Source organism: Sciurus carolinensis, chromosome 3, assembly GCF_902686445.1.
Source record: "Sciurus carolinensis chromosome 3, mSciCar1.2, whole genome shotgun sequence".
In the NCBI taxonomy this organism is placed as follows: domain Eukaryota; kingdom Metazoa; phylum Chordata; class Mammalia; order Rodentia; family Sciuridae; genus Sciurus; species Sciurus carolinensis.
In genome coordinates, this window is record NC_062215.1 from 79,358,958 (window position 1) to 79,478,992 (window position 120,035).

The 120,035-nt window shown below is 45.5% G+C and overlaps 2 protein-coding genes and 2 long non-coding RNA genes across 10 annotated transcripts; 1 reads left to right on the plus strand and 3 right to left on the minus strand.

The window, feature by feature from the left end:
• The first annotated feature begins 385 nt into the window (after window positions 1-385).
• On the plus strand, window positions 386-67,735 carry Sctr (secretin receptor). 7 transcript variants are annotated; one of them, XM_047545882.1, is made up of 16 exons: window positions 18,987-19,107; window positions 22,539-22,758; window positions 23,581-23,733; window positions 32,722-32,799; window positions 33,067-33,174; window positions 38,517-38,620; window positions 45,271-45,368; window positions 46,455-46,587; window positions 47,208-47,361; window positions 56,190-56,250; window positions 57,807-57,876; window positions 59,321-59,412; window positions 61,050-61,176; window positions 65,902-65,943; window positions 66,797-66,884; window positions 66,986-67,735. In XM_047545882.1, exons 5-16 carry the CDS (start codon window positions 33,090-33,092, stop codon window positions 67,231-67,233), a joined length of 1,302 nt encoding a protein of 433 aa, XP_047401838.1. In that variant the 5' UTR covers window positions 18,987-19,107; window positions 22,539-22,758; window positions 23,581-23,733; window positions 32,722-32,799; window positions 33,067-33,089; the 3' UTR covers window positions 67,234-67,735. The 7 variants fall into 7 exon arrangements, with proteins under 7 accessions (XP_047401834.1, XP_047401835.1, XP_047401840.1 ...); XM_047545881.1 differs by lacking the exon at window positions 32,722-32,799; XM_047545878.1 differs by lacking the exons at window positions 22,539-22,758; window positions 23,581-23,733; window positions 32,722-32,799 and adding an exon at window positions 386-649.
• Window positions 24,656-26,860, minus strand: LOC124980384 (uncharacterized). The gene is made up of 4 exons (XR_007107794.1): window positions 26,642-26,860; window positions 26,406-26,510; window positions 25,392-25,468; window positions 24,656-24,898 (listed from the first exon to the last, which is right to left on the minus strand). It is a non-coding gene; the product is annotated as an uncharacterized LOC124980384 (long non-coding RNA).
• Window positions 67,736-68,940: 1,205 nt separating the features above from the next.
• Tmem37 (transmembrane protein 37) lies at window positions 68,941-75,903 on the minus strand. Its single transcript, XM_047545885.1, has 2 exons — window positions 75,768-75,903; window positions 68,941-70,615 (listed from the first exon to the last, which is right to left on the minus strand). The coding sequence occupies exons 1-2, from the start codon at window positions 75,786-75,788 to the stop codon at window positions 70,043-70,045; spliced, it is 594 nt and encodes a 197-aa protein (XP_047401841.1). The 5' UTR covers window positions 75,789-75,903; the 3' UTR covers window positions 68,941-70,042.
• A 35,202-nt stretch (window positions 75,904-111,105) lies between these two features.
• LOC124981201 (uncharacterized) lies at window positions 111,106-117,940 on the minus strand. The gene is made up of 2 exons (XR_007107937.1): window positions 117,116-117,940; window positions 111,106-111,390 (listed from the first exon to the last, which is right to left on the minus strand). It is a non-coding gene; the product is annotated as an uncharacterized LOC124981201 (long non-coding RNA).
• Window positions 117,941-120,035: the final 2,095 nt, after the last annotated feature.

Sequence of the window (120,035 nt, forward strand, 5' to 3'; positions counted from 1 at the left end):
TGAAGAAAAACAAAGTGAAAATGTGAACAGGTAGTTGTTCCGCGGGAATACGAGTGATAGGCAAGTACTGAGGCACTACTTTGAACCAACGCTGGGTATTACTCTATACGTTGTTAGGAATAAGAGCACTGAGGTGGCCTGAGTTGCCCATGAGCACCCAGCAAGCTTGTGGCTTGGGTTTGTAGGCTTAGGAGAAATTGCTTATTCTGGACTCCAGCGGGAGGGCTGCAGCAATCAAGGCTGGGCCGAGTTTGCGGTCGGCGGCTCCAGGCCCGGCGCCCTCCCTCCGCCTCCTCCCCTGCCAGCCTTTGCGCCGCCCCCCGGCCAATGAGGGGCTGGGTGGAGGTGAGCGCGGAGTCCTTATCTATGGGCTGGGCGGCTCAGCGCCCGCTGCCACCTCGTCCAAGGATCCGCAGTCCTAGGATCCGTCGCGGATCGGGTGGCCCAGCTATGGCCTCCCGGGGAGAGGGGTCCGCTCAAGGCCCCCGACCCTGCACGAGGTGCTGAGTTCCCCAGCTGGCGGAGCTCACAGGCCCACGGCCGTCGGGGTGCCAGCGGCAACTCGTCAGTCACCACCACCATGCGCCCCAGCCTGTGGCCGCCGCCTCTGCTACTGCTGATGCTGGTGCTCGCCTGCGTCGCGCACACCGTGAGTCCCGCGCTGATCTTGGGCAGGGATCCCCCGAGGGGCCGGCGGTCTCGCCCCTCTCTGGTTCAACCCGGGATGGGAGTGCAGGGAAATCAGCAGATCTTCGGCGGAAGAGGGGGAACCCACCCTCACCCCAACAATAATCTCTACCAGAGGCCCCTTTCCCCAATGACTAAAACAGTCTGTGCGTCCGGAAAAGGCGGCTCTAGATAAATCCCCTTGCCATGCACTTCACCCCTTCCTTCCTCCTGGACGGAAATTCTGACGCCGCCCCTGGCAATACGTCGTGTGCTGGACGCTTTGCCTCCAGTATTTCAATGAAATCTTCTAATCGCCTTTCCAGATTATCATCACCCTCCCTTACTTTACAGATAAGAAATCCGAGGCTCAGAGAGAAAAAAAAGAAATACGCCCCATGTCATAGAATTGGAACCCACGTTTGTCTGCCCCAAAGCCTTGACATTTTCACAGGTCGCAGCTGCAGATGGGACCGTCTTAGAAAGCTGTGGCCAGAGCTTCCGGGTCTTTGATGGGGGGTTGCTGCTCCCCATCCCCTGTTTCTGTGGGATTTGGCTTCCTAATGTCTGCGTGTCTCCTGGCTCCTGGGAGCAGCTAGTTGGTCCCCACAAACCGGGTCCAGAGAGGAGGCTGGAACAAAAAAGAGAAGGCGCCAGGGTGTGTGGTTTGTTTTCCTTTTCCCATAGAAACTCGTGGGAATCCTGGTCTTCTACTGGGATTTGTGAGTGAAATGCTGCCCCCGGAACTATCAGGATGGGAGGGATCAGGAAGGGGCCAAGGCAGATTCTACAACCATCCCTTCCCACTGGCATTCTAAATTGGCCCCCAAGGCCTGTGTTCCAAGAAATGTGTCAAGGAAAAGCGACTGAGGACCCAATTTTGAGTCTCCAATGTCTGTCCTGGGTCAAGTCCTTCCTAGCTTTGGACAGCTTTGTATTCCTGTAGTCTGCTCCTTTTTCATTATAAGGAACACCTCTGCTCCAGGCATTGATGAGCATGCTGACACTCGGGAGGTACCCATCTTTTTTGACTTCTCTGTCGCATTCCAGCAACTGCAATTCAAAAGCATAATTTGGGACTCTCTCTCTCAGCTCCCAGATAACCTTGGATACTCTTCTAGTCAATGGTGTTGGAAGGTGCTAGAGCAACAGCACCCACTCTTTTATGTGAATTCCCAATTTGGGGAAATTCTATCTGGGGGCACTGGGAACAATTTAAAGTCAAATACTGCTTGGAGGTGTGTTATTCAGTGGTAAGGGTTGGGAGAGGCAATAACTCCTTTCTTGGGAATCTAGGTTGTCCTAGCTGGTACCTGGGCTACAGAACTAAGTTTCAGCTTGAATTTTAACCCCAATGAGCAAATTTGCTTGATTCAAGTCTTCAGTGTACCTTGGAAAGATGCTTCCTTATACTCTGATTTGATTCCCTCATTTTAGAGGTGAGCAAACTGAGATTCAGAGAGAAGGGACCTGCCCAAGTCAGCAAGTTGGTAATAGAACCCAGGTCTTTTGATTCCCAACCTGCTGGGACTCTATCCATGGCACCCCTTGTATTTGCATGTTATTTTTATAGACCCATGATCCATGCACTGTGTTGTGTTATTCTTTTTTTTGTTGTTGTTGTTTTTTTTTTTTTTTTTTTTTTTTTTTTTTTTTTTTTTTTTTTGTTCTGGGGATTGAACCCAGGGCCTTGTGCATGCAAGGCAAGCACTCTATCAACTGAGCTACATCCCCAGCCCTGTGTTGTGTTATTCTTAAGAGGCAGTTTTCTGTACATAAGTTGCGATCCTCCAGTTCTCCTATGGATTTGTCCAGACCTGAGGTTGTATTTCACACTTCTTGGCAGAACACGTTAATAAATAGAGTGGGATTGACCCTACTTTGACTGGAGTATTTCCCAGCTGTTGAAATCTTGTTTTCCTTCTGTTTGACTTTGGGTGGTCAGACATTTGGTTTTGAAATTCAAGGATATTAAAAACAACTTTTATTCATTTGAGGCTCCCCCTTGAGGAAGAGCAGAGGCATCTTTTTAATGGGTAGTTGCTGAGTCTAAATTGCTACCCCTCCCCTCAACACACACACACATATCCCCACCTCTCCATCAAGGGAGATATCAGAAGGGTCCCCTGATAGTGAAAACCAAAATATACTAATGGCCAAAGGGGGCAGTTTTCTGAGGCACCCCATGAGAAGCAGTGAGACTACTTCCCTCTACTGTGCCCACCCTGGTAAACCTTGTGAGAACTTTCACCTTGAACATTCCTGTAATTACTAACACATCTTTCCCTCTCCCACGCACACACTGGAGCTTGAGCACTGAGACTTCCTCTAGTTCATCTTTGAACCCAACAGCCTGTCCCACTGTAAGAGAGAACTCAAAGGGTGTGTGTTGAATGAATGAATGGGTGATGAATGAATGAATGATGATGGCATCTGTAAGAGGATGTCTTAAACTGTGGCTACTTCATATAGCAACAAGTAGTGAAAGATCTCGAAAGTGATCATTGCTTGCCAAATTGTACATAAGTGTGTCAAGCAATAGAAAGAGTCACTTAGGGTAAGGCTTTCTAATCCGTGGCACCAAGTGAACTGCCAACTTGATAACCTTAATGAGTTCAGTGGAGTGGGTGGGGCTGCTTTTGCCTTCAAGCCGTTTTCTTAACTTGGACACTGTGTTACTCTGCTTTCCATGGCTGTGACAAAATACCTAAGATAAGCAACTTACAGGAGGAAAGATTTGTTTTGGCTCACAGTTTCAGAGGTTTCAATCCATGGTTGCCTGGCCCTGTTGCTTTGTGCTTGTGTTTGGCACAGTACACACGTGGCTAGAGCACATGGCACAGAAAACCATTCACTTCACCATGGCCAAGAAGCAAAGGGAAAGGCAGGAAGGGGCCACGGTCCCACTAGCCCCTTGAAGGACATGCCCCCAATAACCTGACTTCTTCCAGTGAGGCCCCACATCATGAAGGGTCCATCATCTCCAGAGTGCCACAGGCTGGAGAGCAAGCCTTCGACAGATAGGCCTTTGCGAGACATTTAACACCATAACACACTCTGGATATTTTGGGTCAGATATCTCTATGGTGCGGCTGTCCTGTGCATTGTTCCACGTCTAGTAGCATCCCTGGCATCTAGCCACTAGAAGCCAGGAGCATCTCTCTAAAGTTATGACAACAGAAAATGTCTGCAGACATTGCCAACCATTCCCTGGGGGTAGGGAAGACAAATTGCCCTGTATGAGATCCACTTCCTTAAAGGCTGTCACGTTCCAGGGGAGATACATTAACAGGACTCTCAATAGAAGCTCATTGCATACTGCATTCAGGGAAATGGGATTTGTCAAAGGACAGAAATAGGTGTACCTGATAAAAACCTATTTCTAAGACAGACCAAAAGATTTCTGCAGGCAATGGGCTCCTTGATATTTTCTGACCTCCCTTCCCTTCATTCCCCCTCCTATCATCATTCCACCCCAGTTGAGGCTCAGAAAACAAAAACTTCAAGTATAGGAACTGACACATAGAAGCCTCTGGCACATGGTGGCCCCTGTCCCTGTCCATGGTACATCCAGGTCTAGAGGCTGACCAGACCTGTGGCAGGCTTACGAGAGTTCCCTAGGGAGTATGCTCTTGATGACTCTTCAGAGGGTTGCTGGAGATTTTCTTTGGGTACCTGAAAATCACTTCCTAATTTCTCAAGAATTATTTGTGAATTTCACGATAAAAATTTTAATACCCCTAACACAAATGAATAGTGGTGATGATGATGGGGGCTGTCATGGTGATGAAGGCTTTTTATTGAGTTGCTATTTCACACCAGACACTGCTAAGTCCCTCCAAGACTATCTCATTTAATTCTCACATCAACAATTGTTACACCCATTATGCAGATAAGGACATCGAGACTTGGAGGCAGGTGAAGGTACTTGTTCAAGGTCACCTGGCTGGACGGGGTGGCATGAGAGCTCCACCACACCTCTGATGACCTCAACCAGCCCATCAGCTGCTCCCACAGAGGCTCACTCTGGGTTTCAAGTGCCCAAGGGGCCATCCTAAAATTCTCTCCCATGCCTCCAAGTGATGTGAATTTTCATTTCATCTCAACTCCTCATGAAACCTAAAACAAATACCGGATTATACACTTATTAAGGGGACCAGAGATAAGCTTGGAGCTTCACAAAATCAAATGAACAGGAGAAGGCATCACCTTTTGGGGTCCCCAGAAAGCTCTCCTCTATATCCTGCTCCATTGTCCTTACCCATCCTTACCCCAAATTTCCTGCCATGCCCAGGGAAGGCTTAGCCTCTCTCCTGGCACCCTTCTTGAAAGCCCAGATTTACTCTCCAGAATTAGAACTCCACCACTTTGTAGGCCCCTCCATGGCCTCTGCTTCCCTGCCCAAAGAAGGCCAGGATTCTCACTGCTGATCTCCACTCAGGGCCTGGCACAACTTGCAACCCAAAGTAAAACCCACAACTCTCCAATCCTATGTACTCACTTCATTACACAGAGAGCTGCTGTGCATGGTGTGGACTTGAGAAAATCGGACCACCATGGGCCCACCCAGCCACCACAGTCCACGGTTGATGGAATCTAAGGGAAATTTGGGGAAGAGCAACCCTGCTTAATCCTGTCCTGCAGCCCAGCCCTTTGTGCTGCCAGGATTCAGGAGATCTCCTGAGTCCTCTCTAGAGTCCCCCATGTCCCACCTCACTTCCCTCACCCCTGACTCTCAGAGGTGCTCCCTGATAGCCATCTGTCTTCAAATTCCTGACCTCCCCACCTGCCCTCTCATTCCAGCAGATGGATTTGTGTCTCATTTCCTGAGAGGTGAGGCTACCTGGATGAACTTTCTGTGACCAACATCTTGCCCTGATAGATGTGTCTAAATCGTGCTCTCCGTTCCCTTCCTTCCCATTCTTCTGAGTCAGCTGGGCTGTTATAACAAAACGCCACAAGCTGACCAGCTCAAAAGACAGAGACCTGCTTTCTTGCAGTTCTGGAGGTTGGAGTCTGAGGTCCGGGTCCTACAGGGTTTGGTCTCTGGTGAGGGTCCTCCTCCTGACTTGCAGGCTGTTTTGTGCTCCCATGGCCCTTCCTGGGAGGGTGCTGGGAGGGGTGGGGAGAGCCCTTTCTGGCATCTCTTCTCTTCCCCCCTTTCCATTCCTGGCAACCACCATTCTACTCTCTGCTTCCATGTGCTCAACTTTTTAGATTCCACCTATAGTATTTTTTTTTTCTGGGACTGGCTTGTTTTATTTAGCAGAATGTTTTTTGGGTTTAGCTGTAGTGTCACTAGTGGCCGGATTTCCTTCTTTTTAAAAACTGAATAATATTCCATGATATTCATATCACATTTTCTTTATCCATTTGTCTGCTGATGGCCACTTAGGGTGATTCTATCTTGTCTACTGTAAATGTAGCTGCTGTGAACATGGGGGTGCAGATATCTATATGAGGTGCTGATCTTATTTCCTTTGAATATATACCCAACAGTGGAAATGCCAGGTCGAATTATAATTCTGTTTAAAAATTTTTTAGGGTCCTATATATCATTTTGATAGTGGCTGCACCAATTTACATTCCCACCAATGGTGTGTGCAGATTCTCTTTTCTCCACCTCATTCCTAGCACTTGTTATCTTTTGATCTTTTTTGATAGTAAGCATCCTAAAAGGTGTGAGGTATATTTCATTGTGGTTTTGATGTATCTTTCCCTGGTGATGAATGATGTTGAGGACTTTTTCATATACCCAAAAGCCACTAGAGACTTTTCAGTACTTTAAGGGCAGAAACCACATCCCATTTACCTTTGTGTCCTCAGTGATGGACAGACTAATGGACATACAGTAGGTCTCAAATGAATGTTTGCTGACACTTTGTGTTTTAAACTGGTTATATGCTAGTGAGTACCCTTCTCTTATTTTTCATAGTGTAAACCATATTATTATTTCTCCCTGCCAAACGATTTTTTTCTAGTCTCAAGTTGGCAGGAAAGTAATTATGTATGAAGTGTGAAAAGCAAAGTGATATTGAGTCCTCTCACTTTCTTCAAACTTGAATAGACTTTTATTATATCTCCTCCCACGTTTTATCTTTTCAGATTTAAGAGTCCAAAATTAAACTCTACAATAGTTAACAGAACTCTCTTGACATTTTTTCTCTCATATTGAGGTCTGCATGTTATTCCCTCTCTCTGTAGACTGGATTATTCAGTTGCTTTCTAGAGGAAAGAATATGCCGGCCCTATAACTTCCGAATTTACATGCTTCAGGAATGGAAAAAAAAATTGTCCCTCCTCCATGTAGCAATACCAAGTTTCCAAGGGAAGAAGGCAGATTGTTCCGAACTGCTTCATTTATTGTTTTCCTCCATTGATCCAATCAGTGAGATGGGGCCACCCAACATAATCCAACCAACATAGAGATGAAGGGTTCTTCCCAGTGAGGAGCTGTTTGCTCACAGGCTCAGTAGGAATCTCAAAATATGTTTACCATCTGGAAAAATGCCCAAAGAAAGGTATTGTGGTTTGAATATGAGGAGTCCCCCAAAATCTCCTGTGTTAATGCAGGGATGTTCAGAAATGAAATGATCAGATTATGAGAGCTATACCTAATCAATGAATGAATCCATTTAGTGGATTAATAATTTGAATGAACTAACTGGGTGGTACCTGTCGGTAGGTGGGTATGACTGGAAGAAGTAGATTACTAGGGTTGTTCCCTTGGGGATTGTACCTTGTCCCCCTGGCTCCTGTCCCTCTCTCTGCTTTTTGGCTGCCATGAGATAGATGGCTTTCCTCCACCATGCTCTTCCTCCATGATATTCTGCTTTCCCTTGGCGCAGAGCAATGGAGTTGGGCAAGCATACCCTGAATCTCTGAAACCATGAGCCAAAATAAACTTTCTCTTCTCTAAGTTGTTTTTGTCAGGTGTTTTGGTCGCAGTGACCACAAGCTGATGAATACAAAAGAAATGGTGGAAGTTAGTAACAGGGTTATCAAGCAGCAAATGTGAATTTGGACTCTAGTGGGCTCAACCTGGACTAGGAGTTGAGTGAGACAAAGGGTGATATTATCCACAGAGACACAACTGGCTATGTAAATACTCAATAAAGTTGCAACTTAAGTACCATTTCTTAAAAAAAATCACCATAGGTTATACCCTAACAAATTCAAAACTGAATCTAAAATGTAGGATTTAAAAAAAAAAAAAAAGGAATAATTCAATGGCAAGGTGTGGATATCAGTTCCACAGTTCTGCAACACCCTTGGAAGGATTTAGTTCAGAAAACCAAAAACCTCCTTGAACAAAGTCCCAGAGAAGAGAGCTGACAATATTATACGAGTTCCAGAGCCTAGACGTACAACTATGAGATATAACGATGAGGTGAAGGTCTATGCATTTTGTGATCAAGAGAAGGAAAACTTAAAATTCCAGGAAAAGACAAAAGTAAGTACAAAAACATTTTTGGTTCATATATCTAAAAAGTCAAATATTGATATGACTTTATCAATGTAAGAAGGTAAGGATGACTTAGACTTAAATTCTTTAAAAAAATTTTTTTTAGTTGTAAATGGACACAATACCTTTATTCTATTTATTTATTTATTTATTTTTCTTTTTATGTGGTGCTGAGGATTGAACCCAGTGCCTCACATGTGTTAGGCAAGCGCTGTACCACTGAGCCACAACCCATCCCTAGACTTAAATTCTTTAAGAAAGAATATATACCATATGTCTTTGTTCAGCTAATAAAATAATAAAGAAAAACACCATTTAGTGATTTTTTTCTTTGACAATCTCTTATTAAATTTGTGGGGACTTTTCAAAAACCTAGTAGGGTATCCAGTTGACAATGTGGCAGATTGACCGCCTATGTTTACTCTGCTCCCATAAACTCCCTTAAAATGACAGTGAAGGAATAAAAAAGGCATAAACCCACAAGTCAAAGAGAACAAGAGAAAACAGCAAAGCAGGGATTTCTAGAACTCTTTGCAAAATGGAAAGTAAATGAAAAGGGGAAGCAGTATGAGGAAGAGCAGCACCCTAAATTCTGACGTTCAGTGGAAGAGAAGCTGTGGAGTGGACCTGCAGCACCCTGGAAAGACCCCAGGGAGGGAAGATGCCACAGATCTTGAGAGTGGCCCCTTGCAGCCTGACTGAGTTACCGTGAAGGCCACCCGTCAACAAACTATTCAAGGCCTACAGTGATTCCAGGAACTGTTAGTACCTGAAACTTAAATAGGACATCAAGGAAGGGTTCCAACATGGAAGCAAACAAAGAAAGGAACACAGAGGAAACAGACCATGCAGAGAGGAGAAAACTTAAAATGCACTGATACAATTAATAGCAAGAAATAACAGTTGTTATGAGTTGAATTTGTCCCTTCAAAGTTCATGTGTTGGCAACTTAATCTCCAAATTCATAAATTGATGTTATCTGGAGATGAGGCCTTTGGGAGGCAGTTAGAGTTAGATGAAGTCATGAATGAGGGGCCTCCATCATGGGATCAGTGGCTCTATAAGAAGAGTAAGAGGGGACCCAGGCTTGCATGCTTCCTCTCTTGCATGCAGTGGCTCGCCTTTCTGGCCTGTCATGATGCGGTATGAAGGCCCTTGCCAGATGCCAGTGCCATGCTCTTGGACTTCCAACCTCCAAAATTGTGAGTCAAATGAATCTCCTCTTTATAAATATGGCAGTCTGTGGTAATCTTTTACAGCAACAGAAAGCAGACTAAGACAACATTTTTTTTTTAAACAAAGGTGTTGGAGCCATAAAATAAGAAAAGGATATGGGAAGAGAATAATGGGATGAGAGTGGTTTCTTGGAAATGAAATGCATAAAAATAAAACATTCATTTAAAAACTCCATAGATAATGTCAGGGAAATCTCCCATTAAGATCACAAAGAGGGGCTGGCGATATAGCTCAGTTGGTAGAGTGCTTGCTCCTCAGGCATGAGGTCCTGGGTTCAATCCCCAGTACCACAAAAAAAAAAAAAAAAAAAAATCACAAAGAGGAGATTATAAAATAGCATGGTGAAAAGATTAAAGGATTGATCCAGATAGTTTAATATTTAACTAACATGAATTCCAGAGAAGCAGAAGGTGAAGGAGTGAAATAATAAAACAAATAATGCAATTTATTAAAATCTCCAGAAACAAAGAACACAAGTTTTCATAAATATTCAACCAATCAATAAACATAAAATTATTTCTCTAGTACATTTTATAATAACAAGAAACAAAGATAAGTCCTAAATAATTCTAAAGGGAAAACAAAAGGTTATATACAAAAGATTTGGAATTGCATTTGGTTCTTACCCAACTGCACAGGAAGAGTTGAATACTATACTAAATACAGTATTCCCTCCCTTTAGAATTAGGGGGAAGGAGATGGGGATATAGCTCAGTGGCAGAATGCTAATCTAGCAGTGCAAAGGCCCGGGTTCCATTCTCAGCCCTGAAGAAAAAATTGGGGAGAAAAATTATTTCAAACTAGAATTCTCTACCCAAATTACTTGTATGATAATCAATCAAACTTTTCACTTCAGCAAAGATTAAAAACTTTTCTCACATAACTGGGACTGTAGCTCAGTAGTGGAATGCTTGCCTAGCGGGCATGAGACCCTGAATAAATAATGAATTCCCTATATGTGCTTACTTAGGAAGCTGTTAGAGAATTCCATGCTTCTGCAAAACAAGAGCAAACCAAGGTAAATGGCATGCAATCTAAGAAAACAGGACTCCAAGCAGGAGAGGCAGGAAGGGGACACCTCAAACCACAGCCAAGCAGCGGGCTGCTGGTGGAGCAGGAGGGTGGAGGACCCTGGGAGAGAGGTGTCCAGAGGAAAAAGAAATCGTACTGTTGACAGACCATTTGGGAAAATTAGCTATGGGTATGTAGAAAACTAATCAGATGAAAAATCACACAATTGTTGACTCAGGAAAAACAAAATGTACAAGAGACACATAATCATTTTATGTGACTTGACCCAGAAGCAAACAGTATTACATAGTGAAAAAAAAAAGTCATTATAAATACAGGACATTTGTTTTGCTAAAAATTAAATGAAGAGAAGTATATGTAATCTGGGAGAAGATTATGTATGTGGAATATTTTAAAACATCTAAATCTTTATCTTCCCTAATTGGAAGTTTTGGGTGTCTCAATAAACCAAGAAAAATAACAATATGAGAGCATAATTTTAATGTATGGAGATAAAAATGGAAAAGAACAACTAAAGGGAGGTGAAAATGGTTGCCTCTGAAGAACAGGTAAAGATTAGGGCACAGAAATGCTATTTTTTTTTTCATTTTAAACTCTGGTACTAGTACAAGTAAAAGGGAAAAAAAATGTAGTTACACAAATACAATATTTGTTTGTTTTCCTTAACTGTTAAACTTTAAGGAGATCTTTTTAAAAAATTAATAGCTCTTGTTCCAAGGAAAATTTTTATTATATAAAGCTCAGCCATTCTTTCATTTTCATTTGTCTTTTTCTCTTGTGCATTTTAAGTAAAATTGTACTTAATATTTTTAATAAGTATATTAAAATGCATGTATACATATGCATGTGTTTACCACATACCAGTCCCTCCTCCCCTATCTGTAGGTTAAGTTAGATGATATGAGAACTCATTTCGCTTTCTGCCACCAAGGCATCTTCCAGGTGTCTGCTGCACTCCCAAAAACCCCGAGGGCCACCGCCTTCTCTCCTTGTCAACACTTGGAAGCCACGAGCTCAGTCCTTTCAGCAGAATGCTGTTCATGTCACATAGACACTGGGGGGCACCACACATTTCTTTAGTTTGCATACTACCACACAAAATAATCTTGATTTATTGCATTTTAGTTGAAGGATCACAGATAAAAGAACTGTGGGATGATCCACTTCACTCACACCCAAATGGCCTTTACAAAACAACAACAGCAGCAGAAAAATAGCAAGTGTCTTTAAGTGTTTGGAAAGTTGGAACCTTCATACACGACAGGTGGAATTAAAAATGGTGCAGCTGCTGTGGAAGAGTTCAGTGGTTTCTAAGAAAAATTAAATATAGTATTACCATATGATCCAGCTATTCCATTTCTGGGATTATGGATGGACCTCAATTTAGGATGGTTTGACGCCCTTTAAATGGGTGTGAAAGTGATAAAGGGGTTTCACACCCTGTACGAGGATGCGAAAGTGATAAGCATGCATCAGAAGCTGTACTTTGCTTTTTGAATTTGGATCTTTTCCCAGGCTGGTGAAATGTGGGTAGGATCCTTTCTGGTGATGCTGGGCAGTGGAGCAAGCTACAGCTCACAGCGATCACGAGGGAAACCACCAAACCTCTACAGTGTACTGTGGAGCTGAGCTAGGATACTCGGTAGATCAGAAGCATTAAATGCACTTTGACTTACTGTAATGTCAATATACAAAAGGTTTATTGGGAATGTAAACCCCTCATAAATGGAGAAGTATCTGTATGTCTCCACTCTTAAATCTTTTGAGTTTTCTCATCAGCATTATGTAGTTTTCAGAATACAAGTTCTATACGTTTGTTAGATTCACACCTAAGCAGTTACTTTGTTTTTTAACTAATTCTAAGTGTGTCTCATTTAGATCTGGAATGTTCCCTCAAAGCCCATGTGCCTTAGTCCTTAGCTTGGCGCTAGAGGAGATGGTAGAAACTTTAAGAAGTGGGGCCCGGCAGGAGGTCTTCTGGTCACTGGGGGCATACCCCAGGGGGACCCCAGATCCTTCCTCTTCCTCTCTCTTTCATTTCTAGTCATGAGGTGAATGGGTTGCTCCACCCTGCACTCTGGCCCTCAGCTGCCTCCATAGGCCCAAAGCAATGAAGGCCAGCTGCTTATGGACTGAAACCTCCAAAACTGAGTCAAAACAAACCTTCTCTCTTTAGAAGTTGATTTTTCCCATCTTTTTGTTGCAGTGATGGAAAGCTGACTAACACAAAGTGGCATTATATTTTTGATTTAATGTTCCCATGCTCATTGATAGTATTAGAAATGCAATTTATTTGTGTTTATATGGCTTCTGTCCTGAGACCTTGCTGAGCACATATATTAGTTATGGCAATATTTTTTGTGGATTTCTTGGGATGTTCTACATAGACAATCTTACTATCTGCAAATAGAGTTCCTCCTTCCTGATGCTTATGCCTTTATTTTCTTTCCCTGCCATATTATGCTGGTTAGAACTTCCATTGCTGTGCTGAATAAGAATTGTGAGAGTAGACACCCTTACCTTAATGCCATCCTTAGGGGGAAAATTCATTCTGTCCACATTAACTATAGCTTTAGTTGTAGTTTTTTGGAGGTGCTCTTTAGCAAGTTGAGGAAGTTCTTCTCTGTTCCTGTTTTTCTGAAGAGTTTTCGTCATGAATGAGTGTTGGATTTTGTTGACTTGGTTAATAATTTTTCTGCATTGATTGATATGGTCAAGTAGTTTTTTTCTTTATTTGTTCATATGGTGGATTATACTGATTCTCAATATTGAACATACAGATTATTTAGAAGTATGTTACTTAAAATTGTTTGGAGATTGTCCTCTTTTCTAATTCCATTGTGGTTTGAAAACACATTCTATATGATTTTGATTCTTTCAAATTTGTCAAGGTTTGTTTTATGACTAATAGTATGGTCTTAGTATATGTCCCATGGACACTTGAAGAAAATGTGTATTCTGCTATTATTGGATGAAATGATCCTGTAAATGTTGATTAGATTGTGTTGATTGATAGTATTTCTATATCCTTGTTGATTTTCTAGTTGTTCTATCAATTGTTGAGAGAAGGGTGTGCAGTCTCCAATTAAAATTGTAGATTTGTCTATTTCTTCTGTTCTATGAGGTTTTGCTTTGCATATTTCACATGTTAGTTGCATACACACTTAGGATTATCATGTGTTTTTGATGGTTTGTCTTTTTTTTTTAACATTATTCAAGGTCCCTCTCTGTCTCTGTTCCTTGCTTTTCTTTACACTCCACTTTATCTAACATTAATATATTCACTCTTGCTTTCTTTGATCAATGTTTGCAAAATTTATCTTATTCTATCCTTTTAATCTGCCTATATGCCATTTTATTTAAAGTGATTTTCTTGTAGCCAATATTTAGTTTAATTATATTTCAAAATCCAATATACCAATATCTCTCTTAATCGGTATATTTAGACCACTTACATTGGTGTTATTATTGATGTGTGAAGGCTTAAGTATGCCATTTTATTTTTTATTTGTAAAGTTTTTTATTTCTTTGTGTTTTTTTCTGTCTTCCTGTGGGTTGCTGGAACAATTTTTTAAAATTCTATTTTGATTCATCTATAGTGTTTTTGTAGGTAGCTCTTTAAACAGTTATTTTAGAGAATTCTCTAAGTACTACACATGAGTTCATAGTTGAGTGGAATTATCTTTTTACTGGTTCTAGTGAAGTGTAGAATCTTTCTCTAGTCATGTCCCTTCACCGTCTCCTGTTTATAACATTCTTGTCTTAAATATGATCTCTACATGTGTCTGGAACAATATCAAACATTGTTATAATCTTTGCTTAGATCATTATCATAATTTATAAAACTGAAGTGAAGGAAAGCTCTTGCCCACATTTTTGCTGACCCTGATGTACCAAGTTTCCTTCTTTTAGCTTTTCCTTTCTGTTTAGAGAATTTCCTTCAGTCACTCTTTCAAGGTAAGTCTGCTGGCAACAAATTCTTTTAGCTTTTCTTTTCTAAGAATGTCTTAATCTTCTCTCTATTCCTGGAGATTTTTTTGACTGAATATAAAATGCAGACTTGACAGTTCATTTCTTCCAGCTCCTGAAAAATATTGAGCCACTGTTTTTGGACATTTGAAAATTGGTCATTCTAATTGCTTTTTTTCCCTAGGTATGGTGTAGGTTTTTCTCTGGCTGTTTTCCATATTTGTTGTTTTTCGTTTGTTTTTTGGCTTTACTTTTCGAAAATTAATTACAGTATACCTTGGTTTGAATTTCCTTAGATTTAAGTTCTTTGGGGTTTATTCAAATTGTTGAACATATAAATGTATGTGTTTTGCCATTCTTAAATTAAAAAAAAAATGACCATTATGTATTCTTTATTATCCCCCACTCCAGTTACCTAGAGATTTGTTTATTTTTGCATTAGGTTTATTTTTCTATGTTGTTTAGTTGGGTGGTTTCCTTTGTTCTATCTTCTAGCTCACTGATTCTCTCCTCTATCCTCTCCTCCACCACCATGACCACTCTTCTGTTCCTGAACCCTTCTATTGAACTTTGTATTCTGATTATTTTTTTAATTCTAAAATATCCATTCGATTTTTCTCTAATTTTCCTGTTTTTTTTTTTTTTTTTTTTTTTTTTTTTTGGTTTGTTTCACTGATACTTTCTATCCTTCCTTCCTCTTCCCTTTTCAGTTTGTATTCTTACATTTCTTTCAAGTACGCTCACAATTGCTCATTGAAGCATTTTCGTTATGGCTACTTGAAAATCTTCATCAGGTCATTCTAACACCTCTGTCATCTCGTGGTTGGTGTTTATAATTTTTTTTCATTTGGTTGGAGATCTTCTTGTTTCTCAGTTTGACAAGTAATCTTTGGTTGGAAGTTGGACATTTTCTTATTACATTATGAGACTGTGGTTCTTATTTGAAGGTTCTCTCTTACTTGCCTCTTCCTGACAGGCGAAAGGTGGGCCGGGCGCTGCCTCCTTGCTGCCACGTAGAAATAGAAGTTCTGCTCCCTCACTTTGCCTCATTTGACACCTGGGGGTTGCTATTGGTTACTGGCGATGGGCGTGAGGTGGGTATATCGTTGCCACCTGGTCTTCACTAGCACTGCACTAGAGTGGCCTTCTCAACACTGGGTACTGGGGACAACACTGACTTCACCAAGGCCTTCTCTGACACCATCTGGGAGGGATTGAGGGGAACCTCACTGCTTCTGGGTTGGGTGTAAATTGTATCCACTGACATCATGGGCTGGGGGGAACTTCGTTACCATGTAGCAGTGATGGAAGTTCCAGCTCCCCACTTGGCCTCTTTGACATTCCCCTAACCCTAGCCAGAGTTTGCTGACCCCATGATACACACATCACTAAGGCTGGACTGGAAGTCCTGGCTCCCCTCTTGGCCTTTCCAGGGAGGTGGGGGTGGGGGGTAGTTTCTTTGGTAGTTTGCAGGAGTAGAGAAATCATCGTTTCAAAGGTTTTTGTCCTGTTAAGAGCCCCTTCCTTAGTCTTTTGCTAGAGAGAGGAGACTTTTTTTTTTTGGTCTACCTCTGGTGGTTTCCTCATTGCCAACTTCCACAGCTCCAAGATGGAAGGAAACACCATCTCATCATTCCTTAGGCCCTGAGGCTTCTGGCCCCCCATCTTTCTCTCTCCACCTTTCAGAGTCATCTTCTTTTAAAAATAGTTTTCAGGGTTTTATTTGCACTTACTGGAAGTTATAGGGATAGTACATCTGACCCATTCTCCTGAAAGCAGAACCTATTTTGTTTCCTATTAGATATGAAACTACTGTAATTTGTCTGCAAAAATCTTTTGCCATATATAGGATGGATTCCTGGAGGTAGAGTTAGTTGACCAAAGGGTATGAGCATTTCTGTGACACTTAATATATAGAATTCCTTAAATTCAAAATCAGCATAGTAGGGGCTGGGGAGATAGCTCAGTTGGTAGAGTGTTTGCCTTGCAAGCACAAAGTCCTGGGTTTGATCCCCAGAACCGCAAAAAAAAAAAAAAAAAAAAAAAAAAAAAAAAAAAAATTAGCATACTATAGTGATGCATCCATATCAATGTTTATAGCAGCTCAATTCACAATAGCTAAACTATGGAACCAACCTAGGTGCCCTTCAACAGATGAATGGGTAAAGAAAATGTGGTGTATGTACACAATGGAATACTAACCAGCCAAAAGAAGAATGAAATTACAGCATTTGCCAGTAAATGGATGGTACTGGAGACTATCATGCTAAGTGAAATAAACCAATCCCCCAAAAACCAAAGGCTGGATGTTCTCTCTGATATGTAGACTGAATGGCGGGGGTGGATAGAAGTTCATTGGATTAGACAAAGGGGAATGAAGGAAAGGGAGGGGGACTGTGACTGGGAAATGAATGAATCAGACATGATTTTCCTATATTCCTACATGAACACACGACCAGTGTAACTCCACATCATCACAACCACAAGAAGGGGAAGCTACACGCCATGTATGTATGATATGTCAAAATTCTACTGTCACATATATCTAAAGAAGAACAAATAAAAAAATTTTAAAAAGAATTCCTTAAATTCACTAAAAACTTGTACTTGTTCTGGCCATCCAACACTTTCTCACTTTTAAGAATGATGTTAGTCTTGGGATGGTTCTGAACAGTCCCCATGAGCTGAGAGGCGGTGCCTGCCACCTTGTATGGGTGTTCCTACTTAACTCTTCCCTCACCTCTGAAAAGCCAGAGAGCGCTGAAGTTGATGGGCTTCAGCTAAGACTGGGCAGGACCCCAAGAGGAACAGCACAAGGGCCCAGAGTGCGGGCTGGGTACCACTCACTGCCAGAAAGTTGTTATGTTCTTAGGTAAACTACAGCCAACCCTCCATACCTTTGGGTTTCATATCCATGGATGGAAAATACATTTTTTAAAAAGAGTCTGTACTAAACGTATACATATTCTTTTTCTGGTCATTTCTCCGAACTACAGTTTAACAGCTACCCACAAAGCACTTACATTGTATGAGGTATTGTAAATAATCCAGAGAGGATTTAAAGTACATGGGAGAGTATGTGTAGGTTCCATGTGAATACCATGCCATTTTATATAAGGGACTTGAGCTTCCTGGGGTTTGATTTCCTGAGGGGAGACTGAGGAGTGCACCTTGAACCAGTCTCATGTGTGGCTACCAAGTGGCAGCTGTGCTTGTTCCAGTGTAAGAGTCTAAATACAGTGGGTCAAGTCACTAGGGGGTGGGATGGGGCTCAGTGGTGGAGCATTTGCCTAGCACACCTGCGGCCCTGGGTTGGATCCTTAACATTATGTGGGGAAATGTCATTTGCTGTATTGTGTCAGGCAAAATGGAAACAGGACTAAAGGAGCATGATATGGTGTCAGAGCTGATGGGCCCAGTGTCTCTGTGACAGCTGGCTGTGGCTGAGCCAGGCTCTGGGCCCCAGGAGAGGTGATGTGTGTGTTTCATGGGGACCATCAAACCTGATCCCTTGGTGTCAGGGAGTGGAGGAGGAGGAAGAGTTACTCACAGCTGGGAGGCGCTTTTATGACTGCATTAGTGAAGGGTAGGAGGGTGTGGAGGCTCCCAAGTAGTTCGTTGGAATAGCATTTATGTTTGCCTTTGAATGTAGCCCCTACCTTGGCTTTTCTTCTCAGTCCAGAGCTTTTATTTGGGCCATTTTCAAGTTTAGCTTTATCTCCAGGAACTTCTTCCCCTGCTCCACCATGTTGAAACTCCATCTGTGAAACACGGGAGTAGGGATGACAAGAGAGTTTAAGATATTGTCTTTCACATCTTGGAAAGCTATTTTCTGAAATCCAGAGCCCTGGGTGTACAAACCCAGTCATAGCCTCAAACCACCATGGACTTTAGTTTTCCTTTTCTGTGTCTCTTTATAGGATTGTTTCAAGAACCAAGTAAGTTAATACAGGTAAAAAGACACTGTAATATTGAAATCCCATACCCATACTTTGGAGGGAGAAATCTCATTCATCCACGTGTTCAGTCATTCATTCACTTATTCATTCAGCATGAAGAGTCTTCTGCACCAATGGCATAATGAAGCCATGCTATGGGGATGCACTTGTGAAGAGATGGGAAGCCAGGACCATGTGCCAGTCCCTCCTTCACCCCTGTCCATCTTCTCCCTGCAGTCACTTTGGCCTGGGCTGGACATATACTCTCTTATATGGCACAGGGAGACGGTTAAGTGAGGTTCTAAAGAACTTGTCTGAAAACTAAGCTTTCAAAAACTGAGACGGTCCCACAATTGGAGTAGAATAAATTAAGTCCTTAGAGACAAATGTAAGGTGCTAAGAAAGCAAATAGCTTGTCAGACTCAGGATCCTTGGTAAACTGCAGAGCAAGATTTGCAGTGGATGAATCGCAGATCATGGGGCGTCATGGCTTCCCCACGGTGCTCTGAATTCTCTCCCAGGCATGACTACCTCCACCTCCCTGCTAATCAGGCGCTCCCTGTGGTTCTGCCTTACTTATTTTGAACCCCCCTATTCTAGACTCTTTCTTGCTCACACTGAGTCCTTGTGTGGTGGGATTGATGGTAACAGTGATGAGCACCCTTGGTTTGGACTTCTAGATTGGAGCCCTGCCCCAACTGTGTGACGTGCTTCGGCTGCTGCAGGAGGAACAGGACCAGTGCCTGCGGGAGCTCTCCGAGGAGAGGCAAGAGGATGTCAGCCCAGAGCTTCCAGCACCAGGTATGACGGCTGCTCAGCTCTGCACGCGTCATCCACAGATCGTGCCCAGACCCACCAGGCTGGGGGAGCTCGTCCTCTGGGCCAGGATGGGATGTGGGGGGCTGGGCCAGCTTTGTTCGCTTAATCAACTGGTGAGTCTGGTAAGCAGTCTACATGGAAACCAGCACCTACACTCTTCCTTTCTTGGGTATGTGGGGACAGCCACTGTTTTCCAACCATCAGCCTCTGCATGTGGATCTGGCCAAGGGAAGGGTTTGGTGGGAATCACTTTGTAAGGCTGTTTGCCTCCTGTTCATGTGGTCACCTGCACTACCAGGTTGAGGAGTGAGGAAAGATGAAAACAGTGTGGGATCAGAAACTCTTGGGTAACCCTGCATTCACTGCTGTGTGACTGTGCAAAAATTATTTAACACTTTGAGCCTCAGTTTCTTGATCTATGGACTGGAGATGATATCTACTTTGATATTATAATGATAAGTGAGATCACATTTGCAAAATACAGGGTTTTGTAAATATTCATAATTTAAATGCTAATTATTATTAATCAACATTTTAAGTTTTATGAGTTTTATATTTATATGTTAATTGTATTTCTACTCCCTTCCTAAACTTCTCTTTACTCTCTATCATTGAAGGATGCAGCATGAAGAAAAGACTCTATAAAAACCACTTATACCCATATGTTCATAGCAGCATTATTTTTAATAATGCCAAGAGGTGGAAACAACACAAATGTCTATCAGCTGATGAATATATAGATAAAATGTGATCCATCCATGTAATGGAATATTATTCAGCCTTAAAAAGGAATGAGAGGGGCTGGGTTGTAGCTCAGTGGTAGAGCAGTTGCCTAGCATGTGTGAGGCTCTGTGTTCCATCCCCAGCACTAGGGGAACTAATATGTACTCTAACATGGATGATTCATGAAAACATGGTACCAACTGAAATTAACCAATACAAAAATTCACACATCATATGATTCCATTTATTTGAAATGTCTATATTAGGTAAATCTACAGAGACGGCAATTAGATTCATAGTTGATGGGGTGAGGGGAGGGGCCATGGGGAACAATTGCTCCATGGGTGCAGGGTTTCTTTTAGGGGGTGGTGAAGATATTTTAGAACCAGACAGAGATGATGGTTGCATATTGTATTATGAATGTACTGAATGTCACTGGCACACTTTAAATTGTTAATAGTTAATGTTATATGATTTTACTTCAATTTAAAAAGAAAGAAAGAAATCAGCCAACCCCAGCTTTTAAATTAGACTGCGTGCTCTTAAGTTACTTAATGTCTCTGGGCCTTAATTTCCACATCTACTTAAAGAGATTGGTATGAAATTAAAAGCATTCATTTAGGCTGGGCGTGTTGCTCAGTGGTAGAGCCCTTGCCTAGCATGTGCGAGGTCCTGGGTTCAGTCCTCGGCAAAGCAAATAAAAACGCATTCATTTAAGAAATATTTACTTAGCACTTATTGGTATGAGATGGGAATGGGGAGAACAAAGGATCCATGATGAGGAACTAGAACCCCTTCTCATTGCTTAGGAATGCATTTGGCATCGTGTAGCGGAAGCTGGATGCACTGACTTCACCAAACAGGAATTTCTTTGTTGAAATTACAAAAACTTCAGAGATAATGCAAAGTTCAGAGATACCATCTGTTCTAGAGTCCTCTGCTGTTTGGCTTAATGTGTGACTTTTGTCCTCGTGCTCACACAAGGGCTGCTGCACCTCCAGGGAGGAAAGCCAAATTGCTGTGTTTCTGGAAGGGGAAAGCAGCGGGGATGGGGAGGGGGAGGATACATGAGAAGCCTGACTTTCCTCAGACTACCCAGGGGGCTTCCGCTTGCTGGACCGCACAGCCACCCTGGCTGCAATGATGGCTGGAGACTGAGAGGTCTAGCTATGCATGTGACTGCCTTGAGCAAAACCAGGTTCTGCTAGTGAGAAGGAAGGGAAGGACGGCAGCGGGCGGTCTCTACAACGGTCATCGTGACTCTGTGTGGTGAGGGGACCATGGCTCAATCATTCACAAACCCACGAAGGATGGCAACAAGATCAGGCTAGTGACCACTCCGCCTACATGGAGAGCCTGGGGTCCTGACCTGGTCTGGGACTCCAGGGCTTTCCAGGAGAAATGATGTTTGAGCTGAGATCTGCACAGGCCTAATCATTACCAGGGACAGGGATGCAAGGGAGCAACAGGGTCCTGGTACCCAGGAGCTCGTTGGACATGCAGAGGATTCTCGTCCTGACTGTAAGAGTGAGGGAAAGCCCTGCAGAGTCAGAGGCGAGCGGCGCGACTTGCCTCAGCATGGAGAAGGACAGGAGTGGGTCCAGACAGACTCACTCGGAGGCTGGTGGTCGGGGCAAGAGATGCTGGTCACTGGAGTATAGGGTGCCCCTGTTTGGGTTCCCAGAAGCAGGTGATCAGTAAGATGTGGGAACTGAGAGGGAGTGGGGAAGGAACTGGGCAAACACTGCTTGTCACGGTGGGCAGCTGGATTATAATCCCACTTCAGGAGCCAGGTGGACACAGCTCCAAGAGGCAGAGGTGGTGGAGTAATTAGCCAGATTCCCCGGCAGTCGGAGGCAGTGAAGCAGCATGCATTCCCTGGCACTTCAACCTCTGTGCTTGGGGAACTAGTGGACTCCAAAAGCCAGAGACAGCCCTCAGACAAGGGGGTGCAGGGGCCAGCAGTGGACAGTGAGGTTGACAGGTGCAAAAAAGGTTTAGACCGAGGACATATGGCAGGAGAGGGTCTGCTCTGTAGGAGTGGTCACCACGGAGAGGAGCAGGCGTGTGCCAGAGCTCTGTTGGTGGTAACATTGACCGGACATGGCAGTGACTTGGATCCAGGAGTGAGGTAGGGGAGGAAGAATCCAGGATGTCCTCCAGGTGTTTATTGTGAGCAGCTAGAGGAAGAAATGAAGCAAGGTCAGGTATCTGGGGAGCAGATTTGGTTTTAGAAGTGGAGTTGGGACTTCAGACAGAGATCAAGGTCGGGGCGAACTTCTGCACTGAGGGTGAATGCGGCTGAGGCTTCACAAAGAAGGATCATGGGAGAGAAGAGGAGGCATCCGAGGAAGTCGCCTCAAGCACTGGAGCATTTAGTGCCCGGAGCAGCCAGAGGTGGGCGGAAGAAGCCAGGTGGTGTGGATGCTGCAAATGGGCTTACCTCGATTCACTCATCCACCGCATGAGGGACAGGGGCGGGGAGGGCGACTCAGTCTGCCTATCCTGGCTCCAACCAGTCAGGATACTTAGACACTTTAGGGGTCACTCTGGAGAGCATCCTGATTTCCTGGGTCCTCCTGTTATCTCAGATACTGTATCCGGTGCAACAGAAAGCAAGGCCCCAACAAGGCCAGCCTGGGGTGTGGCCCTGGCCCAACTTGGGCATGTATTGTTTTTCTCTCTTACAGCTCGACACAGCACCTGCACAGATCAAGTACTGGGTGTGTGTTTGTTGAGTGACTTACTGAGTGAACGAGTGAGAGCACATACTTGACCGAGAGCAGGGAGAAAGGTGAAACAGGAGAGGCATCCCAAGGGGACACTGAAGTAGTGCCTTCAAGTAGCCTACACCCCCTGCAGAGGACGTGACTGCCCCTTGTTTGCCTGGCTTGTCACAAATTGACTGAGGTGAGCATTCCAACCCTGGTCACCCTTAAAGGGACACTCTCCAGGACCTGACCTGGGACTCCTCTATCCTCCCATGAGGAATACTGGGCCTGTTGGACTCAGTGACTCAATTGAGGGCCTCCAGGTCACCTTCTGGGTGCCCTGACATTCCTGCTGGACTCCTGCAGTGCAAGGAGTAGACTCACTCCTGTAACAGCAAGAGAAGGTTGGCTGCGCCTGGTGAGGTTCGTGCAGTGCTGAGCGCAGCTGGGCGCGGGGGGAGAGGGCAGGAAGCTCAGTCCTGCTGCTTCCTCTCTGGTGATCTTGGGTAAGAGGCTTTGCTCCTTCGCTCCTCAACCTGCCCAGTTTTCAGTGGGGATAATAGTCTATTGCCTTCATGACACTGTTGTTGGAAACAAGTGAATTAATACACAAAAGCAGGCATCTTATCATAGCAGCGAGCTCCTCAGGCTGAAGTTGGCTATGGTGGGCTGGGGTCCACTTAGGCCCTCTGCCCACCTGCACGATCAGCCCTGCCATGGATGGCACTTCCCCTGTGCACCACAATCTCCAAGTCAATTGTGCATGTCCATGCCTGGGGGAAGCGCTCAGCACGCCCATGCCTGGAGGCTGGACCGCCTCCTCTCAGCAGGACTGGTCACCTTTCTGCCTCCGGCTCATCATGTGGTACTAATTGTGCATCCAGGTTTGAGAAAACTCTGCTGAGACTTCCTCCAGGGTTCTGCCACACAATCCCTGAGAAGTGAGGGGTGGGTGGCAGGAGGCCAGGCTTCCTGTCCACAAATAGCTCCCACTGCTGTTTCTCTTATTGAATTTCTACAGTTTTCACTGAGGATAAGGGGGTCTGGTGCTTTGAAACATGGTTTAAAAACCTACGAAGTTGAGGACGTCCGTGGATCCTGTGTGCTGGAAAGGTCTTCAGGCCTCCCCTGCCAAGCGGTTCAGAAAGCGAGGCCCAGGGATCCATCTGGAAGGGTATGATGGACAGATGTGGTGGCTAAGAGTAAAATTCCCTAAAAGACCGGCAGAGAGGAGAAATGATGAAGGGGAGAGGTGCTGGGGGTCTCCTCAGAGTCAGGCAAGGCCTGTGTCCTCCGAGTCTCCTGGACGATTCTGGAGGAGCTGAGGGGGAGGTGGCGAGGCCTGTGACTGCAGCAGGTCCCCCAGGAGCTCAGTCGGAGGTCCCATGGCCCCCATGGTTCTGTCCAGGTGTCTGGGCTGGGGAGGGGGTGGTGGGACTGCACAGTGGGGGCACAGAGTTAATGGTTAAGCTGCTGGGTCCTCCCCGGGGTGGAGGTTAATATTTGAAAGCCAGACAAGTCACAGGAAATGTCACTCAGGGAGCTGTCACTGAGCCCAGTATACTTATCACAAATAAAAAATTAACTCTTGAGCTATTCTGGTGGGGTGGCCAAGGCCCTCCTGGCATTTTGTGGGAGGGTTTCAGGGTCACACTAATAACTGCACAGTTTGCTCTGCTGAGATATTTATCACTTTATTTATGGAAGCCAATACCCCCTCAGAGATAGCTGGTAGAAGGGATGTGGCTCTCCCTAGGGGAAGAATGTTCCAGAAGGAAGGTGAGGTGGCAGCAAATATATAGGTCCTCAAGTCAGACAGCCCTGGGCATGTGTCCTGCTCTGTCACTTAGGCTCCATGTGACCTCCAGCAGGACACTCACCCTCTCTGGGTCTTGGTGTGCGTGCCTTCAGGTGGGGACATGGTAGCACCCTTTTTTCTTTTCTTTCCCCCGCTGGCTGCCCACTCTCCAAAGAAGGCTCTTTTTTCTCTTTCTTTCTGTATTGAGGTGAAAGTTACATAACATGAAATTAACCACTATAAAGTAAACAATTCCTTGGCACTTGGGACATTCACATGCCATGAAACCACTACACTCTCCAGTTTCAAAACATTTTCATTGCCCCAAAATAAAACCCCGAACCCAACAGGAAGTCATTCCCCATCCTTCCCTCTCTCCAGCTGCTGGCAATTACTCATCTTCCCTCTGTCTCTGTGGAGTCGCCAACTATGGACATTTCATAAAAATAGAGCCATCCAGTATGTGACCTTCTATGTTTGTCTTCTTTCACAGAGCATGACGTTTTTGACGTTCATCCATGGTGTGAATCAGTATTTCTCACTGCAAGAGTCAGGGCAAAGATGCAGTTTTCCTCACAAACATTCCCAGCCCCCTCCCGGGTGTCCCCAGCACGATGGCAGCAAGCCCACCTTGCCCTGCCATCGCCTGCTCAGTTCACAGCTCACCTCCACTGGACCTTTCCTCGGCACAACTGACCTTGGCTCATTTTTCAGAAATAAGTTAACTTATTTGTATATTTTATAAACATTTTAGACAATTTAGAATTTTTAGTTCTTAAAACAACTGTGCGGTTTGGTGGTGGTGTGCACACCTGTAATCCCAGCTACTCAGGAGAAGGAGGCAGGAGGATTATAGATTTGAGGACTGTCTCAGAAACATAGCAAGACCCTGTCTCAAAATAAAAAATAAAAGAGCTGGGGATACAGCTCAGTGGTAGCACGCTCTTGGGTTTATCCGTAGTACTGTTAAACAAATAAATAAAATAAAATGTTTTAAAAATTTAAAAAAGGAAGACAGTTGTGGTGGCACACACCTGAAATCCCAGTGACTGGGGAGGCCAAGGCAGGAGGATCTCAAGTTCAAGGCCAGCCTCAGAATCCTAGTAAGAACCTGTCTCAAAAAAAACAAACAACAACAACAACAACAACAACAAAACATACCAAAGGGCTGAGGATGTTGCTCAGTGGTAGAACACTTTCCCTAGCATGCATGAAGCCTTGGGTATGATCCCCAGTACTGCAAAACCCAAACTAACCAACCCCTACCCCACACACAAGAAAAAGTGCAATAAGAATTATCATTCCCATTTCACAGGTGAGAAACTAAGGTCCTGAGAAGCCCAGGATAATACAGAGCTGAAATGGGACTCTCAACCTAAATCTTCTGACTTTACATCTTGAGTACTTTCTAGTTGGTAATCCAGTCTGATCACAGGCAGCATAGCTAAGCTGTGAATAGCTGATGTACTAACCTCCAACCCTTGAGAAGGGTTTTTCATTAGGGAAAAGCAAGTGGGGATGCAGGAGGCCCTGGGTCCTGGGTTCAATCCTTGGCATTGGAGGGGTGGGGGCAGATTGGTGATGCCTGTCAATCTTTACTGTGTCAAGTGGTGGCATGAAATGGAGCTCTTTAGGCTGGGTGAGGAAGAATTCTTGGGGTGAACAAGAAGGATCCTTAGGAGCTGCAATTTGCAGTTTATGGGAAAGGAAGGACTTAGCTCCTGATGCTTAGATGCTTAGGGTGGGGGATGAACAGCCTGTTCCAGGGAAGTAGCCTCTCAGCTTCAGGATCCCAAGGTCCTTCATGTCATCTGGTACAGTATCCATTCTTCTCAGTCCACTAATTCTGTGACCCTCTCTGCTTGAATACTTTCAGTGATGGGAAACTCAGTGTTCCCCAGAGGATTCATCTCACTGAATGGCTCATGCTCCTTGGTTTAAAGATAAAACTCCCCAGACTTTAGCTGCACCTCCTTCAATGTGGTTTTAAATGCTTTTGCCATGCTGGGATTTCAGTCCTCCCACCCCATTCTGATCACACAACTCACGTGGGGTTTAGCTGTCTCAGAGAAGAGCAGCATGTTTCTGGACCTAAATCAGGTCAGCTCAGTGGCAAAGCCAGGGAAATCTCCTCAGGACGCCTGCTAGATGACCTAGGGACAAGAAAGGCAGAGAGAGGCACCATGAAGCCAAGAAACAGGCTGGTGCTCATGACTCACCCTGAACTACTGTGAGGACTTGAGGAAGGACAAGGATGAATGGAGGTGAGCTGGGCAGGAAGCACCTGGGAGATGCATCGGAAGGTCCCCAGGCAGTGGGGAGGGCCCGTGCTGACAAGCAGAAGCCACGAGAGGCTTTGTGGGTGCAGGGCCAGGAGGAGCTCTGGGTTCCCTGGTGAGCTCCTATAGCAGGTGCAGTGAGCATCCAGGGCATGGAGAGAGGTGGAAGGACAGCCCCTGTTGTCCTGGAGGTCTAAGCCAGAGTGACCCCGGGGGCCTGCTTGTTCCTGGCCCCCGTCACTGCAGCCTGTCACATTGCTCTAGAAATAGTCCCAGGTTATCGTCAGGCCATCTGAGCTCATGTATTAATAAATCAAGGCTGGAGGGCGGATGCTCGGCTGTGGGTGGACACAGGGCAAACTCATACTTGGCAGAGGGCTCTCAGTGCCAGGCGCCAGGCTGGGTGGGGCCACCTAGAGGTCCCCAAGGCCCCATCCTGCCCTCTAAGATCACCCTTTCCCTTTCTTCCAGCCCTGCCCTGCCCTCCCCTGACCTGCCTGTGGGGCCACCTCTCTGTCTTCCTGGGTAGGACACAGGATGCTGGTGGATTTGTCTGCCTCAGGCCCTGCACAGGGCCTGGGGCTTCATAAATATAAAGGACCCTATGAACTCCATTGGGTGAAAATAGAACATTCTCCCTTCTCTGTGACTATGATTCTGACTCTGTGCTCCTGGAGTGAGTGAAACTTAAGCCTTGTTATTTTCTGGATCTTTTCTCTGGCTTTCCAGGGATGTCAGAGAGTCACCTAGCATCACCATGTTCAAGGGAGTCCCTTTTCCTAGGCTTTGCTCCACGTGGATGGCGTCTGACAGACCCCATCCCCAGCCATGTGACCTCTCTGTGCCTGGCTGGGGTCATCGCTCTGCAAAGCTATGGTCTCATCTAGACATATCCCCACAGTTGAGCTCCTTTGGGTCATTCAACCCACCTTGTGGGGCTGACTGGGGCACTTTCTGGAAACGTCCATGCTCCTGCTTATCACTACCCCTGCTTCTACCCAGTCTGGGGAAGTATTGCTCCTTTTCTGCTTTCTCCCAAGCATTGAGATTACACCTGAATGCCTTTCATTCCCCCAGGAATGTTTGAAAACCTCCAGAAAGATGATTTCCCTTCCCTCCTCTGAGACTCTGAACCAGTAGTCAGAGGGGGAAGGAGGGAGAAAAAGGGAGAAAATGTTTCAGGAGAATTAAAAAGAACAGAGGTCAATAGATCAGATAATATTCTACTACATACATGAATCATTCAGTTCTCACAAAAATCCTACAGAAAGTTGTGAGCCATTTTATAGACAAGAAAACTGAGGCTTATGGAGGTCAGAAGCATGACCAATCCCAAGGCAGGCTTGGATCCAGAGCCCATTCTGTCTTGCCATGACATCTGCCCAACCCAGGCCCCACGCTGTCCTCTGGGGCTGTGGACAATCAGCCAGGCCCCCTGCACGAGATGTTTGTGACCTGGCATGGCTTACCCCTCCATCTCCACTTAAGTCTCCCGGGTCTTCCATCCCACCTCCCATAGCCAGGCCATGGCCGGGACAGCAGCTAAGCTCTGTGACTTCAGCCTGAGCTTTCCAGAGGCTGTGACCCCTCCCTCAGGGTTCAGTAGCTGTAGCACCGTACACAAATCTCCTTTCTCACTGAGTCCTCCTTTCCCCTCTCAGGTGGTGAGTTTTGCTGCTCTGGATCTAAAGTTGCCCAGGATCCGAAAACAATCCCACTCCTGACTGTGTCCCTTCCCTGCCAGAGCTCCCCAGGGAAGGCCAAGTCCAGGACAGGACGTCCACACTAGGCAGGGAGTTCCCTCCCTTCCTCCCATTCCTGCCTGGCCTGGGGAAGGGGGATCTGGGAGTGGGCTCACACCCTGGGAGCCATGCAAGGGGGTCCCTGCAGCCATGTGTCATTTGTACTATGACTCCCTTAATATTTTCCCCTTTAAAAATGGACTTTAAAAAAACTTTAGATGTACCCTAAACAATAAGTAGTTATAAAGTCAGATGTGACATGCTAGCTTTATTATTTTTCTAACACATATTAAATTCTCTTTTAAAAATGTTGTAACTGGGCTGGGGCTGTAGCTCAGTGGCAGAGCGCTTGCCCAGCATGTGTGAGGCACTGGGTTCTATCCTTAGCACCACCTAAAAATAAGAAAAATAAAATAAAGGCATTCTGCCCATATACAACTATAGAAATTTTTTAAAAAAATATTGTAACTGTTAAAATAAAAACAACCATATACCACCCAAAAGCCCAGGTTACCCATAGGGATGTGTGCATTGCATGCTGGGAACCTCTGGGTCTGTCTGTGCAGAGTCTGGGACAGTGTGAGACCATGGCATGGGTGCTCAGAAGAATAGCAGTGCCATGTGGGGTTGGCAGCCAGGTCCACCGCCACCAAAGGGCAACCTGACACTGGGAGGGAATCTCCACTGGGATGGGGAGACATGAAGGTTGGGTGGGATCCTAGTTCCACAGGTACCAGCTCAGTCACTCTGCACCTGTCACTTTCCCTCGTATTCTTCTTCTCTACCAGTGACCCTACCTGACCCTAAGCTACTGTGACATTCAGCTCCAGAATGTCTGATGTGTGTCTAGCACAAGGCCTGGCATGGCCCTGCCCTGCCCCAGTCAGAGTGTCTTTGCTGACTTGAAGGACATGACAGTGAGCCAGCCTAGGGTCCCCACTTACTGGGAGGACAGTCTGTGTCCATCACGCCAGGCACTCCTCCCCTTCCTTCTGCCAGCACCAGGCTGGGATCCCTGTGGGCCCTGCCCAACGTGACCCAGCTTAGGAAGGCTCTCAGACATCCTGGCACCCTCTGCCTCTGGCTGGCCAGCTGGGCCTGGGTTATCAGTTGCATGGATTGAAGTCTTCTGCCAGCACCCTGGTGGCCAGCTGGGTGGCTCCAGCCAGCTCTGAATCCCTCTCTCCCCAAGTGACATAAAAGGCTTCTGCATTGATCCATGCTCTGGAAGTGCCCACCTGCTTCTGGTGCAAGAAAAGCCAACCCAAAGGCAAGGAGGTTGTACTGTCAAGCCCACATCCTGTGGCCACAGAGATTTCTGCACAAAGAGAGAGGACAACGAGATCCCTTTGTCTCTGGGGACTCCAGATGCTCCGAGTGCAGAGAGGAAGGGCCCTTTGGAAAGGGCCCTGCCTGGACTAAGTCACCAGCCCAAAGGCATCTGGGGAGGCCTAGAGTCACCCGGAGTCTGCTGAGTTCTGGGAGACCCTGCTCATGGCTCGAGAGCAGCATCCACAGTTGGCAGCCGGCAACCCAGGCTGGGAACTGTGGGGAAGGTCCAAAATAGACACTCAGGCCCCTCCTCTTGCTGGGCTCACTGTGAGATTCAGGGCAAAGATTCAGAGTGTCCAGGGGGCTTTTCATCTCCTGGGTTCCTTGAAGGGCAGACATCTGTTACTTGGCCCCACAGATGCTTTCCCTGGCCTGCAGGAGCCCCATCCAAACCCTGCTCTATATGTCACGGTTTCCCTCCCCCATACCCCTACAATCTTGCCCTGGGTCACAGGCTTCCCTCCCCTTGTCCCCTACCCTTCCTGCCTCTAAAATTCCCTTCCAGGATCCTGATTGCATGTCTGGGCTCTCCTGTGGGCTCTCCACATCCTTCCTCCTTCTGGGGGCTGGTGCTATTGCCAGTGCAGAGACGCAAAGCACCCGCTTTAGCTTTCCACCCCCCGTCAGTCTGTCCTCTCCATTGCTGGCCCAGCCCCTCCTGGCCTGGCATGCCCCTTGACTCCTCTCTCCAGCTCCCTGAGCCTGACTGGGGTTGGTCAGTGCCATCTGGAGACAGATCAGGTGGGTGAAGTCTGTGAGGTGGCACCAAGTAGCAGGCTAGGCAGAGACACATGTCCTGGTTGTGTGACTCTGGGAAGTCACTTCCCCTTGCTCTTCTTCATTTGTAAAATGTGGGTTGAGATGGTGCCATGAGCCCCTCTGATTAATAACCAAACCAGAACTGGCAGAGGAGTGGAAGGCCAGAACCTGGACACGGAATTAATGAAAGTGGATGTCGAGGCATGAGGGATGCTCAGGGAGCCCAGGCACGGGGATTGGTCTATTTATTTGTCCACTAGCCACCTGTATTGAGTACCTTTACTTTGCCAGCTCACGGCAGGCGTGGGGTCCAGCCGTGGGCAGACAGACAGGTTCCTGCCTGGTATGGCAGGGGAGGTCACTTGCTGCAGACTGGAAGCAACCTCCTCAGGAGGTTCATGGCTGTCTTTCTCACTCTCCTGAGAGCCAGGGGTAGGTCTGGGCCCTAGGCTCTGGGAGGAGGGCAATGCAGCGTGGGTTCTCAAGCAAGGCCTAATGGCCACGTGCTGCGGCCCTTCTGGGAAGCTCTGGAAACGCAGGGTTCTGGGTGTGGCCTGGGAATGGCTGAATTAGAATCTCTCGAGGTGAAGCCCAGAGATCAGTGCTTGGGATCAGCTCCCAGCAGCTTGTGATGGGCCCCCTCTGCAGTGGGGTGGCTCACCAAGAAAACTTCCCTTAGAAGGTATGAAGGCATCACTGAGGAGGTTTCTGGTACTTTGAGTCTCGTTGAATTCATGCCTCAAATAGACTGTTGCTCTTTCGAAAAGTTGCCCTCTCCTTAATCCCAAGATGCAGACGCACTGTATGCATCTCCCATTCCCCAGAGCTGAAACTGCAGTTCAGAAGACCCAGCCTGGCCCACCCTCCAGATGCCAGGGTGGGAAAGGAGTGGGCCTGGGGAAGACGTGGGGCAGGGGCTGCTGTTCACCACCCTCTACTGTGTGTGTGGGCTCCACACGTGGCCTGTGAACCCATTCTCCTGACAACCTCAGGAGGGAGGAGGGGATGGACCAGGACAGTGAGTGTGGCTGGGTGGGATTGGGACCCAGAACTGCACTACTCTTTCTGAATGGCCTTGGTGTAGTGGGTCTGCACTATGCACCCTGAGTGGGATGAGGGGTGACTGCTGATCCCTCATGGCTGCCCACCTAGTCTGTTTCCAGGCCCCTTTGAACCTGCTCCCAGCGATGGCCTCCCCACATGGCAAGGGTTACCAAAAGGCTGTTATAAGGAGTCACTTGCCTGGGTTCCTGCTCCAGGGCTCAACTTTAGGAGAATTAATGGGTGATTATGTAAAATGATAATTCTTAAAAGAGTATAGTCATAACTCACATATTAAATGAATATCTGCCCACCATTTTATGTAATTAGTGAGGGAATCAGTAAGATGAACTCTGGTTCATTGGAGAATTCAAAGTACCTTACATATAAGGCAGAATGGTAAAACAAATTTATAAGTGGATGTAAACTGGCTGAATACAAAGGAAAGCATGAAATAAATTGTTTTTCAACTGAATAACAGTCATAACAATAGTCATGAACAAGAATCATTTGCATTGTTATCAATTACCTAAAATGTAGAGATTTGCAAAACGTCTAGGACCCCAAAGAATCAGATAGCCCAGAAGGTTGAGCTTAAACAAGGCCTCCATCTGTACTGAGGACACCTCGTCCTCTTTTTGACTCATTTAAAAATCTCTCAGTTACCAGAAGTGGATGCGAACCTCCCTCCTAGCAACCAAATGAAGGAGGAAATCAGCTTTACGATTCAGTGTCTATAATGATAGTAAGTTTATAATAAGTTCAGCTCCTCACTGTATTGAGACCAGGTCTTCCTTCAGGAAGGGTCCTCCTAAGGGAACACAGTTAATGTAGAAAGTGACATCCTCAATAACCCTTAAGCATAATGGCGACTCTTGTGTAGCTCCAGGGTGGTGGTTCTCAAAGTTGGTCCCAGAACAGCAGCATCAGCATCAACTGGCAACTGTTAGAAATGCACATTCACAGGCCCACCCCCGACCACTGAGCAATCTGTATTTCAACAAATTCTCCAGGTAATTCTGATGCAAGATGAAGTTTGAGAGTTAAGGAACAGGAGTTCTCGCCCCTGCCATCACATTAGAAGTACCTGGGTAGCTTTACCATGATATCGTGCCTGGGCCCCACCCAGATCAACTCTATTGGAATCCTTGGGGTAGGTCCTGGTTAGGTATATTTTTGAGGCTCCTTAGGTGGTTGTACTGTGCCGCCAGGGAGAGAGGACCATTGCTGCAGTCACGTAACACAAGCTGAGGCCATCTTCTGTTGCAGAGAAATCCAGACCCACATAGGTAAGGCTTATCTGAGATACTGTAACATTTTCCTTATGTCTTCAACCCTGAGCACTTACCATGCACATGGCAGAGTCCAAGGCCCTGAAGACAAAAAGGTGCATTTATTAGACACCCATGGTTCCTGACACAGGAGCCAGTACCTAATGGGAACTCCATAAGAGTCTAATGAGAACTCCAGGCAGGCCAGGGGGACGGGGATGGTGACGGGGGGCAGCCCTTGGCCTATGCTCCATTCCCGTCTGATCCCGTGACTCTTCTCCACAGGCTGCGAGGGGCTGTGGGACAACATGAGCTGCTGGCCCTCCTCTGCACCAGGACAGACTGTGGAAGTGGCATGTCCGAGGTTCCTCCAGATGCTCACGAGCAGAAACGGTGACCACTCATCCAAGGGGCCTGACCAAAAGGTTGTAGGGTGGCCTCAGCCTAGAGGCAGGAGACCCGGAGCCTTCTGTAGGGCCAAGCAGTGGGTGAAATGAAGGGACGCTTGCTGGGAACTGGAAGACTTGTTTGAGGGTCGAGGTGGGCTCAGTTCTCAGAGTCCCAAAGAAGAGGGTGAGAGACAAGGAAGAGGGTGAGAGACAAGGAAGAGGGTGAGAGACAAGGAAGAGGGTGAGAGACAAGGAAGTGGGTGAGAGACAAGGAAGTGGGTGAGAGACAAGGAAGTGGGTGAGAGACAAGGAAGAGGGTGAGAGACAAGGAAGAGGGTGAGAGACAGTGTCCAAGGGAAGGTGATCAAGTCACTGGGCTAGCTTCTCTGCCCCAGGTCTCTCATTTAGGAATCTTCTCCCTCCTTCCATATTGTGTCCCCCTATCCAGCTGGGTCCTTGCTCCGGCCCCCAGGTCAAGGACACCACCTGGCAGTGCAGCTTCCCCAACTGCCTGGTCGTCCAGAAGGCCCACTTCCTCTGCCCATTCTGCCAGGCCCTGTTGGCAATCCATGGCTTCCCTGGGAGCCCTGCCTTCCTGGAGGTCTCTTCCTAAGGACAGCCCCAGGGTACAAGGATTATCTTAGTTGACTAACTTTGGTTTAAGGTTGACCACATGCCAGGCATTTTTATATATGTGGGTAGTCACCATAAAACCCCTGCAAGCAATGTCCCTTTTCTCTACACCCAGTAAGTCAATTAACCCAAGTAAAGAGTAATGATAATATTAACAGGGCCTAGAGAGGTTTGGCGTTTGCCTTAAATTTCACAACCACAGATGGAGAAACTAGGACTTGAACTTGATTTCTGACTTCTGGTGCTCTGTCCTTGAGGTCATGGTCAAGGTAGGTCTCTGGCCTCATGGTTTGGTGACCTTGGGAGGAGGACAGTGTCCTTGTATGACCTTTGACTCCTGACTACATCATTGAGGTTTTTTGTAATCTAGAGCCTGCTGCCCTTCTCCCTCATTCATGCAGGACAGGAAAAGCCACCTGACAAGACCCTTAACAAACCAAAGAAGAAGTAATTTAACACCAAAACCCACTAAACTTCCAAAATCAGGAAAGAAAGAATGTTCAGGGAGACTTCTTTAGCTAACTTTCATCACTAGTGACAGAACACCTGAGAAAATCAACTTGAAGGAAGGAAGGTTTGTTTTGTATCACAGTTTTGAAGATTTCAGTCCATGGTTGGTCAGCCCATTGTTTTGGGCCCATTGCAAGGTCCATCGTGACCAGGAACATGTGGTAGAGAAAATGGTTCACCTCATGGCAGCTGGGAGGCAAGGAGAGACCAGAAGAGGTATGCATACCAACACTGTCTTCAAGGGCACACCCCAGTGACCTAACTTCCGGCCATTAGGCCCGACTCCTAAAGGCTCCATCACTTCTCCACAGCACCAAGCTCAAAACTAAGTCTTTAGCCCACCGGTCGTTAGATGAGTGTAGATTCTTCTCATAATTCTCTAGCATGCATGGCACACATACTCAGAGAGGTAGACACACACAGATTTGGGAAACATGCTGCTGTAGCTCACTGTCCCTCTGTCCCACTGGAAACCCTTCAATACAGAAATGAAAGGGGACCAGGTGGCTTGAACCCCACTCTTTCATCACTGATTTAGTAACAAGAGCTGCTGGATCAGACAAATCCTCAAATCTCAGAGCCTTCATACATGTTTGTTCACATAAAGTCCCAAACAGATGTCTCTGATTAGCAGGTGACTCTCCTCCAGATGGCAATGCTGGATTCCACACCTTACGGTGGCTTCCACATGCAGCTTCAGGCTGGCCGGCCAGGAGAAAGGACCCAGAGGGTTACCTAGGGAGTTTTGAAGGCCAGGCCTGAGAGGAATACCACTCTGCCTGCATTTCCTGAGCCTGAACTCAATAATATGGCAACCCTAACCACAGGGGACGTGGAGAAATGCAGTCCAGCCCTGTGCCAGTCAGCTGCATGACCCAAGTGGCTCATCATCATTGAGCCTCAATTTCTATAACTCCAGAGTGGGGGCAACAAATAATACCTGCCTCTAAGGCTGTGAATGGAAATAAATTTTGAATATCTTTGTCTCTTCTCCACTTGCTATCCCTTCTCTTCCTCCTCCTCTCCACGATGTCCCCTTCTGGCCCCTACCCCTTCCCCGGACATACACCTGCAAATTCACCAACACTCTTTATTCTGGCATGACCACTCCATGTCTGTCTTGGAGTCTGTGAAGCGCAGGAAGCAGGAGACCAATGCAGCCATGATTGGCCTAGAAAAACATGATGGTCAGGTGCAAGATCAGGACGAGACCCTGGACTCTGACTCTCAGACAGTGCTCCATCTATGGCTGATTTGGTTTTTTTCCTGTTGGAAAGACTTGAAGTTCTCCTCCTTCCCAGTCCTCCCTTCAAAGCCTTTCCAGAGCCACTGTGCCTCCACCTTCTGTTCTGCAGATGGGCCAGGCAAACCCAGTGCCCAAAGCCACAGGATGACTAGGGACCAGTCGTATCACATCCCTCCCCAGTTAACTGCTTGAATTTCTTCCCACCTCATTAATTAGAATCTCATTGGCCCCTCTTGCGACTCCCCCAACCTCTAATGGCTCACCACCCATTGGGGAATCCCCCAGGGACTCAATTTCCTGTCTGCATGCTTTGAGGATGGAAGTTGGGGGCCCTATGCCTACCTCTGCTGCAGTTTCACCTTGCCACCACATGGTGCCGCTGTGGGCTGCAGATCCACACTGAATTCCTGACTATTGGGTGCTTGGTTCAGCCCCTGGGGTGGTGGGGAGCACCCTCTCACCTGGGGACCACCCTGCTCAGTCCTGACTCTGGTTTTTTGGGTGCTGGCTGGTTCACTAACACAGATCAGGACCTTTCCAGCTTCAGCTAGCCACCGAGACCCTTACCTCCCCAAGAGGTCTGCTTTTGCCTCTGATTGGACCCCTGTCCCTTATTTCCCTTCAGGAAGAAAGGCTCCCCCTGGTGGTGTTTCCAACCCCAATTCCAACCCCAGGGGGAGAGCCCAGTGAGGACAAGGTGATGTTCTGGATTCTTCTCTTCAAACAAATAAAAATAAATACCAGAATTAACTCATAAATTTACTCTTTCCCAGGGCATCTACCACATGGGCCTGACAGGATGGGTGTCCTTGTGACTGGAGAAACTACAGGTTGCCTTCTGCCCCAGATAGTTCTCATGCCAGGTCTAGAAGGTTCCCTCTAGGATGCATTCCAAAGGGCGCCGTCTTCCAGCGTTCCTTATTTAAAAACACTTTCCGGGTGGAGTCAGGCCTGGGCCCTCTTCTTCCTCCTGCTTAATGGGGAGCAGCCGCAGTCCCAACCTCACTAGGGGCCTGGAGACTTGGAGGCCAGCGTCGGACTGATTCGTCCCCTAACTGCATGTGCATATGCTTTCAGGGGTCCCCTGAGGAGCACACTGGCTTGTACCTGGTTAACGACCCCTTAGTTGTTAAGAATTAACAATTAGTGGAAGTACATGGGGTTATGGGGACCCCAGAGAGTCCCACTGGTATGTCTGCAGCCCTGCAGGTGGCTCCATTAGCAGGGGACTTTACCTTGTTAGCAGCTCTTGGCACTGGCCTGGGTCACATGCAGATCTCTTGGGAATCCTGCTGGGTCAGCGAGGAGAGGGGCCCCTAAAAAGCAGGCCAGGACTGGGCTGAATCCACAGTCAGCCCTAGGCAGGTGCCATCTAATAACCTTTGACTTTGAGGTCTGGGTGTGTGTTCCCATGTAACCATCCCAGATTAGACCACTATTCTTTCCCGTCGCCTCCCCTGAGTTCCAAGTCCCCATGCCTGTCCACTCCTCCCTTATTTGGAAAGACTGAAAGGAGAAGGAAGTGGCATTGCAAGGCCTGCTCTGTGCTGGCAGCAGCCTAGACCCCCTCCGTGTGCCAGGGCTTGTCCTGCTCGCTTTTACTCCTGTGTGGCACAGAGAAGTGGTGCATGTAAGGTCACACAGCAGCACTGGGTTTCAAACTCAAGTCTGGCTGCCTCAAGTCTAGACTCCAGGTTTCCCTGAATCTTCATAGGCTGGGCCTGTCGGGAGCCCAAAGGACAGAATCTCCTGGGGCTAGAAATACACCTGGGACCACAAAGAAAGGGCCAGGCAGGAAGGCGGCACAGTGATGAGGTCCACCCTGTCGGGGCACTGTGGCCATGGTTTTCTGGTCTGCAAAACAGGCAGCACTTCCCTTACTGGGGCTCTGTGAGACCAGATCAGAATCTGTACATAAAGTGCTTAGCACAGTGGCTGGTTCTGGCTCTGTGGAAGCTATTTGATCCTGAACTCTGTAAGTGGTGGCCCAGCCCCATGGGAGAGGAGTATCCCAGGCCCAGCCAGTGTTGTTAAGGAGCCCCTGGACAGGGTTCCCCCCCACAGTACCTAGTGATCACTGTCCTCACCTCATGATGTCTCACACTGGTCAGAGCTGGGGATCCAGATCCTGGTAGCCAGAGCACAGAATGCAGCTGACCACTTAGTCCAAGGCAGGCACCTCCTCCTGGGGTCTTCAAGCCATCCTTCCTAGTTGGCAGCTCCCTTCCATTATGGGAAGAGCTCCATGCAGATCTTCAACCCCATTCATGCCCCTTTCTGTCTAGCCAGTATCTGATGCACAAGGGCCCTGGGCCCAACTCAGGGCAGCCCAGAAACCATTGCTTGCGTGGTGAGAAGGGTCAGCCTGCAGCCCATACCTGGGTGCATGGGACAAACAGAATTTCAGTTGTCTCCACAGGTAGCCTTTTGTGTTGGCTAAAGGACCAATAACTCCAACCTTCTGGTGAGGGGTGGCTGCCTGGAAAGGTTTATCTTGGTGGCACTCTGGTGGCTTTCTAATGGCCTAGTGAACAAGACATGAAGTTAGATATAAAAACAGAACTTTCTTGGAGCAAGGTTTGTTAACAGCAGGAGACCAAGTAAAGGTCATTGTAGGAGTGGCCAGGTCCTTGCCACCTCCCCTTGATGTTCCAGGGTACCCACCTGTTATGTGTTGGCAGGACCTGGGCTCAGGCAACGCATCAGGCAGGAGTAAAGAAGGGGACTAGTATGTGGTGTGTGGCGAAGAGACTGGGCCCTGGAGCCAGGAGCCCCAAAGTTCCAGTCCCCTCTCCCCATTTACTAGGGTGTGATCTTTCCAAGTTATTTAACCCCCATGTGCCTCAGTTTCCCCAGACATAAAATGGTTGTAGCATTTGCATGTTACTGTAGACTTTACCATAAAAATAATAGTGCCAGTTCCCACTGCTTACCTGCTGGACACTTGGCACCCGCAGGTTCCCTGTTCCGAAACTGCACATCAGACGGCTGGTCAGAAACCTTCCCCAGGCCTGACCTGGCCTGTGGGGTTAACGTGAACGACTCTTCCAATGAGAGGCGGGTAAGCCTGTCAACCCCCACCTGCAGTGGGGCCCTGGGAGGTGAGGAGACCTGAGAGGGGCCAGGGGATGGCGTGGGCCAGGGGTCAGGACCTGGGGGCCACCCTCAGTCCCCCTCCCTATTTCCCTGCTCACCTGAGGTTCCATGAGCTCCTTCACCACCTCAGTCTATCAACCTAGAGGTAAAGGTCAGGAAGACCCTGGGTACTGTGAGCATTGCCATATACCACCATGAGACTGCGGGTGGTTTATTAATAAAACCAAAAGAGAAGCTATGTGGTGCTTAAATACTCAGAGCCAGGCTGGTGAGTCTGAATCCTGACCTTGACCTTGGTCAGGCTGGGGAGGACTTAATTACTCTATGCCCTAGTTTCCTCATCTGGGAAATCTGGCTAGTAATAGTTCAACTGTACAGGCTTGTTAAGAGAATTAAATGAGTCAGTATAAGAATGTGCTGAGATCCCTGCCTGGCCCCATAGTAAGTGCTCGATAAATGCTTGCTCTCAAGGGGATTTCTGGGCTCTGATAACCAAGGAGAGAGCCAGAGGCAGGGCAGTTTTTCTCTGAGAGGAAGCTCCTGTGAGCTGCAGGCTGAACTTCTTTGGGTACCTCCCGAGACTTCCTCAGAGGGTCACTGTCAGGGTCTAGCCCAGACTCAGCTCACTCTGAGTCTCTGTCCCTTCCCAGGACAGCCTGGACTCTCAAAGTTCACATATCCTGAGCCATCTTACCCCGCACCTGGCCTTTGCCCAGCAGGACCCCTTGCTTGGACAGCACTTCCCTTCTCTCTTTTCCTGACTGACTCTTCCACATTCTTCAAGATTCCATTTGAGTTCATCTTTGATAGCCCATTCTGGAAAGGCTACTGGAAAAGACCCCCTTCTGTGCTCTGCACTGGCCTCTGTTATCTACCATGCTATGGTAAAATAATCAGCATGTGCCATCTTTCTCCATCTGTCTCACTGAAAGTTGGACATTCATTTGCTCAAAGGCATCATTCACTCAAACATTTACTGAGCACCTACTCTGGTCTAGGCATGGGTCTAGGTATATAGGTCCTGCAGTGACAAATCAGAAAGAGTCTTATTTATTCCCAGACTATCATGGTGTCTAGAGGCTACAAGGTGTTATGTTTGAGGTTAAGCATAAGAACCTGGTCCCCAGCATCCCTCCACCCTACAAAAAAAGTTTATTGTTCTGAATGTCTACCACGTGCCAGCTGCTTGATGTATAATTACATTACATCCTCAAAATAGACCTGCAAGTTCATGGAGGAAAGGATGAAGTTGGGCAGCAGACCACACTTGCTTATGAATTTTTCCTCAGATCCCTGTCTCTAGTCAGTCCATCTTGTTCTGTGTGAAGGAGTGGGCAAGGGGTGGAGACGGAGTTTCTTCCATTCTGGGCTTGTCATCCAATTGGGGGCAAAATAGGAGGCCTTCGGATCTGGTCAGTGTAGAGTGATTTAATAGCAGGACTCCACAAGGACTGATCAGTGGGCACTTAGGATCTTGGGGGGATGGGCAGTCGGTTCTCTGCAAATGAGTATTTCCATCATTAATCTATGTGAAGACGGGGTGGCGGGGGGAGTGGTATGTGTATCAAATTTGTAAAGTCATAAAACCAAGAAGGAACATTCTTAGGATGGGTGGCTGGATGGAGGGTCAAAGAATGCTTTAGGAAACAGATACCAAATTTCTAGCTGATTTATTAAGCAAGCGAAGGTGGCGAATCAGGGAACGCAGAGAATGGGCTTCCGGATTCTTTGACAAAGATGCACCACAAAGCCGCCAACGGCCAGGTTGTTTTGATCTCTCTTCCCGCCATCCTAGTGACAGCTTCCTAAGGTTCCCGTTGCCATCAGCAACCGTGGCCAGAGATTCCTCCACTCCTTCTCGCCTGGAAGATGGAACTGCGAGGCTTCCTATGGTTCTTTCCTAAGTGGGGAAGACTTCTTTCCCGCAAACCCCAGTGAGCCTGTCTTCATATCTCATTGGCCCAAAATGAGTTAGGCCCGCCCCACTCCGAACAATCTTTGGCAGAGGGATGCATGATTGATGTAGGCGGCGTTTCCCAAACTTTTTGGGCTTAGGACCCCTTTACACCCTTAAGAATTACTGAAAACCCCACAGAGTTTTAGTTTTTGTGATTCATGTCTACCAAGCCACACAACGGGTACCGCAGGCTTAGACTAGTCAAGTGGAAAGAATACAGCTTGGAGCCCTAACCACAATGTTTATGGCAGAGTTCAAACTGTAAAATCCCAAACCAAGGGGCTGCAGTTTCACAGAGGCAAATGCAAAGTTATGGACTTAACTCAGGATTAACTAATTATCTAATTATCCAAGAATGGTGGAAAGGAGACCTAGGTTGACCTCAGCTCACGTTAAAAAAATAGTAATAATAATTAAAAAAAAAAAAAAAAAAAGCAGAGCATGGTGGCACATGCCTCTAATTCCAGTGACCCAGGAGGCTGCAGGAGGATCTCAAGTTTGAGGTCAGCCTCAACCATTTAGTGAGATCCTGTCTCCAAAATGAGAAACCAAGACAAAAAGAGCCCAGATAAGCAAATACACAAAAAATCCTCTAGCTCAGGAAGGGTTTCCAGATATGACCCTCAATGCTGGTCCACAAGCTTGCATAGACTTTCATTTTTACTTTGAGATTTGAAGTATCCTTTTCTATTAAATTGTTAAAATGTCTTTTCCTTTTGTCAACTGATGGTGAAGACCCATGTTACTTGGTGTTCTTGCAACATCCTTCCTTGGCACACATCACTATTTTATTGATGAATGCCCACAGTGGACTTGGATTGACTGAAAGACAAGGCATGTCTTGCCTGCCTCAAGCAGGGACTACCAGTACTTTTGCTAATTCAGTTTGATGGGAACACAGCCAAGCCCATTTGCACAAGTCTACTTTTGCAAGGACAGACTTGAGTGGTTGCAAAAGCGACTGTATGGCACCCAAAGCCTAAAATATTTACTCTCTGTCCCTTTATAGATAACTTTTGCTGGAGCTGATCTAGAGGGTACAGCAAGAAGGTGGCACAGACAGGCTGCACAGCAGAGAGACAGACAACTTGATCCAAGACAGGCAACGGGGCGTTTCTGAACCCCAGGTCCTCCGCATCTGTGCTTAATTGCAGATGTTAAGAGCTAAGGAGGCAAGGGTCACATTAGGACTCCAGGGAGCTGGCTTGTTTCTGGCTGAGAACTTGCAGATCAAGGCAGGCATGAGAGCTGGGCTGGAGGTCACCCTGAGGGCCATGACTGTGGCCACAGGAAGGTGCAGAATATTCTGCTCAGCACTCATGTGGGTCACTCTGTGCCTCCTTAGGTTCCCACAGCCTGGCCCAAGCATCCCCATGAGTGAGGCTGATGTGCTCAGCTGCAAAGCTCATCCTGTACATAGCAAGATTATTGATTGACAGGTTGTCCCCAGTTTTTTGACATTTCATGGGACCCAAATTCTAGGAACCAGTGACCTAAGGCAACTCACTACCCATCAGAGCTCTTGGCTTCATCCCTGAGAGGTGACTCCTGGATGCTGGGAGAGCAGAGGTCAGGAGGGAAGCTCAGCGTCACTCTAGCAGCCATCCTATCCAAGGTCACCTCGTGCTGTCAAAAAATGTATGGTTACTCTGAGTCAAAATCTACTTATTTTCTGGCAACTTCTTCCCTCTGGAACTTCCATATGAAATCTTGCCTTCTAATATTTTTCTCCCCTGAGTTGTTTTTTCCTCCCTTCGAGTATAAAATACCCAGATTTTTTTCATGCACTCTTCATATGACACAATTGCTGTCCTCCAGAAATGCTCCAGTTTATTAATGTGGCTCTTAAAATAACATCCCGGACCTGGACATGACACTCCAAGCATTCCAGTGTGACCAGCTGCTCTCAACACTCCATCAATGTAACTGAGAATAGGCCTAATTTTTTTAGCAGCTACCTCATACCTCAGACTTCCTACCATTTCATACTGCTGACTCATTTTGAAGGGTAGATGGTGGAGTATGGAAAAATTAACATACACTGAGAGTCTTCTAAATACCAGGCATCATCTGGATACTCTACCTGATACCTGTCCACCTTATTCCTTCTTCCAACAAGCCTGCAACACCTCATTTGGCAGATGAGGAATCTGAAACTCAGGGAAGCTAAGTAATTTACCCAAGGTCACACAGCTGGTGAGTAACAGTCCTGGGTTTAGAACACTTGTCTCCTGGCTCTGAAGCCTGTGTTCTTTCTCTACAGTACACTGCATGGCCCCATGGAGCTTGGGCCATTCTAACCTAAGGTCATTTTCCTATGAACAGTTGTGTCAGGTTTCCCCAATAGGATTCTTATGTTCTTAAGAAATTAATTAGGTGGGCACAGCGGTGCATGCCCATAATCCCAGCGACTCAGAAGGCTGTGATGGGAAAATTGTAAGTTCAAGGCCAGCCTCAGAAAATTAGCCAGGCCCTAAGCAACTTAGTGAGACCCTGTTTAAAGATGAAAAAATAAAAATGGCTAGGGATGTGGCTCAGTGGTAAAGTGCCCCTGGGTTCAATCCCCAGTACCAAATAAATAAGTAAATGTAAAAAATAATTACTCTTTTCTTTTGGCTATAAATAGCACTTATCTAATACAGAAAAATTAAAAGTACGGGAAAAATACAAAAGAAAATTACTCTATTCCCAAACCTATAAACCTATAATCCAGAGTTAACCACTTGTTAACATCCAACATATCTCCTTAAAATCTTATTTCTAGGCATACATGAGATTGAACCCCATGGAATAGCTAATATCCAATTATTTTAATCTACATAAAAGAGAAATTTCATATGATTCAACCTAACATTTTTTACTTTCATAGCTAGAATCACACTACATATGTAAAATTTGTATTCTGCCTTTTCCTGTAATAATACATCATCTACATGTCCTGACTTCTTTAAAAATTCTGGAAATCAGCATTTTAACAGTGGTATAATGTTAAATTTATTTCAGTTTAAAATAATTGAATTAAATATTCTGTTATTGGAGTTTTATTTTCCATCACCAATAGTTCTGAAAGAAATATCTTTTCCTATAAATAAGCTTTCATTTTTCTGACTATAGTCTGGTGTCCTGCAGCATTCTAAAAAGATTGGGTCTTGGATGCCCACAGACACCTATATCCCAGAATGCTCAAGCCCTTATACATAAAATAATATGGTATTTGTACATAACCCAAGAAAGCCTTTCCATATACTTTAAACCTGTGTGTGTGTGTGTGTGTGTGTGTGTGTGCACATGCCTCGCACATGCCAGGCAAGCACTTTTACCATTGAGCTCTAACCCCTTCCTGTATACTTTAAATCATCTCCAGATTATATGTCATTCTTAATGCAATGTAAATCCTGTGTAAGTGGTTGTTATACTGCATTGTTCAGGGAATAGTAACAAGAGAAAACATTTATACTATTCAGTATAGAAGTAATTTTTAAAAAATATTTTCAATCACGGTTGGTAGACTGGATGAACAGGGACTGTTTTTCTTAGAATTAATTCTTGGAGTAGAAGGGAGATCAAAAGAAATTTATATTTCAAAGTTTCTTTTTTAAAATTATTTCAAAGGTTCTTGATACAAATTTCAATATCACCTTTCAGAGATATTGAACCAGTTTTTACTACCATTATACCCTCACCTGGATAGAATATTATTGCTTTAAAATATTTGTTAATTTGGTCAGTAAAAAATTATCATTGTTTTAAATTCCGATTACTAAATTCTTTTAAAGACTGTTGTACGATTTATTTTTCAGAACTTAAATGCAGGTCTTCAATTTCTGTATGTCAAAACTTAATTTTTTGCCCCATATTTCAGTCTACAGAGTTTGTTTGTTACCAAAGATGAGCCAACAGTGTGAAGTGGCTGCTGAACAAGTAAATGCCTGCTTGACTGCATTAATAGGAGCACAGTGCATATATCAGGGGAGGTGGTGGTCCCATTCTACATCTTTCTTGTCAGAGAATCTATCTGGAGCATTTGAGCTATGTAGTTCTGGTGTCTTATCTAAGGAGATTGACAAACTGGAGCATATTAATTGATCTAAATGGTGAAGAATTGTGGAAGGAAGTTAAAGACAATAAAAGCTAAGAAGATAAGTGAAGGACAAATATGCAGAATTGCTTTGTTGGAAAATGACAGATCTCTCTGTTATCTTCGTAACTCTTCTATATGATAGGTCTAATGTTCAAAGCAAATTTAGCTTAAGTGACTCCAAAAGGAAGAAAAAGCACCAGTAGCTGCAATATTACAGATAGTCAATTTTAGCTTTATATAAGAAAAAAATCTAATATTTTATACTGTCATGCTCCAAATGACTTCCTCAAAAGGCAGTGAGCACTTTGTCCTTACAATTATTCAAGAGAAGACTTGAGTTCAGAGTTGGTAAGGGTCCTACACAGAGGGTGGAAGTTTGAATAGGCCTCAGAGGATACCCCCAATTTTTCCAAAGTCAACTTATTATAATTTTACCAGTTTGTGATGTGTCATCCTTGGGGTATAAACGGAATAGCAGTCAGGATGGGTTGGACTCAAGCTGCCTGAAGCAGATGCACCGAGGCATGTAAAGGCCAGCAGGTGGGCTGGTGGGGCTGATATGTGCCTCTCTCTGCAGCATGCCTACCTGCTGAAGCTGAAGGTCATGTACACCGTGGGCTACAGCTCCTCCCTGGTGATGCTCCTTATTGCTCTCGGCATCCTCTGCGCTTTCCGGTAAGAGCGTGCTGCCAGTTCTCCACCCCCCAGTCGACTTTGGGTCTTACTTGGTTAGGTTGGAAAGAAGTTCTGGGTGGGCTGGCTTATCGCCTCTCAGTTTAAAGCTTACCTGTGGCAAAACATGAAGTTCCTGTGGCCACATGCATTCCTTTATTCATTCAACATTTGCTAAGCATTACTGATAACGTGGGAAGATTTTTTACACACCGTTATTTCGAATATTCTCACAATGCTATGAAATAGGCATCATAACCTACACTTTATAGATATATCGTTTGACTCCTGGTTGCAAAAGACAGAAATCCACTTCAAAACAACTTAAGAAAAACAAGGTGACCTGACCCACATAATTGACAAGTTCAAGGGCATATGCTTTAGGCACGCCTGGATGTAAGGCAGGCGCTCAGAGGCATCAGCAAAACTAGATCTGTCTGCCTCCATTTCTCTGCTCTGCACTGGCCTCATGCACTGCCAGCCTCTCTTCAGAAATGGTAAAGATAACCACCAGCGGCGGCAGGGGCAAGTTCTACCAGCTCAGCAAAACCCGGGGTAAAACTAGCCTCTTCCCCGTTAGTTCTAACAGACTGGGAAGGGAGTTCTCATAAGCTCAGCTTGGGTCACGTGTTCAACTCTGAAGCAATCGGTGTTGTCAGGGATGGAGTGCTGATTGGTCAAATCTGACACAAGCATGAGGAGGGCGGAGTCATCCCCACCCAGAGATGGAATGGGTTCCCTTTCCGAAATCCTGCTTTTGTACCAGAAGGGGAATAAGTAACCACATTTCTGGTCCCGACAGCAGAGGAAGGAATTCTGGGAGCTAGAGAAGGTGGTAGGTGAGGGTAGAACGTACATTGCCCCTACAACCTTAGCTTTATTATTATTATTTTTTTCAACTGCTGTTTGAGACAATACACTGGACACTGGGGGGCCCAGGTTATCATTTAGGTTCTGTTAACAGAGGCAGATGAGAACTGGAAGGAGCTGATGTCCAGCTTCTCTAATGGGCTGGGGTCAGGAAGGGTCTGGCTGAGTTCCAGCCCCTCCTGGCTTTGGCCCCTACAGCCCTGCAATCTCTCCCTCCAGGAGGCTCCACTGCACCCGCAACTACATCCACATGCACCTGTTTGTGTCCTTCATCCTGCGTGCCCTGTCCAACTTCATCAAAGATGCTGTGCTTTTCTCCTCCGATGAAGTCACCTATTGTGATACCCACAGGGTAACTTGCCCCAGGGTACAGCTAGGCCTGCCTCTTAATGTTAAAAGAGTTGCTTCATCAGGGGAGCCCAACACTATGGCATCCCTGTCAGGATCTGGAAGTTTCTAGTCTAGGTATAATGAACTAGGCAGGGGCCATTTTAACCAGAATTAATGTTGCCTCCCCTAATGTGGGTTAGCACACCCTTCATTGTTATTTCCATGAAAAGTGAGCTTGGAATGAATTTTGTTACCCTTGGCTCAGAAATCCCTTCCCTCTCTAAGATAGTTTCCTCATCAGAAAAATGAAGGGGTTGGGCAGTATGTGACAGTTTTCCCACTGAAGGACAGTCTTCCTCATAGAGTCTGGCAGCCAGTTCCAGAATTTGAACCCAGTTACTGCTTCTCTACTGATGGTTCATTGACCATCCTGACAAAATCCATGGGGCCTGTGGACTTCTACTCTCTAGAAAATGCTGTGGGCTTGGTCTTCTGACAGGGGAAGGCCACAGGAGTTGGCTTTGAACCTTGAGGCTCACTCTGACTTGGTTCCTCCTTCCTGTAACACCCAGCTTTTTCCTTTGGGGCGGGTCACCAAGGTGAGCCCACCTGACCTGGACTCACATGCCTCTCTCTGTTCAGGTGGGCTGTAAACTGGTTATGATCTTCTTCCAATACTGCATCATGGCCAACTACGCCTGGTTGCTGGTGGAAGGCCTCTACCTTCACACACTCCTCGTCATCTCCTTCTTCTCAGAAAGGAAGTGCCTCCAGGGATTTGTTGCCCTCGGATGGGGTATGTTTCGCCGAGTGTTGTGTCCGTGCAGCATGTAGGAAAGGGCGCTGAGTAGGAAGGATTTCGTTTCTCATTCCAGCTCTACATTTAACTAACTTCTGTAATCTGCAAGTTGCCTGATGTTTGATCTTTCTAACCTCAATTTTTTTGTTGTGTGGGAAATAATAGCTCAAATTTAGCACGAATTTCTGGCATCCAAATCCTTTTACAATTTGGTTCCACCCAATACTTGTGACCTCATCTTCCATTTATTATGTCATCTTTCTTGCTTCCTTTCTGTATCAGGATAATTTTGACTGCTGATATCAAAAGTCTGGCTCAGGTAGGCTTTAAACATAAAAGAAATTAATTGGCTTATGCAACTAAAAAGGCTTGGGATTGCCAACAATAGACCAGGATGAATCTAGCTGCTTAAGAATGATCCTTGCTGGCTCTCAGAACATTAGCTTTATTCTTCAGCTGCAGCTCCCAATGTCTCTGCCAGCTTTTTGGCTATGGGCTTTTTATTACACAGTTCCAGTGAGAAAGAAAGATTATACCCCAGCATTCCCAACGAATGTTCTAAGATGCACTTGCTTTGGACCTCTTAAATCTCGTGCACATCCTTGAATCAATCACAGAGGCCTGAAAAAATGGAATATGCTGATTGGCATAAACTACTCAAACCACATGGCTTCCCAAAGGAAATTTACCATTTATTTTATAAGAGGGGAAATGATAGCAAGACAGCCACCTGCAGGACCCCATTACATCCCTTCTTCGTTGCCTTTCTGGTCAAGGAACTCCCATTGCTTGAGCACTTACTACAGGCCAGGCACAGGGTTAAGCACTTTATAGGGATCACTCAATCACCATAACAACCCCAGAAGCTTCTCAGAGACCTCAACTCAGAGATGGAACATAATATGCTCAACTCACACTGTAGACAAGAGCAGACTCAGGGTTCAGACCAAGACTTGTTAATATCCAGAGCCCTTTAACTTTTACCTTACCATTAGCAAACATCTATCCATTCATCCATCCATCCTTCCATTGTTCATTTGATGTGTTAGTTACCCACTGGGTGCCAAAGAACCAGGTTCCTGTGAGTGATTTCCAGGCCTACAAAGACAAGTATGTGTCCCCGCCATTAGCTTCATTTGGTTTCTTCCTGGTGCTTTTAATTAAGAAGGGTTCCTGCCAGGAATGCCCTCCAGTACCTTTTCTGCTTGTCTAAATCTTTATGAGCAAGAGCCTGGTCTCCCCATCAGACCAGCAGGAAGGCCACCTGAGGTGGCAGAGTGTACTGCTTCTAAAGCTTGGCAGCCTGATTAGCGCATGACCCTCAGCCAGCAGGGGCTTGTAGGGCTGTACAGATGTCTGCCTAGGACAGCAGTCCTAGAGGCCTAGCTACCAAGGACTAGTCTTATGCAACTAATTCTGATAAAAAGCACCCAATTTGGAGCTCCACTCATTGAACTTTGAAGTCCAGATCTGCCAGTGTTAGCTGTATGAACATGGAGAGTTTTTTAATCTATAATATCAGGATCAAAATTTAGTCAGCATTCTTTGAGCACCTCTTTGCGTTTGGGGATTATAAAAACATGGCAATAAATTTTCCCCAAGATAGAAGTTAGCAATAAAATGACCAATTCCATCACCCAAGGAAAATTTGTGTATAGTGGGAGACAAAACTGCACTGTGAAGACTAGGGACGTAGTTCAATGATAGCATGTGAGGCACTGGGTTTGATCTCCAGTATAAAAGATAAAAACATTATGATGATATCTCTATCGTGGTTTTGTTTTTATATTTTAGATGTTGACAGACCTTTATTTTATTCATTTATTTATATGCAGTGCTGATAATCGAACCCAGTTCCTCACACGTGCCAGGCAAGTGCTCTACCACTGAGCTACAACCTCAGCCCTCTCTTGAGGTTTTTAAAAGGTTTACCTGAAATAATGAGAGTACTTCTCTCTCTCTCTCTCTCTCTCTCTCTCTCTCTCTCTCTCTCTCTCTCTCTGTCTCTCTCTTTTTTTGCTACTGGGGATTGAACCCAGGAATGTTTAACCACTGAGTCACTTCCCTAGCCCCCTTTTAAAAAAATATTTTATTAGAGACAGGATCTTACTGGGTTGCTAAGTGCCTTGCTAAGCTGCTGATACTAGCTTTGAACTTGTGATCCTCCTGCCTCGGCCTCCCGAGCTGCTGGGATTTTAGGCTTACACCACCATTCCTAGCTAGAGAACACTCCTTTCTTGCTCAAGTATTATTAAGCATCTACTATATGCCAGATCCTGTGCTGGGTGCTGGGGACTGCACAGCACATAAACCAACAATGATTACTTCCCTCCTGGCTTGTCTGCCTATTAGGCCCTGAAGAAATGGTAAAGGAATTCAACCCTTTTAACTCTTCTTCCTAATATTTAATCTCATGTTTCTAAAAACCATGCCATTCTTTGTTGATTTGAAGTATTATTGGTTACCTCCTTTTGATGGAAGATAAGGATATCAAATTCTCCATCCACTACTCTCATTCTTCCATTACGAGTTCTCATAGTATCTAGTTAAATAATATTTAATATATATTATTATATCTAATATAATAATATAATAGTAAGTTTCACTTACTATTGAGCAATATTATTTCCATGTGAAAGAAGACATTCAAATGCAAAAACAGTGGCCCCCCCCTCCTCAATTTATCTTTCCCAGAGATAAGTTGATTAAATGCATACATTTAATATGCCATAAAACTGAAAAAAAATCCCTTTTAAGTAGGGAAATTTATCCTAGTCCTGTATACAAACATTTTCTGAAATTTTCTTCCAACCTTTATTCTACCAGCAATTTTTTTTCATGTAGTTGTGGTCGTTCTATATCTAGAATTTTGAGTCTTGCTTCTTTCCATGAACACATAAGCATTCTCTGAAGTATTTCAAATTGTCCACATTTTAAATCACCATTCTAAGTGTATTTAACCAAATAGCTTTGTGTTATGGGGCACAACTTAAGAACAGACTGATCACCACTGAGAAGTCCAAATTTGAGAGTCTTTCTTAAGCGGGCCAGCTGACTGTCTCACGCAATGCCACAAAAAATGGCTATTGGGAGAACAATCCCAACCATAGGGTTGTAGGGGTTCTTATACCAAAAATCACATCAACCATAAGTGTCTGTTGCTATGATTTGAAATTATAAACTAACATCATGAGATCATCAACAGAGGGGGAAGTAGGTCAAAAACAACCCTTATCTAGGTACAAACTAAAGAATGGTTACTAACATCCACACAATCACTGTTCACATGGTACGTTGTTTAGGAGCAAGAGCAATCAAAAGAGAGCAATTTTTCATTACATAAGAATTGTCATTCTGTATTGTTAAACATGTTACGCTAAGTAACTGATGATGGGCACAGAGGTGGGGTGTTCCCATGGGAGAAGCTTATTTCCTACATAACATGGAGTCTCAGAGCAAAATGGAGTCTGTTTAGTTGTTTCCCTTAGAGTCTGGCCTATAACATTCTCATGGAGCCAGATCTGTCAGCCCATCACACTTGTGTTTGGACATTTCATTTGCTTCTATCTAATTTTCACTATGTGTACACACACACACACACACACACACACACACACACACACACAAACTTATTTGTTTATTTATTATTTATAGACAGGGTCTCACTATGTTGCCCAGGCTGGTCTTCACCTCCTGGGCTCGAGTGATCCTCTTGTTTCAGCCTCCCAAGCAGTGGGGAGCCCAGCACCTCTGCACCCAGCTTCACTATTATAAATAGCACAGTGATGAATACTTTATGGGCAAAGATTTTTTCCCCTATGTAATACAAAATCCCAGAATTTGGATTACTGAGTCAAAAGAAGTGAATCTGTTTAAGGTTTTTAAATACTTATTCAAAGGTTTTACTTTTTCAAAGTGACTGAAGTATCAATCACTGTCTAGAAAAGAATGATAGTTCAGCTTTTCTAGGAGATGAACCAAGCTCCCACTTGGTACAAGAACCTGAACATGTGGTAGAGCTGATGATTCTGCATCAGAATCCCCTGAGGGTGGCACATGTCCAACCCAGCTTGCTGGGCCCCCAAAGTCTCTGAGTCAGTGGGCCTAAGATGGGGCCCAGGATTGAGCATGTCTATCGAGTTCCCAGGTATTATGGTTCAAATGTGAAATGTCCCCCCCACCCCCACAACCTCATGTGTTGAAGACTTGGTCCCCAGTGCAGCAACGTTCAGAGGTGAGGCTTTTAGGAAATGCTGAATCATCAGGGCTCATCAGTGGATTAACCCATTGATGGGTTCATAGTGAATGAACTCTTGGGAGATGGTGGAAACTGTAGGAGGAGGACCTGTGTACTTGGAGGGAGTGTGTCCTTGGGAGCATGCCCTTGGGGACTATATCTTGTCTCCAGCCCCTTCCTCTCACTCTGTCTGCTTCCCAGCTGCCTTGAGTGAATAGCCTCCTTGGCCACGCCCGCCCTGCCCTGATGTTCTGTCTCACCCCAGGCCCAAAATAGTTTAGTGAATATTGCTTACTATATGATCATGTCTATGTAAATATTGTTTCCTACTGAGCAAAGTGGTACACAACAATTTTCCTTCTGACTTATTTAGTATTTTACTTTTCCTGAAGTTAATTTTTTTATTTACTTCTTATTATTTTGTTGTATTGCTTTCATTAATTCTGACCAATTCTCTGAAAAACCCTCCAGTACTATTTTCCAAATCATCGAATATAACAGGAAATTTCGGTCTCTATTTGTTTTGTCAACCTAAATTTAAATATATCAATTAGAGAAATAGTCTCCAAAGAAGAGTGGCATTTCTTTGGGAATGGCATTGGCAATGGGCACAGCAGTGCTTCGCAGTGGGAATATGCGTGTCATGGTAAACTGTGGGAGTATTCAAAGAGGTCGAGGTCAGGGGGTGCTTTTAAAAACAAAAATGGGGAGGATTAGATCAGACATAATCCTTGGCCACGATGACTAATGGCAAGAGTGGCTCACTCCAAGATGAACAGACAGTCTCCAGCAAGTGTCCCTGCAGAATTACTTTTTGCATTAGGCTGCAGTGGCATGGTGCAAACTCGTGATTTTGGCAGAGTCTTTTGTGACACTATCAGGCAATTTATGTGTGAGAACCCTTTGTTTAGCACCTTTATTTATTTATTTTTGTTAGGGTTGACGCAGTGATTCCATTTCGATTCTAACAACTTTCATGTTTCTTTCCGTTTGTTTCCTGCTGTATTAATTTCCTAGGGCTGCCTAACAAATTGCCAAGATGGTGGCTCAACACAACATAAATTTATTCTCTCACAGTCCTGGAGATCAGAAGTCTGAAATCAAAGGATTTGCAGGGGTGGCTCTGAGGGACAATCTGCTCCATGCCTCTCTCAGGTTCTTGGTGGTGGCTGGCAGTCCTTGGCTTGCGAGCCATGTCACCCCCATTTCTATCTGTCTGTGGTCTTCTTGCTCTACGTTTTCTTTCAGCGTGTGTCTCCTGACCTTCTTCTACGTATGCCAGCTGTATAGGAGTAGGGCCCCACCCAATCCAATAGGACTTCATCCTAGTAATTACATCTGCTAAGACCCTATCTCAAATGAGGGCAACTTCCAAGGTTCTGGGTAGATCTAGATTGGGGGGCAGGGTGCTATTTAACCCAACATATCTGCCACTGTTTTTTCCTCTTGCTTGATTGGGGCTGGTGGTTTCCTAGACTTGTTCAGCTTTCTCAATCTTCATGTAGAGAATCTCTTCACCTTCCACCACAAATCCTGTTTCCTTTATTTCTTGTCTCCCTCTCTTTGATTTCCTCCCTCATTGTGTTGGAGCACATCCTCCAGTATCTGTCTGACATGCAGGATCTGGAGGAAACTTTTTTTTTTTTTTTTGCATTGCACATCTGAAAATATCTTTATTCTACTTTCACACCTAATTTGACATTTTGCTGGACACAGATTATTAGGTTAAAAAATAATTTTCCTCCTAAATTTCAAAGACCTGTGTTTTGACACCTGGTTTTATGGGAGATGCCATGCCATTCTTGAGGCTTTTATTCACCTCCCTATGTATAAGATGCAAGGGCTGGGGCATGGCTCAGAGGTAAAGTACTTGCCTAACATGCACGAGGCCCTGCTCTGCAAAATATATAAAATAAAATAAAATAAAATAGGGGATTTTCTCTGTGTTTTGCAATGTCACAGGGATGTGCTCCAGTGCAGGTCTCCTTTCATTTATTTTGCTGGCACATGGTGTCTCTTTCATCTGCAAACTCTTGTCCTCATTTCTTGAAAATGTTCCTGCATTATCTGATGGATCATTTCTTTCCTCCATTTTTTTCTTTTTTCTGAAACACCTTTTAGTCAGATGGTGAACGGCCTGGAAACAACCTCTAATTTTCTAATTTCCTACTTTGCATTCCACTTTTTTTTCTTGTTCTGCTCTCGGGAAGATTCCTAGTCTTTATCTTCTAACCCATCTTTTGAATTTTTTATTTGGTCACCCTGTGTTTGGTTTCTAAGCCCTCTGTTTTATTCTCTGATTGCTCCTGGATTGCAGCATCCTGTCTGTATCTTGTGGCCACGATCTTTCCTGTCTCTCTGATGATATTCCCAAGAGTCATTTTTGTTCAAGTTCCTTCTGCTCCTGGCATGGTCTGTTTCCTCAGTTCTTTTTCTCTGGTTGTTTTGTTTCTAGTCTTTTATGTAATCAGTGGTCAGTGACTTTGGCTGAGTCACTTTGGAACTGACCAGAGGCACTGAAGAGGGGCTGAGAGATTGGGTTGAAGTGGTCACTGTGCTGAGGGATCCCCAGCACTGTTGTCCTAAAGTCCCTTGTCTGGAGCTGTTCAGTTCCTCCAGAAAAGAATCCTTCCATGTTTTGGGTGTGGTGGAGACTAAGGGACTGGAGTAGGGGTAGAAACCCGGCTGCCAGAGGTTCCAAAGCTGAGCGGCTTGGGGGTGAGGGCTCTTACCATCCAGTGTACAGACACGCATCTCCCTTAGAAATAGATATGGGTCACATGTGGAACTTAAAAAGCCTGGGTGCAATGGTATGTGGCTGTAGCCCAGTTACTCAGGAGGTGGAAGCAGGAAGATCACATGAGCCCTAGAGTTCAAGGTCAGCCTGGGCAACCTTGAACTCCATCTCAAAAAAATATAAAATGGGGCTGGCCCTGTAGTTCAGTGGTAGAGCACTTGCCTAGCATGTGTGAGGCTCTGGGTTCATCCTCTGCACTGCAAGAAAAAAATCCATAAGAACAAATAAATAAATTTCTACTAGCCACAGTAAATAAAATAAAAAGAAACAGCGAAAATAATGTTTTATTTGACCCAATGTAACCAAAAATAGGATCGTTTTAATGTTTAGTCAATATAAAAATTGTTAATGACATATTTAGTCAGAAATTTGTACCAATAATTTTTTTGGTACTAAATCTTAAAAATCTGGTTTCTAGTTGGGCACAGTGGCACATGCCTGTAATCCCAGGCCCCGGGAGACTGAGGCAGGAGGATTTCAAGTCTGAGGTCAGCCTGGGCAATTTAATGAGACCCCCATCTCAAAATAAAATTTTTTAAAGGGCTGGGGATATAGCTCAGTGGTAGACGCTCCTGACTTCCAGCACATTCCAGTTGGGACCAGATACTTATCAGGGCTTTGATAGCCACATGGCCACATTCCACCCTCCGCTGGACAGGATCCCCAGTTCTCCTGGGCTCAGTTTCTCTAGAAAATAAACTCCTCAGGGAATATACACAGCTGTTTGGCCTCAGGCGGGTAGTCACGGGCCTCGGGTGGTCATCTGTGTCTTATCCGTACTACCAAACCACCCTGCGCTCCAGCCCGCCCTGCCTCCTGGGGCACTCAGCCCCCAGGGACTTTCCCGACAGCATCCCTGGGCAGCGTCTGTGTTTCAGCTCTCCACACTGGGGCACCCGTTGTCCTTCCTCCACTGGCTTTCCCTGTTCCTTAATGTGGGGACACCTCTTGCCCACCCCACCCTTCCTTGTCTTTATTCTTTTTTCAAATATTTTTTTTAGTTGTCAATGAACCTTTATGGACCTTTATTTTATTTATATGCGGAGCTGAGGATGGAACCCAGTGCCTCATGTGTGCTAGGCAAGTGCTCTGCCACTGAGCCACAACCCCAGCCGGTCTTTGTGCTTATTCTCATGCCATCTCTTTTCTTTCTGTGGTGCTGAGGGTGGAACCCAAGAACCTCCACAAGCACTCTGCCACTGAGATACATCCCCAGACCCTGTTTTTGTTTCTTTGCTGTCATTTGGAGGGGCTTCAGGAAAAATAGAAATAAATATATAAGTTCAGTTTGCCATCTTTAAACAGAAGTCAGGAAATGTTCCCTGTATCTGATCTTTTAAATTCATGGACATTTTTCTCTTGTCCAGTCCAAAATGTATTTTGTATCAATATGGCAGTGAAAGTTTACATTACCAATTAGATGACTGAACTTTTTACAAACCAATATTTTAATAAAAAATCAATCCTAGTTCAAAAGGGGGTACCCATCCACTGCCATCACAGGCTCCATGATTCTGCCCAGGGGTCCAGTCCCCTCTCTCCTCTGCAGAGGTCCTCTGGAGTCTGGCCCAGGCTCCTAAGAGACTCCTAACCCCAAGTAGCTTTCAGGATCCATCCAATCCTACCTCCACTCCCAGAGCATCCTAGCACCCTTGAAGCATGCGGCTACACATTGACACAGGATGGCACAGGATGGCAAAGGGGTTTCTGTGGGAACCAAATCTTGGCACCTGGGCTAGAGTAACTGGCTAACCTTTTCCTCAAACATCCCGCTTTGTTTTGAACCCTCAGGTTCTCCAGCTGTTTTTGTTGCTTCATGGGCTATCACCAGGCACTTTCTGGAAGACTTTGGGTAAGCTATTGGAAGGAGAGTTACCAAGAATTTACAGACTGAATTCCACACACACAAATTCAACCGCACTTGAATTGAAAAATAAAAAGTTGGTCTGTACTGAAGATGTACAGACTTTTATTCCTTGCCATTATTCCCTAAGCAATACCGTATAACAGTTATTTACATTGTATTAGGTATTATAAGCCATCAAGAGATGAGTTAAATCGGACAGGAGGATGTGTGTAGATTATATGCAAACACTGTATGGTTTTATTTAAGGGACTTGAGCATCTGTGGACTTAGGTACTGTGGAGCATCTTGGAACTCATCTCCTGTGGATACTGAGAGGCAACTGTATTTGACATTGTTCATTTCTTCAAACAGCACAGATACTTCTTTGGAGCTATCTAGAAAAGGCCTGTTTTCTCAAATTAGAGGCCACAGGCGAGTTCTCACCAGGTGTGTTTCCAGATGGCCATGCCCGCGTCTCTTGGCCTCCTTGCCTTTGTACCCGCAGGGTCAGCTCTGTGCTTAAATCAGGGGCCAGACTGCAGGACTCCAGGCCTGCTCAGTGGAGGATGCCTCCCCCGCCTGCATGTTTAAGAGCCCCCAGGAGGAGCCACACTTTAGAGCCCCACCCCACCATTCTCACCTCCTAGGTGTGGTGGTGACCTGGACAAACCAGAGCTCTGGTCTTGCTCTATAAAGGAGTGAGGCACAGGTGGAATAAGCCCAGGGGGCCCACCTTGGGGTAGGCGTGTGGGAAGCCAAGGGCAGCGAGGCAGCATGGTGAGCTGGGTGGATGAGGCTTGCATGTCTTTTTCAGTCCAAATTCTGCCCAAAATAATGGTTTTAGTCTACTTTTTAAAAATGGGTGAATTTACTTTTTTAAGAAAAGAAATCTGGTTTGTTACAGGGTTGCACACCTGTAGTCCCAGCAACTTGGGAGAGGGAGTCAGGATTGCTTGAACCCAGAGGTCGGGGGCCAGCCTGGGCAATAGAGTAGGGCCCAGGCTCCAAATAATTTAAAAAAGTAAAGATTTTCAGCCTCTCTAGAAAAAATGGAAAGTTCTATTAGTATTTCTCATTTCATTTGTTGCAAAGAAAAGAAAAAAACAGGTAACAAAAAAACAACTAAACTCTGCTCCAGAGACTAGGCATGTGCTCTCATTGACCAGGTACCCCTCCATGCCTGATGTCCTGGGATTCTGAGGTCACAGGCCAGTCACCCTGCCACCTCACTCGCCGATGCTCTCTGCCTGGCCTCTGTTGGCAGCTGAGTGTGCCACTGTGAGCCCCAGTGAATTCTGACAAGCTAACTTTGGGGTCTTGGGGTCCCCAGTCTCTCAGGTGCCAGCAGAGATGGAGTTAGATGGCCGCTCCCTCCCCAGCAGTGCTCCCAGGCTGGTGGCAGGGGACGGGTAGGCTCTAGCAGTGCTGGGCACACTGCTGCGGGGCTCTGGCCACAGACTGCAGTCTTTCATGTCAAAGGTTGCCTGGGGATGGTGCTGGCTGGTTAGTCCCGCTCCCCCTTCTAACCTTGCTGGTTGTCCCTGCCTGCCTCCCTCCCATAGGTGCTGGGACATCAATGCCAACACTTCTATCTGGTGGGTCATTCGAGGGCCTGTGATTCTGTCCATCCTGGTGAGTGACTGTCTTCCTCTGAACTGAGGACCAATGGGACAGATGGAAACAGTGACGGGCCCATGGGGATAGAGGACCTGGAGGCTGGGATCCCCCTAGATGCCAGTGTTCCCCAAGAAACAGTGCTGGGCTATGAGTCCAGTCCTCATTGCCTCTAACCCTGTCTTCTGGCTAGTGTTTCCCAGCCATAGGCTCCTCCTGAGAATAGCGAGGCTGAAGGGCGGGTGATTTCATTGTCCTTCTGTAAAATGGTGCTGGAGGGGGTTGGGGAGGAGGGGAGGAGGCATAACCTCCCAGCATGGACCACAGGGTGGGAAGAGAGGCTGCCAAAGAAATAAAGGGACTCTAGGACCCACACCTATAATCCCAGAGAATCTGAAGGCCAAGACAGGAGGTTCATAAATTTAAGGCCAGCCTCTGCAACTTAGCCAGACCCTGTCTCAAAAGAAAAATCAAAAAGGGTTAGGGGTGTATCTAAGTGGTAGAGTACCCTGGGTTCAATCCCAAGTACCACCCCCAACACAAACACACACAGAAGGAGAAGGAGAAAAAGAAAAAAGGAAAGAAGGAAGGAATAAATTCCATTCCTACCCTCCAGGAAGTTATGGTCAAATGGTCAGAAAATTTAACAGATGCCAGCATTTGGCCTTTTATCCAACCCAGGGCCTCATACATGCTTGGCAAGGTCTCTGCCCCTGAGATCCATTCTTTTTTTTTTTTCTTTTCCGTTTTTTTTTTTTTTTTTTTTTTTTTTTTTTGTGGTGCTGGGGATTGAACCCAGGACTTTGTGCATGTACTGAGCTCCATTCTTAGATCCCTTTTAAGATATTTTAAGTGCTCATACAAAGTAACATCATCCCTAAATACAATAATCAGGAATGGGTGGCAACCAAGGGAGGCTTCCTGGAGGTGGTGATTGAGCTGCAAACTGACCAAAGGCTGTGAAACAGCAGTTTTTAAAGTGTGGTTCCAGACCAGCAACTTCAGCTTTAGCTGGGACCTTTTTAAAAATGCAGATTCTTGGACCCACACCAGACTTACTGAACCATAGCCTTTTGGGATGTACCCTAAATTCTGAGAACTGATGCAGTCAGTCAGCTTTGGGAGCTTTTTAGAAATGCAGACGCTCAGACTCAGCCAGAGACCTGCCTTTTTCCAGATCCCAGGGGGATCCCAAGCACTGAGAGTATGAACAATCTGCCCAGAGGCTGAGCAGAGACTAGAGCTCCTGCAGGATGGGGTGGGTGGGGGTGTGTCCTCCACCCTTGGCCTCCAGGAAGTATGTTCCACCTGGGCTGCAGGGGAAGGCGTGAGCTGCAGGCTGTGCTGTCCTGGCTGAGGTGTCTGCAGATCTTCTCTGCACTCGGGTCCAGGGGACGAGCCAGGAGAAGTGTCTGGAAAAGCGAGACACCTTCAGCCTCCATCTCTGCCTTGTGTTTTGCAGATCAATTTCATCTTATTTATAAACATTTTAAGAATCCTGATGAGAAAACTTAGGACCCAAGAAACAGGAGGAAATGAAGTGAACCATTATAAGTAAGTGGAAAGCAAATACGAAGGCATGCTCAGCCTGTCAGCAAGCATTTCCTGAGGACCTGCTGCTTACTCAACGGGTACCAGCTGAAAAAGAAAAGGAAAGGGAAAGGGAAGGGAAGGAAGGAAGAAAAGAGAAAGAAAGAAAGAAGGAAGGAAAGAAAGAGAAAGGAAGGAAGGAAGAAAAAGGAAAGGAAAAGAAAGAAAAGTGGTAGATGTATTTCCAGTGTAGTGGTGGGGACGGGTCTGAATGTGAAGCCTCAGATTCGGTGGTGTGGGAAAATCATGAAATTTTAGGAAACCTGGAAGCAGAGAGGTGACCCTTAAGGCAAGGCTAGAGACCCAAATTCAGACAATCTGTGTAGCTATGCATGTTGTTCAGGAGAGAATGGCCTTAGCTTTCATCAGATTTTTCAAGTTTTTCCAAAATACTGAAGACCTTTAAGATGTGAAGGAGTGAGGTGTTAGTCTGCTAGGGCTGCCATAACACACTAAGCTCTTAAACAACAGAAACAAACTTTCTATGGTTCTGGAGGCTGAAAGTTCGAGATCAAGGTTGAATTTCTTCTGAGGTGTCTCTCCATGGCTTGTAGACGGGCCTCTTCTCGCCGTGTCCTCACGTGGTCTCCTCTCTGTGCATGGGCTTCTGCCTATGTCCAGTCTCCTTTTCTCATAAGGGCACTGTTTGATTGTAGTAGGGTCCATCCTAACGGCCTCATTTTAACTTAACCACCTCTTTGAAGACCCTGTGCCCAAATACAGTTGCATCCTGGGGGGTTTAGCTTCAACATATGAGTGAGGGGGGCACAGCCTCTAGATCTCTTAAAGGCAAGTTGGCGTCATGGAGGCTGTCTCCATGATCCGATGAGTCCTGAGACTCTTGCAGCAGCCAGGATTGTGTCTGACTCCCCACAATATCCCTGGGGCCATGGGCTCTGAAGTTGGCTAGAGCTGGAGATCCAGATAAGGTTGCCAGATAAAATACAGGAGGCCCAGTCACATTTGCATTTTGGATAAACAACAAATAGTTTTTTAGGACTTATGCTCCCCCAAATATCCACTGTGTATCTGAAATTCAAATTCGACTGGGTATTTTGTAATTTTATTTGCTAAATTGGGTGACACTGATCTTGGAAGAAAACACAAGAACTTCTCCTTATAGGTATTCATTACCTAAGAAAACAAAGCTGGGCTTGCTCAGCTTATGTTGGACACAGTGGCTGTAACTCGCATATACAATTTGTAAACAAAAGTTATTTGAGGGGTGTTTATGTATTTGCAGATGAGACCGTTGATCAGAAAGTCTTGGGATAGGTCATGGGTTGGTGAGTGTTGTGTCTGAGTGCTGGGTATGTGGGAGTCAGGAATTTTCCAAAATCACGAGAACAGGAGCTGGGGACATAGCTCAGTGGTGGAACACTTGCCTAGCATTCAGGGCCCTGGGTTTGATCCACAGCACAACAAAACAGAACAAAAACAAATGAAAAGATCCAGAAAAACAAAAAAAACTGAAAACAAAATAGTCTGGAGACATTGCTGCCAAGCTCCAAGCAAACGGTACTCGATGAGTTGTGCCCTTGGTGACGGGAGAGGGCTGGAGGGAGAAACACAGGAGTGACAGTGTGTCCCTGTGTCCCCAGGCGCCTGGCCAAGTCCACCCTCCTGCTGATCCCCCTCTTCGGTGTCCACTACATCGTCTTTGCCTTCTCCCCTGAGGACGCCATGGAGGTCCAGCTGTTCTTTGAACTGGCCCTTGGCTCGTTCCAGGTGAGCTCCGGGGTCTGTGACGGCAGGTAAGAAGAGCAGTCTGCTGTTTCCTCAGAGAGAAGCAGAGGGTCTACACAGCAAGCCAGCTAGTGCTTCCTGACAGTCAGTGGTGGCTTGGAAAGAAGGTGCCTCATCTGGTGGAGACCCAAGGGATGCAGGGATAGGACCTGTCTGTGCTGTGACCCTGAGTGGGACTTGCAGTCCCTACCAGCCAAATGAGGGTGGGAGAGGAAATTAACAGAGGCAGAGACTGACTCCAGGGACAACAAAAAGGAAAAGCCACCCAGCACCCTGTGCTCAACCCCCATACCATCTGCAGACACCCCACAGGAGGGTGAGCCCTGCGGGAGCCTGTTTCAAAGACCACGGTAGCCCCCTCTTCATACTGGGCAGTGCATAGAAAATCCCTAAACTGGAAAGTCCACAAGAGCAGCATCAGCATATTTATTTATAATCAGTTTAGAGAATTCAAGCTGTTGCCTCTGAGGAACAGGAAATGGAGGCGGGGGTGTCAGGAGGCTGTTGATTTTTTAAAAAATAAGAATTATTTGACTTTTAAAAACCATGTGCACATGCAGCTTATTAAAACAAAATCTGATAAGAAACAAACAAACGGAGGGAGGGAAGGAAGATCACTTACCTGGACTTCTATAAGACATTGTGAGGTTAGAAAAGGAAAGCAACAGGTTTGGGAGAAGGGAGTCTTCATGTAAATCCCCAGCTTTACAATGTTATTGATTAACTCAGAAATTTCCTTAAAAAAATAAGGTGATGGGTCACTTTTGGGAAGAACATATGGAGGACAAAAAAATAAGTAAGTAGATGAAGAGTCAGTGAAAAAAGAACATAAAGCCAGTGGAGTTCCCACCCCGAAACAAATTCAATAAAGTCCAAAAAGGTGAGAGAGGGGGGTTCTCGTGTCGGTTTGAAGCTTCCGAGTGGCCGCAGTGAGGACAGAAACGATCTGTTTCATGATTTACAGTATCACAGGATGACTGCAAACAGAGCTGTCAGTGGCAGAGTGCTTGCCTAGCAGCATGAGGCCCTGGGTTTCATCCCCAGCACAGAGAGAGAGAGAGAGAGAGAGAGAGAGAGAGAGAGAGAGAGAGAGAGGAGGGTAGGGGGAGAGGGAGAGAAAGAGACAGAGACAGAGACACAGAGAGACAGAGAAAGAGTAAAGCAAACCAATAGCCCAGAGAAGTGTAGTGATTATAGGTTCTAGGGCTTGCAAGAAAATCCTCACATTGGGTTTTCCTAAAGGAGTTAGGCCATTATGTCTAGCATAGCCTTCACCATCGCACATATCCACCTCATCCCTGGGGTTCCATTCTAGGCAGACGTGGCCAGGGTTCGTTAGCACTTACAGGTCCCAGGGAGGACATACCACTGGGAGCATACCGTTGCCTTCCCTGTGCCTTCAGACCCCACCCCAGGGTGTCCCCTCTGCCTCTTCTGAGCAGCAACTCTGCCTAGAGCCCCTGTCAATGTCCTTGACCTCCAGAGAACCAAGCTACTGGTGTAGAAGCCTCCTGGCTAGGGAGCTTTCACCACCACTGCTCTGGTAACATCTCGGGAAGTTGGCTCCCGTGCCCCAATTCAGCAGCGGACAGACTTAAGATCCACTGGGGTAGAAGGACTTGATCTGGCTCTCAAAAGTGGGTGGTGACCATGTGGAGACCCAGATCCGCCTCACCACACGGATGACACACCACCTGTCCCTCAGAGTTGGGCTGTAGACTACCCACGCAAAAGCCACTCAGCTTCTCTACTGGAAAATGTCCAAGAGAAATCCCAAAGCACTTTCCTGATGTTCCCACAGAAATTCTTATGAAGAACTGTAATTTGTAAGTACAGTATGTATATATCCTTATGTGTATGCAGATATGTAAACAAAATACATATATGTATACATCTATGAAAATTTCTTCCATATACAAAAGTAAAGAGAATAGACTGAACCTTAATGCATCTGTCCTGCAACTCAGCAATATCTATTTGTGGCCTTTCTTATTTTACTTCTATTTTTCCAGATACATCTCTCTCTCTGTCTCTTTTTTTTTTTTTTTTTTTTTCTTTGAGATTGGATCTTGCTAAGCTGCCAGGCTGGCCTTTGTAATTGTGACCCTCCTGTGTCAGCCTCTCAAGTCATTGGGATTACAAGTGTGATATACTGTGCCTGGTTATGCCCCCATCTTTTTAAGTAAATCTAAGGCATCGTTTTGTTTTATTTTGTTCCTGCCCCCGTGGTACTGGGGATTGAACCCAGGGGAGCTCTACCACTGAACTACATTCCTAACCCTTTTGGTTTTTATTTTTCATTTTCTAACAGGTCTTTGCTAAGGTGCCCAGGCTGGCCTTGAACTTGCAATCCCCTCATCCTCCTGAGTAGCTGGGGTTATAGGCATGTGCCGCCGTGCTGGGCTGACATCATGTTATTTCACCTGTGAACATTTTAATATGTATTTCTAAAAGAGCTTAGAGAACATACACAACCACACCACCATTATCCCTGTCATATACTTATTAAAACTAAATGCATTAACTTTTTGATTGTATAAATAATTCTTGCTTATTGTAGATAATTTGGAAAATAACAAAAAGTAAAAATGAAAATCAAAGAAGAAAAAGGTCTGAGGATGTTGCTAGGCCCTGAGTTCTATCTCCAGCACTGCAAAAGAAAAAAAAAAAAAAGACCATTGCTTCATGTCATTAAACTTCTGCATAATCTTCATCGTTAATGATTGCATAATAACTGAAATTTAGTAAACTTACTGGCATGTGTGAGGCCTGCCCCATCTACACTGGGGCACAGCTAACTTTTCTTCACCCAGAACTCCTGCCCTTCCCTTAAAAGTGAAAATGTATCTTTGGACTCAGGGCAGGTGAGTTCTGGGTGGCCCTGGGTCTATGGGACAGGCAGCAGCTTACCTAGACCACCAGCTCTGGGCCAAGCACGCACAGTTTATCTTGCTGGAATGCCTCTCTGACCAGGTTCCCTTACCTGTAAAGTGGGGGTCCTCCTACCTCCCGCCCAGGTCTTTAGTGAAGATTGGATGAAGAACCACGGAATCCCACAGTTACTCAGGGCAAGCTGGCTCCAAATCCAGGTCCAATTACTACATAGCCTGCATTTACGTGCCTTTCCATCCTCTAACCGTGTGTTTAAGCCAGTTCCAACATCTGGCAAGATTCTTGTTTCTTGGGGACTAGGGATTGAACCCAAGGGCTCTTTACCACTGAGTTGCATCCCTAGTCTTTTTTACTTTTTATTTTGAGACAGGGTCTTGCTAAATTGCCGGATGGCCTCAAATTTGCAATCTTCCTGCCTCAGCCTCCTGAGAAGTTGGGATTATGGGCGTGCACTACGGCACCCAGCTGTAGGGATCTACTGTTCCATTACCCCAGACCTGGGACACAAGGCTCAGTTGATTCTAATGTGCTCCCAAATTTGGAAACCATAGCCCTGAGTAAGCATTCCTGCCATTCTGTGAGATGGGCAGCAGCTCTGGGCCAAGCACGGAGTTCCAGCCTTGCTGTTTTTGCAGCAGTGATTGATGCCTGACATTCTAAAGCAAACTCGTGTAGTTTTGTCACTAACTCATTAAAATGCCAATATCTCAGGACTGGGCATGTAGCTCAGTGGTAGAGCATATGCTTACAAATGCTTAGCATGCATGTGGATTCAATCCCCAGGGCGCACACACACACACACACACACACACATACCAATACCCCTGAGGAGTCATATATATTAAACCCATCACAGAGGGGCTATGTCATCACCTTTGGGGGCATTACCAATGCAGTAACTGGCTAAGGACAGGCCTGGGTGGGAAGAGGGCTGAAAGTGAGCCTCTACGTCTCTTATGAGGGAAGGAAGAGCCCTATCGGGGGTGGGGGGAGAGGCCCCTAAGGAAGGGCAGGCTGGCCGAGGTGGAGTCCTGAGAGGAGGTGAGCAGGGCATACCCTCCCCACTTCTGGCTCTCTGGGCCTCTTTGACTTGACGCAGGCACCCCAGACTGGAGTCCCTACTCTGGCAGAGCTCCAAGAACATCATCAGCTCCAAATGCCAGGGCAGGAGGGTCTAGAAAGGCCCAGACCTCCCTGGCCAGGGAACACAAATCCCTGACTCTGGAGATGCACCCGTCTGTCTACTAGGCCAGAGGCCAAGTCCTGCTGTTGGCTGGCCTGGGCCTGTACATAGTTTGTTCCAAACACATATTTGTTCTTCAACGTGAATTAATCCTCCAGGTTTCATTGTCTCCAGATTCCTAGCTTAGCTTGGAAATAGACCACACTGAGTCCAGGGTCTCCCACTGGCCTGGCCCTGACCATTCCCAGTGGGGTGGGGAACATACTTCAGGGCCAGGAGTCCCTGCTGTTCTCAGATGGCACACCTGATTCAGGTGACCATCCTGGTCCCTGCTGGCTAGGTTCAAGTTAGCAACTCCTAAATTACTGTCACTGATACCACATGTGTTTGAGGCACTAGACGTCAGGGACAACAGATGAAAGGGATTCAAAGTCTATGCTGGATGGTGCAGGCACAGGCAGACACACTGCGGGGGCCCAGAAGAGGTGATCCCCCTGAGACACGGGAGATGGGTAAGTGAGCCTGGAGCTGCGGATCAGAGGACTCAGGCTGGAGGTCAGAGGAACGAGGCTAGGCCCTGCTGCCCCTGGCAGATGCTGAGGCCCTGCACTAATGCCTACTCTCTCTGGCAGGGGCTGGTGGTGGCCGTCCTCTACTGTTTCCTCAACGGGGAGGTAAGTCTTCTTGGGTTGTCACTGGATTCCAGTGCACAAGCTACCCGGAGCCAAAGTGGGGAGGAGGGCTATTTGTGGAGGGGTGGGCATGTGGGCCTCAGGGCCAAAGGGCTTGACCAGTCTTAGGAATCTAGGCTAACAAAGAGCAGCGGATTCACCTGCTGGGCATGTTAAAACACTTTCCAGGCCCTGCCCCCTATTCTGGTTCAGCAAAATTAGATTCTGTGGGTCCAGGCTAGGACCTGAGAAGGTGTTCTTTAACAAACACTCCAGAGGATTCTTATCCATGGGCAAGTTTCAAAAACACAGGAGAGTGCAGGCACTCTATAACCCAGGTTCCAGACTGCTCTGCTGCTTGTTCTGTGACTGATCTGGGTCACTACCCATCTCTGGTCTCAGTCTTCTCATAGGTGAAATGGGGACTCAGAAGTGATATCTGCAGCCCAATCCTCCAAGGTCTCAAAATGAGTGTAGACTCCCTGGGGGAGGGCTCTGGTCCTGTAGAGCATTTGGGTCAGGACATGAGGTTCCAGGCACACAAAAGCCACATAATCAATGTGGGTTGAATATGGGTCTGGCACCCAAACAAAGCCTCTCCAGGTTCACTGGACTTGAATGAAAATGACCTCTGATGTTTTCCAAAAGCCAAGCATCAAGCCTAGCCTCAAAGGTCTGGCTGTTCCAGTCAGGGATTATGGGTAGAGTGTCCATGGAGCAATTCCCTGTCTCCCAGGTAAATTCAGAGCTGGGGTGGCTTCATGGGATTAAGCAGCCAGTTGTCTCAGTCGGGGTTCTGGATGTTTGAGTTCTGAAGTTTGGGAAACTAACCACAAGTTCTTTCTTTGGGACATAGTGTAACGAGATGGCAGGTCCAAGAGCCCAGGACAGAGGGAAGCCTCAGTACCTGTGGGACATGGGGCAATGGTCTAAGTGGCCTGCAGGTGAGGGCACAGCAGGACCAGCTGGGCAGGAGTGGCAGCACTGGGTGGAGGCCCTTGCTAGTGAGTTGGGCTCCCCGTACCAGCTGCCCTTCCCTCCACAGCTGATGGCTGGTCTCCGGCAGGTACAGCTAGAAGTTCAGAAGAAGTGGCGGCAGTGGAATCTCCAAGACTTTCCACTGCGTCCTGTGGCCCTCAGTTCCTCCTTCAGCAATGGCACCAGCGGCCCCACTCATGGCACCAAGGGCAGCCCCTCAGAGCAGAGCTGGGGCATCTGCAGGGCCAGTGTCATCTGAGAGGACCGAACGATGTTGACCATGGACAGAGGTTAAAGCAGGTCCTGGAGGGCTGAACACCGCTTTGGGACAGAGCTGTCTTGCCAGCAGACATCCTACGCTCCCCCTGTGGCTACAAACGTCCCTCCCCCAGGCCTGGGATGCCTCAGAACTGAAGTGACTTGGGGTACCATGAGGCAGGGTGAGGGACTGGGACTTGGTCTGTGGTGCTTTTCTGGGAAAAGCAGTTCAGGGGACCAAGAAAGGAGGCAGGGAAATAAATGGTACCTGGGAAGAGATCTGCTCTATTTGTTAGTCTTTTTGTCCTGCAACACAAGAGAAGGGAATATGCCCTGACTGGCTCCCTGGCAGGAAGAGGGGGCTTCCCTGGACCCCAGCTGATTTTTAGAGACAAGCTTAGAGGCTCCGAAAACGAGCAATCCAGGTCCCTGGCCCAAGGCAGATCCTGTCTATCTCCCATTGTAACTCACCTGGCTAGTAGCTCTCACCAGGGCCTTTGGGATAACAATTAATCTGATAAAGTATCAGGAAAGACCGGGTGTGGTGGCGCACACCAGTAATCCCAGTGGCTTGGGAGACTGAGATAGGAGGATCATGAGTTCAAAGTCAGCCTCAGTAATGGCGAGATGCTAAGCAACTCAGTGAGACCCTGTTTCTAAATAAAATACAAAATAGGACCAGGAAGTGTTCAGTGGTTGAGTGTCCCTGAGTTCAATACCTGGTACCCACCCTGGGGAAGCCCCAAGACCCTTGGCCCCTTTTAGTACCCTGACATGGTGTGAGGCTTACCTTTCTGGGTGTGTAAGGGGGAGGCACAGCAGCAAGCTCAGCATGATCCCACTACAGATGATAAACAGATTTACCAAAGCCCTGCACCCTGCCCAAGCTACTCAGCAAGGACACAGCAGTTTGGCCCAAGGCCTTTTACTTCAAATGTGCATGCTCAAGGCTGTCTAAGCTCTTGCCACTCACTCCCAGGCAGCGAAGGGCAGGGTCCTTCTCCCAGCCCCACTAAGTTGGGGATGTTCGTCTCACCCTTTATTCTGGGTCTAGGTTCCCATGAATATATCTGCACTGTCTGCCCCATGTGAGGATGAAAGAGGACAAACTATTGGAACGCTTTTACAAAACAAAGCCTAGTGCTCACAGGAAGTGCATTCTGGGGAGAAGTGGAGACAACTCAGTATAAAGAAAAAAGCATCTTGCTGGGAGGCAAGCAGTTCTAGTTCTGGCTTTGGGTGGCTCTCCTGTCCTCTCCCTGAAGATAAGCAAGCCACCTCAGCACCTTACAGATCACTATAGGTTCCCACTTTCCAGGATAAGATCCAGCCTGTGTGATTGACAAGCTCTGCTCTCTGCAAAACCAACAACCCTCAGGAGGGGTTGGGGCATATATCTCAGCATTAGAGCACTTGCCTAGTATGGACAAAGCCCTAGCACCAGGAAACAAAACAAACAAACTAACAAACAAACAAAAATCCTCTCAGATGATCCCCATGGACTCCCTGCATCTTGATGGCTCAACCTTGGCATCTATAGCCTCTGACTATGCATCTTGCAATATAGGTTTTTAAAAATCACCACAGAAGGATCAGGCTAGTGGTACTCCCCATAGTCCCAGCTACTTAGGAAGGCTGAGATAGAAGGATCACTTGAACCTGTGAGTTGGAGACCAATCTGGGCAACATAGTAAGACCTTGGCTCAAAAAAAAAAAAAAAAAAAAAAAAAAAAAAAAAAAAAAAATCACTAGAGGTAGGTAGGATACATGGCCTGCCCAGGAAGAGACCTGCAGTGACAAGGGAAGGGCAGAGACCAAAAACTCATGCAATTGATAGTCACTAGAATTCACTATGTGGGAGAGGGAAGGGATCAGCCTAGAATAAAATGGGCCACAAGTTCACTTTTTCTGGGCAGATAAAAGAACTGGAAAAGGGGCAACGTGGTGAACAAAAGTACAGATAGATCCCCTTCCTTCCAGCAAGGATGGAAATCTCCACTGGTTCTTGACCCCTTCTCTTCTCCTCATCCCCAGGATGGTGGTTAATCATTACCCAAAGTCTGGCTGTTCTCTTCACCCCCTGTGGAGCCCAGCAGGCCCAGATATGTGCTCTTTGAAATGTGTTCTAGGATCCAAAAATGGTACCCCGAGGCTGCAGACATGCAAGTGTGCACAAGTGCACACACAGGCCTTGGGAAGGACGGCGTGCTCCCCATTTGCTGGTCCCTTCTGCGAGGGCTTGCTCAGGGAAGGATTCTGATGGGAAGAGCCCCCAGAAGGAGCAGCCAGTTTCTAGAAGGTGGGGTTATCCAGGGATTGTGTGGGCCCCACAAGAATAGGGGAGAAATCAAGTCAAATAGTTTGAAAGCCCATTATGTGCAAGATGTTCTAAGGGAAAATACACACAAAGGCCCACTGAACTGGTAGAGAGTCCTAGGCACTGATTTGGTCCCTTAGCTGGAAGAACAATAGATTCTTAGCAACTTCAAGAGTCCAGGCCCCCACAGCCAATACCCTAGCACAGAGTCAATAAAATAGGTGTGAACCATATTTGACTGAGCAGCTAGCCTGGGCACCATTATCAGAATTGCAAACCAAATCTACTCCAGTCCAGGGAATAAAACCCAAGAAAAGAGTTTTAAAATAGTCTTCTTTTAAAATCAATATCTTAATAACTTGACGAAGCCTGTGTAGCAGGTGGCACTGAGGCAGGCTTGCAGACTCATGGCCTCTGGCCCTCCCAACCAGCTGCTAAGAGGCAGCAACTTCAAGGTCATTGTCCCACCCCATCTCTACCAGAGGCCACATGTCAGAAAAGTTCCACGTTGATCACTTTCTTGTAGAACCCAAGGTCCCTGGAGGGGTGCTAGAATTTCCTTGGTTGGTTCTTGGTCTGGGTGATGCTATTAATGTGAAGGCCACTGATGGCATTCAGGAAGAAGAGGAACGAGGCAGTGAATTCACACCAAAACATCAGGGTGAAGCCGGTGAATGTGACCCGATTCCTGAGGAGGATCACAAAACTCAGGAGCCCTCCAGAGGACAGGATGAAAGAGACCAGGAGAAGGAAGGAACCAATGGTCCACTTGCGTCGTGAATGGATGTCCTCACACACCTGGGACACCATGAGGAGCTCCAGGCCAAAGATGGCTGCCACCACAGCCATGGTGCCCGCGCTACGAGCCAGACCCACGCCCACAGCCAGCCCAGGAACATGGGCCTGACTCAGGTCTCTGAGGCAGTGTGGCCAACTCTGGTTGGTAATGGTGCAGAACTGCCACAGCCCAAAGAGGTGGTCCTCAGCCAGGAGCCAGTGCCCATCACAGATGGAGACCGAAGAGAGGACCACAGCCAGGGCGGTGCAGGTGATGATGAGGGTCCGGATGAAGGACTCAAAGAAGGACCGGTGGGGCCTCCTTTGGCCCAACAGCCTCTGGGCCTGGAATACAACACAGGAAGCAGTGAGTCAGGGACAGCCCCATGCTATACCCGCTCTAAATTCTCCAGGGAATACCCTGAACCAGGTTTCCAACTTCCCACAGCCCTGTTTTCTGCTCTGGTCTCATGGAAAACCTGGAATTTTTCCCTGACAGCTTCCACAGCATGGACCCACCTTCACCGGGGGGCCCTTCCCCTTTCAGCCTGTCCTCTCTCCTTCCTTCTAGACCTGTAAGCATTGCCCGTCCAGGTTCACTGGGCACAAGAGTACCTTACCATTCTTCCTTTCACCATCACTACAATGAATCCAAAATGGTTGGTAAACCCTGCTCAGTTCTGAACTCAGGAAACCTGTCTTTCCTGGCTCCCGTGACCTTGAGCATACAGTCTGCTTCAGTCTTTCTGTACACAAAACAGGAACACTGCTTGTCATGGCTATGGGGTTATACGAAGCTCAGAGACATTAGCATATGATTCCATAAGATTGTTTCTCTTCCCAGTATACATCCGGTTTTAGTCCACCCATACCCACCAGGCTCTGCACTTTCTGTTTGGTTCAGCCTCCATGTTATTATCTTGCTATCCTGAGTACTGCAAGTGGTGTTTACTTACACCTTGCCCTTTTAACCTTGCTCAACCTGTACCCTACTCAGAGGGGGCCAATGTCTGTTCTAGCAGCTTCTAGGCATGGGGTGGCCACTGCAGCTCTTGGCCACTGGTCTCCGAATTGGAAGAGTACTTGCCCTACCTCCTCAGCCTCCTGGCAAGTGAGGTAGGTGTCCAGTGAGGTGCCTCACAATCCTGAGTTGCCACCTGAGGCACTGCTCCCAACCACTGACCCACAAAGCAAAAGACAGAACTGTTAGAGAGAGGAAAACTCCTTGCCACAGCCCACAGCCTTCTAAGACCTGCCTGCCTCCCTCTCCAACTTCACCTCCCAGTTGGCTGTCCTTCACCGCCTTGCTCAGGCACCACGACAGCCCTATTTCCATGCCTAGAACGTGCTTCCCTGAGAACTTCTTCCCCCTTTGCCCAACAGGCTGTCTCTAGCTCCCCTGCCCCTTCAGGATGACTCCTGTTATCCATTCTTCAGGTCTATTTAAAGTCACCTCCCCAGGGAGGACTTTCACCCCACCCAACCCCAAGCAGGTCCTCTCCTGGCATTCTCTGCCAGGCACCCTGTTTGCTTCCTTCACCATTCCCACTGTGGTTTGTAGTCACACATTATTGTCTGTCTCACTTGGACACTGTGTCCTCCAGTAGGGCAGGGCCCTTACGTCAAGACACTGCTGTGTGCCCAGGACCTGGCACAGTGTTTGACCTCTGCATTCAGTAGGTACTTCAGGAAGAGCCGTGGGACAGAGAGTCGGGTTTGCAACCACGATCACTTCCATTCAAGGCACCTTTAAAGAGTCTCCTGCCCAGTCATAAATTAAATTACCCCCTTTACAGTGTATATAGAAGCCGGCTACACCCCACTTTGGGAGGTAAGCAAAACAGAGAGCTCACACATGACGGTTGCTGTTAGGAAATCAGGAGAATGGAGAAAGGGGACAATGAGGGTGCCCCATGCCACGTGCAAATGAGACTTCAGTGGCAAGTGTGGGCCAACCTTTCTGTGTAGGATATAATGCAAAGCCTTGCTCCTGGGAGACTGGCCAGAGCCCTCCCAAAACTGTCTGCTAACATGATTCAGACACAGGAGGCAACTCTCACTTCCACCCCAGTGACACAGGAATAGGGATGCAGTGTGCTCTTGGCACTACTGCCTAAGTGGCATCCTATTTTCTTCTTAAACCTGGGAGGTTGGTACAGTAGAAAGTTTCATGCAGAAGGCAGGTGACTTGCCCAGCATCGCTCACTTACATCATAATAATGTGTATTACAGTCGCCCAGGCAATTGCAGAGCAGGCAGGAGGTAGAATGCATTCAGCCAACAGATATTGATTTGGGCCTCTGTGCTGAAGGCTTGATATTACTGATCAGAAAAAAGGGTTTGAGTGCAGAGGGATGCCCAAAGGGCAGCACCAGAACTAGGACCAGCACCTCCACTCAGGTCTCAGGGTGTGCAGAGAACACTCAGTAGGAGTGTGCACTGTGGTTCTCAAACCATGTCCCCGGGCTTCCAGGCACTAAAGCAGGGTGGTAGGGGAGGCTGAGCAAGCCGAGTCTGGATCCCCTTCCTAACTTGAACTGAAATACATCCACTCCCTGCTTTTTTTGAGGGCATAGCAATCTGCACTGCATTTTATTAGGGAATAAAAGAGAGGACCTACTTGTACGAAACAAACCAAAGGAAAGTATGTCTACACAACAAACCAGTAGAGGCATTTGTACTTGGCAATTTCTTAACCTCTTTGGTCCTTGTTTTCTCATCTATCAAGTGAAGCTGGTGACACCTGCAGGTCAGCAGCGGCCATGAAGGCATCTGGCAAGCTTACAAAATCCCTAGTGATTAATATGGTCAGAGGATGGGAGAACCCCGGGTACACAGAACAGGTCACGTGACCATGGGACCCAGAAGCCTTTGACCCTAGACATGGGTCTGGAAAACAGGCACGTCCTGTCTCCTCCTCAGCCCCACCTGTCCTGGGCCCAGACTGGACTTTAATCTCCAGGCTCTAAGTCACCACAATGGGATCTGGAGAGAGGACAACTGATCTCATTTCATCTTTCCCTCCTCCTGCCCCAAAGCAGGGCTTCATTTAAACTCTGACCATTAAAAATCCCAAGGACTGGGCTGGGCTGTAGCTCGGTGGTAGAACACTTGCCCAGCATGTGTAAGTTCCTGCATTCCATCCCTGGGGGTGGGGAGTTGTGGTGGGGACTTTCAAAGATTAAATGAGATCAAAAGATGCGTAGCAAATGGGCAGCTCTCTGTTTTGGGGAGTGATTTATAATATTCCCTACAATAACACATATTGGAGTCTTCGTTCAAAACAGAGCACCTCACCCCGATGTTGCTGTCACCTCTGCCAGTTTTCAAGGATCCAGGGCCTGAAATCCTTTCCTGAAGGGCAATCTGACAGCAGCAGCTCAATGGAGGGTTTGTAAAGTGGGGGAGAAGGCAGTGGAGTCCTACCCGCTACCTGCCAGCCCAGCTCCATACCGTACGGCAATCACTTAAAACTCAGGGCCTTTGACTTCTGCTAAAAAAATAAAATAAAATTTAAAAATGTGTGTTGCCTTTTTCATCTGTCACCTTGAATGATTTCTAGTGACCTGTAGAACAGGGTTCCCGTGACATGACTGAGTACAATGCCATGGTTCTGTCCTCCTCCTCTATAACCCAGGGCCTCCCCTGCTCCCCTCAACCAATAGCACCCCTCAAAAGACACCTTAGGCTCCTTCTGCATACTCTCCACACCCCCACAGGACTCCCAGATCTGCTGCCCCTCAGTACCCAATATGCCGGGGCTTGAGTCAGGCCATCGCCACCACCACCACCAATGACCTGAAATTTCTTGCACACCTGCTAGTGAGTCAGTCTGCTTCTATTCCTTTTAGGCCCAGCATGCCACCCGCTCCCTCCCCAGGGCCTTATGATCCAGATCTTGCATTTTAGTTAGGTTATTTGTCTCCTCTCTTTTTCTCTCTGCTTCCTCACCTCTGAACAAAGGTAATACTGCCTACCTCATGTGGGCCAAGTGCTCCTAAGTCAGTCAAGTACCAGGTCAGCCTAGCACTCCTTCCCCTCTGGGAGTCTGTGGCCTCCCCCAGCTCAGAGTAGGGCCGCTTGGCTCGACTGCCTGACTGAGTGCCCTGCCTCTCCCACTCCCCACATCCTCCCCCTTCTCCATAATAGCTCTGTTCTCACCTGGCTCAGTCTTTCTTCCCTCCTCAGCCCCACACAAAGTCCTCCTCCTCCTCTGCCAGCTAACCCTGCCCAAGGCTTTTGCACCTCCTAATTTAGCACTCATTTCCCGATATGATTCCTTGTTTACAAGTCTCTCTCCTCAGCTGGATGGTAAACTCCTTGAGGGGAGAGACCACACCTGGTCCCACCCACCTCACCACCTGTCCCCTTCCTCCTAAGGCTTGTCAATGGAGATGATTCAGGGCATTCCCAAACCCAAGAGGAGGAATTCACTGCAGTGGGTTCCCTGCCCTACCTGAGAAGCAGGGTTTTGGCTAAAAGGGGTTATGGGGTGGCCTGTGGGTCACTGTTCTGTTGGGGAAAGACAGAGGGGACCAATAGTATTTGGAGGCAGGAAGCCCAGAGTTTGAATGTTGATTCTGTCAACTGGCTGGCCATTGTGGGCAGTTTGCTTCTGAGCCTTGGTTATCTCATCTACAAGGGGGCAGGGCCAAGGGCCCGTGGCACTGCACCTGTAGCACCGGCTGCTGGAGTGGTGGGGAGGCACCAAAAGCCTGCAAGTTCCAGATCAGCCTGAGCAACATAGCGAGACCTCCATCTTTAAATAAATAAAACAGAAGGAAGAGTAACACTAACAGTGTTATGAGGATCTGAGCATATTAGTCAATTGGGCTCTAATCATCAGGACTGGACCATAAGGAAGTTCGCCCAGCAGAATTCCCTTTGGAGGGGTAGGAATGTGTAGGTTCTCAGTCAACATAAACATCTTGCACCACTCCAAGGAGAAACTAAGTCTTCAGAGAAGCGGGCCATCCCTTAGCTGGAGCCTTTTCTCTGAGGTGTCTGTCCCTCTGCGAGTTCACCTTACGACCAGCACCCACTGAGGGACCGAGACATCTTTCTAGCTCCAGAAAGTTCTAACTTCCCAAGAAACTTATCCTCCTTTACACAAGGCAAGCTCCACTTTGCAACTCGATTCTGCCCATCCTCCTCGCCTCATTTTTTTAAAAAGTAGAGAGTCCTCCGATGAACCTAACCGACACGTCGCTGGTGACCCCGAAAAGAAGCGGAAAAATTCTCCCCAGACAAGTTCGGTAGTCTCGGGTGCCCGCAGGGCCGCGAGCAGAGGCTTGGCGAGCCCGCGCCGCGAGAGCACCGTTGCGGGACGGACGCCCCAGGTAAGCTTCCCGCGGACCCTCCTGGGGACCCGGCAAGTCTGCAACAGAGGGTGGACACGGCAGGCGCTCGCAACCCCGGGCGGGGCTGGAAGTGGATGCAAACTCCCTTCCTTCTCCCCCCGGCGGGCAGCACCCCTGGCTGGCGGTGCTCCGGCTACCTGCACGGCGATGGCAGTCATGCTGCGCCCGGCCCGCCCCACGCCGACACCTCGCTCCTTCCAGCCGCTGGGCTGCTGCTGCTGCTCTGGCTGCGGCTGCAGCTGCAGGAGAGCCGACCGACCTCTCTACCCCAGCGGGGCGGGGCGGGGCGGGGCGGGGCGGGGCGGGGCCTGTCGTAATTAACACGGGCGGGCTCGGCTGGCCCCGCCTCCCTTCGAGGATCAGGTTACGCTGAGTCAGCCGGGGAGGCCAAGAGGAGTTACAGGGCAGCGGAGGGGAGGACCCCGCATGCAGTGGTGGGGATTCCCTGGGTCCCAAGGAGGAAGATCCGGCACCAGGGACAAAGCTGATCCAGCCGTCAGACTTCGGTCCAGAGTCACTCCTCCTTCGACCCCGAACTTCGGAAAATGGGTTCGCCTGGGCGCCGTTTCCTCGACGGCAGGGACGGCAACAGAAAGGTCCAAGGGTTTGGTTCTAGCCCCAGCTGGTCCAGTCGACCGTCTGGGGAAGGCAGTAGGATTTAGACGAAGAGACAGGGCACCGCGGCTGCCTTCACCACCCGCTGTGTGACCTTGGGCTATTTGTTTAAAGTCGCTGAGCCTCGGTTAATAAGTGAGATAATATATGATAGGTTGGGCTCTTGCAAGGCCCCTGGTGTGAATGGAGTGGAACCTTTTGGGGTAATTCTGCTTGTAGACGGGAGTGTGACTCAGTGGTAGGGCTCTTGCCTAGCACGAGGTCCTGGGTTCGCTCTCCAGCACTGGAAAATTTAAAAAGGAAAAGAGGAGAGGAAGGGGAAGGCAGATATGGGGAAACATTCCCACCCCCAAAAGAGCGGTGGTTGTGGAGGGCCCAGGGCAGCAAATTCCAGCTGGCACCAGCCCTCCCCTTCTGCAGTTGTAGGGAAATACGTGATGGTGATGGGGGTTCCTGCTCAAGGTAAAGCAAGATCCTCCAAATAAATGGTGTACATTCAATTATCTGGATCATTCAGGTAGGCAGACTGTTCCTCAGTGACTTTACCCAGAAACATTTAAAGTGATTGCACTTATCTGTTTTTCCCCAAGAACCATGTGAGAAAAAGGGGAAGTTACAGTTGAGGCATCTCCCACTTAGATGTTCATCCGATTATATCACTGCCCCAGAGATCTGTCCTGGGGCCTGACAGGTGGAACAATGGAGGTCCAGGCACAGGAGAGCCTTGCCCATGGCCCAGTTCAGAGCTGAGTTCTTGTCATCATTTTGCCTCAGCAATCCCAGTGAGCTTGTTCAGATTGTTGGGCCCCTCCTTAGAGTTTCTGACTCTAGGTCTGGGTGAAACTTCTGGTAACACTGATGCTACTGGTTTGGAGGCCAGGCTTTGAGAACCACAGAGCTAAGGCAAAGGGCAGCAACTCAGCCCTTCTCTGCTCTGGTGCCCTCTCTCCATGGTCCCTGCCTGCTTTCTCCCTCGTCAAGGGTTCCAGCATCCAAGTGCTCCTCCCTCTGCAGCTCTGGGGTCTCAAGGAAGGACTCATGTGGGAAAGAAGGACCCATTGGAGGACCCTTCATAAAACCCTATGTTATGGTTTGGATATGACGTGTCCCCCAAAAGCTCACGTGTGAAACTATGCAAGAAGGTTTGGAGAAGTGATTGGGTCATAGACTTAATCTAATCAGTGAATTGATCACTGATGGGAGTGGTAACTGGAGGCAGGTGGGGTGTGGCTGGAGAAAGTGACTCATTGGGGGTGTGGCTATTGGGTATATATTTTGTATCTGGATAGTGGAGTCTCTCTGCTTTCTGGTCATCTTGTGAGCTGCTTCCCTCTGCCACTCTCTTTCACCATGATATCTGGCCTCACCTTGATGTCCAAGGACTGAGACTTCTGAAACCATGAGCCCTAAATGAATCTTTCCTCCTCTACAGTTGTTCTGGTTGGATCTTTCAGTTGCAGCAGCGAGAAAGCTGACGAAAACACCCTAGAATGCTCTGTAAGTGAGACCTTCAGGTTGCAGTACTTCACCTGATTGGGAGGCAGTGCCTGGAGTGAAAATCCAAAGAAACTGTCAGGTTAGGCAATCTGCACCCCTTTGTGTGTGTGTGCATGTGCACACACACACACACACACACACACACACTTCTAAAATTTTGTGTGTGGTTGAGTGTGTTTGGCAATAGACTTTTATGCTTTGTAAGTAAGAAAAGTCTTGAATCAGTAGAATGTGGAGCAACATGTCTTGTCAGCAAGATGGTTGGAGAAGCAGAAATGACTTAGGAATCATGAGGAAGTAACTGCTCAGTGCACATCATGTTATGCCCATTAGAAGGCTGGAGACCATGTTCCTGCTGAGATCTGAAGACCCTTGCACTTGGGGCAGAGCTAGGGAAGGCAGCATCAGACTCCCTGTCACTGGTGAGACAGCCAGAGAGGCCAGTAATGGCCTCATCACAGGAATGTCCAAGAGGCAAGAGGGTCAGTGTGATGGGGGCTGGGCCATGGCAGGGGCAGAGGTGGGGGCAGGATGACAGGGTGAGCCGCTAGGTGTTAAAGCCAGAAAGAGCCTGGGTGTGAATGGTGGGCTCTGGGACAGTGTGGAGCCTGCCACTTTTTATTTTTCTCTGCCTTTTCTCCACACAATGTAACCAATTCAACCAGTCCCTGCCCAACTCCAGCCTGATGAGGGCTGGGGAAGGAGGAATGGCAGAAAGGTAGGAAATGTCCCCACCCAACCTCTCTGACCACATTTGTCTGAGAAGGACCCAGGCAGGTTCCTTAAAGTTCCCAAGATAAGGGCAGGGACATGCTCTGTTCAGTGGATCAAGAAGTGCTAGATCTATTGGTCAAGCCAACAGTCTCTTACCTTTGGGCCTTTGGATGTGCAGCTTCCTCTGCCTGAAAAGTTCTTCCTTAAGATATTTACATCTGGACTGGGGTTGTAGCTTGGTGGCAGAGCACTTGCCTTGCATGCATAAGGCCCTGGGTTCAATCTCCAGCATTATAAGAAAAAGAAAAAAAGATATGTACTCTAAGACTCACCACTCAAGTTCTGGGCTCAGATGTCACCTTCTCAGGGAAGCCTATCTTGACCACCAGTTCTAAAATGACCCCCTTGCCAGGTGTAGTGTCACACCCTTGTAATCCCAGCTACTCAGGAGTCTGTGGCAGGAGGATCACAGGTTCAAGGTCAGTCTCCACAACACAGTGTGATACCTTATCTGTAAAGATTTCTTGAAAAGAGCTGGGAGTGTAGCCCAGTGTGAAGCATCCCTAGGTTCAATCCCCAGTACCACAAACAAACAGAAAAACCCCAAAGATCAAAAAACAACTCCCTCCCTTCTCTTCTCCTCCCCCTTATCACCACCATACCCCTATCCCTCCATAGTACAAGCTCTATCAAAGAACAAAAGTACAACAGTTTATTTTAATGATCTTATTTTCCATTCCAGAATTGGGCAACACTTCATTCCACAATATGGAACATGCATTCCAATGAACTGGGCAGAGAAGTTTGGTTTTATAGACAGAAGAGGGCTTGAAGAAAGCAAAAACACACCAAAAAACAGAAGGCCATTTCAATTTCTTTCCCTGAAAAGTGGGGATGGAGACAGGGAACAGAAGAAAAATAAGTGATTGGTTAACATCAGATTACCTTTCATCATCATAACAACTGAATTTGACCTGTTTGGGAAATTTAACTGTAATTTCTCTTAATCCTTTTTTCTGGGAAAGTCAGATAAACAGCTCAGTTTTGGCTGGGTGGTATAGAACTTTAGCATAAGTGACTCCATTCTGATTTTTAGTCTGGTCTGTTGGATCCCAGTGTAGGAGCTTAGTTTAAAACACCGTCTTCTGTAATTTTTAATTAATTAATTAATTAAAAAAATTTTTTTAGTTGTAGATGGACGCCTTTATTTTATTTATTTTTTATGTGGTACTGAGGATCAAACCCAGTGCTTCACATATGCTAGGCAAGCATTCTATGAACTGAGCTATATCCCCAGCCCCTAATTTATTTTTGAGATGGAATCTCGCTATATTCTTGGGCTGGTATCCAACTCATGGCCATAAGCAATCCTCTCCCTATAACCTCCAAATAGCTGGGCCTACAGGCATATGCCACTATGCCTAGCTCTAATTTTTATTTAACAGCTCCAAGAGGCTAAAGACTTTGTCATGTTCCCTGGTATATCTGTGGTGCTTACAACAGAGCCACGCATACAGCAGGTGCTTAATAAATATTCACTGAATAAATAGATGCACTGATTAATCAGTTTCACTGTACTCACCACCATCCTGGCCAATGAGGGACAAAAAAGGAAAAGGCCAAGTTCCTGTCAATGATAAGAGGGCTTGGATTTGAGCATAAAATTCTGCCTCCCCTTCATTTCTGCTCCCTTCCTAACCACTCTAGTTCAGGCCCCACATCTTCTGACTCCCCCTTCCTCACAGTCCTCTTTGACTCCATCCTCCTCTGTGCCCCTCCAACTGTTCAGCTGCAGCCCACTGCAGACCTCATTGTCTCTAACCCGGGTGCCTGTGTGACAGTCTCTACTCTCACCAATACTGTCCCTTCGTATCTTCTCTTTCCCAAAGACCCAAGAGGCAGGAGGGACCTGGCCTCTGCCCAGACCTCCTCCCCATCTCTGTCCATAGCTCTCCACCACTGGTCTCCAGCTGTACCTGCGGGCTCAGGCCCTGGGTAGACTTTCTGCCCCGTCTCAGGCTTCTGTGTAGCAGTCTTTCCCTGGGTGTCTATAGAGCCCCTTTAGGGTCCACCTTGACTTCTCCAACCAGAGTGGCACCCCACCACTCACATACACACAGATACAGTCGTCACTCTCTCTTACCTTTGTATATCTTTTTATTTTCTTTGTGGTGCTAGGGATTGAAACCAGTGTTTTGCACATGCCGGGCAAGCTATCTACCACAGAGTTATACTCCCAGCCTACCTGTTGTCAAAAGTTCGGTCCTTGTCCCCAATGCCAATCCAATAACAAGGACATGGTTTTGAGAAAAAGGAAAAAGAAGTTTTATTGCTTTGCTAGCAAAGGAGAAACACAGGGGACTCCTATCCCAGAGACTGTGATTCTGCCCATCAGCAGGAACAGGGGACTTTTAAAGAGGTGATTCAAAGGCTACATTCTGCATGTTGGAGTTGTAAATTTGGGAGCTAGTCATTTCTGAAATCTGCTGATGCCATCCCCAAAGTCTGGATTACTTGTTCCTGTGGTGGCTGTGTACTCAGGGACAGATAAATCTGCCTAAGATGGGGAAGAAAGGTAATCTTGTTTCCTCTGAGATTAGGGAAGGGGAGAGATTGGGTAGGAGCAGGGAGAGAGGAAGAGAAAGAAACATGTTCATTTTAAAAATAAGTGACAGCAGCAAGGGCTATAGTCAAAGCATAAAGGACCACTGTTACATTTTCCCACTGTCAATTTTTTTTTTTTTTTTTTTTTTGGTACCAGGGATTGAATTCAGGGGCCCTGCATTGAATTCATCCCTGGGCCCATTTTGTATTTTATTTAGAAACAGGGTCTCACTGAGTTGCTTAGCACCTCACCATTGCTGAGGCTGGCTTTGAACTCATGATCCTCCTGTCTCAGCCTCCCAAACTGCTGGGATTACAGGCATGTGACACTGAATCTAGCTCCCACTGTCAATTTTTACATTCCATTTCTGTGGAAAAATGGGTGATGATATCTCCAATCTGCTTCCTGCTGAGACAGGGCGAAGATGGGGGAAGTAACCCAAAGTCCTTGTTCTCTTATCAGGTAGTTTGTGGATCGTAAAGGGTATTCAGCATCAGAGCAGTCCAGAGGTCCATAGTGGCAGATGGCAGGTGACTGGACAAAGCATACATAGGGCAGGGATCCTGATAAGACAACAATAAACAAGACAGCAAAGCATGTAAATAATTAGCACAAAAGCAATTAGTATTTCATCCAGTCTCAAAAAACCATGGAGACAGTAACTCATATCAGTGGAAAGCAGATCAAGTTCATCAATGTAGGAGGTTTGGAAGATTTGTAGGTCTATGAAATCAGGCTCAAATTAACTCAGGACAAACTTGTGGCTCTAGTGTCCTTTGTGATTGTTATTATTAGGCACTCCCACACAATAACCCTTCCTTTACAGCCTCCAGTTTTACTTACTTTTTGTAGGGCTGACACAAGTGTACATCTTGTTACATTAAAAAAAAAAAACAAAACAAACAAACAAAAAAAACTTTGTTTTTCCTTTTAAAAGTCCACGTAAGACTATGCTTAAGGCTACACTCTCCTGCCACATGTTTAAGACCAAGTTGGTCAAACTGACCTTGTTCCTGTCTAAAGAGTCACCTGTTGTTCTCTGGGTGCTGGCTGACTTTAGAGGGTAAGACCCAAAATGTTGGCTGCTTTTTCCTGGACACTTTTTACTTCCTTGACTTTGGTCTTCAAGGTTTTCGTTTTACATGTATGGCAGGTCAGTGTACCAGTCTTAAAGTGGGAATAACAGATAAATTAAATATCTATAATTTTACAGTTACCCCTTTCATTTATTGGGGTCAGTATTACTACTGTAAGTCAGCATTATATCCTGTCTGTCCTACAGATGATGGCTTATTATCTCAAATTAACTGAGGTTGTTTTATTAGAATCAGTACCTCTGCAAAACACTAAAGGGCAACAGTTACAAAGTTTACAAGGAAAACATGAAATGAAATGAACACAGCAAAAACATATTTAGTTTGTATAATAGCTATGAACAAAGAAAATGATTTTTATAATCTTAAATCTTAGTTATGTATTATATTCTCTATTTATTTTGAGGACACAGTAATCTTTACAACAAAAGTCCATCTTTTGAACACAACTTTAAGTGAGCTCAAGTCTATCCTATTTCGGACCCATTCTAATATGGAGTTAGATAGAGGCAGAGGTTTATCTCAGGTGAGGTGTGGCTCTTGACCAATAACACAACATTACATCTGAAACACACATCAAAGGCTGAGAGAGCCTTTAACTTTCTTTTTATGGGAAAAAGTGCCAAAATGCTTCCGTGTTTTGAAATGTCACCTTTAAACAGTTAAGGCTCTCCTTATTACCTTCCAAAACATATTTAAATTCCTATTCCAGTGTGAAGAGTAACACAAAATTGTATATAACTTATTAACAACAGGTTACTTTATCCAGCTATAAAACATCAAATGACATGAATAAATACCAACCAAATTTGTTATTTCTATACAAATCCAAGATTACTGCTACAGATAATTTTAGTTTGGAGAACATCAACTCGGTAAAGTGCCCTCCCCTAATCTTTATACTTAACTAAATTTAACTTTTAAAGTACAATTTAGAGCCTATAGTATATGGTAACAATAATCACAGGTCTGTGTGTGTTAATTATAGCCAACATAATCACAAACAAACTTTTTGAGATTTACCTTCTGCAAACCTTCTGTGACTTACTTAGACATTCACAACTTATTTACAACCTTAGTTTTGTCCTCTCTTTCATTTGGACTTTAGCACAAGAATATTACTTTACCAGACAAAATACTTTATCATCCAGAAATGTTTCTTTTACCTTCTAATTTTTGTTACTAAAATATGCTTCCATATCTGTATATTTCTTTTATCTTTCTAGTTTTGAACCCTTTCTTAAATTCATATTCTGAAACAATCATTAGGAATGTTATCTGTGCATTTAATTTATACAATAAATTTCATCCCAGGAGAGGGTTGAACAATTCAGCATATACAAAACTGTGCCTTAATCTTTTTTTCTCCCAGGTTGCATTCAAGGGGTTGGAGCACAGGAAACTTTTGAGCCTGACCTGTCTCCATTATCATTATCACAATGCCACCAACTTCAAGTGAGTTCCCCACTGTCAATTGTACCCAGAAGCTCCTTTTGGACCTTTTTCTTGTACTAGGCATATTGATGTGCAATGGAGGAGGCCCTTTCCATCCTTTTCTTTAGGCTTCCTTAAAGATCCCTTTGCAGAGGCTGCCTACAAAACCTTAGTTTGTCTTTTTCTTTTCTGGGTGCATTGTTTATTCTGCAGTCTCCCCAGGCATTTAGTTTGATGGGATACTGGTGCAGCAAGAATTGCTTAGCCCTAGTGATGAATATCCTCTGGCCAAATGGGGTGTCGTGCTAGATTTTAAAAAGGGAGACCATTCCTGTCCCCAGGTTATAAACTGATAGTTCTGGAACCTACTGCCACATCCTTTGTGGCCAGCAGCCTCCATCCCACAGGGGCAACAGGGGCTGGAAGGCAGGGCAGAGGCCAAGTTCTCTTTGGCCATTTTCCATAGCCCAGGCAGCTTTTCTGTGATTTCTTTTTACAGCTTGGGGCTCGTATTCTTGACCCACAGTGAGATGATCTGCAGCTGCCTGGGGCAGGCTAAGAAACAGGGCTGGGTGTGCCAGCACTGGGTTTAAAAGATTTAGATCTTTTTAACCCTTTCTTCTGATGTCCTGCTATCCTTGCACACCAGAAGTTGGCACCTTCAGCTTAGTTCCTGACTGTTCAGAACCCTTATTATGCAACTGCATAAATGCCGGTACATCAGAATCTCTTCCATATACTATACCCCTGACAGACAAACTTCAATGTAGAGATTGTACAATAATCCAGAAAAACCATTCAAGGGCCAGATTGCAACACAGTAAACTGTCTTTCTCTTAAACAGACTTACACCTATAGGTGATCCATGCAGCCAAGATCCCTCTCTGCTCAAGAAACTACTGGTAAGATCAACACAGCATGACACATGTAACAGATACAAAAAACAGATGAGAAAGGGTCATGGATACCAGGGTTGACAGATGGCAATCTTTAAAACACAAGACCTGCAAGTACAAATTTCTTCCATTCACTTTACCTTTGGTAGACCCACTCCAACTACAAAATTGTATAATAATCCAGAAAGCTATTCAAAGGACAGGTTGTTATAGTAAAACATTATCGTAGGCTTATGCCTGTAGGTAGTTGATCCTTCAACTTACTTTACCTCTGACAGACCAACTCTAATTTCAAGGTAGTACAAAAAAGAAACAGAGAGACAACCAGAGAGGAAACCCAAAAAAGAAACAGAAAGACAACCAGAGAGGAACCCCAAACATGGCCTACAGAATTGACCAGCCTTTAAATTGACCAGCCAAGATCTTAACCAAGAGACTTACCTACAGGATCAATGTAGTATTGGCTATTTATTAAAAGGGGCAGTAACAGATACAAACAAAACAAAAACCCAGTCAGACAACCAGAAGGGAATTCCCAAACCCAAGGCCAACGGACAGATGAGAACCTAGAACAGATCGCAAGGGAGTACATATCCCTAGGCAGTCAAGCCCTGCTTAACCATGACGCCTACACCAGTGGTGCCACGTATGTTCCTACAAAGAGGAACCAGGTATGTGGATTCAAGGGTCTCTGTCTGCACACCAGGGAACTTATCAAATGACCAAAAGTCACGACTTTCCTGAGCTCAGCTTCCTTTTTCTCAAAGTGGACCATTCAGGAGAGAAGGTGGGAGTTCTTTGAAACAAAAGGAGCTTGGGCAGCTGCTGGGATGGTCCCTCAGTCCCTCCCTTTACTCACAGGAACAGCTCCTCTGGTTTCACCCGAGGCAAACTCACCTGTCTCCTAACTCTCCTGCAGTTGGCGCTCAACAAGTGCCAGCACCTTGCATCCTCAGCGTGGAAGTGGGGTTCCTTGGACAGCCAGGGCTGCCCAAGAAAGTTAGAGCAGGGACTTCCCCTGGGTCCCATCTGGGGTGTCAAATTTGTTTCAGAAATCTCTGTACTTGTCCTGGATGCCAATCCAAATAACGAGGACACGGTTTTTGAGGAAAAGGAAAAAGAAGACTTATTGCTTAGCTAGCAAAGGAGAAGCCAGGGACTCCTGTCCCAAAGGCTTTGATTCTGCCCATCAGCAGGAACAGGAGACTTTTTAAAGAGGTGACTCAAAGGCCACATTCCATGTGCTCTCTGTTGGAGTTATAATTCACTTGTTAATTTGGGAGATAGTCATTTCTGAGATCTTCTGGTGACATCCCCAAAGTCTAGATTACTTCATTCCCATGATGGGTGTGTACTCAGGGACAGATAACTCTGCTTAGGATGGGGAAGAGAGGAATTCTGTTTGCCTGAGATTAGGGAGGGGAGAGATTATGGGGAAGCAGGGAGAGAGGAGAAGAAAGAAACACATCCATTTTAAAATGAGTTGCAGTAGCAGAGCAGCAAGACCTGTATTCAAAGCATGCAGTGACCCGCTGTTATACTTCGAGGAGTTGGGAGATGTGATGGGACAAGGGCTCCTGGTCTCAGGACAAGGTGAGACAGACACACTTTGGAAAGCCAGAGGTAATAACGGGAGCCCGCCAGGAGCAGTTCCCTGGGTGGTTTTAGAGCTGAGCCCATTGGTGCTAGGATGACTGTCTTCCCTGTCACCCACCCCTTGTACTCCAGATCTCTCCAACTGTCCCCTGTGTTTGACCCTGAAGAAAGAGCAGTGCACCAGCCTGTGCCCCCCACCACCCCATGTCTCTCTCTCCCAGCCCCCTGCTGTCACCAGCCCGGTTTCTGCTTTTCCCAGCCTCCTCCCCACAGGCTGCTTCCTTGACCTCCGCCAAGGCCTCCTGCCCTTTCCTCCTCTGCTTTGAGCCCCAGACCTGCATTCCTGAGGTCCTCTTCCACCTCCCTGCAGGCACCAGATTGCGACATAGACCTTGTTTACTGCATTCTGCTAGTGCAGCTGGGGGTGGGTGGGTCCCCAAGCTGCCCTGCCCTGCCCTGCCCTGCCCTTTGCTTTCCTCCAGCAGGGCCACAGGTGTGATTTGGACCCTGTGTCTGAGGGAAGAACCTGCCTCAGCCAGCCAGCCCCACTCCTGACTCCCAGCCTCCCATGATGGAGGCTGAGGCTGGAGAACCCGCTGATGAAACCAGCCAGAATGTAGATATCTTTCTGAAGTGTTTTTGTATATCGAAATTTCCCCCTAATGTTTGTTAATATTGTTGTTATTGTTTTTTGAAGGTGCCTCTAAAAAGAGGTGACAGAGCCAGATGTGGTAGTCCTGGCAGCTTGGGAGGCTGAGGCAGGAGGATGACAATTTTGAGGACATTCTGGGTAACCTAGTGAGACCCTGTCTCAAAAAATAGAAGCGGGCTGGGGTTGTGGCTCAGTGTTAGAGTGCTTGCCTGGCATGTGTGAAGCCCTGGGTTTGATCCTCAGCACTGCATAAAAATAAGTAAATAAAAGATCCATCGACAAAAATAAATAAAGTTATAAAAAACAATAAAAGGGACTGAGTATGTAGCTCAGTGTTAGAGCACCCCTGGGTTTAATCCCCAGCAAAACACACACACACACACACACACACACACACACACGCACAATAATAGTAATAACAATAATAATAAAAAGAAGTAATAGGGAGTAGACTTTGAGGGGGGTCTTTCTGTAGGGTCCCCACTTTCACTAGTCCTCCTTGGAGATGGGAGCCCTCCAGGTACCAGGATCTGGGAGGCTCCCAGGCAGACAGACCTTGCACCCCCTCATGGGAGGCATCTATCACTTTTTTCTTTGCAAACTTGGACACAGCACTTATCAGCAAACTCTGGGACTTCTCAAAACAGATGTACCCACGGTTATTTTATAGAGCAAACTGCCAGCTCATCCCTTCCAGGAATGTGTCCATGTTCTTCCCTCAGGGAATCCTGCATGGGTCAAAGTGCCCAGGAAGCAAAATTAGGCTCCAGGAGTTGGTTGGCAAGCACAGAGTGATGGCCGGGGAGTTAAATGGTTTAGACAGGGCTTTGCCTAAGCTCTGAGGAAGCCCAGGAAATACTGCACCACTCAATTTGTCAGATTTGATGTTTACAAGGAAAACAGGCTGGGTCAAAGGATCCATGGGGGGAGGAAAGGGAGACAGGGGTCTGCAGGGAATTCACTGGAAGAAGGCTGGCTTCCCAGGAGGGTGGGAGGCAGCCTCCTGGCCTCCAGCTAGTAGCGCCAGAGTCTTCCTGCTGGTTACCTACTGTCTTCAGATTTTAGGTGTGATTTCTTAGTGTTTTTGTTTTCTGGTGCTGGGGATCTACTACTGAGATACACCCCTATCCTTTTTATTTTTATTTCACTTACCTATTTATTTTTGTCGTGCTAGAGATGCAGGACCTCACACATGCTAAGCATGTGCTTTATAGCTGAGCTGTACTCCCAGCTTTGGAGCTCGTTTGTTTTATTATGTGAAGTCAGATTTCCCCCCTCTTAAATTGCCAATCTGTTAGCCCAAAGTAATTTATTCTTATTTTACTTTATTTCTTTTTGGTGCTGGGGATGGAACCTAGGCCTAGGGCATGCCAGGCAAGCATTCTATCACTGAGCCACATCCCACCCCAAATTCTTTTTTTTTTATTTTTTTTATTGGTTCTTTTTAGTTATACATGACAGTAGCATCCATTTTGATATAATTATATAAGCATGGAATATATCTTATTCTAATTAGGGCTCCTGTCTTCTGGATGTACAAGAGGTTGAGATTCTCTGTGGTATATTCATATATGTACATAGGAAAGTTATGTCAGATTCACTCCACTATCTTTCCTTTTCCTATCCTCCCTCCCTTCCCTTCATTCCTTTTTGTCTAATATACTGAATTTCTATTCTTCCCCACTTCCCCTTATTGTGGGTTAGCTTCCCCTAATTCTTTTTTTTTAAAGCTACTATGGTAGTTGCCTTTATTAATCTAGTTATTTTTTTAAAACCTGGGGTCTCACAATGTTGCTCAAGCTGTGTTCTTTCTCTCTTTTCGTTTTTACAGCAGTTCTGGGGATTGGATCCAGGCATACTCTATCACTGAGTTATATCCCCAGCCCACTCAGGCCATTTTCTAATTCCTAGGCTCAAGTAATCCTCTGTCTCAACCTCCCGAGTAACAGGGACTGTAGAGCATGTCACCATACCCTAACGCATGGTGAAATTTAATGAAAATCAGAAAAAAATCAACTGAAAAATTGGGGTTGAATCTTAAATTCTGAATTTTTATTTTCTCTTATAAACAAGACCATTTAGAACCCCGAGGGTCACTTTTCTGCCTGGTAATAATGGCCATGGCTCTGTAGGACTGCCCTTTGGACTGCCAGGCCCTTGGGGCCCCACCAGTCATGCCCCAGACAGACTGTGTCTGCTCCTCTGGGTTGTCTGCCCGGTGTCCTAGGAGTGAGGATTGTGAGCCCAACCCTGTGTAATGCTGCCGGGATGGCCTGGCAGCTGCCTCTTTCCACCCTACCACCACCCGCTTCCCCTGGCTCCGCTGCAGTTTCTGTTCCTTGTAGCCCTGGCCTGCTGGCCACCCCCCAGCCTCTTCTGCCCAGACCCCGCCTCCTGGTCTTGCTGTGGCAGCCTTTACCCACGCTGGCAAAAGCACTGTCCACTTCCGGGTTCAGATTCCTGAATCTCCTTAGCCGAGGAGAGTCAGGTACTGGGTTTAGAGGTAATCATGCAGCCTGAGACCTGATTACTATGGGGTCAGGGGCCCAATCTGTCCAAAACACTGGGACCAAGGACTGGGTGGGAGGTCATGTAGCAAGAAGCATGGATTCTGGGGCTAGTAGGGATTATAGGTGGGAACAGGCTAGCAATGAGGCGGGGGTTGGCCCTCCTTGGTGCCATGGTAACCCCAAGCCCAAGCCCCTGAAGCCCGCTGCAAGCACACTGGCCAGCCCTGCTTCTCTGACACTCCTCTTTGCAAGTTTCTAAGCCATTGACTATCTTTTCTGCCTCCATGGTGAGGTGACGCTTCCTCCTCTCTTCCAACTTTGTGCTAGGAGGTACTTTTTTCCATTGTTTTTTTTTTTTTTAATAGTACCTACTAGGGTTTGAACCCAGGTCCTCACAATGCTAGGCAAGTGCTCTACCACTGAGATATACCCCAGCCCTGCACTAGAAAATACTTTGTCTCTGACATGATTTTATAGATACATGTAAAGGATTTCAAATGTACCATTCTGCAGCTCCTAAGCATTTTCTGGATGTATACCTGATCTCTCAAAAATTTCTAGGAACAGGTTGGCCCCACCTTTTTGTTTGGTTTGGCACTAGTTCAGAGTTGATTAATCCTTCTCAGATCATGGTGCATTGACATGATCCTTGTGTTTAAGATTCTTCTGGAATTTATTTTTTTTTATTCCTCCTGTTAACTCTCTGACGTGTTTGATATACTGTATATCTTTATTTATGTGTAAACCGTGTGTGTGTGTGTGTGTGTGTGTGTGTGTGTGTTTTGTTTTCCTAAGTGACATTGTTCTATAGATCTTGTTCTGTTTCCCACTTTTCTCTCCGGATAGCATGATTTCAGACTCTACTATTATGGTTTGAATGTGAGGTGTCCTCCAAAAACTCACGTGTGAGACAATGCAAGAAACTTTGGAGGAGAAATGATTGGGTTATACCCTTCACCTAATCATTGCATTAAGCTCTGGTGGGATTAACTGAGTGGTAACTGGAGGCAGGTGGGGTGTGGCTGGAGGCGGTTCACTGGGGGCGTAGCTTTGGGGTATATATTTATAACTGGCAAGTGGAGTCCCTATCTGCTTTTTCATCGCCTGTGAGCTGCTTCCCTCTGCCACATTCTCCCACTATGATGGTCTGCCTCACCTGGAGCCCTTGGGGAATGGAGCTGGCTGTATATGGATTGAGATCTTTGAAACTGTGAGCCCTCCAATAAACTTTTCCTCCTCTACAGTTATGCTGGTTGGGTCCTTTAGCATAGCAGTGAAGAAGCTGACTAAAACATCTGTTAATATACACATAGACATAATTCAGTGCTTTGCAAATGATAAGTTAGGTCCACTAGTGAAACCAGTGTGGTGGGGCAGAGCCATCATTTATAAAAAATTTAATAACCCAACACAAAAAAGTGGTAAATGTTTGGGGTGATGCATATGCCAATTATCCTAATCTTCTCATTACATATTGTATATAAGTACTGAAATATTCCACTGTACCCTATAAATATTTACAATTGTTATGTGCCATTTTAAAATAAAAGTAGATATGATGAATTGACAATATCACAGTACCTTAAACATAAGTAAATAATTTTTCATAATTTTTAAAAGATAGATCAAATTAACCTTGGGGTGCATTGTAAGAAATATTTCCTCTCCTTATTGTGGGTCACAGTAAGAAACATTTGCAAGCTCTGGATCTCGTCTGTTGCTTCTCCCTGCTGACATTGCCCTACTCTTCATTCACTGCATTTTATTTGTTCATCTTAGTGATGAACAACTAGGTCACTTGAGAGTCCCCAGCCCTCACCCCTGCCACACTGATGAATATCTTTGTTCATGTTCTGTCATGTGGAGAATTATCTTCATGCTATGGAAACTTCCAAGTACATACTGGGTAGGTTGATCCAGAGGTCATGCGAAAGAAAAAGGCCCATGGATCAAGTTAGGATGCCTGGGGCTGGGGCTATAGCTCAGTGGCAAGCATATGTTTATCATATGGACTCTGGGATCCATCCCAGCACCACAAAACATAACAACACAACAAGAAATATGATGCCCAAATCACAGGAATTGCTAGATTGATTTATTTATTGCCATGCTGGGTCGAACCCAGGTTCTTGTGCCTGCTAGTTGAGCACTCTACCACTGAGCTGCACCCCAGCCCTAGATCAATTAAAACACACAACAAAAAGAGGTGGAGCAGGTTGACACACCTTGCAAGGGGGTGAGTGGACTGGAGGGTGTGCACCACCTGAACCCTGGGTAAGCAATGTCCCCTGTCTTGTCTGTCCCCTCTCCCCAGTCTCCCCATTAGCCTGCACTGAGAGTAAATTCTAAGAGCTCCACCTGATGTCTGAGGAAGCCTAACAGACCAAAGTGCTCGGGGCAAACACCCACTTGCTCTGTTAGGGAGTGTGGGCAAGTGGCCTGGTGTGTTAGTCAGCTTTCCATTGCTGCGACAAAATACCTGAGAAAACCGACTTATAAGGAGCAACGATTTATTTTGGCTCATGGTTTCAGTCCTTGGTCTGTTGCCTTGGGGTCTGAATTGAGGCAGCACATCATGGTAGAAATCTGTATTGGAGCAAAGGTGCTCAGTTCGTGGAGACCAGAAAGCAGAGGGAGAGAGAAAGAGGAAAGGCTAGTTATCAAGGTTTGTTATGTAGACTCCTCTGGTACATTCCCAGGCTAATAGGCATCTAGAATTGCCTCTGGTAATTTACCTCTCTTTCTTGATAGAGAAGAGGGCTGGGACCCCTTTACAAATGTGTGTCCTGTTTTTAGGCAGATAGAGGGGGGCAGAGGGTTTTTCTTGTACCTACTTGTCCTCAGTTGCCTTCAGTTCAAAATAGTGCACATGCAAAGCAGCTTATATTGGGGTGGCACATTTTACTACTCTTCAGACTCAGTTGTCATAAGTTGCTCCTCCCTGAAAGCAACAAAGGAAGAAGAACTTTTATCCTCAAAGACCAGAAGCTGGCACCACCTCTGAACAGATGCCTCTGAACTTAGAAGACTCATCATTCCCATCTGCTCTCCAAAGGGTCCATTCATCTTTCCAAAAAGTCATTTGATTTCCCATAAGCATCTTTTCTGCCCCCGTCTAGTAAAATGGTATATAAGCCCCAAATTCTAATCAGCTACTTGAGTTTTGTGTGTGTGTGTGTGTGTGAATTCCCACATACATGTGATTAAAATCTGTCATTTCTGGGCTGGGGAAATAACTCAGTTGGTAGAGTGCTTGTCTTGTATGCCCAAGGCCCTGGGTTCGATCCCCAGCACCAAAAAAAAAAAAAAAAAAAAAAAAATCTGTCATTTCTTTTGTTCATCTGTCTTTGGTCAATTTAATTCACAGACCTCCAAGCATTTAACCTAAGAAGGAGGAAGAAAAGTTTTTCCTCACCAATAATAGACAGTATCTTCCTATCTTCTTTCCTGTACCAATGTTGTGTTTCTTAGCGGTTTTCTTCCTTGATCAGTGGTCCCAAGCCTTGACTGTTCAATGGAATTTCCTGGAAAACTTTAAAAAACATCATTGCTTGAGTCCCACTGCAGAGGTTCAAATTTAATTGTTGGGGGATGGTCAGTTGACAACCACTGCCTTAGACCCTTGAGTTGTGGCTGGGGAAACCCAACCAGAACCCACCCCGTTGTTCTCTAACTTTCCTTCCTTCATTGACCTGGAAGTCAACTGGTGTGAGGAACCAATTACCGTTAAGTTCTAAGTGTCCAGTTTACTCCTCTCCAGGAAGTAAACGTTTAACTTGAAGAAACTAGTTAACAGCAACAGATCTGTAATGCACAGACTATCTGGAAAAGCAGACAAGTAAAAAGAAACTCTAGAATTATAGTCAGAGGTCAAACCCTAGACCAAGGCTCTCAACTCTAATTGCACATTAGAATATCCTGGGGAGATGGCACAGTGGCACATTCCTTAACCCCAGCTCCTCAGGAAGCTGAGGTAGGAGCCAGCTGGGCAACTTAGTGAGACCCTGCTTCAAAATAAAAAATAAAAAGGGTTGGGAGTTTAGCTCAGTGGTAGAGTGCCCTTGGGTTCAATCCCTGTACAGTAAAGAAAAGAAAGAGAAATTACCTGGGAAACTTAGAAAGCAAAACCCTTCCCTCACCCTAGATCATGAACTCTGTATCTCTATGGGGTAGTGCATGGGCATTCTTTTTTAAAGTTCCTCACTATGATAAGGCCCATGCATTGAAGACTTGGTCCCCAGCCCATGGAATTATTGGAACTTTAATGGTGGATCTTTCAGGAGGTAGGGCCTAATGGGAGGAAGTTAGGTCATTCAGAGCATGCCCTTGAAGGGGATATTGGGACTCTGACCCCTCCTCTTCCTTTCTTTTTGCTTACTGGTTGCTATGAGATGAATAGCTTCTTCTACTGTATGCTCCCTGCCATAATGTTCTATCTTGTCACAGACCCAAAAGCAACAGGCCAACTGATGATAGACTGAAACCTCCAAAACTAAACCAAAACAAACCTTCCTTTTTTTTAAGCCATTTATCTCAGGTATTTTCTTACATAACAGAAAGCTGACTAACACACTCCCCCAGTGATTTTAATGTGCAATTGTGGTTGAAAACCTCTACTTCTAAAATTTTTGCTTTCCTTATTTTCTTGCTCTATCCTTGTCCCCTCTTCCGGGTTCTTGATCTTAGAATTTTATTTGTTCTTTTGTTTGTTTACAGTTGCCCGCACAGTAATGTGGGCTCAGAAGTGGGAGTTGGTGGTGACTCTTTCTGTAGGTAAAGAGGACATCAATAGGCTGCCTATGTGTGTGCATGCTGGAGATCCATGACATGTATATCTTGAGAGAAATTATTCTTGCTTATCTACATGCCACATTCTTGGCAATTTTGCATTCATCCAGCACAAGTAAGAACAAAGAAATAAGCCCTCCTGAAGTTTCTCCACAATCAAATTTGAGCCACTGAAATTATTTCATTAACCAGGTGCCCTGACTGATGTTCCTGCAACTTCATGTCTACAGAAAAGGCTGGCTCACACTTGCTCTGGAAAGTAGGGAGCCCACAGACACTTAAAAAGGTTTCACTCTATTACTGATGAACTGTAGGTTCCTGAAAGGGTCAGCTGCAGAAATTTGGGAGATATTTATGTCCAACCAGATAAATAGGTATTAATATGTGGGGTTTTGTTAGGACTCGTAATAATATAAAAATATTTGTTGAACACTTATTATATATTAGATACTGTGCCAAGTATGCTAGAATATATCATTTCATTCTTTCCTCACATCAGCCTTTGTAGGTAGGTGCTACTCTCTCTTCATTTTAGAGAAAGAAGAAGCATGAAGAGGCCAAGCAACTGCCCCAGGCACACGTGGTCAGTCATGGCCACTGGGGAGTTAAATCCAGGACTGTGCATGATCAGCAGTTTGCCTGACACCCACCTCTGGATTCATCCACCTAGGTGTTCAGAAAGACGTGTTTGTGTTGATGTTTCCTAGAGACTTTCCAGAATGCCCAGTTGCTTTGATGGTGAGCAGAGAACCCGGAAGTGCAGTTGTCTGGGGAAAATCCCACTGGGGCTGCAGCGGGCTAGACAGTCATGATCCAGGGCTCTTGGCCTGCCTACCCATGACCCTGGCAGGCTGGCAGGGCTGGGTGGTGCTGGCAGGGAGGAAGGAAGCATAAGTCACTTCTCCCTCCCTTGCTACCCACCTCTCCAGCAGAGTGGTCTCAGTGCTAAGTAAATTTGGCTTCAGAAAAAAACCCCACCATCTCCCTCTGCTGGCCTCTGCCTGAGATTACAATAGAAGAATCAATGATGAATCCCCTGCTGCCTCCCACAAATACACACCTTAAAGTCAAATGCAATTTTAAGTGCCCTGATATTATCATGCCTTCTCCTCTTCTGGTAGCAAGGCCTCATTCTTGAGGTGGGGGCAGGAAGCTTGACCTTTTCCCACTGCCAGGACATCTAATTCCAGTGGAGCCACAATCTCAGAATCCCATCTGTACTGGCTGTGACAATGACATGTGGCCCTGGGTAGTGTGAGTGATGGGTCTGAGGATGGTGCATACCCTGTACAGGACAGTCCTGGGAGTTACATACATGCTGCGAAAGTCCCTTCATCCTCCAGGGTCCCCTAGGTGAGGCCATCAGCCGGGCTGTGTGTGGCCATGGCCCTCCTCCAAGGGTACCCCTTCCTTGCAGCAGGAGGGAATAGACCATCGCACACAGGAACCCAAGGGAAAGCCAAAGAGCAACATGCATGCTCCCAGGTCCAGCCAGTGCCAGCAGGCTGACCAGTGTGTTGGGAGCGTCGAAACTTAAGTGGAGGCAAAGCCCCGAAAGACCAAGCTGGGCTCGGGGACTTGCTGGAGAGATTCCCACCTTACCAGGTGGACATGGCTGTGCATGCTGCGCCTGTGACTGGGGATGGCTCGTCGGCCTGCAGTGTGCATTCACATTCGTCGACTTTATGTTCTTCATCGACTCCTATGTGTGTCCATTTGTCCACCCCATCCCCACTGCTAAACTCTCACTCTCCCAAGCAGGGACAGATGATTCCATTTTATCCCGGTGTCCTGGTCCTATGTTTTAGATTGGAAGGACATCAGGCCAAGCCTTAGTTCACCCATGGATATGCAGGGTTTCCTGTGGTAGGAGCACACCCAGCCCCTCATAGCTCCTGGCCACTGTGCCCTGGAACCTATAGAAGCTGGACGTTCTGTATGTCCCTAATGGGTAACAAAGGACAATAGTTTGATTTTCATTTTCCCTAAAACAGGGAGTCCCAAATGCAGCAAGGTCATTTAAGAGGGCAGACTTGGGAGATGGGGGATGTAGCTCAGTGGTAGAGCACTTGCCTAGCATGCACAAACTGATCCCCAGTTTCTTTGAAAAAAGAAACAGTAAACCAGAGTGCCAATTTTAAAGCCTGTGCCATTTCTGCATTCTAGGGATGGTGCTAAAATTCTCTTTTGAGAGATTGAGTTTGGGGGATGTCAAGGGAAAATTCTTGAGAAAATCCCCCAAACAAAATAGTCTTTAAGACTATAGATGTTGAACAATGATAAGTCACTGAATTTCTCTGCACAGTCATCTGCTGTTAATCTTTCCTTTTCTTTTCCCTAACATTCTATGAAGGGCTTGGAAGAAGGATTGTTGGAGCAAGATCCATCAGGGCAGTGCCAAAGTGGAAACTTCCATTGGTGGCCTAGGCTCCAGAGTGCAGAAATAGGTTTTTGTTTTGTATTTTTGCTTTTATGGGTATGTGTGTGTGAATAATCAGGAGCTCAGGGCAGGTGATATGTAGCTTAGTGGTAGAGCATGTGCTGAGCACAAGGCCCTGGCTCTTCTCCAGGGCTGTCAAATTCTGTCAGATTCCATCTAGCCAGGGCCAGCTTCCTGGGCATGTGACCCATGCATGGCGTGGGGGTACGTGCTGGCTTTAATGCTCTGCTGTCACTCCCTCAAAATAATAACTTTTGTATCAGGAGCCCTGCATTTTAATTTTGCTCCAAGCCCACAGTATACGTACCTTCAAGGTGGAGGTTATAGGTGCAAGGACAGATGGGGTGAGAAGCTAGGAGTGTGTTGATGGAGAAGACAGAGAGCTGAGCTTTGTTACCCTCCCAGTTTGCAGACAAGGAAGTGGAGACCCCAGGGGAAGAGACCCAAGGGAACCAGCACTGCTGCTTAGGGACAAAACCAAGACTCTGCGTTCCCATGCCAAACTCCTGGTGCAAAAGCAACTCCTGGGAATATCATGGAACAAAAGCATGGCATCCACCTCCTGCAGAGGCAGCTCAGCTCAGAGCTGTGGGGTCAGTCAGGTGGTGGCATCAGGTGGACTGGAATCTGATTCTCAGCTGCCTTGGACAAGACTCTCAGCCTTCCTACGTCCTCACCAAAAAAATGGGGCTAACACTCAAGGCTTCTGTGAGGCTGTGAAGGGGGTGGAAACTGAGTCACGTCCTTGACCTTATTTAGTAAGTGCTCCCCCTCGGGGCAAGCATCTACAGCCTGGATCACTGGTGGATCTGGAACATTCAGTGGGCTGTGAGACTCCGAGTCTCACCGGGGTGGCCTCTGCTGCGGGTGAGCCCTGGCCCTGCACTGTGAGGTGTGTGGTCCGTCCTTCTCGTGCACTTCATGTCTGACAACTGGTACAACTCTGCCAAGCCAGGCATCCCCGAGCAGGGGCCTGGGGACTCCTTACTGGACTGGCCTTGACACTTGTGACCAGAGGTTGATTCCTCAAGAGGGGCTGAGGGAGTGAAGCACTAGGAGAACGGAGGAAGCTTATCAACTTCCACTTATCAACTTGTCCCAAAGCAGCGCTATTCCGTTGTTAGTTTAGTGTTTTCAGTGAATGGCACACGGCGGTATTCAGAAAATGCTCCGTGAGTTAATGAATAGATGACTGGAAAACAGGAACAATACCTGGGTGGAGGAAAATGCTTAGACCCAAGTGCCTTCTGGTTTAGTTTCTGTTTGGCTCTAGATTTCAAATACTGAGCAGAAATTCCCCTGAGGCCCTGTATAGAGTGGAGTGTAACAGGAGGGGTCATAAACCAGTAACCTCTGTCCTGTGCTGTGGGTGCTGTCCGGAGTCCAACCCTGTGGTGACAGCCTTTGGTGCTTAGGAAAGCACTACCTTATCACTCCTGCCCTCTTTGCCCCTTGCAACTGAGGAGTTTGAGCTCCCAGCTCACTTGGTTTCTTCCCACTGGGTGGTAACCTGCAGGATGGGGCTAGAAAGAGGCAGTAGGATGTAGAACAGAGGTTCTCAAACCTGACATTGCATCAGAATCACTGGGTCCCATCCACTGAGTCTGTTTAGTGGGTCTGGGATGGAGCTGCAGAATTTACCACCTATGAAGTTGCCAGGTGATACTGAGTCTGCTGCCCCAGGGACCACACTGCATACATATTGTACCAATGTTCTGTTATAGAACACTGGCCAAGAACATGGAGACTGGTGTTCTGGAAAATCCCTGTGTGACCTGTGTAATCCACAATCCTCTTTCTTCCCGAGGTTTCTCATCTGTGAAGTGATAGTAATCATTCCTAACTCAGAGCCATTGTGAGAATTAAATATGATAATAGGTGCAAAGCACTTGCTATAGTGGTTGGCATACAGTAAGCGCTCAATTATTGTCTATGGAATAAGGGTGATTTCTAAGCTTGGGTTAGTAGGTATACAGCACGTGTGCACACATCTACAACCTTCCCTGGGCAAGCGTCACTAGTCAGAGCTTTCTTGCCAAGTCCTGAAGATGGTTTCAGAGTCCTTCTCAACATATTTTTCCAGTCAGCCACTACTGGTGGATCAGTTGGATTCTGCATTGATGTGAAGGCTGATTTTCTCTCCTTCCTGTGGGGACCAAAGACCTTTTAGCGCTGACAATCAGGTATAAGCTGGGCTGCAGAGCCTCTTCTATAACTGAGGGAATACCAGTTATCTGGAGGGGTAGCAGCTGTGCAGAAAGTCCACAGAGGAAGAAAGGAGTGACTGTTTGGTGCCAGGGATTACCAAGTTGGTCCAGGAAGGAACCCCCTGCGGAACCATCCTGTTTACGATGACAATCGCCATGAACCACTGTCAAAAAGGAAGGAAGTAGAAAATCTGGCTGCGTGATATAAATATATGGATAAGTCCCTCATGGAAAAATAGGCTATCAAACTAATAGTTATCATTATTTTCTCAGTATCCATCAATATTAATTTTTCATTACTTTTTAAATCTGTTGTTACCAAGGAAAATTAATGGAAAAGCACTTAAAATTGAGATTATTCTACTCAACAACTTGGAAAAACCACCAATTCATGGTGGGAAGAATTTAGGCTGTGGGGCCAGACACCTGGCTGGAAGAATCCTCAGGTGTGGGATCCGGTTTGCCCAGGATGGAGAGCTTTCCCAGATGAAGTATCTTCAGTGCCAATACGAGGTGAGTCCTGAGTAATTCTGATGGCTGGGTGACCCTATCTCCAAGCATTCTTTTCTTTAAATGTGTTCTAATTGGTTATACATGACAGTAGAAAGCACTTGGACACCTCATACATAAATGGAGTATAACTTCTCATTCTTTTGGTTGTATATGATGTGGAATCCCACTGGTCATATAGTCATGTATATACATAGAGTAATAATATCTGATTCATTCTACTATCCTTCCTATCCCCATCCCCCTCCCCTCCCTTCACTCATCTTTACATAATCCAAAGTAATTCTATTCTTCCCTAACCCCCCACTTATTGTGAATTAGCATCTGCATGTTAGAGAAAATATTTGGCCTTTGGTTTTTTGGGACTGGCTTATTTCACTTAGCATGATATTCTCTAGTTCCATCCATTTACCAGCAAATGTGTATATGTATTTGTTGAAGGGTACCTAGGTTAGTACCATAGTTTAGCTATTGTGAATTGAGCTGCTATGAACATTGATGTGGCTGCGTCACTGTAGTATGCTGATTTTAAGTCCTTTGGGTATAAACAGAGGAGTGGGATAGCTAAGTCAAATGGTGGGTCCATTCTGAGTTTTCTGAGGAATCTCCATACAGTTCTCCAGAGTGGTTGCACCAATTTTCAGTCCCACCAGCAACATAGGAGTGTGCCCTTTTCCCCACATCCTTGCTGACATTTATTGTTACTTGTATTCTTGATAATTGCCATTCTGATTGGAGTGAGATGGAATCTTAGAGTAGATTTGGTTTGCATTTCTCCAAGCATGCTTGATGTCCTCATCTGTTGTAGCCAAGAGCATTAATAAGCACATGGCAGGTAGACAGTAGACATTTATTAAATGCTCACTGTTAGTAACTGGGATGACAGTCTCAGGGTTTGACCTCTGTGAAGCTCAGGGATCATCAGTGTTCTGTGTAACACAGGGAATGGTTGGGTCACTTATGGAATTCTGGCTTTTAAGGGTATGAAGACACACATTCCTGAGGCTTCCTACGGGGTCTCAGGAATTTAGGGACAGCACACCTCCTGCAAATAGGATCACTGATTATTTACATGCCTATGCCCTCATTTGGCTGTGAATTCTATTTGACATGCTCATAATTAAAATTTCTACACAAAAGCAGAGATAAACCCCAGGTACCCATCACTCACTTCAATCAACATGAACTTGTCACCCATCCTTTTTTTATCTGTATGCCACCACCTACTCCCTGACCACCCATTGGATGATTTTTAAGCAAATACATCAACTTTCACCCATAAATACTTCTGTATATATCTATAAAATATAAATACAAGTATTCTTTTTTTAAAAGTATAATTCCAAAATGTTATCACAATCTCCCAAATAAATAGTAATTCCTTAATATCATCAAATGTCCCAACAGGATTCAAATTTTCTAATGGTCCAATCACTCTTTTTAAAATTTGCTGGGCACAGTAGTGCATGCCTAGAATCCCAGTGACTTGGGAAGCAGGAGGATTGTGTGTTTGAAGCCATCCTCAGCAACTTAGACCTTTGTCTCAAAACAAAAAATAAAAAAGGGCTGGGGATGTGGCTCAGTGGTTGAGTGCCTTTGGGTTCAATCCCGGGTGCCAAAAAACAAAAAAACAAAAAAACAAAAAACTAGTTATATAAAAAGAGTTACATACCTCTAAAGTACACTGGTGGGACAGACACAGGGCAAACATTCCCATTCTAAAAGGGAATAATGGCATATAGAAAGGAGGGATAAGACCAAAGCAAGACCAAAAATATTCAGGGCAATCCACATTTCTGGCATCTCTGACTTCCTGGGGTCTCTACTGCAGCTTTGACCCCACTCACAGCTTCAGGCATTGCTCTGTCAGGGGATGTTTTCAGGGACTCTAATCCTCCCATACACTGCTTGGCCTTCCAGACTTTCCTCGGAAACTTGAGTGGAAGCTTCCGTGTCCCCACAACTCTTACATCTGCAAGCCTGCGGAACTAGCATCTCATGGATGCTGCCAAGGTCTGCTGCCTGTGGGAGCTGCACCTGGTCTCGGAACCACAGCTACAGCAGCCTGATTGCCTGGACAGCAGAACATGGGAAATGAAATATATGAAAAAATGTCAAAAATATATATACCAAATATAAATATATAACCAGGGATGCAGCTCAGTGGTAAAACACCCTCCGGTTCAATCCCCAGTATCAAAAAAGAAAAAAGAAAAACTAACCAACTGTTATGGTTTGGAGGTGAGGTGTCCCCCAAAAGCTCATGTGTGAGACAATGCAAGAACGTTCAGAGGTGAAATGATTGGGTTATGAGAGTCTTAAACCAATCAGGGAGTTGATCCCCTGACAGGATTAACTGAGAGGTAACTGCAGGCTGGTAGGGTGTGGCTGGAGGAGGTGGGTCATTGGGGGCATGCCTTTGCCATATGTATTTTACCTCTGGAGAGTGGCATCTCTCTCAAGTTTTGATGTGATGTCCTGAGTCACTTTCCTCCGCCACACTCTTTTACCATGATGTTCTGCCTCACCTGGAGCCCCAAGGAATAGAGCCAACCTGCTATGGACTGAAATTGTGAGCCCCCAAATAAACTTTTCCCCCCCTAAAATTATTCTTGTCAGGTCTTCCAGTCACAACAGGAAAAAGCTTTATTCAAAACGCCAACTAAACAAAAAACAAATCAGAAGACGACACCATGTAACCGTTTGGAATAATCTTGGTGACTTGTTGGCCATGCTCCCCGCATTTGGTGTTCCTTGTCCTGGTTAGCTGTTTAATTTGCGAGGTCCCCGTCAGGCAGTGCAGGTGGGGAGACGTGAAGAGCCCTGGGAAGGCGGCTTCGCCTGGTGCAGCTTCCCTGGCTACTTGATGCCTGGCAGGCACCTGGGTATTCACCCCTTGCGGCTCTAGCGGGCCAACATGCCTTCTCCATTCTCCTCTTGGGAAGCCTAGACAGCATTAAATCCTAAGCAGTTCTGAGGAGAGGCTGGGGAAAGGACGGGGGAAATCCAGAAAGCACAGGCTTGCGAGGAGGATCTGTTAGGCCAGCTCAGCTCCCACCCCTGGGGAGCAGCTCACAGGTGAGGGACTCTGAGGAGATGGCAAATCCTACTAGGTGGGATCTGTCCCAGGTTGTTCCAAGGAGCAGCCGCGCGGAGGACAGACCTTCCAATTAGACTTGTGCGCATGTGTGCTGGCACGTGTAGGGCAATGAAAACAGCCGGGGTGGGCGGGGGTGGCCGGGGGTGGGCGTGGCAGGTGTATTTAGAATCTACGTTTAAATTGTAGAATTCACCTTTGGAAAAGGAAAAACCCTAGAGCATGGCAACACACCATGCAGAAGTAAAGTTTGCTACAAATGCTCAGCGGTGGAACCGGGAAAGGCTTTCAAGCAAGGGGAGTCTGCCTCGGAGGCGGGACGCAGCCATCCCGGGTTTCACAGGCTGGGAAAGAGCAGCATCAACTCTTTGTCCTGGAGACCGCGCGCCCTCTAGAGGCCAAGAGCCCGCGTCTGCCTGGCCTCCCTCCTCCAGCCTCGTCTTTGGGGTCCCAGGAGGGTGTAGGGTGATGGGAGGTGTTTGGCATGCTGAGTAAGCTGTCCTGATCTCTTCTAGGCTAACAAGACTGCTACAGCAAACAGATTCTGAATCCTCTTTGTACTCAGTGTAAAGGTGCCTTTTTGGCCTGTTCTAAGTTTTACTTTTGATAAGTAATGAGAAGTTTTGGGAACCAGAAAACATTTTCTGTTTCTGTTAAATCAACTTTTTAAGATTATGGTGTTTCTAGAATTAAAAAAAATAAATTTGAAAGGTGAGCAATAATACATTCAAAAGATGTCTCTTTTCTGGGTCTTTCATTTCAAAAACATCTCAGTGGGAATATTTTGCCAATTCTAAGTGCTTGGGTTTTGGATTCTGATACAATTCCTCATTAAGAGGAAAGAGGACTCTGGTCCTGATGTGCTGTCCATGTCCTGGGAGGAGGGAAAGATCAGGATGAGCCAGGAATATCCTCAAACAATGGAAGGTTTCAGAAATGTAGTGCTAATTAGCCAAACTCACAAGTGGCAAGGACTTATCACAATTTGTCTGTGGAAACTGGATAATAATTAGAGTGGTTGAGAACAGGTTTAGTCTAAAAGGACGTGAGACTATGATACCCAGAAAGGAAAAGTTTATATAAAGTGCACAAAAGTAGTCTTTTAAATAAATATTTTTAGTAAGGACAGTGTTGGCGTGTATGGATCTCTGGCTTCTAAGGCCATGTCTGTTCGTAGAGCTGCGTACAACACAGTCTCCATTTCTAAGTGTCAAAGGATGAACACGAAAGTGTGACCAAGTGAGACAAGACCAGGGAAAGCAGGGAAGGACCCATGGGCTATGTGGCCACACATAGTCGCAACGCAGAAAGAGGCCCTAGAGAATGCAGCAAGACGCTGGGCGGATCAGGTGTCTCCAGAGGCAGAGAGCTGCTTGCCTAGACGTCATACTTTAATTTCTGGGGATGGAACCTATAGTTGTCCTAATGAATCAAAATGAATCCTGAGAAAGTAAACTCGTTTCCCCTTTTTGTCTTGTCTTCCCTCTTCCTTCTCCTTTCTCTCTCGTCCTCATTCTTTAGGGTCTTTCTACTTTATCCCTTCAAGGTCATAAAATAAGCATTTCCATAGTCCTAAAAAGGTTCAAGAGCAGGTGTGAGGGTAGTGACTATAGATGAATTCCACAGGAAAGCATTTTATGTACTTATTTTTCAGTGCGAGGGGTGGAGCCAGAGGTTTGTGCATGATAGGCACGTAAGTGCTCTGCCACTGAGCTACCTCCCCTGCCTCGGGAACCTCTAAAAAGACCAACCCTGGGCTGGGGATGGAGCTCAGTGGCAGAGCACTGGCCTAGCACACAGAGGCCCTGGGCTCAGTCCCGGCACTGCAAAAAACAAAACAAACAAAATAGGTTTATAGTTGTCCTCCCTTGTCCACAGGGGATAATTTCCAAGGTGCCCAATGGATGACTGAAACCAATTGTACCAAATCCTATCCACTGTTTTTTTCCCCCTGTACACACACACTACAACGAAATTTATTTTCTAAATTAGAAATATTTCCATTTAATATTTCGGACTGAAGTTGACAGTAGGTAGAAACCACTGAAGGAGAAACCACAGATGTGGGGAAACTACTGTAAATGTAAATGTAGTACTGTAGCTAGTTTTGCTATGTTTTTGGAGATTTTATTTTTGTCCAAGTGTGTGTGTGTGTGTGTGTGTGTGTGTGTTGCTAGGGGTGAAATAGGGCCTCATGCATACTAGGCAAGTGCTCTACACTCCTCAGTTAAATTTCAGTCTTTTTCTTAAAGTGCCATATAGTCAGTAAGTTTTCCTCTGCAGGCCATATGAGCTCTGTTACAACTACTGAACTCTCCTGTTTCAGCACCAAAGCAATCATAGATAGTATGTAAGCGAGGGTGTTTCTATGTACTAACAAAACTTTATTTCCAAAAGCAGGCAGTGAATTGTAGTTTTCTGACTCCTAGACTAGAATATTTGAAGTTTCAAAGAATTTCATGATAAAACTGTATCATTAATTAAATTATTTAGAGTATTTATTGCATTGTCATAATTGGTGATCAAATGTTTAAGAATGGAAAGTGTTCCTGTCTACTTACAAAAAGCCTTTCTGCTATTAAAATAGTCTACTACTAGGTTTGGTGGCACACCTGTAATCCCAGTCACTCGGGAGGCTGAAGAAGGAGGATCATAAGTTGGAGGCCAGTCTCAAAAACTTAGTGAGACCCTGTCTAGAAAGAAAGAAAGAAAGAAAGAAAGAAAGAAAGAAAGAAAGAAAGAAAGACTCTATAGATGTTAATAACAGCTGAATCTAAATCTCCAAATCTTTCAATGGGAAAAAATTCCCATTGAAATAGCATAGCAGAGACTGGCTGCTACTAAGAAAGCCCATTTTCTTTCTCTCTGGGCACACACAGTGAGACTACATTTCCCATTTCCCCTTACAATGAGTGCTATGGGGCTGATTTTGGGTCAATGGAATATCAAGAAAAGTGACACAAGTCAGCTCTAGACTTGGCCCGTAAAAACCTCCATCGTCCTTCCCAGTCCACAGGTCAAAGCCAGAACCTGGAAGGTGACATCCTCTGAGCAGAAACCTTGTTTGGGTTTTCCTTGGGTCAGCAATAAAATTCTATTGTACTGAACAACTGGAATATTGTTTTTCCTCTGACGTTGGGGATTGAAACGAGCCTCGCATGCTAGGCAAGCACTCTATCACTGAGCCACACCCCCGGTCAAGCCGCTGAGATTTTTGACTTAGCTGTTAGAGCAAATAGCATTATCTTAATTGTAGTAATGATTGACAGCAATGGGGATGCTGGGTGTCACAGTGAGCTGCAGCTCCCAGCTAGCCATGCAGTGATGATTGTAAAGGATCGGCCCTCTATAGTGTGCCGTGTTACCAAGCCATGGTGTTTGGCAGTCAATGCATTTTCGACAAGATGTGTTCAATTTAGAATGGGTTTATCAGGATGAAACCCCACGTGAAGGTGAGGAGCCCTTGTGGGTTGGGGTGTAGCTCAGTGGCAGAGTGCTGGTCCAGCTTGCACTCTGAAGGGGGGCAGAGCTGAGGAAGGCCAGAAGGAGGTGGAAATTTGACATCCATCCATCCAGCATTCAACAACTATTTATTCAGGATTTATGTGGCTGAGGTCTGAGGGTACAGAGATAGAGAACACACACCTGTCCTTCAGGAGACGGGGAGGGAGCAGGCAGCCGTGCTAACAAGCATTTAGAGGCCTGTGATGGAAATGTGACCATGTGGGTGGGAGGGGTAGAGCAGGGTGTCACCAGCTGAGGGAGAAGGGGAACAGCTTTTTCAAGGACAAACAAGGTACCACAGCCTAGAGTCAGGTTGGGGTGGGGAGGTGTACCTAGAGGTAAATCAGAAGCAGATTTCCTGTGGGTCACATCAGGCAGGTGGCAAGAGGCAGGTGGTGGAGTCCAGGACTAAGTTTTGCCTAGAAAGTTCAGGATTTGGTAGGAATCTACTTTCATAATGCCTTTTCCAGCCCACAAAAGAGACTGCATAGTCAGCCTAGTCACAGGACTTGATAACCTTCCGGGACTGCTGCAGGATGGTTGGCTCAGTTGTAGTTGTTTCTTTGACCTCCAGAGGGAGCTCCAGTGCTTCCCATAAGGTCCATCCTTTCAATGCATCCTTGCTAAACATCTGCTTTGTGCCAGGTACAGTTCAAGTCCCTGTCCAGCCAGCAGGGGTCTGTGTGTGTGTGTGTGTGTGTGTGTGTGTGTGCGCGTGTGCGCGCGTGCATGAGGCAGGAGCTATGGCCACATAAACAGATCAGTTACATGCATGTGGTTACTCCACCAAGAGAGCTATGTGTTGGATATCTCAGGAACTCAGTCAGGGTCTGATACATCTTCAATAGGTGGGAACTTCTTTGACCTCATCTGCAATTTGTGCATCACGTCTTAGTTCCCTCCAAACAATAAAAATCTTCCAACTTATTGAGCAGATAGTGGATGCCAGGCATTTTATATATCTGAACACATTTGATTTCATTTAATCCTCATAACAACCCTGGAGTCTTAGAGAGGTTAAGTAGCAGTAGCGGAGGCCAGATTTGAGCATCTGGTGTGGAAGTGAGTCCTGAGCTTTAAGCACTGTGCCCCAGGGCTCCCTCCCTGGGGGCTGCACACTTTGCTCACAGGCCCGAAGGTCCACCTTCCTCCAGACCTGGGCCCACTCTACAAGGGAGCATTTGCACCACCTAACGGAGATCAGCAGAGGAAAACAACCAGTGGGAGGGAGGGAGGATGAGATGGAAAGGGGAAATACTGGAGAATGATATTGGTCAAATTATTTTTTTATTTGTTCTTTTTATACATGACAGTAGAATGTATTTTGGCATATTATACAAATATGGAGTATAACTTCCCATTCTTGTGGTTTTACATAATGTGGCATTACACTGGTCATGTATTCATGTATGCATATAGGAAAGTTATGTCCCATTCTACTGTCCTTCCTATTCCCCTTTGTCTAATTCAGTGAATTTCTATTTCCCACCCCCTTTGTGTCTATATATCAGAGACAACATCCAGCCTTTGGTTCTTTGGGGATTGGCTTATTTCACTTAGCATGATATTCTCCAGTTCCATCTGTTTACCGGCAAATGCCATAATTTCATTCTTCTTTTAAGTCTGAGTAATATTCCATTGTGTACATATACCACATTTTCTTTGTCCATTCATCTGTTGTAGGGTACCTAGATTGGTTCCATAGTTTGGCTATTGTAAATTGAGCTGCTATAAACATCGATGTGGCTGCATCACTGTAGTTTGATGATTTTAAGTCCTTTGGATATAAGCCGAGGAGTAGAATAACTGGCTCAAATGGTGGTTCCATTCCAAGTTTTCTGAGGAATCTTTCCGGAGTAGTTACACCAATTTGCAGTCCCACCAGCAATGTATGAATGAACCTTTTCCTCTACATCTTTGGATGTTGGCCAAATTATATTGTTACGTTGTGTGTATATACAAATATGAAACAATGAATCCCATTATGTATAATTATAATGCACCAATAAAATTTGAAAAAAAAGTTCAACAAGCTTACTATGTAAGATGTGCTTAAAGGTCAACTTCGTTTTGCTTTTAATAGTCATTTCTTGTTTGGTTTTTTACTTCAAAAAATTTTACTGAGATACAATTTAATACAATAAAATCAAACCTTTCTGTGTGTACGTGTGTATGTGTGTGTGTGTGTATGGTGCTGGGTATTGAACCTAGGGAAAAACAAATCCACTTTAAATGTACATTTGATGAGTCTTGGTGAATTGATGTAACCCTAAGAGACCATTACAATCAAGATAAAGAACATTTTTAACACCCTAAAGAATTCCTTGTGGTTCTTTCCCACCTATTCCCCTCTTCATCCTGGGTCAAGGTGGACCCAATTAAAAATCAATGGTCTTGTTTCTGGTACTATAGATTTGATTAGGCTTTTCTAGAATTTTATGTAAGTGAAATGTAAAGTATGCATTTTTACACCGGGTCGCTTCCACTTGGCTTAATGTTCTGCATATTGATCTGTGTACCTGTCAGTGGTTCCATCTTATTGCTGAATGGTACATCCATTGTATGAACACACCATGATTCATTTTTCCATTCTTTTGTGATGGGCATTGGGGTTCCAGGGCAGGTACCCAAGTGGCCTTGGCTGACCCAGCACTCCTCCTCTTGCTTGCACTTCTGCACAACATCATGAAAATGCAATGTCCTGAGATAAGGAGGAATTGTCTGGAAGGGGCCAGGCTTTGTCCTTGTCCCTCCTAGATCAGGATGTCCTGCCACTTTTCAGCTCAGAGACCCCAGCCTCTCCTGGGGTATAAAATACAGAGCAGACTCTGTTTCAAGTCCCTCAGTTGCAGAACAAAGTGGAACAGTTTTAAGAGGAGTCTCCATCTGCCCTGGGCAGCTTTCCTGAGCAGATCTTTTCTTTTGTTTCAATTTTAAATTGTTTATTTCCATATATAGAAATAGAATTAATTCTTTTATTCAGTGCCAGGGATCAAACCTGGGTATTTGTGCAAGCTAGGGCAAGTGCTCTGCCACTGAGCTACACCCCAGCCCCTAAATATTGACCTTGTATTCTGTCATAATGTTAAACTCAATTATCAGTTCTTGTATCTGCTTGTAAGTTTTCTTTGTTTTTTTTTCTGTAATTTTATCTGTGACTAAAGATAATTTTACTTCAGGCATGGTGGTGAAACCCTGTAATCCCAGCCCAGCTACTCAGGAGGCTGAGGTGGGAGGATTACAAGTTCAAGACCAGCTGGACAACTTAGTGACACCCTGCTCAGGAAAAACAAACAAACAAACAAAAAGGACTGAGATGTAGCTCAGTGGTAGAGTATACCTGAGTTCAATCCCCAATAATAGGGAAAGGGGTTTGGGGTAGGAAAGGCAATGTCAAGAGAAGAGAAGACAATCTACAGAATGGGAGAAAACATTTGCAAGAGCCAGTGCAACGACAAGCCACAGAGCTACATCCTCAGCCTTTTTTTTTTTATATTTTAAATTTTGAGAGAGGGTCTTGCTAAATTGCTGTAGTTGGCCTAGAACTTGGAATCCTCCTGCCTCAGCCTCCAGAGTTATTAGGATTATAGGCCTTCGCCACCATACCCAGCTTTGACATTGTGCTTTTATAGAGCAAAAGTTTTGAATTCCAGTGAAGTTCAGTTTATCAATTCTTCCTTTCATAGATCATGCCTTTAATGTTGTACCTAAAAAGTCATTGCTGTGTCCAAGATCATCTAGGTTTTTTCCTGTGTTATCTTCTAGGAGTTTTATAGTTTTGCAGGTTCCATTTGAATCTATATTTCACACTGAGTTAATTTTTCTGAAAGGTCTATCTATAAATTCATTTGTTTGCATGTAGATGTTTAGTTGTTCCAACACCATTTGTTGAAAAGACTCTTCTTTCTCCATTATTTTGCTTTTGCTCCTTTGTCAAAGATCAATTGGCTTTATTTATGTGAATGTATTTCTGGGCTGCCTATTCTGCTGCATTCATCTATTTGTCCATTCTTTTGCTGATACTACATTGTCTTAATTATTGTAGCTTTATAGTAATTGTTGACATCAGGTAATGTTAGTCCTCTGACTTTGTTCTTTTTAAATAGTGCATTGGCTATTCTGGATATTTGCCTGTTCATATGAACTTTACAATTAGTTTGTTAATGTCTATAACATTACTTGTTGGGATTTGGGTTGGGACTTACTGACTTACAGGTTGGGTAAGAACTGACATTTTGATAATATTGAGGCTTCTTATCCAGAAACATGTAATTTCCCTCCATTTAGTTAGCTCTTCTTTGATTTCATTCATCAAAATTCTGTAGTTTTCCCTATATAGATAATGTTAGTTATTTTGTTAGATTTGTACTTAAAGAATTCATTTTGGGAGGGATGATGTAAATGATTGCATTTTTAACTTCAAATTTTGCTTGTTCAAATTCCACTTGGTATACAGGAAGTGATGAACTTTTGTATATGAATTTTGTATTCTATAACTTTGCTACAATTGCTTTTAATTCCAGGAGGTTCTGTTGTTGTTTATTTTTAAAGATTTTCTACATAGACAATCCTATCATCTGTGAACCAAGATAGTTTTTTTTTTCCTTCTTAATCTGTATTCTTTTTATTTCCTTTTCTTATCTTATTGCATTAGCTAGGAATTATAGTACATTGGCAAAAAGGAGTGATGAGAGGAGAAATCCTTCTCCTGTTCCTTGTTTCCTTAGTGAAGTTTTGAGTTTCTCACTATTATATACCATGTTAGCTATATATTTTTTATAGCTATTCTTTATCAAGTCATGGAAGTTCCTTTTTATTCTTAGTTGAATGAGAATTTTTATCATAAATGGGTGTTGGTTTTGCCAAATGCTTTTTTCTGCATTGACTTATATGATCATGTGATTTTTCTTTTTTTTATGTTGTTGATATAATGGATTATAGTGATTGATTTTTGAATGTTGCCCAGGATTGCATAATTTGGATAAAATTGCATGTGGTCATGGTATGTAATTCTTTTTATATAGGGTAGTATTGCTAATATTTTGTTGAGGATTTTGCATCTAGGCTCATGGTCTGTAGTTTTCATTCTTGTAATGTCTTTGGTTTTGGTATTGGGATAATGCTGGCTACATGTATAAGTCAGAAAGTCTTTGAACCATATTAAGGTGTTTCCCACAATCATTTTAAATTATATTCAATGAGAAAAGTTTTTCCTTTGTCCCTAAATGAAAACAGGGTCCCTATGAGGCCCTATCGTTTGCCAGTTTCTTCCTAATAAAGTATCCTTAAATGCAGTGGAAGAAGCCACACACAAAATCCACACACAAGTATAATTTCTATGGGAAGTTGCAGAACAGACAAAACTAATACAAATATAAATATAAATATAAAATCAGAGCAGCATTTGCCTCTAGAATCATGAGGACAGATACTGACTGGGAAGGGGCATGAAGGAACTTTCTGGATTGATAGCAATATTCCATGTTTTGATAGGGATCTGTGTTGTAAAAGCATGTGCTTTTGTTAAAACTCATCAAATTGTCCACTCACCATTTGTATCTTTTGTTGTTATGTCAGTTTTCTTCCTCTGTGACAAAATACCTGAAATAAACAAAAGAAGGAAGGGTTTATTTTGGTTCGTGGTTTCAGAGATTTCAGTCCATGATGACTTGGCCCTGTTGTCTTTGGGCCTGTGGAAAAGCAGCACATCATGGCAGGGAGCAAATGATGAGACAAAGGAGCTCATTTCATGGTGGCCTGGATGCAGAGAGAGAGAGAGAGAGAGAGAGAGAGAGGGGAAGGGGCTCTGGTTCCAATATCCCCTTCAAGGGCATGCCCCCAGTGACCTAGCTTCCTCCCACTAGGCCCTACCTTCTGAAGCTTCCAATCTCCTCCCAGGAGTGCTGCAGGCTGGCAAACAAGATTTCAACATAAGAGACTTTTGGGAATACTTCAGATTCAAACCATAGCAGTGGTATATAAATTCTGCCCCAAAGAAATGATAGAACTATATGCAAATATTGAACTTTAGTTAATATTGTACATGTTTAAGTATCAGGGGGATGTATACTGAGGTCTGCCTCAGTCCGCTTACTTTGAAATACATAAAAAATAATTCATATTTCTGGAGAGATAGAAGGATGGATAATTGGATTGATTATAAAGCACCCAGAGTAAAACGTTATGATAAGCTGGGTGCAGCAGCTCACCATCCCAGGAGGATCCTATGTTCACGGCCAGCCTTGGCAACTTTTTCAAAATAAAAACCAAAAAGGACTGGAGATGTAGGTCAGTAGCAGAGTGCCTCTGGGTTTAATTCCCAGGATGGGAGGAAAAAAAAATGCTGTGATGAAATCTATGTAGTGGTCACACAGGTATTGGTTATAAGTTTTTTGACTTTCCTGTGTATTTGAAAAGTTTCATAATAAAATTGTCATAAATGATTAAATAAATAGAAGATTCTTTAAAGTTCAATGTGGCTGGCTGGGCACGGTGGTGCACACCTGTAATCCCAGGGGCTTGGGAGGCTGAGGCAGGAGGATCTTGAGTTCGAAGTCAGCCTCAGCAAAAGCGAGGCGCTAAGCAACTCGGTGAGACCCTGTCTCTAAATAAAATACAAAATAGGACTGGGGATGTGGCTTAGTGGTTGAGTGCCCCTGAGTTCAATCTCTGGTACCTGCCCTGCCCCCCCAAATGTTCAATGTGACTAAAAGACTGTTCTTTGTTCTGGTGCAGGCCAGATTTTATTTTTGTATTGACCCCAGGGGCACTTAACCACTGAGCCATATCCCCAGTACTTTTTATTTTTTATTTTGCGACAGGATCTCCTGAAGTCACTTAGGGCCTTACTAAGTTGCAGAAGCTGGCCTTGAATTTAGGATCCTCCTGCCTCAGCCTCCCAAGTAGCTTTAGCCTTCCAAGAAGCTGGGATTACAGGTGTGCACTACCACGCCTGCCTGGGTCAGATTCTTATTGCTCAATTCCCCAACTTCTGCAGTTCCTCAGCCCCCTCTGTGTGTCTGTCTGTCCCACGGATCTCTCCTCTAGCCAGTGGTTTCTTCCTGTCAGAGCCCTGAATACCATTTCTGGATGACTCATGGTCTCTGCCCACGCAAGAGCTCCGGGTTTGTTTTTAAGCATTTGAGTCCTGATCACATGCATTTTTAAGGAGGTTTGCTTCCTCAAGTACTCACTGTACTTGAGGCCAGAAAAGGCAGGCTTTTGGCTCCTCTGAGCGCCGCATGCAGCCGCCCTGCTGAGAAGGACTGCTGCTCTCCCCCACAGAGAAATGCCGCTCAACACCTCTGCTGGCCCCTGAGGACTCAGGTTCACCAGTTAACTGCTTCGGGGCACCCTTAGACTTGGGAAAGCAGGGCTGGAACTGAAAAAGAGAAAGTCCTGGAGAAGAGCACCAAAGTCCAACAGGAAGGAGGACAAATGATCAGAAACGATGCAGGGTGGCCCAGAGAAAAAGAGAGAACTTCAAGAAGGTAACCATCAAACTTTTACTTTCAAGGGTGCCTGAAAGGCAAGATACTGTTTTTAATCTGCTAAGTTATAAAAATAAAACAAAATTTTAAATGATAAGGCTAATAAAAAAGCAATGAGAGAGCACTTTTAAATATTACTATTGAGGTTTTTATGAAAATACTGTCATTTAACAATATGTTTTAAAGTTTATGCATTTTGAATTAACGAAGTATACCCAAGGATATATTTACTCCAAGTTCAAACAGTTAAGATGTTTTCAACCACTTCCATAGAAAGATGTTTAACAGATTATTATAATAGAAAGAATGGGATATACTTTTCAGAGTGTTAATTAAATTGTAGTTTAACAGAGCGATGCAAATATTGTGCAGACTGTGTGTGTGTGTGGTGCTGAAGATGGAATCCAGGTCCTCACACATGCTAGGCAAGTGCTCTACCACTGATCTGCACACCCAGCCCCACATATTTTTCATGTTGAGCTTTTAGGGAAGAAAAAATAAGTTACAGAACTCTATATACAAGATGATTTTCATGATATGCTAGGAAAGTATGAGAGACTATTTGTTTTCTTTTTCAGTTTTCAGGATTCCCTAAGCTTTCGGCAATGTACACACATTATTTTTCATATTAGGAAAACTTTTTTTTTTTTTTCAGTGTAACTGTTTTAAATGTGCTGTGAATGAAATTTCTGTCTGGAGATTGATACCGTAAAAATTAAAGTGGTTGTAGAATGGTCAAAATGAGCAGAAATCCTTTCCTAAGCTTTAGAGATGTTTTTGACAGGGTAGTTGCCCCAAAATCATCATGTCAGGAACTGAATCTGCCAGAGGGCAAAGTTTTCCAGAATCTAATAATACATTGCAAAGTTTGAGAAATACTAGATTAGTAGTATTTAGTAGTATTGGTAGTATTTCTAATCAGTTAAATTGCTTCTTGACCTGGACATTCCAATGAATGCGCAAATTTTTGACCACCTTGGTTTGTGTCAGTTTCACTGAGTTTACCTCAATCCTTTCTTATCTTCCCCCAAGAATTCTCCTTTCTGTTACAAAAGCCCTAGTTCTGCTGAACTTTGGTGGCCCTTGCCTGGTGTCTAAAGAAGTCTGTTTTCTAATTTGTAAATCTATTCTGTACCCCAATTCAACTGTCCTTGTTTTATTTTAACCTCTTTTAGGATTTCTGGGCTTGCAAGACTGAAGATGAATGTCTTTAAAGAAACTACTGTAAAAGTCTTCTTCACAAATTCTTTAGAATCACTTCGCAAAACACTTTGCTTACAATATGAAGACCACACAGGTCCCAAAATAGAATTGTATGGTGGTTGGATAGAAGGAACCAAGACACTTGCTGCAGAGCAGAGCTCTCTCTACATCAGACTGGAACAAAGGCATTACAAAACTTTCTGAAGTATAATTGCAAGACAGGGTTATGAACTGTTCATAGTGGTGAAAGTAGCTGCTGCTGCTTTCTTGCAACATAGATGGTATTAGTGGCAAATTTTCACCATCCACAGGGAAAGTGAAAGGTCGCTGGAAGAGGGGGAATGGGGGAAGGGAACTACCAGTGATAGAGCCCACTTTTGACCTTTGTGATGAAAATTTTTATTTATTTATTTATTTATTGTAAACAAATGGGGTACAACTTGTTTCTCTGTTTATACAGGAAGTAGAAGCATACCATTTGTGTAATCATACATTTACATAGGGTAATGGTGTTTGATTCATTCTGTTATTTTTTTCCTTCTGCCCCACCCCTCCCACCCCTCTTTTCCCTCTATTGTGATGAAAATTTTACAAACATTATCACTCACCTAATCCTTAGAATGGTCCCACGAGATGTGCCTGTGATAGAAACCTGCCTTACAACAACACAAGCAAAAGGAGATGCACTGATTTATCTATCTGGTAAGGATAGCTTGATCACAGCCTCCTATGACAATTTCATGAATCTCTGGCAGCTTATATTTTCTAAAAATGACTGCAACGGAATCCCCCATCCCACAAGCTTTTCCTGCAATGTGACTTTGACATTTCTCCCATCAAGAATTGGGGGGTCTGTGTTCCTTCTTGAATTTAGGGGGCTAAGTTATAAAAATAAAACAAATTAGTACCATGGTGAAAGTGATCCTATGTGACTTGCAAGGCTAGGTCAAAAAAGGTGATGCAGAGTCTGCCTGGATCTCCTGGGACACTCACCCTAGGAATTTAGCCACCATGCTGTGAGGAAGCTCAAGTCAAATGGAGAGCCAAGAACAGGAGTTCTGGCCACAGTCATCATCCACCACCAGACACATGCGAGGAAGCTTTGAGCTGACTCCAGCCTTGGTTATCACCTAGTCGTGGTCACATGAACACCCTGAACAAAAGTCCCATATCTGAGCTGAGTTCACCCAAGAACCATATGGACAATAAAATTATTGTTATTTTATTAGTGTTTTAATATTTAATATCATAAAATTATTGTTGTTTAATTAGTGCTTAAAACACTAAATTATTAGTGTTTTAAAGAACTAATTTTGGGGGTGATTTGTTACACAGGAGCAGATAACTAGAACAACCTCCATCTCTTAGCTCTTCCTCTCTTTCTTAATAAATTCATTCTTCCCTAGTAGAAAATGTAGTCATTTGCTACACCCAGGCTTGTATCAGTCCCACAAGTAATTCCTTGGGAAAGATTTTTCTTGTAATGTACAAGTAAAATCTCAAGTAAGAGCTGGTCTGCTGGATCATATGTCGACCTCTGGAAAATCATTGTGACTAGAGGAATGGGATTCTGTGCCCCAGATTGTGTACCCCAATATTCATTCTTCCCTTCCCATGCTAAGGTTTGAATGTGGTTCATTCCCTCTGAAACCTATGTTGGAATTTAATCCCCACTAAGAGACATTAAGAAGGGGAAAAGAAGACGTAATTAGGGCTGGGTGCACTGGTACATGCCTGTGATCCCGGCAACTCAGGAGGCTGAGACAGGAGGATTGCAAATTTGAGGTTAGCCTATGCAATTTAGTGAGGCCCTGTATCAAAATAAAAAAAATAAAAAAAGACTGGGTGCAGTTCAGTAATAGAGCACCCCTGGGTTCAATCTCCAGTTTCCCCCCCTACACACACATTCAAACAATGTGATTAGGGCTCTGCCATTCCTGTGATTAATGGATTGATGGATTAAGGAGTTCATATCCAGAATGGGTCTGCTACAAAAACTTCTTTGGCTAGGTCTCTCATACATGCCTTCTCTCTCACCACATGATGTGCGGCATCATATCCAGACTGTTCACAAGAGGGCCATTACCAGATGTAGGCCCTCAGCCTTGAATAAGAGGTATGAGTCAAGACAGGCACAATGGTAGATGTCTATAATTCCAGTTATCTGGAGGCTGAGGCAGGAGGATTGCAAATTTGAGGCCAGCCTCAGCAATTTAGTGAGAATTTATCCAAAATTAAAAGGGTGTGGAGGCTGGGGCTGGAGATGTTGCTCAGTGTAGAGTATCCCTGGGTTCAATTTCTACTACCACAAGAAAAAAATAATAATCATAAGTTAAAATAAAATTCTTTTTAACTTTCTCAAAGTTAAAAAGTGGTTTGGTGCTATTAACAACAGAAAATGGACTAAGACATCCTTGTAATGAAATCCTGATTTTGTTTGGGTTGGCAATGTGCCCAGTGTCTCTTGTAGCTGGGCACGGCTATGTGGTTAAATTCTGGCTAAGGAGATAAAAGCAGAAGTGTGTGTGGTCCTTTATGGAAGCATCCTATATTCCTATATTAGTTTGCTGTTGTTCCTACAACAAATTTCTACAATTTAGTAGCTTAAAACAATACAATTTTTTTTGTCTTACCCTTCTGCAGGTGGGAGTTTGACATGGATCTCACTAGGCTATAGGCCGGATGTTGCAGGACTGTTTTCCTTCTGGAGGCTCTAGAGGAGAATCTGTTTCCTTGACTTTTCTAGTTTCTCGATGCTTCCACATGTAAAATAGGAGAAGGAATGCCAGACAGACAGACAAGCCAGACGCCTGCCCCAGATGTTTGCTGCAATCATGCTGCAGATTGTGATCAGTTGACAACTCTGATACACCTCTTTCTAGCTCACAGGTCTTTAGCTGCTGGCAGCTCTGCCAAGCTCTGGGATCAGTTGGACTGGACTCTAGGCTGTGGTTTGTTCAGGTGTGTTCTACTTGTCTCCCATCCACCTGGCAATGGATGCTCCTCAGGTACATTTTTCTTGTGGCAGATGGCAGAAGTACAAGAGGGTAAGCCAAACTAAATAGGCATGTTGAAAACTTGCTTGGATCACGTCTGATCACCTTTCATTTGTCAAAGCAAGTCACATGACCAGACATAGCAATGATGGGGAGTGGGTGACACTCATTCTCCTGGAGGCTTTTAGAGTGGTATAGTGAGGGGCACAGATGTGTGACTCATTCCAGGGAGGATGGCAAGGGTTGGGATCAGTCGTCCCATTTACACAGTGGGCTGAGCAGAACCACTTGCCTCACCAGAGGGGAAGTTTTGTAGGGATCCTTCTTCATGCCTCCTTGACTTGGAGGAGTATACTATGGTGATTTTCTTCCTCCCACCTCTGCTGTTTTAAAAAATATTGAAAATAAGCTGGGCATGGTGGCCTACACCATAATCCCAGCCACTTGGGAGGCTGAGGCAGGAGGATCTGCAAATTCAAAGCCAGCCTTCGCAACTTAGCAAGGCCCTAAGTGACTTAGTGAGACCCTGTCTCAAAATAAAAATAAAAAGGGCTGATGATGTGGTTCAGTAGTTAACACCCCTGGATTCAATCCCTGGTACCAAAACCAAAACAAAACAATACCCACACCCCCAAAAGAAAAACCCAAACAAACAGAAGGACAGAGACTAATATAACAAATTCTGAAATATGTACTCACAATCCAAATTTAAGAGATCTTTCTTGAAGAATCAAAAAGAATCTCCTATATTTCTATCCTGTTCTTTTTTCTTCTTCCAATTTCTGGAGCATTAGCTTTTTGAGATTCTCAGATATCTGTAAATTCAGTAGTGTCTTTAAGAATTCCAGGTCCCATACACGAGAATTGTGCCACACTTACCTTGTATGGACACAGACCTGACTAATCACAGTTACTTCTATCACTTAGGAATTGCTTTTAGCTGTTTGTAATGGTGCCCTGGTAAAAGGTGGTTTTAACACACAAGGATCTATTCTTTTACAGAGAGAAATCTTCTGGTAAGCAACCAAAGGATGACTCAATACTTCTTCAGGATCCTCAGGAATCAAGTTTTTTCTATCTTTCTATTTCTATCCTTTGGTTCTCCCTAGGGTTCAAGATGTCTGCTGGAGCTCCTGTGATCATATCTGTTTATGTCTTTTTCCCCTTCATCACTCCACGTGTGTTCTTTCTGAAGTGAGGGACTTGGTTGGAAAGGACGATCTTCATGGACCAAGGAGTATCCTTTGCTCAAGTGCATTACTGTTGGAGTTATGATTGGGACCTAGGACTTCCCAGTTCTGACACCTATTCTGTCTTCTACATTATCGTTCTTAATTTTTTCTTTAGAATTACTATCCATGTCCTTTCTCACGAAACTCTAGTGCCTACTGGAGTAGGTAGGGTGAATATCCCTGCCCTGTTGAGAGATTTGGCCACGAGACTCATTTTGTCTTGTCTTGTTTTTCACAGTGATGTTTTTTATAATGTAGGGTTTCATGCATGCTAGGCAAGTGTCCAACCACTGAGCTATATACCTAGCCTGAGACTTGTTTAGATCAATGAAATGAGAGTGGCTATGACCAAAGCAGTCTTTGGCAAAGTTAAAGAGCTTGGTTTTGCTGCTTGCACTTTCTTCAGTCTTCCAGCAACATTTCCCAGTTAGTTGCTGGTTCAAAAATGAAGAGACACATGGAGCAGACCTGACCCTAGACCTCAACCTGGAGTTGAACTCAGTTGATCTCAGGAAAGTCTATCAGGGATGTGACGATCTGCAGACTTTGAGTAAGAAAAGCACACTTTTTGTGAAGCCTTGAGTTTGGAGGATTATTTGTTACAGAGCATTATGATAGAAGAATACTGACCAATGCATTCACCAGGCTGCTAAACTCAGGAGAAAGGGTTAAGGATATGGTTTTATACTCTTTCTGTTGAAAGTAACAAGTATGAAAAAGGAATGTATTGGCTAGCATTTATGAACATCCCAGGATGGATCTGGTTTCTTGTACAGTTGGATTCAGAACCCAGATGATTTTGTGAAACTTTGTGTTTCTTTCCATCCATCAATTTTCCCCATTTTTCTTTGAATATTGGCATAATTTTTTTTTTTTTTCTGCTATGGCAGACAGCTTCACCTACGTAGCTTGAAAAAATGGCACAAACAGTTCTGGCTTACAGCATCCTTACAAGTGGAGGGTCCAGAGGATGGGGGGACTTTTTATCTAGGCCTGGTGAGTCAAGGTGCTTCATGCCTCTATCATGCAACTGGTACAGAGATGGTCAGGTAACCTGAGCCACCAGTCTTCTCTGGGACTTTCATGCCAAGACCCTCAGGAAAATACTCTCTCTTAATACCCTAGGGTTCTGATACAAGGAATTAGGATGGCGGGGTGGAGGGGAGGGATTACCTCTCAAGAAAGGGATGCTGGTCCAAGAAAACATAAGCATAAAAGACCTATAGTCTCCAATTAAAAAGTCTGAGCTTCGTCAGCAAGAATGTCTCAATTCTCAAAACCCTAAAAGACATTGATTCATTCTTTAGTCATTCAAAACTCTTGTT

What these genes read in the sequence shown, in the direction of transcription:
- Sctr (XM_047545878.1), top strand. Translation starts at nt 581, where the DNA reads ATGCGCCCCAGCCTGTGGCCGCCGCCTCTGCTACTGCTGATGCTGGTG. An exon ending in CCCAGAGCTTCCAGCACCAG is followed by an intron (nt 19,108 to 33,066) that starts GTATGACGGCTG and finishes TCTTCTCCACAG; the next exon opens with GCTGCGAGGGGCTGTGGGAC. An exon ending in ACTCTTCCAATGAGAGGCGG is followed by an intron (nt 38,621 to 45,270) that starts GTAAGCCTGTCA and finishes CTCTCTCTGCAG; the next exon opens with CATGCCTACCTGCTGAAGCT.
- Tmem37 (XM_047545885.1), bottom strand. Translation starts at nt 75,788, where the DNA reads ATGACTGCCATCGCCGTGCAG. An exon ending in TGACTGCCATCGCCGTGCAG is followed by an intron (nt 70,616 to 75,767) that starts GTAGCCGGAGCA and finishes GTTGTATTCCAG; the next exon opens with GCCCAGAGGCTGTTGGGCCA.